Source organism: Tachypleus tridentatus, chromosome 2 (assembly GCF_004210375.1).
Source record: "Tachypleus tridentatus isolate NWPU-2018 chromosome 2, ASM421037v1, whole genome shotgun sequence".
Classification (NCBI taxonomy): domain Eukaryota; kingdom Metazoa; phylum Arthropoda; class Merostomata; order Xiphosura; family Limulidae; genus Tachypleus; species Tachypleus tridentatus.
The window spans coordinates 69746124-69890302 of record NC_134826.1 but is presented as its reverse complement, the minus strand read 5'-3'; the positions used below and the strand labels follow the sequence as shown (position 1 = coordinate 69890302).

At 34.2% G+C, this 144179-nt stretch overlaps 2 protein-coding genes, 1 long non-coding RNA gene and 1 pseudogene across 6 annotated transcripts in view; 2 read left to right on the top strand and 2 right to left on the bottom strand.

Moving 5' to 3' along the window:
- The window catches only part of Mybbp1A (MYB binding protein 1a), a 35414-nt gene extending 2915 nt beyond the window's left edge, over positions 1–32499 (top strand). For 2 of the 3 annotated variants that reach the window (XM_076488331.1, XM_076488330.1), the window contains exons 2-31: positions 381–488; positions 2549–2632; positions 3566–3745; positions 3951–4073; positions 4281–4373; positions 4938–5043; positions 6628–6718; positions 7070–7163; positions 12345–12424; positions 12919–12982; positions 13110–13177; positions 13730–13781; positions 16473–16595; positions 16848–17054; positions 17771–17938; positions 19394–19603; positions 21014–21071; positions 21762–21877; positions 23110–23246; positions 24166–24337; positions 25896–25971; positions 26137–26186; positions 26969–27010; positions 27507–27568; positions 28445–28496; positions 29133–29249; positions 30264–30329; positions 30772–30879; positions 30963–31084; positions 31944–32499. In XM_076488331.1, coding sequence (XP_076344446.1) covers positions 381–488; positions 2549–2632; positions 3566–3745; positions 3951–4073; positions 4281–4373; positions 4938–5043; positions 6628–6718; positions 7070–7163; positions 12345–12424; positions 12919–12982; positions 13110–13177; positions 13730–13781; positions 16473–16595; positions 16848–17054; positions 17771–17938; positions 19394–19603; positions 21014–21071; positions 21762–21877; positions 23110–23246; positions 24166–24337; positions 25896–25971; positions 26137–26186; positions 26969–27010; positions 27507–27568; positions 28445–28496; positions 29133–29249; positions 30264–30329; positions 30772–30879; positions 30963–31084; positions 31944–32241 — 3327 coding nt within the window. In that variant the 3' untranslated portion in view covers positions 32242–32499. Of the gene's footprint in view, positions 1–380; positions 489–2548; positions 2633–3565; positions 3746–3950; positions 4074–4280; positions 4374–4937; positions 5044–6627; positions 6719–7069; positions 7164–12344; positions 12425–12918; positions 12983–13109; positions 13178–13729; positions 13782–16472; positions 16596–16847; positions 17055–17770; positions 17939–19393; positions 19604–21013; positions 21072–21761; positions 21878–23109; positions 23247–24165; positions 24338–25895; positions 25972–26136; positions 26187–26968; positions 27011–27487; positions 27569–28444; positions 28497–29132; positions 29250–30263; positions 30330–30771; positions 30880–30962; positions 31085–31943 lie in introns of all 3 variants that reach the window. The other variant, XR_013024928.1, reaches the window with a different exon arrangement.
- On the bottom strand, positions 31444–45552 carry LOC143244160 (RILP-like protein 1). The gene is made up of 7 exons (XM_076488332.1): positions 44975–45552; positions 40312–40447; positions 38631–38749; positions 38258–38479; positions 37830–38002; positions 36875–37027; positions 31444–35725 (listed from the first exon to the last, which is right to left on the bottom strand). Exons 1-7 carry the CDS (start codon positions 45242–45244, stop codon positions 35638–35640), a joined length of 1161 nt encoding a protein of 386 aa, XP_076344447.1. The 5' UTR covers positions 45245–45552; the 3' UTR covers positions 31444–35637.
- A 28422-nt stretch (positions 45553–73974) lies between these two features.
- On the bottom strand, positions 73975–116229 carry LOC143244157 (serine/threonine-protein kinase NLK-like; annotated as a pseudogene). The gene is made up of 10 exons (XR_013024927.1): positions 115830–116229; positions 101268–101397; positions 89877–89932; positions 86034–86140; positions 85000–85085; positions 83470–83679; positions 80892–81080; positions 80332–80530; positions 79738–79834; positions 73975–78877 (listed from the first exon to the last, which is right to left on the bottom strand). The product of XR_013024927.1 is annotated as a serine/threonine-protein kinase NLK-like (transcript).
- A 6926-nt stretch (positions 116230–123155) lies between these two features.
- Positions 123156–142904, top strand: LOC143244155 (uncharacterized). Its single transcript, XR_013024926.1, has 2 exons — positions 123156–124344; positions 138372–142904. It is a non-coding gene; the product is annotated as an uncharacterized LOC143244155 (long non-coding RNA).
- Positions 142905–144179: the final 1275 nt, after the last annotated feature.

Sequence of the window (144179 nt, the reverse complement as noted above, 5' to 3'; positions counted from 1 at the left end):
GCAACATCTCCATAATGGCATAGCAGGTTTACAGCAATAAAATCCAGGTTTCATATTCTTTGTGGGCAGTACACCTATTCTGAAGCTTTGAGCTTAACTTCAAGGATTTTAATTACCACCAGAAACTTCTTCATGTTGAAGTTTCAAAAACTAAAAGAAATGTCTAGTTGATTTTGGAATTCAACTGTAGATCTTTAAATTATCTTCTACTTATTTGTGTATTTGAATCATTTAAATAAGAATTGTCCATAAGATGTGTTTTAATATCGTATTTTCATCTTGAAGGGAATGTACGTGTGATATGCAAAGTCTCTTGTTTACTTATGTCTAGAGACATTGAATAATCTATAATTCAATTTTGAATAACCACTTTCCAATAGGGCAATGGCTTATGTACAGACCTTGAGTACACTGTTGAGAGACTAGTGAAAGGAATTGGTTCTTTACGAAAGGCTGCTAGGCATGGATTTACGTTGGCTTTAACTGAGGTTTGTCATGAAACATGGTTAACAAAACTTGTTTCTAACATTGTAAACCTTAAAAATACTTCACATTTCATTTTACTAATGAGTTTGTAAAGAATATAGATGATGTTAAACGTAACTGTATATTCAAATATGTAAGAATCTTGTGACTGATATAAGTTATATATACCTTGTGTTTTTTGTGTAATTTTCCTATTATGCAACTTCAGTAGCTTTACTTATAATTTGTTTTTGAGATAAATGGTTCTTAGTTATACATTTAGTGTGGTTTATCAAAGAAATGTTTTAGTTTAAAGACTTAAGTCATTTGAATGGTTTACAAGAAAAAAGTGTCTCAATATTGTAAGTTGTGTATTAGTCATTATTTGAGTTTGCTGAAAATTAAATGGCACCATGTATTTTTATTGGAGAACATAATAACTCTATATGTAAATATTATTTGCATTTATTTATTCATGAAACATCAGTTTTTAACAACTGACATGAAACAGGTATTCATCAAGCAACTCTGATAGATCAGGGTAGAGATGATTGTAGGTGATCCAAATAACACTTTTCTGTTTAATGATTGTAAAATAACTTATATGAAAGTTATTGTTTCAAACAGTAAATTAGGCATTAGGTGTCTGGAAGACATCTTGAACCAGTTAGCAACAGAAAGGACAGAGGGGGAACTCAAGTGAACTAGTGAACCTTAATACTTACCAGTTTTAACTCTTCTTTATTATATGTGAGATGCTCTGGGGAGATGTTTGGTAGGTCATTTTTAAGCTGTGTTGAAACAGTTGTGGTAGTGGAATTTACTTAACTATCCTGTCCACTCACTGAATTACCCTCTTCTGGGGATGCTGATCCTTTATTGTACATTTTCCCAACTAACCTTTTGTGGATATGGGCTTCAGCAGTAAACCTTGGAGTGTCTGGATGTGTGGTACTTTTCTTGCATAAAGATTAGTATGGAGACTGCTCTGACATGTTGATAAAATGTTGAATATTTTAGTCATCACAGATAAAACACTTCTAGCAAAAATGTCTACATTATTTTCATGACTAGAAGAATTAGCTTACATCTCTTTGACATTCATTTACTGAAAAGAAAAAGTACTAGCATACATGTTATTTTAGTATCTATTATTTTGTTCCAAATTTTTGAATTGGGTTTCACGTATATTTTTTTTTAAGTTAGAGACAATTTTTTGGGGAAACTCTTTTAAGCTTTTTACCTTGCTAAAAATTTGTGTAATAGTTCTTAAATATGTTACACATGTCAGGGGAATAAACTGGTTTGCGACTAAGGAAAAAGATCGTCACCTGTTATTAGTTGCTTTAACCAGGGATGTGGGGGGTTGCTCTCCCTACAAACTTTTGAAAATTTACATACAATTGTTTTCTATAATCTAAGGTGAAGTTATATGAGCTTATGTTTAAAAAAACAAAAAAACAGTACTGTAATTTGGAGATTCAGGAGGTTTTTGCTGCTGGTACTTGGATAAAATAAGTTTTAACAGAAAAACTACATGCCCAAATTTACATATTAACATTGTAATATCCAGTAAAAATTGTGTACATTTCTCACAAACATGAAATTACTTAATCTTTAAATGGTTTTTTCAGTTGCATTATTTTATAACTATGGTATCATGGAATTAATGAATAACATATATGAAATATTAGTTTTTGCTGGATTCAATATGAGAGATAAGGTTTTTGTTTTGTATACTGGCCACTAGTCTAGGGAATATTTGGAATTCTGTCATCAAAATGAAGCACACAATATGTTAAGAAAATAAAGCAAGTTGTTGACTCACCATTCCAAATTAACTTTTTTTAGACTTGCAAAAAAACGTTTTTCTTATGTAAACAATGAAAATACATAATTTGTTGCCCAGAGTATTAATTTTCAGTGTCAAATTTAGAACAAATTATAATTCTATTTATAAGCATATATATAATTTATAGATTTGAAATATTTTTATATTTTTCAGATTTTGATTGTCATTTGTCTTATTTGCTCTTCACACACAGTGTCAAATGTTTATTCATATTTTTGGTGTAACTAATAGGTCTTAAGGCTGTTTCCTTCAGTGTCTACAGACCATGTCATTTGTCTTATTAAGAAACACCTGCTACTGTCTGGAACCAAACAGGTAAGCCTTATTCTGGTCAAGTTGTATTGATATAATGTAACTAAGATAAAATAATATCATGCTAGCCTTGAACTAGACTAGAAAAAAAATGCTTTTCAAGGTATGGTTTGGTTGGTACTACTTGTACATTTCTAGACTGATTAATTTTTGAAGATTGTGGGACAAGGTGAGGGCATAGGTGTTTCACAGACACAGTTTGCATTTGTTTTATTTGTCTGTAATTTATACTTTATATTTATGCTTGGTATTAGAAAGTTATAAGACTAACATTCAATTTGATTAAAGTTTGTGGTGGACACTTGACCAGTTGTTCTTATTTTTGTGAACCAATTGAGAATTGTACTTGTTAGCCCTTAATGTTATTAAGTAATATCTTTCTCTTTGCTGTTCTCAGTAAACACAAATATTCAAAGTTTGTTAATAATATGTTTTTCTGGATTTGTGTCTTATAAAACTTTAAGTAGTAAAATATTAAAAACTGTTTTTTTTTTTTTATAATTAGACTCTGGATACTTTCTGTTCTCTTTAATCTTGGAATTCTTTATAATGAGTTTTTATGACATTGTTTTAAAATGGGCTTAGAGTAACCTTCAGGTTCTAAAATGTGTATGTGTATGGGGGGGCCAATGAATATTGGACATTAAATACTTCAGAAGTTTCTATGCGAGGTATTTGTGTTTTGGGCTTTGTGATGAGAAGTGTATGTGAATAGTGTATTGGGTTTAAATCTTGTTAAACTGTGTAAGAATTGATGATTCAGGCAAATAAAGTTATTAATGTGAAAACTATGATTTTGTTTTCACATTTAATATTGACTGTTCTTTAGTTGCAACTGATAAATTTTTGGAGCATTCAGCAAGATATTTTTATAATATAAATATATTTATGTATATGTGTGTATGTATACATACATCACTTTGTTTTGTCTAACAGGAAAAAGGTAGTGCTACTATTGGACAGCTATTAGCTTATGGGGCTATCATACGATCTGGAAGAGTTTCAGAAGAACCAGATACTCTTGGTACTCTAGTTTTTAGTTTACAGAACTTGGCTGCTCAGCGTAGTTACGTCCAGCATGCTGCCTTTAAACTGTTGAAAGAATTGTTTGTAATGGTGAGTTCTTCAAATGAAGAAAAAATACTGGATATGCATAATTTTAACATGGGTGATACATTTTATCAAGTTTTAAAATAAACTTTAATAGGAATGGTACATTTTTTCAAGTTTTAAAGTAAACTTTACTAGGAATGGTACGTTTTCTCAAGTTTTAAAGTAAACTTTAATAAGAATCACACACATTATTTTTTTAATATTGCAGGTAGATGAAAAGTCTTTTAGTAAACACATCCTGCCCCAAGTGAAGGACAGTTTATGTGGTGGTTGGAACAACTGCACTCCTGACAAGTTGTGGCTTCTCTTTGTCTGTGCTCGGCTCTTTCCTGTAAGTATTAAAAAAATCATTTATGATTTTATTAAAACTGAAATAATATGGCTGATGTTTTGTCAAAATTCTGGGATAGACGGTAATTCTTCTTTCTTTTAAAGTGAAATGTTTTGTTATTAATTAAAAGAAAATCTATGTATCTTTTAACTTTTTTTTATTCTTTGAATGTTTCTCTATTTTTGAAACTTTTTGTTTCTTAAAAAGGGTATAATAAATCAAGCATTCCTGAAGGAACACTGGAAAACTGAACATCTCCTTTCTTCTGAAAATTATACTCATCTTGTTCGAATTTTTAAGGTAAGGAACTTCAGTTAATATAGAGTGTGTTACTGAGGCCATTCAATCTTTATATACAGGTACATATACTTGCTCCCCATTTGATAAAAGTGTCACTATGTAGGAAACTATCCCCCCTTCTCGGGCCTTGTTTGGTGGTATATGTACCTTGTCCATAAGAAGTTAACTTTCTTGCTTTGGGTTTGGTCTAACCAGCTGAGTTTGTGAGTCCAAATTGACCTGTATAACTGTCATGCTGTTACTCTTTGTGTGTTTTGTGTATCTTCATGAAATTGTACAATATATCAGTAATCATGAATAGTAATTTGTAGACAAAAAAAAATCAAAATTTTTAATGAATTTTGTTTCGCTAAAAATTTCTATGAACATACACGTGGAGTCAAAAGTTTTGTCTGTTCTGAATAAATAGTTTTGCTGATGTTATTGATGCGTTATGTAATGATATTTGGACAAAGCCTTAAAGTGACATAGGCCAAATATTTGACTTGCAAAAAAAAAAACAGTAACACCAGAAAGTATGCATTATGCTTTAGCTTAATTTTTAGTCATTCAATATTTTCACAGCAATCCACTGCTAGTCATCCTCTTGTCCACCTTGCTTGCCATGAAGTTGTGACACAAGCTGTTAAAGACAAAGATTTTACTTTGTTCTGGAAAACAGTGGTTGATGGTAAGTTTGTTCCCAGCTTTTCTCAAGTTTTTGTGTGATGTTTAGTGTCATGTCTTTGTTAAGAATAAATTTTTTTAAAGTTTACAAATGTGTGCTGTGTTTATATACATCAAGTTACATTCCTGTAAGCATTAGATATGCTTTTCATAGGTTTTTCCTTGAACTTTTGTTGACACTAGATGTAAGTCTATATAGCCTCACAGTAGTCATATCTAAAACAAACCATGCTATTGGAGTAAACATTTACTTCCAGCATAGAATGTATTCTTGGTTTTACTTCTGAAGATCTTCCTTGTCAGTTATGGTGTAATATTTTTAAATAATAATAACAAGTTAAAAGAAAATTAAGTTTTAATTGTCTGGTGATATTCTATGATTTATTGCATAATGAGTAAATTAGAAAGAACAAAATATTTTTATTATTTCTGATACAATTTGTACTAATTTCTAAACAGAACCACCTATTTTCTCAGATTGAAAATAAAAATTAACCCAGTGTTAGATACAGTATACCCTCACCTATTCACGGTTCCCCATTCGCGGCCCCGCATATTCGCGGGTTAGGCTCTGAACCCTATCGCATCGTATGCCGGTATACCAGGCTAGCGTCATAACATCATAAAAACGAATGCTCGGTAAACCGGGTTTTTGTAGGTCATAGAGACTAAAAGCGCTTTTCGAGGGTATGTCTGTGTTTACTCTCTCAAGCAGTTTTATCGATTGACATCTTTATCGAACAATTATTACTGAATTGTACTGTACTGTATTATTATTACCTGAACTGTGCGTACTGTATTTATCTGTCTAAGTTTGCCTTTAAATTTGTTCCACTTTCTGTCAATTCTAATACATGTGTTGTACGCATAGAAAATGACTTTACGGTACAGTAATACAGTATGGGTAACTATACTATGTACGTTTCTTTTTTATTAAAATATTGTTGCAGTACAAAATTAAAATGTGTTTACATTATCATTACTACATTAGTGAAATACATGACTGCATGCAATATTACTACATTATTACTGTATTAATGAGTAAGAGTGTCTTTAGAAAGTGTCTGGGAAGCATTTAGTACCGTATATAATCTCATACATAGAAGTTTTAAAACTGCATCCAATATTCGCGGTTTTTCGCTATTTGCGGGGGGTAAAGAACGTAACCCCCGCGAACAGCGAGGGAATACTGTATAACTAATTAGATATATTGTTATATAAAGTTTAGAAAGCATTTTCAGAGTTTTATATAGTTAAAAATATTTTATTATTATTACCAATATATACACAGCTTTGGAAAATTAGAAAAACATGGTGAACTATTTAATTCTTAGCTTGTAAATTTCGAGAGATATATTGAATTGAACAAACGGGGAATTCTGATATAAAATTTGAGGTAGTGACATATACAGGGTGAAGTATACATTTTTTTATAATTGTGTGCTTGTGGTCTATTCTTCATTATTTTTATTCATTTGAGAAACACTTGACCTTTGTGAGAAATAAAACCTATGTTTGGATTAAATTTATGTTTAATTAGCTGTTTAGAATGCAAAAATTATTTCATGTTTTCTTTTGTTTCCACCAGATGGACTTTTCAACTCTCATTTAAATGAAAAAACCTATCTTGGCTTTCAACTGATCAAAGTTGTGTTATCTCGCATTAAAAAGGCTAAAAAAGGTGAATGTATTGATTTTTGTGTGTGTAGAAATAGATTATTTAATGTGAGATATAACTTTTTTTATATGCTACATTGTTGGTTATTAAAGTGTAACAAATATTTTATATCTTTTGACAGATTGTTCATACTTATTTACTATCACAGGTATTTTGAGTCAAAATATTTCTAAGACCTCTCAATTGACAACCAGTTTTTTTTTAAATTGAGCATGTGTGAAAAAAAATGTATTTGTCCAGTGACTTAAAAGTTGGTGAAATTTTTTATGTGCTAAAATACTAATTTATTTTTGTATTGAAGTAAAAGTTTCATATCAAATAATGCTGAGGTTATTAAAATTTATGTTTCTTAGGTTCAGTATGTATTATCCCAGCCTTTTTGTAATATCTTCATTAAAGCCAGTATGTGGTCTCAGCATCCCCTCAATCCAGCAGTTTGTGAAATGGTAAGTATTTGTTTGTTTTCTTTATGAACTTATCTAAACTTTGGTGAGTGTTTATAGTGAATTGTAGATTGTGAATTCCACCCATGTGTTTGCCGTGCATGGCGACCCGTGAAGGAGAAGATAGGATCCTGATGGTTGAGGGGTCGAACCCTAACACACCACTTTGGCCTTGAATTCCTGTAGACGGGCGGCGTTTGGGTGGCTCCCCTTAGGTCAATCGGCTGGTCCACTTGGGCTAGAGTCAACCAAGGTCCAGTGTTGGAAGTTCTCAACAGGTGTTATGGGCATTGTGTCTCATGCTGGTGTTTGGGTATAGTGCTCACGAAACCCTGGTGTTGCTGCATTGTCCTTGAATGACATTGTAGTGCATCCCCTCGTAGGGCTTCATGGTGGGTGGGGTCAGTGGGTACCGAAATTTTCCTTTTTCCAATGGATACTCCTTCAAAAAATTTAAATAAAATAGTGAAAAAACAGTCAATAGGTAAACGACCACGTCTTGAAGACTCTGAGCAGAAATCTTCAACATCTGTAACACACGTACCTCATTTTCTTATATTACATTCTCTTTCAGGAAAACCCTTAGGGCAAATGACCCCCTTTTTTATTCAGAAGGGACTAGAGGGTCTTGCTGGCTCTCTAAAGTCTGTAAAGAAGCTTCAGTCTGGAGACATATTAGTTGAAACATCCACAACCCAATACAGTGAACTCCTCTTGAATTCAAAGGCAATTGGGGATATACCTATTGAGGTTACCCCTCATGCTACCTTGAATTCATCACAAGGAGTTATTGTTGAGAGGGATTTGAAGAATGTCCCCGAGTCAGAGATTCTCACTGGTCTCTCCGCTCAAGGAGTTTCTGCAGTGAGGCGCATCTCCACTCGCAAAGAGGGAGTAACACTGCCGACAAATAACCTCATTTTGACGTTTACATCACCATGTGCACCTGCCACCATCAAGGCAGGTTATCTAATTTGCAGGGTACGGCCGAACATTCCAAATCTTCTCCGATGTTTCCAATGTCAGAGGTTCGGCCACTCTAAGACGTCACGTCGTGGTTCCCTGACATGCTCGTTGTGATTGCAAGGACCACGATGCCTATGAGTGTGACACGGACCCACATTGTGTCAACTGCAATGGTTCTCACCCTTCCTATTTTCGTTCTTGTCTAAAATGGTTTCAGGAAAAAGAGGTGCAGCGTTTGAAAACGACACATAACATTAGTTATCCTGAGGCTTGGAAATTGCTGTCCACCACTCCATCTTGGACATATGCTGCTGCACTTCATTCCACAACTACAGTGGGAGTGCAGACAGATCTCTCTGTGCGTCCAAGAGAATCGTTTTCAAAACAAATGAAAAGCCTTTTGGCTTCGTGGTTAAAAAGGTCAATGAATCGACTCCATACCAATCTGTTCCTCCCATACATTCCACCAAACCTCAAGATCCACATCCTTCAGTTTCAAATACAGGCATTTTTTCTGATACATCTTTTTCTCCCACCCCAAGATGCAAAACAATCATTCATTTGCATACTCAGTCACTGGAATCCCCTTCCAATAACAAAGAACTGCCCAATCAACCCAGTGCCCTGGGTCGATAGACCTCCTTCAACTAAGGACAGTAAGGAAAAAAGATGTGGTTGCAAACAGAAGGGTTCTCCAGCCACTTCACCTACCCGTCATTAAAAATGGCAACCTTGATACAATGGAACTGTCGAGGTTTACGTTCTAATCTGGATGATATAAAAACACTGATTGCTTCCTACCATCCTGTATGTCTTTCCTTACAAGAAACATTTCCAAACCCTGCTGATACAGTCATCATTTGGCAGTTTTCTCTGTACAGAAATGACAGGCTGTGTGATGGACGAGTACATGGAGGGGTGGCACTATTGGTTGATCAGCATGTGCCCACCCTGTCTTTGTCACTTAACACACTCTTTGAGGCTGTATCCATCCGTGTTTCCTTGGGTCATACCATCACTTTTTGTTTTTTCTCCCTGTACCCTGGAGAGACATATGATCAATCAGACTTTGATGCTCTCATTGAACAGTTGCCATCTCCCTTTCTAATCCTGGGGGACTTTAATGGACATCATCCCCTCTGAGGAAGTGGTGTTATTGATAGGAGGGGTCGCTCTATAGAGCGTATGCTCTCTGATCACAATCTTTCTCTTTTCAATACTGGTTCTTCCACTTATTTTCATGCACCTAGTCGGTCCTTTACCACTTTTGATCTCTCGGTTTGCTCCCCTTCATTATTCTCCCGTTTTTCATGGAGGATTGACAATAATCCACTAGGCAGTGATCATTTTCCTATCATTTTGAGAGAGACTGGCCGTGGTCGATGCCACCCTACCCGCATGCCCCGGTGGAAGCTGGATCAGGCAGACTGGTCCACTTTCACTGCTCTCGCAGAACTTGATCCTGCCATTGTGAATCAGCCATCAATAGACAACTGTGTGGCAGCAGTAACTGACTGTATTATACAGGCAGCTGCTCATTGTATTCCTAAAACCTCGACACGTTTTCCACGATATCCTCGTCAGTGGTGGAATCCTGCTTGCCACTTGGCACGGAAGGCTCAAAAACAGGCCTGGGATACTTTCCGTAGATATCCCACACTTTCAAACCACATTGCTTTCCAACGGGCCTGTGCACATGCTAGGTGGGTAAAACGTCAAAGCCATAAGGAATCTTGGATTAAGTTCACAACTAGCATATCTTCTACCACCAGTTCCAAGGTCATATGGGACAGGATTCGAAAGGTCAGTGGGCACTACAATTCTGTCAACCTCTCGATCTTACTCTCTGTTGGCCAAGAGGTAGCTGATGACCGGAGCATCGCCAATACTCTAGGTGAAAGCTTTTGCTGGGTACCTGGCACTTCTGCTTGTTCCTTCACCTTCTTGGCCATCAAGACTCGGGCAGAGCGTTCACCTCTTTCCTTTCAGACTGACTGTCTCTTTGACTATAATTGTCCCTTTACACTGGTGGAACTGAAAATGGCCCTTCATTGGTCTGGCAGTACCTGATGATGTACACTATGACATGCTACGCTATCTTTATCCTGCTTCTCTTGATGTTCTTCTAATTGTCTTTAACCGGATCTGGCAGGAGAATGTTTTTTCCTGATGCCTGGCACCAGGCTATTATCTTACCTTTCTCTAAGCCTGGGAAAGATCCCAAGATTCCTTCAAAAAACTGTCCAATTGCTTTGACGAGCTGTCTCTGTAAGACCTTAGAGAGGATGGTTAATGCTCGTCTTGTTTGGTTCCTCGAATCAAACAACCTCCTCTTGCCCACCCAGTGTGGGTTCCGATGACAGCACTTCACCACGGAGACCACCTAATTTGACTTGAAACATCAATCAGAGAAGCCTTTCTGAAACGCCAACATCTTGTATCAATATTCTTTGACATTGAGAAGGCTTATGACACAACATGGAGGTATGGCATTTTGCGAGACCTCCATATATATGGGTTACATGGCCATTTACCCATGTTTATTAAAAAAATTTTAATGGACAGGAGATTCCAAGTTCGTGTGGGTTCGACACTTTCCCGTTCTTTTGTACAGGAACTTAGGGTCCCTCAGGGCTGTGTTTTGAGTGTCATACTTTTCAGTATAAAGATAAATGCCATCACTGAACAACTCCCTCTCACTGTTGCGAACGGGCTCTATGTCAATGACTTTCACATCTCGTGTCAGTCGTCGAACATGAGATATATTGGGAGTCAAATACAAACTGCCCTCAATCGTGTGCTGAAGTGGACTACGGCAAATGGCTGATATTCAAAACCGACTGGCCCGTTTCTCATTAACATCTACTTCTATCTAGGTTTTCTGGATACCAGGCCACGTTGGTATTCGTGGGAACGAGCTTGCAGACATGGCAGTTAAATCTGTCTGCTCTGGCACTATCTCCACTGTGCCTATTCTGTACATGGACTGTGGTCCTGTATTCTAGGTTTGGCTCCGTGCCAGCTGGCAGTCCACTTGGAGTGAGCTACGCGACAACAAGCTTTTTCAAATAAAACCCTATATTGGGCTTTGGCCATCTTACTTCCGTTAAAATCGGAAGTTGTTCTGGCTAGACTACGCATTGGTCACAGTTTTTTAACTCATCGTTTTCTTTTATCTGAAACTGATGTACCAGTATGTACTTTGTGTAACACTTAGACCACTGTAAGCCACATTTTACTTTCTTGCCCTCGTTACGACTCTCAACAACGGCACTATTTTAAACATGTTTTGTTCCAAGGTTTGTCTGTAACATTGGACAGTGTTATTGGTGATGGTGACACTGTCCACCTTGATAAAGTTTTTAGCTTTGTAATGGCCATTAATCTTTTTAATCTCATTTAAGTGTTGGATATTTATTCATTACACATTTTTTATTGTGGTTCTCTTTTCAGAGTGTCAATCTCTCTAGTTCAATTTAAAATTGGAAAATGGCCAGAACATTAAATAACTCAACACCAGGATTGGAAAGGCCAACTTCAGGTGACTGACGGTGGTTCATGTACTTACCTGTTAGTCTTCCTGGTGGGTTATGATCATTACCATTTTGCTAGAGAAAGTCCTTTACAACTTCTCTTACTCTGCTTTCTCTCTTAATATTGTAGTCTAGGTGTCAACATTGGTTTTATGCTTTTTCTGTTTTTCGATGATGTTTTGTTTTACCTTCATTTCTTTTTCTGTATTTTACTACATTTAATTTATTTCTACCTTTTTACTGGATGTTTGGCGTAGATAGTCTAGCTGCTTTGTGCCATAAAACACTAAATCAATCAATCAGTCAGAGGGCTGTAGTTTGCATTCTGCTACCACAATATGTGATCTTTACTTTAGAGTTATGGATGTAATGTGAAGAGTGATGGTAATTCCCACTATATTCAGATGTTCAGCAGTTGTAATAGGGACTGTCGACTTCTATCAGTTTAGGGTTAGCTACACTGTGCAGATGGATGTTGTTTAGAGTTTTGCTTGAGAGTTATAAAACAAAAAAATAATATAGACTTAGGTTCTCTGTAATTAGTACCATAGAGGTGATAATTAAAAAGAGTACTAAATGTGTAATACTGGTGGGGAAGAAGCTTCTGTAGGTTGAACATTTTTAGTTTGTTGTTCTAGAATGTTTGGATTTCCCTAAATCACTTCTATACTCTCTCTACTTTCAGTCAGATTTCCTTATCAGCTTTGTGAAAGAATGTTCAGATCCCGCTGTTCAGTTTGCTGTGCTAAAAGTCTACATTCAGCCGTAAGTGTAATGTCATTACTTTATCTTCACACGAGTGTGTATTTTATGTCAGTAATGGTTAAATACACCGTGTTATGTGTAACATTTAGTTTCATGAACTACACTTGGTAGGTAACATGTTAAAAGTATGCACGAATGATTTAACACTTTACAAAATTATCAAATACATTTTGTTTCCACTTTTCAATATTATCTGAAACACTTTTTTTTTTTTTAAATATGAAATATTAAAAATACCAATATGTTCTTGTGTGTGGAAACATGGTTTATTTTGGGAGAAATCTGCTATATGTTCTGATATAACATTGGTCTGTCTTCACATGAAGGTTACATTAAAACACACAGTATGTTCTCCCTAAAAGTAAATCCCTTTATTATACATATAAGTTGTTGTTTATCAACTTAACATCATGTACTGCTATTAATTTCAGTAGAAAATATCACTGCAGTGGTCACTGAGAATTAAAAGTTTTTGTGTTTTTTGTAACTTGAAGGCCAGGAACCATCATGTTTGACCAGGTAACCAAGAAGAAGACGTTGGCCACTTTATTACAAGATGTAAGTATCATTACCAGGAACTCAGAATCTGCTTAAAGGTAATAATTTATAGTTATTAATAAAATGAATTGTTTCATAATTTATAGTTTTCATTTTTTAAACACTGAAAGCATTCTCTATTCTACAGCTTCTTCCTGGTGCTCTAAAGAAATATGTAACATTGTTGAAAGAAGTCGTCCTTGGTCATTCGTTTAGGTAACCGGTGATTTGTTTCTGTTTTGTTTTATAAGAATTAAAGTATATTTAACAGTTATTTATGCTATAAAGCTGCAATCTAGTATTTTGATACATGTAATGGTATGTCTTTATTCTGTATGTAATGTTAATAGTGTAGACAGGTGTGTGTATGTGTAGATATATATGTAATTTCATTATTGGTTGAAACATGTTTTCCAGCTCGATTTGCTGATTACTTCTTTTTACCAGACAGTAATTTTGATAAATTTTTCAAACCCTAGTAAGACTACAATAGAAACATAAGAAAATAAATGTTTTAAGGCTTTTAATTTTATCCATTGTACTAAATGCCAGATGGTTAATTCTTCATGTTAAACTATTTTATTATGTTATTATAGATGTATTTCACAATATGTAACCAATTTTTGATGCACAGTACCTAAATTTCAGAGCTTGGCACCTACAGTATACAATTTTTTTATATTTATATCGGGTGATATCTATGTCAAAATAATATGTGATAAGTTGTTACAAGTACATTTAGAGTTCAACTTTACATTCTACCATTAGTGAGAACAAGAAGCCAGATGGAGATCAGATAAGGATCAATGCTGTCAGACAGGTAAGACAATGTTCGTAAGTAGTGAAACATGTGTCCTGCTGTTCTTTTACTTAATTGGGTTTGACTTTTTCTCTTTATATATTAGTTTTTTGTTTGTTTTTTCCTAGTTTTAAGTTCATCATTGCTTCAAAATTTCATTCTGTATACTTGTCTAATATTTTGAACAATATTCTCCATGTGTTAAAATATTGAACATATTAAGTTTAATTTTATCTATGAATGTTTAATTTACTATATTAAAAATGTTCTTACTGAGTAAAGTAGTTAAGTTTTTAGCCAAAGGTGGATAGAAAAAGATATTCCAAACTATTCTCGATTTTTTTAAAGTTTTTAATTCTATGTATGCAGCGCTACCTCACGTTCAAAAATTGTAGGTAACAAAAATAAAAAAGTGCACTGTTTTTTCAAGTAGTTATTTTTATGTAGCTTACAAAATCTTAAATACTTTTTTTTAAATTTAGAACACCAGAATACAAAAATGTTAACGTAGTGGATATATGGATATAAGTAAACAAAGATTTATCTAAAGAAAATGGAACTTTGCGAGCTCTTAACATGCAAAGCTATCCTGTAATTTGTCTATATTAATTTCTTTGGGTACTTCAGTTTCTACAGAAATTATTACCAGACCATTTAACTTCTTGTCCCAATAATGGAGAAAGCTAGTAAAATTCTTAGGGCAATAAATGTATTCAGAAACGTTTCCTTGATTTGGGTTTCATGTTTGTGAAATAAGACCTTATCTGGGGTAAAGTTTCCTAGTATTTGATGTGATATTAATTTAAGCTCTGCACAGTAACTTTCACCACAAATAACCCTTTTTTCCTAAATTTTTACAAGTTTTGCTACCCTAAAATTTTGTGTGTTCTTTGAGCCTGTTTGGTATATATGTTCAAGGCCAGGCATGGTCTGTTTATTAGCATGTTCAAGTTCATGGTTCAAAACGTATCTCAAAAAATTGCTCCTCTCCCGTTGATTGTAGATGTGTTATATATAAGAGTGTTTGTCAAATTCCAAACAAGTATCCTGAGTTGGCAGTGAGAGACTTTGACTAGCTACATTTCTTTTAATTTATTAGTTCAGAATTATTCTTGGTTGTGTAACATAACATGGATAACAAGATGTCTTTTGGTCTGTTTGGGCAGTCATGTCCATTAAAATAAATTAAACAATAAAAACAACACTTGGAACCAGCCCTTGTCATTCAGATATTTATAAAGTTTACTCCTCAACTCTTAAATTAACTGGATCTATCACATGAGAATCTAATCTGTTCCAGAGATCAATCCACCCTATCATAAAAATAGAACTGTCTTAACACACGATGGCTCCTGTACTGTCAAAATTTATATTTACATCTCCTAGTTTTACTGTTTTTTCCATTAAATATAAAAAAAAAAGATTCATTGACACTATCAATTTATTTAACAATCTTAAGTCTGCCAGTCAGATCTCCTGTAACTTTTTTTTTAAGATAACATAAATTCAGAAATCTTAACCTATCCTCTTATGACAAACTCTCCATCCCACATATCATTCTAGTAGGCTTCCTCTGAACATTTTCAACAGTTTAGTGTTCTGTACAACGAAGTATAACCTCTTGTATTCAATATTTTTGTAGATGCAACCTAAAATCCTGTTTGCTCTGCCACTAGCAACAACACAGGGCTTAGGTGGTGTGACTGGACAACTAGAATATCAAGATCTTTCTTCTTCCCTAATACTATTATTGTTGTTTCTTTCAGTTAGAAGCTATATGCAGATAGTGATTTTGTAGTTTTGTCTAATATTCTGAAAGAACCATAAAGTTGATGACATAGATAATGCCTAGACCATTACTCTCTCTTGTACACCAGCTACACTGATGAATCTCAGTATTCAACAAAAGGCTCATCAGCAGATGTTGTTGACATATACTTTTTTTTTTTTTTTTTTTTTTTACTTCCACTCGTAAGGTATTAATTACGGTAGTTGGATCCAAGTACATAAAATGATTACTTCTTTATTTAAACACTTCATGAGAAGCAGCCAGAGAAAGTTTGGACATTGTACAGGGCATTTCAAAACCCTACTGCACCAGATACCTAAATGTCTCTCAGATTGCATCACTTCTTGTGTTTTTTGGGGTTTTAGTATTATGAGATGATTTGAATAAAATGTGTATGGGATATTGTAAGCATCGATAAACATTGTTCAAACCAGATCACACTTACCACAATATGATTTAAAAATGATTTTATCTGATCATACTTACCACAACATGTTTAAAAATGAGTTTAACTGATCATACTTACCACAGTATGTTTAAAGATAGGCCTGATGAGCTGTTACAAATCACAAAAAGCATATTGAACTTCCTCTGGTGGAACAGTGATAAGTCTGTGGATTCACAATGCTAAAATTCCTGGTTTGGTGCCCCACAGTGAACACAACAGAGAGTTGACTGCAGCTTTGCTCAAAAACAAACAAGCATATTGAATTGTTACAGTTTTTAAACTTGTATGTTGAGTATAGCTAACGATTCTCAGTACGTGTAATTTTCCTACCAAGTGAGAAATAGTTTATAAGATAATAAAAATGTTTTTTTATATAATAATATTTCATAAGTAAATTAAAATATTTTTCGTGGTTCCTAATAATACCAAAATTCAACTAGTTTACTAGTTTTATACCTGGTGCTTTCTTTAATAGATTGCTATTGCTGTTGGACAAATTAAGCTTAGAGAAGATATGGAATGGAAGAAAGAAATACTGCAATTCTTATTGTTACATTCATTGTTTGAGGTAACACAGATCAGCCTAGAGGTTCCCCAGGTATACACATTGTTTATCAATAAAACAAGTATCACTTGATTGCTTTTTAATATAAAGGTGTGTTCATTGTACATAATATTTTGCTTTCTTAGTTTAATAATAGATTTGTTTGTTTTTTAAGTTTTCTCAACTAGGTTTGTGTAAATCACAGAATAGTTTTTCATAACTTTTTTGATTTTTTTTAATATTAAAAAAACCTCAATGCTTTGACAATTTATTTTAAAACATTAGTTATTGGTGGATCTCTCTTAGTGTTCACAGAATGTTGCTTCCATGTCTCCCATAATCCATCAAGCTTGTCAGCAGTCGTTTTTGAAGGCCTTGGATATAGTTTTGAGAAACTATTTGGGAAAGAACAAACTTCACAAGCAGGCTGAGATTATGAACTTTTTATCAGACTACCTCCAGACCTTACTGAATTCTACCGAAGTAGTGAAGCCAGTCATGGAACTTGTTGAGGTAAATTGTTTTCTTTCTTGAAAGTTCCCTTCAATAATTACAGTTGGAATAAATTCATACTTCTATTTTTTTCACATGTGAGATATCTGTGCTTTTATTATCTGCATGCATGTTACACACTGTCATGGCCAGATGGTTAAGGCGCTTGACTCATAATCTGAAGTTTGCAGCTTCTACTCCCCATCACATCAAACATGCTCGCCCTTTCAGCCATGGGAGGCATTTTAATGTGACAGTCAATCGTACTATTCTCGGTAAAAGAGTAGCCCAAGAGTTGGCAGTGGGTGGTGCCTTCTCTCTAGTCTTACACTGTTAAATTAGGGATGGCTAGCATAGATAGCCCTCATGTAGCTTTGCATGAAATTCAAAAAATAAAACAAACACTGTTACTTATTTAATCTTCTGTCTGCTACTGAATGAGTCAGTATAACTTTTCTTGTCCTATGGGCTTGCTTCAGGATACCTGTAAAGTATTATGTCTTTCTACTCAAAAAAAGTAACATTTACCTTCTTAATCTGTCAACGTTAATCTGGTTCCTTAAACTGTGTGTTTTTTTCAGGTGTCAGGAATTGAATATTTTTTATAGCTTTAATACACAGTGGAAGAAACTTTACCACAGAGTTTAATAGTATCAGGTTAAATTTTTTTAATGTTCCCTTTTACTAATCACATTATTTACTAAAATGAAGTAAGTTTAACATATTTATCACTCTAGATTCACAATCTTTGGACCAAAACTGTTTCACTTGTAAGTAAACTGAAGAAACGAAGGTCTGAGTTAGACAGTGGAAGTACTGACCATCTATGTGTTTTTGAGGTTTTTCTGCTCCACTTGGGGTTGCAACTGTTTTTGGACAGTAAACGAACAGCTGGCCCTTTGGAGGTAGGTTCCCTTTAATATAAGTAGATGATAAGTTATTTGTCATTCAGTTTTATTTGTCACATCAAAGAAAGACAACATAAATGTCAAAATTCTCTTCAGTAAAAAACAAAACCTAAACTTTTTTTTTCCATACAATAACCAAACTACTGTGGCTGAAATGATTTTAGATTATAAGGCTATTATAAAGACAGCAATGATTTAAATACATAAAAAAGTCATCTAGGTGTCTGTTCTTGACATATACAAAATAACCAAACCACTGAATCTGAGTCCATCTTAAACTTTGGCATTGTGAACTTAAAAGTTAAGTGTCTCTTAGTTACCAATAACAGTTGATATTCACTGATTGGAATACTTCTCTCCAAGTTTATTAATTATTAAGGTTGCATTAAAGCTGATATGTGAAGTAATTGATATTAAGAATTTCTGATATTAATGATATCCAATGTATCTGAACAAAAGTAACCAGTTTTTGCAACTATTTTAATACCTTGTCAAGGCTAAACATCTTGCTATTATTAGTGCCTTAAAAGAGGTTCTTAGCCTGTGTCATTTTTGGACCAAGTAATAACTTCCTCTTATTTGTAAACTAATACACACACACATATATGTATAAAAGAAGAGTAGTTTAGAGAGAACTGAAATGACAGTCTTAAAATTGGTTCTGAGATTATCTTTGAAAGGATAATGGATGGTAACATCAGCTGCAATCTGTAAGATTGGAGAAAAAGGAACAGATACAAGACTTAGATGTTTAACACTCCTATGAAAAGTGAGGCCTAATAGGCCCCAGAGCAACTTGAAAGGTTATTAATATTAGGCTAATAATTTTGTATTTAAATGAAATTGCCATTTAAATCCATTAATGAATGGATTAACGAGATTCCCTCTGTCCCTATCTACTATCTAGCGAAACCACAGCCAGGGGAACGGGCTTGGAGAAATCAGGACTAGAAACGTCTTTTCATAGGAGTGTTAAACATGTTTTAAGAAGTGAGGAAAGACATGTGAGAAGTGCCAGTAGAGGTACAAAGTAATATGAAAAGACAGGGACATTGTGTCCAGGGATATGAGGGCTGTTGTTCAAACAAGGATTGATGCACTGGACCACAAAGGAAGATCCAGTCAGCTAACCTTATACGAGAATGGGATGAAGTCTATAAAAAGATGCATCTATATTTTAATAGCTTTTGAAAGAAAACTTTCGTAACAAATATTTTACAGTTCCTCCGAGTTGAGAAGTACTAGAAAAGTTTTGTGATGATTTATTTTTAGCTACATTTAAGGAGAGTTTTTTTTTATTGTCCTTTACTTGAGCTTGTGATATTTCTTCTGTAAAAAAAAAAAACAATTTTTTTCAGTGTTATTTTTGCAAGATGGCAGAGTAATTTTGTGTAATAAATCCATCAGTGTTGTCTTGTTTATAGTTCTTTACTTCCTCAATATTGTTTTTAGGATCTTTATGAATGCTGCAAGCGAGCTCTCAAGGCTCAAGATCGTCCTGATAACTTTGCAAGCGAGGAACCCCAGTGGACTGAGGTTATAATTGAAGTGATTCTCTCTCTTTTGTCTGAAGCTTCACACTCGACCCGATCCATGCTGACATTTGTATTTTCTCATCTGTGTCCCATTTTAACCAAAGAGTCTTTACAACAGATCCTTAATGTAAGTTTGCTGGTGTCATGACATTTATAACAAACATCATGATAATTGTTTGCTTCTGTATATCGAGAAAAATAAGTCTGAGAACTTATTTGTAAATAGTGATAATGAATAAACATATGTAATGTATAATAATTGAAATATGACTGTATATTACACCAAAATGTAGTCAAGACAGGGTCATTTTGTAAAGTCTAAAGGTCAGTTTTATTTTCTTAAATACAGTAACAGGAGTGCACGTGTGCAACTTTTGTGATGTTAGCCAGAAATGACCAGAAAATCAATATAATAAAAATAATAAATACATAATGTTATGAAGATAAAGCTGTTTATTTTAAACATTTCTATTTTCGTGTTATAGTTTGTAGTCATTCGAGAATGAAAAAAATGATAATTTATATCTGTTTCCTAATTTTTAAGGTGGTAATGAAGACTGTCACATTGGCAGACCTCGTACGGCTGGGGTGGAAGAAACAAACAAAATATGAAGTTTTACTTTGTAACAAACATTTGAAATGTATTTAGAACATTATACAAATAATATTTCAGATTGTGGGGATGTAGAATAGACTTTTTAATCACAACATGAAAATCACTTTGCACAAAGACTCAATATTTTTTGTAAACAAATTTTTAGTGAAAATACTTCATTAAAAAATATGATTTTTGTTGTACAATAGACTTGTAATCTTTATTAAAAGTCTAGCACATTTTATGAAGGTACACACACTGCATCAAAAGTTATCGCATAAATACTTATCTATATTATAGTGAGTTTGTCTCAAAAGGGGTAATTGTAACAAGTTGTGGTATAAACAATGTGATGGTTACACAGCTAGTGATTAATGTGGTATAAACAGCATGATGATTATGTAGCCATTTTTTAATGAACAACAAAGTTAAACTGTTTTTGCCTTTTATTTACAACATTAAATGAATATAGCTGTAGCTAATTTATTTGACCTGACAGAGTATTGCTAAGGTTTGTGGTGGTCCTGGTATGTGTATTGTTCCTATTTGAAACCATATATTGTACTTTGTGTTCTCAAAACGGTTGGTATGGGTATTAGCACTTTAATTAGAATAAAGTATAGAACGTTTCGACATTCTTAATGAAGATGTTAACCCGAAGATGACTTAAGAAAGTCGAAATGTTGTTGTGTAATTTATTATAATTAAAGTTTTAATACCCATACTAGCCACCTTGAGAATACATTTTTACTTCCAGTGGGTTTCTCGTCATCACAGAGCATATTGCACTTTATTATTCATTTCATTAACTTTTTTAATATTTAACTTTACAACCATGGAAGCATGATTGTATCATGTAACCTTCTGAGTATTTTCTTGTCAATCTCTGACCTAACATAAAAATGATCATTTTTAAAGCTATAGAACATATTGGTTTCGTAGGTCATCAATCCAGAGAAAGCAACCGAGGAAGACGGACCTCTGATTGAAGAAGAGGACGGTAGGTTTTAGTTTCTTCTTGTTTGTTGATGTTAAATGTTAATTTGTTTTTCTGAGTAACTTGTAAGACAGAACGATAAACTGTGCTCAGTCATTTAGATATATAAGGATATTAGAAACTAGAAAACATGGATCTATAACTATCAGAATTAAACCCTTTATTGTTCATACCATACATGTCTGTTAATACAGAACTTTTCTAAACCTTTGAATGTTATAAGGTTATAATCTTAACTACCTTTTGGAATGTATTCTTTATTTAGGTTTTATAAAATCCATATTAATATATAAACTTGTGTCTTAAGAATAGTGGTATATTTTGTTTACGAAGATATTCGTGTGTTATTAGAAATGGTTGAATATAATCACCACTATTGGGTTAGCATTGTGCTAGTGGTTTGCATGTTTAGATTATGAAGCAAATGGCGTGTGGTTCATGGTCCATTTCTGCTCTACGATGGTGATGGTGAATTCAAACTATTCTCTCAGACAAAAGTACACAGTGAATGTTGTTGATTACTGCCTTCATCTAATATATTAGGGATAGTTCTTTGTATAGCTTTCCTTGGAAACTGTGAAGGAAACAAACACTTAACACTTCCAAAAACTGTTTAATGTTATTTTAAAATATCACTTAGTCCTTGAGTGTGTGTTTTCTAATGACTTAGGATTTTTTTTCTTTTCCTGGTAGATGTAGAGTTTGAATCAGCCAGTAGTGACGAGGAGGACAGAGATTCAACTGTTGACGAAGGGTTTCGACAACGTATTCAAGAAGCTTTAGGAAATGCAGTAGACAAGAGTGATAATGTATGTTTTTAAACACTTACTAATCCAGTCAGACTTAACCTGTCAGATTTCTAAGTGTTGGTAGCTAATTAAATATTACATATCTAGATTTACATTTTTTACCTGATCAGATTTGTAAATGTACATTGGTAATTAAACATTAAATATCAAGATTTGTTTTTACCTGATCAGATTTGTAAATATAGATTGGTAATTAAACATTAAATATCAAGATTTGTTTTTACCTGATCAGATTTGTAAATATAGATTGGTAATTAAACATTAAATATCAAGATTTGTTTTTACCTGAACAGATTTGTAAATATAGATTGGTAATTAAACATTAAATATCTGGATTTACATTTTTACCTAGTCAGATTTGTAGATATAGGTAGGTAATTAAACATTAAATATCTAGATTTGTTTTTACCAGGTTAGATTTGTAAATATAGTTGGGTAATTAAACATTAGATATCCAGATTTATATTTTAACCTGATCAGATCTGTGAATATATGAAAGTAATTAAACATTAAATATTCAGGTTTATTTATTTTCTTTTGAAATGTTTTAAGCAATTAAATAACATTCCCATGATTATAGATTATTTTACCAGACCTGTGTTTTTATACATCTTTTCCGGGAGATTCCAACATAGGGTTTACAGCTACAGGTCTCTAGGAGTCCATAAGAAGGTGTCAGAGGGACTGTATTGAATACACAATACTTAGTATTTGTAGATTAATGGAGGGGGGGGGTCTGTCATGATGTGAAATCTTCTGGGTTTTTTTTCTTACTGACAAAGTTTAGGAACCCATGATTTATTGTTTCATATAAAGATGATTGTGATGTTCTAAACATTTATAAAGGATGTTTTAATTTTATAAACATATTAATTTATGAAACAGTTACTTAACAAATAATACTATTTGAGTGTGTGTGTGTGTGTTTTTCTTATAGCAAAGCCACATCTGGCTGTCTACTGAGCCCACCAAGGGGAAATGAACCCCTGATTTTTGCATTGTAAATTTGTAGACTTGCTGCTGCACTAGTGGGGGGCTAATACTATTTGAATACCCGTTCTGTCAGAAACTTGCACATAATGCCTACATAGTTTTTCAGTTTTTTTCCGAGTCTGAAAAGTATGTGTGTGATTTTTCTATTAGTCTATTTTTGTCTGCAACTTGTCTCCATGAGTTGATAATCTTGTGTCTGAGATCTGAATGATTTGTTTACTATCAATTTCTTCTTCCAGGAGTCTGAAACCTATCTGAGTGACTCAGAGATGTTTAAACTAGATGATGCTCTATCCAAAGCATTTCGGAGTCAAATACGAAAGAGTAATAAAAAACCTTCAAAAGAGGAACAATCTTTATTGCACTTTAGAATCAGGTGTTGTAATTGTGTTAATCACTTAATCACTGATATTTTATTTATTGTTGATAAGTAGAACTACCTGTGTTAATTTCTATTAATTTACTGTTTTCTCTTTGGTTAGGTTATTAAATAATGCTTAACGTATCTACAATTATAGCAAACTGGAATCGTAGAAAGTTATTGGGTTTGAATTACTCAGTTTTAACTGTTATCTGACACCTCTTTAATGACACAGTAGTCCAGCATTAAGTTAACATAATTTTTTGTGCTTTGAACTTATTTTTTTCTGGTGTTTCAGAATCCCTGTTCCACCAAACATGCTCACCCTTTTAGTCATGGGAGCATTGTAAAGTGAAGGTCAGTCTCATTATTCATTAGTAAAAGAATAGCCCAAGAGTTGGCAGTGGGTAGTAATGATTAGCTACCTTTTATCTTACACTGCAGAATTAGGGACGGTTAGCACAGATAGCCCACGTGTCGCTTTGTGCACAATTCCAAAGAATACTTTTATTGGTTCGTTATGTCACCCGTTGAACAGTGTGTTTTATGTTAGGAAAAGATGAATTATCATTTACACATTGTTTCTTAGCCATGGACTTTAAGAACTTTTAATAAAATTGATAAAAAATTGTCAAAATATTAAATATTTCAGTTTATTTTGGAAAACTATTTCAATTAAATGTTGTCTGTAAGTTTTATTAGTATAAGTATTATGTCTGTAAGTTTGAGCTTACTATTTTAAAAGAAATATTTTCAAATTTATTACGTGTTTTGATATATGTAGATTATTGAAATAAAGATAACATAGGTGAAAATGCATTTCTTAAAATCACAGTCTTAAACATTTTTATATCTTCTACGTTCTCATTTGTCTGTAATGGTTGTTCCCACATTACACATCTTCTGATTTCTGTTCTTTTAAACTTTTCTTCAGGTGTTTGGACCTCATTATCACATTCCTGAAGTCAGAACCAAGCTTATCACTGGTGCTTCAAACTATTCTTCCTCTTGTATCTGCTGCTGAATTTGGTTTGCAACATAATTACCAGCAGCCCCTGTCAGTGAAAGCTAAACAAGCACTGAAAGTATTGAATCACGTCAGAAAAGTACGTTACAGTCCACTCTAGTAAGATAGTAAAACCCGTGTTTTAAAACTTCCTGTACTTGTACAAACCTTTTAAAATTGTTAGTAACTAAAATATGATCTGAATAAACCTGAAGACACAGTACACCTGGTGAGTTTAATCAATTTGTTCATAGTTTATCTTTTATTTTCAACCAAACATGATTAGTAAATGATGTTTTATCCATTAAAAAGCAACAGTTAACTGGGAAGTGACAATGTAGCAGCATAGTGCTTGTGCACTGGTATTAAGAAAATTCATTTGCTGACTTGTTAGCTCTGTTCATCTTATTTTAAAAAAATATTTTAGAATTATTTTATCATTATGTAAATTTTAGATAGTGAAATTTTTAAGGAAAATTGATAAAAAAAATGGTTTTAAACATTCATTTCTACTCATCTGTAAGGAATCTTACTGGCAAATAATACATTTATCATTAGCTTTTTTAAAGAATTTTTGTGCAAATTCTAAATTATAAGTTTGTAGTTGCTTATAAAAAAATCACTCCTTGAAATTAGTGATTCATGTCTTTTTTTTTCTCCATGTGATTTTTCTTCTCTTAGTAATTTTTTTTTACTATTGTCCTTTATTGTCACCCTTCTGTAATAAATATAGCATATGGTCTGAATAATTATTGAAGAAATTCAAAATATATAGAATTAGCAACTAAATAAGACACATATTATATCCAAAGTGTAAATATAGAACAAACCAAAAATTTGGTTTTTTTTTTTATAGTTTCTTTGAATATTATTTTTTTTCCTGAAAATTTATTTTAAATTTTTTCTGTCTGGAAGTTTTTGAAATTGTCTTCTGTTACAAGATGCTAGTTAGGTTTAGAGAGTATATTATATTGTGGCAAAATATTCGAGGGACTGAATTTATTTATTGGAGGATGCTCACAGCTCAGTGGTTTGTGTGCTGAACTGTGAGAACAAAGTTCTGTGACTCGCATCTCATTATTGATGAAGAACAAGGAGTTATGGTCTGCACTTTGATGGAGTGATAGCCAAACCCAACAATTCAATTATAGATTAGTTCACAAGTTGCAAGAAGGTAATATTGACCAGTGTATTCTCTCAAATTATTAGTTTGGGCCCAACCTATAGAACATATTCTCCAAATGTATTACATTGTGCTAAGTAATACAATTTCTCCTGCATGTTTTTTGATTTTTGAAAGCATCATTATTTAATAATATTAATACTTTAAAACATTATATATCTCAGGATGTGGCTTGACATTTCCAGTATATTAATTCTCTGTTAAGATTAAAACTGAAAATCAATCAATTAATTTTCTCTTGAGATTTTTAGTCTTTGTACTAAACACTGGTTTGAAATACAGTGGAACCCCTTGAAAGCGGTCATTTAATCACAGTCCCTTTTTTTGTTTACATAATCCCTAATTATGTACACTGGAACCTCTCTAATCAGGCCAGTTTGTCTCAGTCCCGAATGTGGCTGCTTTAGAGGGGTTCCACTTTAGAGTTTTTGTTTTCTAGATCTATTTTAAACCCTATTTTTTCCCATCTCAACAGTTTAGTACAACAGAAGGTGTGGATAGGAACACATGTTTAGAGATTCTCAGTGAACTCTTAGCAAAGACTGGAAAAGGTAGAATGTTTGTATTTACATAGTATCTTGTGACTCATAGTTTATTTATACATATGAAATACAAATTTAATATGTTCTAACTAATAAGTGGATGTATCTGTGCATCAACATGCAGAATCCTTAGATTAACTCACATTTAACTAGAGTTTCACTTAAATATTCCAGTAACAGAACCGGAATTATCACAAATTCTTGGAAGCCTGGCAGTTTATGTGGTAAGTTTTTAGTAATATTAGAAACTTATTTCCTGGAAAACTTTTGAAATCTCTGACAATTTTATGTATCTCAGATTAACTTGATTAATCGATATGCTCAATTACTGATAACCATCAATCAGTGTTGCGTAAAATAATCAATTAATCAAAATTGCAATTAAATAAGTTATTTTCACAAAAAATAATGAACTAGTTTCCAATTACTATCATTTTCAATTATTCCAATTGTACATTATTCATAATGGCAATATGATTACTTAGTATTAAGATTTATTAAAATAACGAACTAAACTTAGGTGAGATTTCAACTTGTTACTATTTTTGGTAATTACAACTATTGACTTATGTTTATTTATTACTACACAGTGGTTTGTCTGTGTTCTAATCACTGCATGTATCAAAATTAAATATTTGGCATTATAATTTGTTTTATTTTCTTTGCCATCTCACTTGAAAATAAATAGAGTCTAAAACTAATAAAATCTCATTTATTGTCCAGCTGTACTCTGTGTGTGTATATATATATATTGTTTTGAAACCCAAAATTAAGTATTGTAATATGAAATACACATGTAAGTAAATAAAATTATTCATCTTATGTATATAAATATATATAAATTTTTTAAAACCAATTCTTTAAGGAACCTTTAAGAAATATATTAGAGCTGACATTTTTATCTATGACTGTGTTCTCTTGAACTTCTTGTGTAACTTATAAAAAATAGTTTGTGGTAAAAATAATTGTAGCTCGTGTAAGAACAGGTGTCTTGTTTGTTTTTCAGGTGTTATCTGAGAAAAGAACAAACAGTACAGCATCAAATAAGGTAAAATTAGATAATTTGAACACTATATATACAGACACATATTAAACAACTATGAACTTTGAACTGTCACTTAATATAAAATGTAATAATCCTATTCTTAAAACACAAATCTTCATATACACACACATATTGGAGTACAGCTTCTGAAAATATCAGATAATTTATACTGGGGTTATTATAAACATGGAAAAAAAACAGTTCAATAACTTGATATGTTATGCATAACTTCTGATAACATTTAAGGTGTTTTATTATATTCTCTTTAGTGTATATGAAGACTGCAGTGTAGTAATGTCTTTTGTAGCTTTATTATTATCAGTTGTTTTTTGTAGAATCTTATATTGTCAGTAAAATAAATGAATTAAAACTGTGACAAAAAAATACGTTTATGTTAACACCAAGTTAAGCCTAATATGTTGTACAAAGAATTCTGTATTGGTACATCTTATCAAGTTGTTTTGGTGGATTTTTCTGCAGTGTTTTCAATCTTTAATAGAAAGAAGAAAAATGGTTTGTCCCAGTCTTTCAGCAAGCGCTTCAGGAGTTTTGTACAGAAAAGTAAGCTTCTGTAATTTGTACAATAACTACTTCTAAATATCTGTCACATTTCTCTAGGTTTATTAGTATTTGTTGTTATAAGGTTTATAGATGCCTCTCCCCATAGACATTGATCATACTGTCTTTTTTGAAACAAATGGATTTTATTGTCTTTACCTGCTAAGTACTAGTCCACTAACACTAACTGCATGTGTTATTAGAGGCATTTTCCACATTATATGTTTGTTTGGTGAAATACTTCCAATAAAAAAGGCATTTATTTCATCTGTACATTGTAAATTGAACATTTATTATGCTTGTTGTAACGTTTTTTACCTTAAACTTTAAACAATTAACGTTATTGTATTTGAATCAAACGTGTTGAAACATTAGTCATTAAAGTTCTAAAGACTAGAGTATTGGGAATTGTGTGTAGAGTTTCTGTTCTCTACAGTTGATTGGATTAAAAGACCTTCAACATTGTAATTTTAAAGAACTTGATAAAAGTTTTGAAATGGCTTGATTGGGAGATGAACATAATGTACCTGAGAGTGAGAAAATCTTATTGAAATGTCATACATTTACAGTAAAGTTCTTTTATTATCCAGTTAGGCCATTTCAAAACTTTTAAATTTTAAAGAATGTTTTAATACTGGATTGAAAATTCTGGTAATTATCAAATGCAATGCAAACTCTTAGTTTACTGATTTCTTTTACAAAAATGTGTGAACTGACTTATTTCCTCAAGAGTGATTTCCTTCATTTTTCTCCAGTACTGATCTCATGTAGAAATTGTGAACTTGACCACTGCTAGGGTTAATTAATTAATAAAAAATAATTCTGTAAATTTGTGGTTTGGTGGAGCTGTAATTTGTTTACGTTTTTTCTTTACTTCAGTGTTCCGCATCATCGGCCCCAGCTCTTCAGCTCCTTAACAAATGCTATTCCTGTAAGTTTATTATTCTAAACAGTACAAAGTATTATGTCCAAATAAACAGTAATAGCTTAGTATCCATGAAACAGTACTAATGCTGGTTGTAGCAAGTTAGTGTCCTTTAGATTACACTACAAAAAAAAACCTTTTGTGTATGTAATGATGTTTATTATTCTCTTCATCTGTGATAATGTTACATGAAGTGTGAGCCACTATCTAAGGTACTGTATGAATTATATTTGGTGAGAAACAGGTAATTATTCAATGTAAGTACCTGTTTCATAAAACTGGATGGATTCATATATGAATTTTTAGAGTTTTTTAATATTTTTTGTGCTCGTGGTTCATTGTTTAGGTTGACCACTGTGACACAATTTAATGGAAAAAACAAGAGTTAAATATAGATAAAATTCAAGTCTGTGACAAATGCTTTATATTTATTTACAAAGTTTCAGGCAAAAGCCCTTAGATAGTTTAAACCGTGTTACATAGAAAAAAGGCGTAGAATCGTTGAAGAGTTAGAATATGACAGTTTATTTCCATTTGAAAGCTAGTAGGAAGTCCTGTAGTTTGTTTTGCAAGTGTTATAGACTTCAAAATTTGATGCAGTACTGGTATATATTAAAAAAATAGCATGTTTGTTTTTTTCAGGAGGTTATTTGGGATTTTGTTCCTATTATGCAGACTTATGGATTTAGCCCTGATGTTAGAATTTTCAGAAGGGCACAAATATTAGGAATTCTTACCACTGGTTTACGACATTCCAAGGTGAGCAATGAACAGTTCCACGATTAACATAGTTACAATCATCTTCACTGAATGACTTACTCAGTAAAATTCCAAGTAATGTTCACCTTTTAATTAGAGAATAGTGAACTTAAATATTAATTAATGTGACTGTTTATTAATAATTTCCATTTGAGAGGTTTTTACATGACTGCCTTCTTTCTATTAACCCTCAATTAGTTGCCATGATATTTATAACCCTATACAATACATTTAATTAAATGTTATGTGATACTTGGCAATTTATTTAGCTCATCCTTAATTGTGTCTTCTTCAGTGTTCTGCAGTTATTTTAGTAAAGTTTTAGATTGAGGTCATGTCTTCCCCCACTCAACTATATGAGTTAATATTTTAGAAGCTCAGTTTGTTTTTCTGTGATCTTAATTTGATTGCGTTTTTCCTACTTTATGGCTTTAAGATGTCTTTTCTTTTCTGGTGTTCTTCTCTTTGATCATTAGTACTAGATAATATTTAATGTACATCTTTGTATTGCTGCTTTGGTTTATTTAATTCATACAAATGACTACAAAAGGACTTGACTGCTACTGCAATATTTTAATATTGTAAACTGTAACCTATTATTTCATTTTATTTACAAATAAAGTTTTTAGGAAAAAAAAGAATTTGAGCTTTACCATAATTTAGATGACACATTGGAGTTATAATGACCATCTATGTTCCATTTTACCAGACAACTAATTGGTAGTTAATATATATACATACACACACACACACAGTATATGTTAAAAGTCACATGTTGATTTAATATAAGTGTCGGTTAAAACCACAATAAAACTGATGCAAATGCCACAATTACAACATTTGCGCTTATTTATAATTTTAAGTGTTATCAACTGAATAATGTAAAAAAGAAGGCTTACATTACTTGTAAATGGAACTTAAAGGCTGTATATCGATTTCCATTTCATGTTTGAAATAATATTCATCATTTAAGAACATTTACTTAAATTTCTTTTTCCTTTTGTGTGATTTTAGGGAACATCGGTTAAACAGAGCAAACTTTTAAAAATTGGTAAAGAACTTGTTTCTTGTGTTGTCAAGGTGAGTGTTTTTATAATAAAATTAAAGTACTATAAAATCTAGTAATAAATCCGTTTTAAGAATTAATAAAATAGTTCTTGTTTTGTAAACAGTATTTGTAGCTAAAATATAAATCTAATTTCATCTAAAGTCACTGATTACAGGTAAGGGGTTCAAATTCTATTTCCAGGTGAAGGGAAGAAGTAGTACATTTTTAAATAAAATAAATCTATTTTCATTCTCAATGTACTTTATTAAACACGAAAATCATACAGATGAACTGTTTAGAAAATTAATATTGAAAGCTGTATCTAAATTATTTTAATTCAATGAACTGAAAAAAGCTGTTTATAGAAAAGATATTATACATGCATGTAATATGTTAGTGTTACAGTAAGTTTGTAATAGAACTTTCAGAATTAAGTTTTAGAAATTTATTACCCTAATGCTTAAAATGTTCAAGGTTCTCGAAGAGATCAAGGATGGGACAGAAATCAAACCCCTGTTTACAACAGAACTCTTGGATCTTCTTCTTGTGGTTGGAAATATGGTTGAGGAAAAATGTGGTGAGGTAAGATTTGTATCAATGTATATCTGTCTAGTTTAAATCAGTTGTTTCATTCTTACATTTAAAATATATCTATTCCATAACAGTATCCTCTTCAAGACCATCCAAACCTTCTGTCCATCCTCACTGGTATCAGTGGTAAAGAACGGAAACGTCTAGAGAGACGAGGTCACCACACGTGGAGGAAGTTGGTAGCCAAACTTGGAGGGTAAGCTAAGATTCTGTGTTCTGACATGTGTAATTTATCATATTTAGCCAGATTGGGTAACCTCTGTTCTGGAATCATCTTCATTACCTACTTCAAGGTGAATCTGATGTAAAGAATGACATTTTAAATTTTTTCTATCCATTTTGAATCTTTTCTTTTACCTTGCTGTGATAACATAAAAGTTACCAACTCTTCAATCAAAAGGTAATTTTTAATATTTGTAAATAATGATGTACAACTATTAGAACAAGTAGAGTTGTAATGTTTTATGTACATTTAAGAGTTTAAAATCCTTTCATGCTAGGTTGTTATTTATTACTTTGTAACAACCTATTAACAGTGCAACATAGCAGGTGTCCTCATATAACATTTATTATTCTTGTTTTCAATACATCAATAAGTATTTATGTATCCAACTAGTATACAAACTGACACTGTTGTAAATATCTGAAGAATTGTTCTGTTTTTTATATGGAAACCCCAAAATATTTCAGATTGTTATACATACTGTCTTTGGAAATATTTAATTAAACTAATTTTATAGACTGGTGTGTTAACTAGGTTATTTTATCCTTTAAGACATTCATTGTTTTATGTAATTTTGTGAAAACTAAGTGTTTGAGGGTTATGTCCTTCCAGTCGTTGTTTACTTCTGCAATGAGATTGTCAAGTTATAAATAATCATTGTGAATTTTAATTTCTTGTTTATACAGACATTCAGTAATGAGATACCTTAATTTTGTTTTCAGTAATAGCTGTGATTAAGTTTAATTATGTTAAAATGTATGTGGCACTGATATCTGAAAGAAGTACATTTAGTTTCATCTATATTAATGAGCTGACCGCTGTTTTCTGGCAGTAAACCGAGCATACAGCCTAAGCAGACCTCCAACAAAGAACCTGAAAGACGAGAAAGTGAGACACTTAAACGGAAATCTGATATTAAAATGAATAGCAACACAGACGTTGGTTCTCCTTCTAAAAGATCAAAAGAGAACCCAGAAGTTAAAGAAAATAATTCATCATTAGAGAAATCTCAAAATGAAACTGGAGATCAGATGGCAACAGATAATGTTAATACATCTGTTATAAGAGAGAGGCAAAATAAAGAATTCCCTCTGGGAGTCCTTACAGTCATCAACAGGTGCAACCAATGAGAGTGAAAAAAGCAACAGGTTTCTCTTGCCAAGTTTAAAGAAAAAGAAAAGTCATAGAAAGGGAAAAGAGGATGCTATACAAACTCCTGAGTTATTGTGTGACTCTGAAGGCCAGTTAATTCTTTCAGGTCAAATGATCTTTCCTAAGACAGAAAAGAAAAAAAAATTAAAAGGGAAAGAAAAAAGAAAGAGTAGCCACTTTTAAGTTTTTATATGATTCAGATCCATTTTCTGCAATAAAAATTACCTTGAAATGTTCTTGGTTTATTATTTCTTTATCATGTTAATTCTGTGTTCATTGTAAAAGTTTTAGGTGAGAAACTGTCGGAAATCAGGTTCCAGTACCCAGGAAGGACATAGACAGCAGATAGTTCTTTATGAAGCTTTGTTCTTAACAACAAAAATGAGTGAATTTGTCAGATGAGGTCTCAAAAGTTTGATTTAAGGGTACAGATTAAATTAAACATAGCCTTGCATTATTAATGAGGAATTTATTTTTTGATTTTTTTATCAAAACTTGTATTAATATCAAATAATTTTGCTTTACCAGATTTTGATTTAAAGTTTTCAAAAGGTAATACCCTACTATATTCAATGGAATTTCAACAATCACATTACTTATCAAATTATTAATAATACTACATTACTTGTTATTAAAACAAGTTTGAATGAAACTACTGTTTTCATTCCTTGATAACTGTATTATATTAAGAAAGTAAATCATAGAATAACAAGAAAAATATTTTTATAACTAACTAGAGTACCTGCCCCCTGGACAGAAGTTGTGTAAATTCATGATTAATGAAAGGCCATCTTAGGACATGAAAAGTTGCTTCCTTTATATGTAATTGTAATAAATGCTCATAAAAACTGCCGAACATATGCATGCATCTCCCTATGCCACTTTTGTTGAAACCCCATTTACAAAGAAGGGGTTATGTAGTGATAAAAATACCCATAAAAACTACAAACACCACCACTGTTACACTTACATGGATCTACAAAAACTGCAGCAGTAAAGTAAGTTAATTTTGTCTGTTTTCTTCATACTAAAGTAAAATGGAGGATCTGTAAATCTCCCCCCACTCGTATATATGTCAGCTTAAGTTTTTATGAACTAATGACGCTGGAATCCGGAGTTCTGTTATCTGTGGTGAATAGAGCCCAAACAGCACATTGTGTTGCTTTGCTCTTAACAACTGTCAAAACAAGTTTGTGCCGAACAGATCCTGAATAGTCCACTGTGTTCGTTTGTGCTAAAATAAATCGTATCTTGACAAGGTTTCTCTAAGACACCAATCTTTTACTTTACTATCTTGATAAAGCATTCCAAACCAAAAGTCCAAGAGGAATATAATATGGAAATTGAAATACTTAAAATGAAAGAATTAAATGGTAATTCAACATGTATGTTAAGGACTTACACGTGTGTAGAAATGTCAAATAAAGCCACACCTGACGTAAGAGGTGGACATTTAAGGTCAGTTATAAACGAACATTTTTCTCAAAAATTCAAGTTATTAAAGAAAGTAAAATAGTTTGAGAAAATTAGCAAATGCAACCTGGACCAAATACGTTAAAGTTGTAATATAGGAAAGCTGTTTTTTGTATGTTGTATTATTCTTCATTGAAAATGCTTATGTTGTGATAGATGGAATCTTTGTAACCTGTTCCGCTTTCAATCATCTATTACTGATGTCGTACAATCTCGGTTCACTGCTTTCAAATGATTTAACCCTTAAACTGCGGCAATAATCATTTTATGATACTTACAACATTCCCGCTAATTAACGGTTAAACCAGTTTTTAAAATGTGAACATTAATTCTACACTACCCTTATATTCTGGTTCAAAAACTGAACAATCCCCACCCCTAAATTTCCGCCAAAGAATATAGTCCAAGTATCTATGAAAGTCAAAAAGTGTTTTAAATATCAGTTTGAAAGTTGTACTCGTTGAATGTTTTTTTATTAGAATTTCTAGGAAATGGAAGTAAATATGTGGAAATATTCATTGAGCCTAACATTATATGATGTAGATTGGTTTGGTTTGGTTTTTGGAATTTCGCACAAAGCTACTCGAGGGCTATCTGTACTAGCCGTCCCTAATTTAGCAGTGTAAGACTAGAGGGAAGGCAGCTAGTCATCACCACCCACCGCCAACTCTTGGGCTACTCTTGTACCAAGGAATAGTCGGATTGACCGAAACATTATAACGCCCCCACGTCTGGGAGGGCGAGCATGTTTTGGCACGACGCGGGCGCGACCCCGCGACCCTCGGATTACGAGTCGCACGCCTTACGCGCGAGGCCATATGATGGAGAAATCTCATAATAAATTTAAATAAAAGGTTTCAGAAGATCGGTGATTACGTCAACAGAAACGGTGTTATTTTCCCATTCTCGCTGAAGCTAGTTTTTTGAGCAGCAAACAGTCGTAAAAGAGCAACTTTCATCGTGTCTGTAACGCCCAAAACCGAGTTTCGATACCCTTAGTGGATACAGGACAGATGGCACATTGTATAGCTTTACTCTTAACAAAGAAACGTTCTTAGTAAGAGAAAAACGATACCAGTTAAAAATAAACTATAAACAAACGAAGTAGAAAAGGTTTATCTTAGATGGTTAAAAAAAACATTTTATTTATGACCCTGAGTGTGTGTATGTATATAATATAGATACCATTATGTGCATGTTCCAATTTAGACTTAATCTTGTCAATCGAATGGTTGAATTATGTTTCTTAATCATAAAACATTATGACGTATTTATTCCATAATAAGGAGCGGCTGACGATTCAAATTTCTCTCTGAAACATCATACAATACATCAATTAGTGAATTATTAGTATGGAGTGATGTCTCCATAAATGACCATTTCTCACGACTAAACTTCTCTATTAATATTACAAGAAATAAACATTGATTCTGTGACACCACTTGTTTTTAAACTGTGTTGAAATGACACCTAGTGGGAAAAGTTACCAGTAAATAGCACTATAATCAAGAAAAATTAACCTCGCATAAGATGAGAAACGAAGTCACGTTTACTTAGGCTACTGTAATATATAAATGTAAAACACGTTAATATTCCATCTTTTCTCGACTGCTAATTATAGTAACTAGGAAGCGCTTGTGTTTCTACATTATGAGGGCGACGTGTTTTTTTGGGGGGGAGGGAGGCTCCATTGTTTTGTCCAATTAAATACGAAGCCTGCATCATTAGCCTGTTAACAGTGTTATAAAACTGGCTGTAAGAGGTTCGAACCCACAGCTGACAGTTTTTGATTCAAAATAACTACCTGATTACCTGTAAGATATTGAAACAAGCATTGTCGTGAGTTGTACGGCAGGTTTTACAAAGTTTAACATGAAATTTACGTTTTTATATGATCATTTTTAGACTACTCCAGTAGAAGGGAGAACAATGGAAGAAGGCATTAGCAGTAAACAGTCTGTTGGAGTGTCCCAGTGAATCCAGTTCCATCTGCAACAGAAAAAAAAACATGAACTTTTTAACAAAACAGGAAAAGCAAATTATATTGTTGATCTTACCAAGTGTTTTGTCAAAACCATAAATTATGAACTTTTTTGGATAAACCATACTTATCTAATTATTAAAATATTATTCCGTACTATTTTACCAAGTAACTGATATTTATAACACCAAGCCTTTCCGGTAAAAAAGCCCAACTGGAATCCATTTTTGTCTGTTAATATATTTTCATTTAATAGCTTCTAAGATATTAATGTTATCAAATATAACTTTAGTAAAGAAAATAATTTTACCCACCTAATTATAAAAAACACGAATATATGGTTTAAACAAAGTTAAGGTTATTCGGAGTTGTTTTTATATTAACCAGAGTCACAATATGAATCGAAAAGTTCGTGTAATATTGTAAAGATACCAGTGTGGCCCCCTAGTGGTACGGTGATATCTCTACGGGCTCGTACTGCTAGAAAAAATAATTTTTATATGCGTGGTGGTCAAAGCACATGTGGCCAGGTGGGTTGAGTCGTTCGACTCGTAATCTGAGGGTCGCGGGTTGAATCCCCGTCAAACCAAACATGCTCGCCCTTTCAGCCATGGGGGCGTTATAATGTCACGGTCAATCCCACTATTCGTTGGTAATAGAGTAACCCAACAGTTGGCGGTTGTTGGTTATGACTAGCTGCCTTCTTTCTAGTCTTATACTGCTAAATTAGGGATGGCTAGCGCAGATAGCCCTTGTGTAGCTTTGGGCAAAACTCAGAAAACAAACAAATAAGCACATATATAGCTTTTCTGGTAGTTTTGTCCTTATTAAGAACAAAAACAATTAGCCTTCATGTATAGCAGTCATCACTGTAAACAGTAAGAAGGTTATTTTTGTATTTTAAACTTTTTTGTTTTAATACGTCGTTAAATACTGTGTAATAACGTAATACATTCATCACCATGATAGAAGTAAATATTTTGATATTGACTCAAAAAAAAATTTTAAAAAAGAGTCCACCTTCCTCCAGTGGTTTTGCAATAAGTTTGAAGGTTCATAATGCTAAATCCAAAAACCTGTTTTCGATATCCGTGGTAGGCACAGCACAGATAGCCCATTGTATAGCTTTGCGCCTAATAACAACAACAAAAACTTACAGTTTGCTGACAGCTCGAGGTTTTCTATCTGAAAAACGTTTAGTTATTCGTTCACTCCAGGAACTGTCCTGAAAAGGTGGAGAGTCTCCAACTTTAAAATTATTTTCTGGTTTATTTCGGATTTCAAGAGACAGGGGAGTTCCAGTTTCTGACCTGGAATTTTATTTTATAATTGTTACTTTTAAAACACTCTCTGTTATATATTATATCAAAAATTGTATCAATATTATATCATTACTTATTGTTCTATATTCTTATCGTAAAGTTAGCTCTCTAACAAGACCGCGCATAGACTAACGGTTAATGTATCGGGCTGCGGTACGTGCGAATGAAGATCTAAGTCGTAATACTGTTCAACACACTTCGCTTGTTTAGCTGTGGGCGTGTTTTAAAAATGATAGTCATATATTCCCTTGGTTTCGGTTCAAAGAGTCCTACAAAGCCCTTATAATAGAGCTCAAAATTAGTGACGACTACATTTGAACCCGACGAACTAGAATATGATCGATAATGCCCACGAATAAATGAGGTTCGAGTCAAGTTGAAAACCCAATTTTCACTTGTGTAATGAACCTGCAACGTCGTTATTAAATCAATGTATTCACTCTCTTTATAATATGTTAAGATGGTAAACAATACACTCGCTAAAGAAGGGTCAAACATTCACATTAAATAATAAGTTATAGGTATATTAAAAATGCATACAGACGTTAAGTGCAGTCGGTTACAGAGTTCACTGATAGCGGTCAACTCTGTGAAAGGTCAGTAATGGCAGGATTAATACTACAGCAAAATTACTTACTGGTCAACTTTGACAAAGGGCATTAGTGTAGAAATTGCACTATAACAGTATCGCTGCTAGTAGTCAACAGTGTCAAAGGTCATTAGTGTAGAAATTACACTATAACAGTATCACTGTTAGTGGTCAACTCTGCAAATAGTCAGCTTTACTTACTGAGGTTCAGAATTTGGTACAAAGAAGGTTAGCTCTTCTTTTAGTTCCTGTACTTTAACCCTGAGTTCATCTCTTTCGACCACAATGTGTCTCAGTTCTTCAAGTGTAAATTTTCCGTTATCGAAGTTCTCCAGGTTAACCACTAATTTTGGTTCTGACAAACCTCTACTGCTCTGTAAGTAAAGGTGATATTAAAATATTGAGCTCCAGAAACATATTGGAATGCAGTTGATTTGTACATCTGTGTTCACATTAAAGTTATTAAACTATATGCAGTATCTAAATAAAAGCCCACAGGTATGAATTTTGAGTGTTTTTTTTATTTTTTATATTTTCTTAACTTTGTCCTAAAGTTAAGAAAATCAATAAATAATCCACCCTCTATGTTTGGGATGCACATTAATCCGAAGAATTAAGACTAGTTTTACCCCAGGGTCATCACTTCTTTCAGACATTGGAGATTCAGGACTTTCTTCAAATGCAATGCTGAAATGATTATGTAATTGTTCAAGGGTTTGTCTAAGGTCGTCCAGCTGGAGTTTCATTTCTGTCCTGTCTTCAACGAGCGATTGGATTTTGGATTCTAAGTGCTTCTGCGATCGTTTGAGGTCGTTGTTTTGAAGGGTCAGTTTTATAAGTTGATCCTGCAACTGTAGAAAAGTTTGTTTGTCTGTTGTTATGAACTTTTAAAAACATTTAAAGCTATCGAGTATACTTTATTATGTTAAGAATTTTATACTTGTTCTAACGAGTCGCAATTACAACATGATATTGAAAGAAATAAGGTTTGTTAAAACCTACGCCTTTTATCTCCTTGTTTTTCTGTAATATGTCACTGTCTTTCTTCTTTAGCTGACTCGTTTGTTTTTCTACAAGTTCTTGAAGCCTTTCCAGTGTGATCAGATCTTGTTTGGTTGAATCTTTTAATAAACAAATCTATGAAATACATCGTAAACAAAGAGTTCTTAAAATATTTAACAAACATTGTAAAAAGTTTGTTTTTTTTTTGAGCAAATCCACATCAGGTTATCTAATATTTTCACTGTGGAAGAATCGAACCTTGAATTTTAGCGTCGTGGGTCCGTAAACACACTGCTGTATCACCGGGAGACAAAATTTAGTGAATTTTTTAAAATAATCGAAAAACGGGATTAAAATATTATATAAACATCGGTTTCGTTTGTTTTTTTAATTTCGCGCAAAGCTACAGGAGGGCTGTCTGCGTTAGCCGTCCCTAATTTAGCAGTGTAAGATTAGAGGGAAAGCAGTTAGTCATCAGTACCCATCGCCAACTCTTGGGCTACTCTTTTACCAACGAATAGTGGGACTGATCGTCACATTATAATGCCCCTCACGGCTGAAAGGGCGAGTATGTTTGGTGTGACCCTCGGATTACGAGTGGAGTGCCTTAACCACTTGGTTATGCCGGGCAATAAACATCGTACGAGAATGTATATTTTATATTCTATTGATATAATACATTCTTATATCAAAGAACAAATAACTGAAGATGCATTGTTTTGTGGAATGAGAAACTCTAACCTTCATGTTATCCCCCAGTGGCATAGCGCTATGTCTGCGTCCTTACACTGCTAGAAATCGGGTTACGATACTCCATTTCTGCTATACACCCATAATGGGTCCCGTCATAGCCAGGTGGTTAGAGCGCTTAGCTCGCAACTTAAAGGTCGCGGATTCAAATTCCCATTATAAAAAAATAAAACTTGCCCTTTCAGCCGTGGTGTCGTCATAACGTGACAATTTACTCGTTGGAGTGGATGGTGATGATTAGCTCCTTCCCTCTTGTCTTACTCAATTAGAGACGGCTAACGCAGAGAGCCCCCGTGTGGCTTCGTGCGAAATTCACTTTAAAATTTTTCTCTTCCTAGTCCGAAATTTGTCAGTTTTAGAATAAGAAATTTCCTTTTTTAAAATATGAGTCCTAGAATCACGTGGTAATAAACTTTTATAATTAATTCGCCCTAGTGAGTACTTTAGGTAACTGCGCATTAATTCTATTCAGTTACATTTTACCACGACAACCTTATTTCCGGCATATCATTGGCCAAAATTATTATTGTATAAGTAATCATTTTCTCGACAGGTTTAGAATTTAAACAAGGTATGAAGTAAATGACATTTCACATTGAAACACCCTGAAAATACGTTTCCAGAATGACGGTTGTTTTTCAAGTTTTGAAAGCAAACGGAGTTTTTAGGGTGTAAGCGTCGCCAATAAGAAATGAATATTAATTAAAATAATACGGTAATTTGTAAGAAGTGGTCGACTTAGTAAATATTTAGCATCATTATCGATAAAGAGGTTTTCAATTGAACATCGACAAATAATTTTATCACAGGGTTTAAAAATGCCACCCATAAATTATTGAAAAAATAAGCACTAAAAAAGAAAGACTTGCCAAATATTTTGATCGAAAGTTATACTGGTGTGGAAAGACTTAGTAATTTGAAAAATACACACCATATCTCTCCAAATTTTCGTTTTCTTTTTCTCTTAGGGTGATATTCAACCTGGTGTTTTCTTCTTGTAATCTTGCGACTTGTTCATTCAGACCCCTGGTTTCGATCCTCCAGCTTTCTTCTACTTGTTCCAAGTCCTGTAAGTCAAAGAACTTCATTGTACAATATTTTATTACAAGTTGCAGCTTTTACAGTAAGTAATATTAGTTTTTAGAAACGAATCTTACCTACTATAAATTGTAATAACATATATTTAATTAGTAAATAAACTCAAAACGAAATTATTGTACAATGTGTATTTCGTAAAACTATAGCATTTAATAAAATAAATACTTAAGCCTAAAATAACATATATCACGTAATACTAGATATTACTTACAACAGCACATTGGAGTTTCTTGCTGAAAATGTCGTACAGGATGAAAATACATACAGCACGTTCGTAAATCTTGAACTGCATATGCTGTTCGACACGATTACATCGAGTTATTACATTACAAGTATTTCAATACCGTACATTCATTTCTCACACATGGAGTGTTTTTGTTTTTTTTTCATATATCCCGATAAATGAGTCGGCATGGCCAGGTGGTTAAGGTACTCCACTCGTAATCCGAGAGTCGCGGGTTCGAATCCCCATCACACCACATAGGCTCGCCCGTTTAGCCGTGAGGGGCATTATAATATGACGGTCACTCCCACTATTCGTTGGTAAAAGATTAGCTCAAGAGTTGGCGGTGGGTGGCGATGACTAGCTGCATTCCCTCTAGTCTTACACTGCTAATTTAGGGATAGCTAGCACAGATAGCCCTCGTGTAGCTTTATGCGAAATTCAAAACAGATCCTGGTAAATAATTTTTAATTCTATAAATTTCTGGATTATTTTACTTGACGTTTTCACATAGTGGCTATCTTGATGTTGGTTTACTCATACAACCCCGCAGCGAGAGAAGTTTTATTACATTAGATCAGCTCATGAGTTATTTTAATTTTTAACATTTAATCAACCCACAGGTGGAAATTTTCCTTTATGCTACTTGTTAACACCCAATAAATTTAGCCTAGAACTAATTAGGAGTAAATGCAGCCAGCTGTTCCTGAATTTGAATAACATGCGACTACCCCTAGAATATTGGCCTGCAAATTTAAACGAAGAAGCAAAAACATCAACTTTAGAACTTTCTTTAATGAAATAAACTATCCTTCTTATATTTTGTTTCTTCTACTGTTAGTTTTCCTCTAATATATTAATAGTTATAACCTACATTAACCGTTAGGCCTTTCCCTTCACTTTGGCTGAATTCATTTCTCCTAACCTTACCTTCTGTCTACTGTTTTCCCATTCATCACACACTATTTAATATTTATTACCTCATCCTGTGCTCACTATATTCTCGACATCAATGACTTATCAACACAAATTATAATACTAATCTTCTTTTAACTCTCTTATAATAAAATAGAAAACTAAACAACTGAACAATCAAAAAGCATTCATTCACAAAATAAATAATATCTAAACTAATCTTTAATTTCATGATAGTAGTGAAAATTAGCACGTCTATTTTGATATAAAGCTGTTCGGTGAGTAACGTGTTTATCTCTCAAAGTAATTAAGTCAGACGTGGCATTCATTCACAAAATAAATAATATCTAAACTAGATAATCTTTCATTTCATGACAGTAGTGAAAATTAGCACGTTTATTCTGATATTCAGTCAGTCATTTGATAAGTAACATGTTTATCTCTCAAAGCGAATTAAGTTCGCCGTATGTATAGCAGTTTTTACAAGTCTCGTAAAGTGAGACCTATTATTAGTCTTCGATGTCATATTTGAATAGTTTTTTTTTAAATTAGACCTACAACTGTGCGATGCTGTAATAAGCTTTATTGAAGAAATAAATTAATTTGTTATCTCTTTGTGGAATGCACTTCACAGTATTTACACCATATAATTCAAAAGAAACCACTGAACGGTAGAAGACGCTATAACATATACATACTTTCTTTGTATTTTACGTTAGGCCCAGTAATTACCGCATAAACACTTGTATTTTATTATATAAAACAAACGTACACCTAATGGTAGTTAAGTAGAAGTAATAATTATTTATCCTTTGTGATTAAAGTATTAGTTATACTTAATCCTAGAATTACCTATGGGGTCCATGTTTTTTAAGTAATATTTTTTTCTGTACGAACAGCTCCTGAGATTAAAACTTAGTTGATTACAAAATACCTAACAGCATACGGAAAAATAAGGTTTTTCCTCATTTTATTTTGACTAGTTCTCTAAATTTAGGTTTATAACAAATAAACATAAAATTTCTCAAAATGATGGACTATACGGACTATAACGGAAGTTGACGGTGCAAAAATCATATTGGTATTTTGAAGGTTAAACGATTAATGTGTGAAGAACACAAATACATTCTAAGTTATATTTAGTAAAACTGATAAGCCTTGGGCGACTTTTGAGTATTGAACCAAGTAGTTATGTAAGCACAATTTTTTTCAATTATAAGGCCTTGAATCTATCAAATCACCTAGTCTTTTCGTATACCTTAAAACAATAGTATCTTTATTGTACCATGCAGGTGTTATCTGTACTGGATATGTTATCTTTATTATAATTTAAGAAATAATATTACAAAACAAGCCGCTGGCTTTGCACTTGATTTCTTTCACCTTAGGATTCCTTCCTTGAACTTTAATACTTATAGAATTCCATGTGACTTAAACGTAATCAATCATAAAAAGGATTTACTTATTTGTAATTTTAGTCCCACTGTTATCGAGATCGTACCAGTTTTTAACCATCTTTTGTCCAAGTCAAAATCAGTTAAAAGTATTAAATAACATTTTTCTATACGTTATTATGAGTTGGACTCTAATCGTACACAACTGTTTTTTTAATGTAACTTGGAGGATTACCCGACAAAGGCAGCCCACTCGATATAGTTTTTACTGCCCACTTTAGTAGTTTTTTAATCGAACCTGTCATTTTGTAGCCACAGGAATTCAGATTTGAAAATCTACTCAGCCACGAAAAACCAAAAGAAGAAACAGCAAAACAAAGACACATATTTTATTTTATTTGTTATTTTTCAACTATATAATACTTTAAAAAATGTTTCTCTATGGTTTTAAAACGTGATACAATAAGTACCGGATTATTTAACAAGTGTAAAAAGTATGTTGTTGTAACTTAAACTGTTTCAAGGGTGTTACAATGTCACTCCACATATTAAAAGGGTCCCAAATTTTTAACTTTTTAGACAAACAAGTATTAATACACGAGCCATTAACATAACACAGTACTGGTAAATTAATTCATTTGTTGCCGAGAGAAACAGAGTTAAAGTATTGACCAATGTGACGTAAATGACCACTTAGACTAAGAGCGTGTTCGTATTTATGCTCTGTCATCCAATTTTCTTAGAACCATGATAAACCTCATTAAAGACTGTTAGTGACGTTTTGGATAACCGCCAGAGATAATATATAGATCTTACTTAACTTCATTAATTCTGTATAAATCGACATTTCATAGAAATGAATGATAAAACAGAAAAGCATTATAATATACACAATAACAAATATATTGAATTTTAGGATTATTATAACATGATTTCACACCTTTAGCGCTGACATAAATCTGATTCCTTTTCAAGCCTACATTTAAGTGAAAAAATGTCAGTTTGATAATTAGGTACAGTTTGTTTCTAAACTAAGCATGACCAGGAAAGTTTAAACACGTTAGTTTTGTCTGGTTATGTATATATATGTGCAAAACCGTAAAAAAAGATATTAAATAAAATAAATCCCTAACACGATTCTCTCTATAAACGCTAAATCGAATAAATTTCTATGTTATTTGGTTAAATGAGATACTGAATTCTGGAGACGAAAACCAATAAATGATTGAATTTACTGCATTAATACAGGTGACTAAAGCAACCATCTTTAATTTTAACAATTCAAGAGGGAACACTACTATCTGAGAGAGGTTGTTGGTTAGCGAATAGTTAAAACTAGCACATTTAAAACTAACAATTAAACAGAGAATAATATTTTTTGAAATATTTTATTTTAACCAATGATAAAACAGTCATGTCTAACTTAATGACTTAAAATGTCTGATTTACATTATTAATTTAGTGAACGATTGAAACAGTCACATTTACGAATGAAGTCTTTGGTTCATATTGTTGTTTTGATGAATGATCAAAAAGTTTTCTTTTTACTTCGAAGGATAACTCTGATTAATATTTTTATTTAAACAAATGACTAAAATTGCCATTTTTAACTTTAAGAGTAATTTTTTTTTTACTGATACTGTTAGCTTAATGAATGAATAAATAATCATTTGTAAATTTAGGAACAAAGTCTCTGACTAAGATCGTTATATTAATGAATAATTGAAATACAATTATAAAATTAAAAATAAATTCTGTAACTGATATTGTTATCTAAGAACTGATTTAAAACAGTCAATTTTAATACCAAAAGAAATCTCTATCATGTTGTTATCTTCCCAAATTATCAAAATTGTATCTTTTAACTTTATGAGTAAACTACAATATTAAAAATGTTATCTTAACGTTAATAGTGAATCCCTGATTGGGTTCATTAACTTAACGATCATTAAAACATTATTTACCTCTTCAAACCTTTTTTGATATTCTAGTTTTTCTTCCTTTTCGGTCAAAAGCAACTCCACCGTTGCGCGTAAATCAGAATTTTGAGAACAAAGTTGGTGGTTACTTACTATGCATGCTTCAAAAATTTCCAATACTCTTACCACCTTGGCCATCAGATTCGTAACTAAAACAGTCCCATGTTTCTCCAGTAATTTTTCGAAATCTTTTCCAATGTTAGCAGCGTGTTCATACACATCCTCAAGACCTGCGTCCACTACGACAGCGTTCATCGTTAGTGCTTCATTACTACCATTAACTTGACTGGTTGCTAAACTATCAGCGATGTTCCCTTATTACGACCGTAAGGGAGCTACAGAGATAACGCGCTGCTTTTCAGCACTATATCTTGATTGTTCCTTTCAAAATATAGTTAGTTATTTCTTCCTAATCGATTTATATAAATACTCTCGGCGATTACGACTGAATAAATAAATCTCCTTATGAATATTTTAATTACAAAAACTTATGCATACAATTACAAAAAATCATTAAAAAAATCTTCGCCATTTGGATTAGAAATCACAGAACGTAACTGATGACGTCGTAGAAAGAGAGGTGTGATCTAAAAAATGATAAAATGATTACGCATGTACAAATACTACACTCGTCATACTGTGATAAATGGAGCGATTTGTACATTGACCGTGAGATTATAGTTAATGGATACATACTTTAAGTTTTCTTTGAACTTGAATATTTTCACAATATAAGAAACAGAATACCCGACCCACGAAACAAGTTCGCCCTTACAACCATGGGGCAATTATAATGTGACAGTCAATGCAACTATTCGTTGCTAAAAGAGTTGGTGGTAGGTGGTGACGACTAGCTGCCTTCCCTCTAGTCTTACTCTGCTAAATTAGGGATGGCTATCGCATATAGCCTTCATGTAACTTCCTACAATACATATATATATTTATCTAAGTTTTAACCATAATAAATAAATTTTACATTGTTGTTTTCGGCATCTTTCTTTTAAATTTTGATTAAAATGTAAAAAACATATTGACATCAGGTATGTTAAATTAACATGTATACATTAACATATTGACATCAGGTATGTTAAATTAACATATATACATTAACATATTGACATCAGGTATGTTAAATTAACATATATATATTAACATATTCTAAAAATTGAAAATAATGAAATTATACTGCTATGATGTGTCACATAATTAATATTTTAGTTATTTATTTAGAGCAAAGTGAGCGCATGTGCGTTTTAATGTGGCTTTTGAGATGAACTTTACGTCTTAATTTGTCGAATTTAACACGATACACATTCAGCCTACCCGTCAGTAGATCTATGTCATTTATGCTTTTACTACAGAATTAAAATCACTTTGCAAAACGAAAAGATCATATTAAACTTTCATCAGATTTATATACTAATATCTACCCTTTGTGAACCGACAGTATACTTAAACCATTTTGTTTCTTTTGTTTCCTCCGAGGCGTACGAAACAATCATTGTGTACGCCGATAATGAACGCAGCCATTAGGCCTACTTCCAAACAGTGTTCTTTGTATCCATGCTGAGTCACTTAGTAACGCTGGCCTACATCCGTGAAAATCGACAGTTTTCAGTAACTGGAATACCAGAGAAACGAATCCAGGTTTAAACGTTTAAAGGTTTCTGATCCTTTTTATTCCTGAGAAATCAAACTTACAAATATCATAAAGATGTTAGGAATCTGTAGTGCGCTCTTTCCTTGATGGTATGTCTTTGTACAAAATCTATGCTCCAAATCTCTCTGAAACAGACTGTTATTGCTCTGGTGGTCGCCATGTTTTTAGTTGGCTAGTAACGGAAATAACAAAACCTAACCAACCGAAACTACCCTGTTTGAACCGACATTCTACTTCAATCTTTATTATTATTACTTCTTTCCAGAAGCGAGAAACATTCTGCATGTCTACCTGGAACGCAACCAAAATTACCTACAAATTTGATATTGGAATACGCTTTCATTATTTGCATTGATATCTCTTCTGATTTCCTAGCTCTCCGTGTTTATTTACACCTCATAGTGAAGGAAAAGCAATAGTGTAAGTATCCTCCCATAGCCCCTTCAATTGCAGGGGGGAGCGAATCAAAAGGGAGCACGAAAGACTAACAAGGGAATAAACGTACAATTTAATTTGTTCGAATTAAAGAAGGATTGCACTGTTCTAGCAGAGTTTGTTTGTTATGAATTTCGTGTGAAGCTACACGAGGATTATCTGCGCTAGGCGTCCCTAATTTAACAATGTAAGGCTAGAGGGAAGGCAACTAGTTATCACCACCCACCACCAACTCTTAGGCTACTATTTTACCAACGAAAAGTGGGATTGACCGTCACTTTATAACGCCCTCACGGCTTAAAGGGCGAGCATTTTGGCGGGACGGAAATTCGAACCCATGACCACTCAGATTGCGAGTCAAGCGCCCTAACCACCTGGCTAGGCCAGTCCAAGCCCTCTGGTATAGTAAAAACGTTTAGAGAAAAAGACAGAACAGACTGTGTCCGTACACTGACCGCCTTAGTTAGCGGTTCGTACTATCATGCTGGAAGTATAATAATTATGGTTCCCCATTCGTACTATTATGTACGGCCTGAAATTTGATACGTATCCTTTAAAAATAAACACTGGATGCAGTTTCAAGTCCGCATTGATTTTGAATTTTCAGTTAAATTAATAACGTTATTCACACCGAATCGTAACTACAATCGTAAATAAATGTGAGGGGCCCAATTACTTATTATGGGGGGGAATATTTCATAGTTACGCCACTGAGGGAAAAACAAAGCAATTTACACTAAAAGTATGTTTCAAAATTCCTCACCTTACGATCTGATTTAATCAGTTTTTTCACCAGTCAGGCTTCAGGCTTAATATATACAGGGGGGCCTGTATATATATATACACATATGTGTGTCCTGTATATTCATTTTCCATAAGGCCTACTAGCATGGTCAGGTGGTTAGAGCGCTCGACTCGCAATCATGCTCGCCTTTTCAGACGTGGGGACGTTATAGTGTTACAGTCAGTCCCATTATTCATCAGTAAAAGAATAGCCCAAGAGTAAGCAGTGGGATAGGGATGGGGTGATGACTAACTAACTACCTTCCTTCTAGTCTTTCACCGCTAAATTAGGGGCGGTTAGTGCAGACAGCTCGTGTAGCTTCGCGCGAAATTCATAAACAAAGATCCTGAATATCTGTACTTATATTACGTATTTTAAACTTTATCGTAGCCTTGTACTTTACTTACAAAGACTGAAATTATTTTTTGCTTGTCCTTACGAAATCTACGTTTTAACTCTTGTTCATAGGAGTAACTAGTTATTCGAACCCAGAAATCGTGTCCTCAATACACAAACAAACATAACTAGAAATTAAAGATGGAAGCCAGAGTTAGGCCTCGGTAGTTACAGTGCTGCGCTTCTTTACTTGTCTTTTATTTTACATTTAAAATTATTATTAAATGGCACACAATTCGCTTTAATACATATTTTGGAAAATATTTACAAAAGAACAAAACAAAAAACTGTATTGTAAATCATACATTAAATCGTATTACATTGATCTAGGGCATGTATATATAAGTTCGGTGTTGTTTGACATCGCAATTAATTATACGATAACAAGAAAAACTGACCCATAATTATTTCACTTTTGCTAAGCCCCGCTAATGATAAGTAAAGATTTAGTAGCGGTTCCCCTAACATGAAGTAATGTACACCTACATACGAGTCTGTAGTGCAAAAAAAGACACCTTTCCAGGTAATTATGATATTTCTCTGAGGGTTTGTGGGTCTCGTTAGAACGCGCCATAAAGCTCGGGTGAATATAAAGTGTTCAGAAATTGGGTGAGAGAAAAAGCAAGAAGATTAAAATATTTTATTTGTTTTCAAATTTAATCTCACACACAGACATTTTTTTTAAAATTTATTACTGCGTGTTTCATAAATTGTTACTCTGGTGGTTTTTAAATACAGTTTGTAAACCTTTATACGGAGAGTGACATTATATTACAATCCGGGGCTTGAATTCCCGCGAAGGACAAAGCAAATAGTCCAATGTGGCTTTGCCTAAGATATTACAACGAAAGATTGTTGTTGTTTTTGGAATTTCGCACAAAGCTACTCGAGGGCTATCTGTGCTAGCCGTCCCTAATTTAGCAGTGTAAGACTAGAGGGAAGGCAGCTAGTCATCACCACCCACCGCCAACTCTTGGGCTACTCTTTTACCAACGAATAGTGGGATTGACCGTCACATTATAACGCCCCCACGGCTGGGAGGGCGAGCATGTTTGGCGCGACTCGGGCGCGAACCCGCGATCCTCGGATTACGAGTCGCACGCCTTACGCGTTTGGCCATGCCAGGCCTACAACGAAAGAACTTATGGTTTGAAAATACAACATTTCATTGGCAAGTCTGACGGATTATAATGCTAAAATCCGAGTTCCGATACCTCGGTGAACACAGCAGAAATGGACCATCGTGTAGCTCCATGCTTTAAAGAAAAATAAACCAATGTTTCACCATTCGTACCTAAAGTAATGATACTGAAATTGAAAGTTTGATGTGAGCGAACACAAAAATATGCTTAAAAATTTTAATATAGATAAAAAATAAAAGGTGGCATACTATATTGAAAATTAAAATATATAATCGCAGGTCAATTTTAATATTTGAGACTTCGATCTTGATATCTATATCGATCAGCTTTTCTAAATAACCTAAAATTATCGAAAGGATCCTATAATTTATAAAACTAACTTATTATGGCACATGTGTCTGAAATATGAAATTTACTGCGGAATTGTTTGATACAGAAAGTTGAACCGTCATTGGTTCAAACATAGCATACACTCTTCCGATTGGTTTAGAATGTTTCATAAAAACGAATAAATCAAAAATTTCTTCTGAACGAAGAAAACCTTTATAAAGATTTTGGCATTACACGTTAATTCTAACTTCCAGTGGAACTTTTAATATAAAAAGCAATAATTTGAAGTTCGTGTAGCACATATCTCAAGGACTGTCAACAGTATGCGACTCTGTCTTCAAACAAGTTATGTCACACTACGGTAAGACATGCTACAAATTATCCTGTATTCTTTTATAATTAAACCCTAACCAATCTCAGATATTAGAAGTTATTAGGTTTACAAATTTCACCACTCGAAGAGTAAGATTTTTCTCATACAATGTACAGTAAAGGCTGTTAAAGCACGCTAAGAAACGATAAAGCCTTAGCACTTTCTACAGCTACATTATTTGAGTTTGTTGTTTTTTTTTTTGGGGGGGTGAACTTAGATTTTTCTAAAGTTAAAATGTAATGTAACATGTGCAATCTGACATTCATTTGTGCCATACTTGTACTGTTGTATAGAAAATAAATTAAACCTTTACTAACATTGGTCTTAAGATTGAAATTTGATAGGGTGTAATATAAAAACTAACATTGGGCTTAAGATTTAAATTTGACAGTGTGAAATATAAAATCTGACATAAGGCTTAAAATTAAAATTTGATACTGTTGAATATAGAATATTTTATTAGGCTTAAGGTTAAAATTTGATAGTATAGAATATAGAATCTTAAAACAGATATAAGGTTTCACATATATTTGAGCTGAATATCAAGGAAACTTTACCTTTTCTTATTTTGGATAACTTTATTTTTTACCAGCTATTTATATATAGTTTGCTTAGAATCCCCAAAATGGGCTTGCTAAGAAGTTAGTGGTTAAAATAAATATTCCTTTGGTGATAAATTGTAACATTAGTTTACGTACATAACTAGTTTCTCTTCTTATTTTAAAGCTATCGTTTGACTTTGTTTTTAACACATCAAATTGATCTATCTCTCGGTAAGTGATCATATTAGATACGGAGTATCAAAGCTAAAAGGAAAGAGTGAAGTTATCAAGACGTGTTTTATTCTACGTAACTGTATACACATTGCTAAAAATAGCTCAAGGAAACCTTTTCAGTTTGTACATTGTTGTCTTGAGAGTAACTGTAATGCGTCCAATATTAAAACAAATGAAAACCTGATGGAATATTTTTGTGGTGTTGCATCTTAATTAGCTGCAGGAAGTAAGGAATGGCTGATTGAATAACACTGAAGGTTAAACTAGTATCAAATAAGATTCTATAATCCATTACGAGTAGGGCATAAGTAATGAGGGAGTTTCTAGAGCAGTGCACTAATGAATTAGAAATACAACACAATATACGATAGACAATAGTTAGTCACATAATTTAGGTAATTTTTAAAATGGGGACAAGTCCCCTGAACATCCACTAACATGCAGCCTATTCCGTGATCCATTTTTTGTTTTTATTTTGGGCCTATTTATCCTCTTTGGACCGACCAGAAATATAAGAAAAAAGATATTATTCATGGTGAAAAATGTATTCAGGGTAAATAAATAAATTCCATCAATCTTAAATTTTGGCTAAGTTTGTGATTAATAAAATTGTTGCTTTACAAAAAACACACTTCATAAAAAAAGTACCTATGTAAACATTTCTCATAAACATGGTGGTAAAGTCTGGTCAAATAATTTTAGATTTAAGAATTTATTCAACACAATTTTCGACAAACAACGCTGTACACGCACAAACACACTTAACAGTTGAACGTTCACTTACGTGAACACAACGTTCTTTTATTATTATTTGCAGTAACTTAGTAACGTTGTTCTTGTTTGAAACTTATGATTTTTATTGCGCATGACTGGCTCTGTTTTATCTCAACATCTCTTGCCTCTTCCTAGATTTTTTTTCTTCTTTTTCCTTGGAAGTTTGTTTGTTGTGAATTTCACCCAAAGGTACTTGAGGGATATCTGCGCCAGCCATCCCAAGTTTAGCAGTGTAAGACTAGAGGGAAGGCAGCTAGTCATCATCACCCATCGCCAACTCTTGGGCTACTCTTTTTGCCAACGAATAGTGGAATTGACCGTTACATTATAACACCCCCACGACTGAGCGCGTATGTTTGGTGCTATGGGGATTCGAATCCACAACCATCAAATTACTAGTCGAACGCCTTAACACTCTTGGCCATGCCGGACCTTTCTTGGAAGTATTATATGGTAAAGAATTTTTATAATGCGATACCTAGACCAGTTCTTGCATTGCACCTACCATAACAAAAGAAAGTCTGGAAATATGACGAAAGACGATTATACTACACAGGTACTCTCACATTTCCCAGCAGATAGCCTTATGTGGCTTTGCTATAAGAAAACACACACTCACATTTCCAATGTTACGTATTGCAATTTCAAATAACGCAAAATCAAATTAAATTGTACCTTGAATTTAGAAGTTAATTAAATGTAGAGATGTATCAAATTTATGGTGTTTGTCAACAAAACTGATAAACAGAGGTTTCTTTTATAATACAAATACATAATTACAAATAATAATGCAATTTATAATAGCAGTTATTATAAATAGTTAATACAAATAATGATTTACATACAAAAAGTTTACAAACTTACAAACAATATTAAATCTTCTTTACGATCTTGAACTTCCTAGATCTCTTATCGAGGGTTCACAATGAACGAATTAATTCCGAGTTAACGTAAATCCAAATCATTAACAGGGAGCTAACTAGCTCTGTATTCTTCGTTGGTCTCACGCCGTTTACAAACTAACTTTTCACCACTGAAGTTATGTAATGTTTTCGTAAAAAATATTGATGTCCGATGTGAATACACTGAAACTGAATGTTTTGTAACGTTCGAAATCTATAAATGTTTCTGGTCAAATATCTATAGTTTTCCGATTAAAACCAGTTATAATTTCAGAGGTTTATAGTATACTAAGCAGGAGCGTAGATTTTTTACACCCGATGGGGAGGATGATTTTTGCAACCACTTATGTGAACCTGAAAGCTGGTTACGTGAACCTGAGAGCTGTAAACATGCAGTCACTGAGTAATCTTGTTGCCACAATACTTGCATGTATACTTAGGCCTACTGACTTATACTTATGAACTATCGCTTAGATCGAAAAGCTTAGAAGCACGCCTATATTAAAGATGTACATTTCAGCTACTGAAAAAGCCTACATCTAGGCCTAATTATGTAATTCGATTGGTAAGAACACGAGAATCACAAGAACAAACACACAATTTGTAGGCCTGTGGTGCAATAAAACAATTCAACAGATCAAACTGTAGGGGGATGATTGTATGCACCGTACCCCCACCTAAAATGAAGGGGGATGTATACCCCATCCCCCCAGGATCTACGCCCCTGATACTAAGTATAGCAAACCAACAATGTAAACTGTCTCACCGCGTGTTGCGATAGGTACCTTTTGTAATTATTAGGCGAGGTTCTCGAAATTTTAGTTGGCAAAAATACAAGTAATCAGTAAGCTGTATATACATTTTTATTCTTACATTTGAAAATCTTCTACAAATTTAGGATATAAGCGGGAATTTTGCAATACCCATTTAACAGCATAAGTAATATGTATTTAAATATATATTTAACTAAATCAAAGATCAATATTAAATATATAATAGTAAAGCAGTTATAAGAAATATCTAACACATGCACTCTCACAAAGTATTACAAAATTTCAATAATGATGACAGTGTATAACACAATCAACACAAATAACCTTATGATCATAAAATTACATAACTCGTGAAAATGCATCAGCACAAATGTTATCTACCCATTTCGCATAGATGATCTTCAGATCACATTCTTGTAATGATAAACTCCAATTTAACTCTCTTCTGTTTTTGCCCTTCATCTGGGTCAAAAACGTCAGTGGGTTATGATCAGTGTATAAGATGTCATGTATTATGATACAGATATACTGTGACAGTCATTGGATGATTTGCAGACAGGCCGAGTGCGTTGTTTCGGCTTAGCTATTGGAGGTTTGGTTAATACTACCTGCTGTGTACTTAGATAGTTATTTAAAGTGAGGATGCAGCGGGCAAATGTAGCACACAGGTACTAACTCGATGGTTTACTGTTAAAACAAAGAGAATCAAGACTAAGATTTCCAATAACACTTTGATTTAAGTCTTCAAACATTTAATATTTATACACACATATATACTATTTGTCTTTATTAATGTTTATCATAGATAATCCTTTTACTTTTACCATGATGTTTGATGTTATGGAATAATGGCATTAGAGTTACTTATAAAGAGCTTGGGTGTGAAATGGCCCAGGGTTTAGTAAGAGATGTCTTCTATACTTGTTCCTCAATTTCTTCTTGACTTCTCTCAGACGAAGATGATGTTCTATGATGTGAGCCTCTGGATGATCTCAGTCCTGCTTTCTAGCACCTGTTTCATGTCCTTTTATACTAGCGAAGAGGTGATTTGTCAGCCTATTCATAGTGCAAAGTGTCAGCTCGCTTCCTGTTTATTAATTCGACAAGCTTAGCAATTAATAAACAGGAAGCGAGCTGACACTTTGCACAATGAATAGGCCGACAAATGAATGATTAACTAACAAACTTACAAGTTCGTAAACGGGAAAGAAACTGTGACATTTGAAAATAATAGCCCATACTATACTGTCGATTCACTATCCAAGGTTCTTCCTGGTTCATCATACAAGTTTCATATCACCTTTTAACCTTGATAGCGTCTAAACACATAGCAGAAGTTTATCAGCGGATTTCTCTGAATCTTTGCCTTAAATAACGCTTCTGTTGTCCTTAATAGTGTCAGTTCTTCTTAAACTAGATATCAATTGATCATTACGGCATGTTTCCTTAAACTGTCGTTGTTTTATAAATATCATTGCTTCATAAACATATTTTCTTATACTTCATTATTTCCTGTTTATAAAAATCATTATGCGATGCATCTAAATATCTAGCATTGCCTCAATACACACACACTGAAATGTTCCAAAGTTAACACTAAAGCCAATGTTTCTTTTCCATAGTAGAATAATTACTTTGATAACAAATTTTTTTTAGAAAAATAACAAACAGGGTGTTCAATATCCTTCTTATCTGATTGTAATACAACAGCACCAGAGCCATAATCACTGGCATCAACAGTTAATGTGAAAGGCTTATCAAAGTCAGGTGCCATCAGTACAGGATAAGTGCACAATAAAGATATGACTTTTTGGAAAGCAGACTGACGTGTTTCAGATCACTTGAACTTTTCTTCTTTTTTTTCGATAAGTTTGTCAATGGTAATAAATTTTTACAAGATTTTCTGTAGTAATCAGCCATTCCCAAAAATCTTATCAAATTTTTGTTGTTGATAGGAGTTGAAAAGTTCACAATACAATCAACTTTGAGTTGAATGTCAGAATTATTAAGTTTGACGTTGCATTCAACTTCAATTTCTCAAACTTAAGGATGTTTGAACCAAAGCAATTGTCATCAGTATCACAACACTCAATAACTAATATATTTTTGGATTTATCTGGGATGTGATAGAGCTTCAACATACCAGTATGGCACAGCTGAGTAGCCTTTCGACGATCATGTTTCTTACAACATAGCCAGTGTTATTAACTTTCTGATAAACCTCATAAGAACCATGATACCGAGCTGTGAGTGGATGTCTCATGATGGGTAATAATGCTAACACCATTTCACCAGGACGGAACTTACACTCTTCAGGTTTGCGGTCGTAAACGTTTTTCATTTTGGCTTGGGATAACTTCAAATTTTCACAAGAGTGTGGACCGAAACTTGGAAACCTAATCCAAAAAGTGCATTTCTTTTGAGTTTATTTTTCAACCATTATTCCTTCAGCAGCTTCAAGGTACCACGCACTATAAACGTTCTTGGTCAATATCCGAAGTTCCCAATTAACAAGGGTTAATCACAGTTATATCTTTCGAGGATTGTAGTATACTAACTGTAGCAAGCCAGTAATATATATTGTCTCTTTGCGCGTTACGTTGGTTATCTTTTATAAGCGTTAGGCGAGGTTCCAGAAAATTCAGCTGAAACAACAATACTGATATCTACATACACATATATACATTGTTAATTCTTACACTGAAGAACTTTCTACAAGTTTAGTGAATAGGTAGGAATTTCCTGATACAGATTTAACAGTATAAGTTATGTATATTTTCAAATATTTATATTTAACTCAACAGTCACGATAGGTTTAAAATTCTTAAGGAGCTTGGTACTATAATAATAACCATTTTTCATTGCACTATAGTAATATATATATTTATTTTATCCATAATTAACATTCATATTTTGCTTTTCTGTTTATAAACAGACTACTAACCATATTCTTATTAAAATCAATTAACTATTTATTAAACAAAATGAATATTATTTTTAGTTAATAGTACCCCGACATTGTTTTTTCAGGCTTAAGATATACTTTTCATAGGAGCCTACAGGAACATAAGAATATGTATTGAATTGTGTATAATATTTACTGAATCTTGTACAAGAACCTGGCGTAATTGTATAGAATCTTACAATGGATCCCAGAAAAGAAGTACAATATATATTAAATTTGTACAACATTACACAAAGTAGAAATTTGTTTATTATAAAGATAATCTCCTGTTATTTTTTAAAACCGCTTACTGTTATAACATCTGTTTCTCAGTTTTAATCTACTTGTAATGGGAGTTTTCTCTTATTATTAATTCCTTATTACAATGAAGAAAATTCACCTTTCCTGCTGCTTTGATTTCTTAATTTAATTATATATTAACATATTCTCTTATAAATAACTATCTACTCAAATTATAACATTTAACCACTAACTATCAATCATTTTCACTCTTTGTCATTTTATTAAAACCTACTACTAGTAGGTCCGCAAAAATTATATTATTAATCTACATTGTTTAGAGCATATCGTTCTTAAACTAAACTAAACTAACGTGGCAGGGGTTCAGTTTAGAGAGAGAAAAATCAGAAGAGTTCTCTCTCCAACTGGGGTGTTCAGGAACTTTATAGTTCCTCTTCGTCCCCTTACGTGAGAAATGTTTTAAAATATCCATGGAGTTTTTACTTTATTTTTAACATTTCAAAAATATTTGTGAGTGAGAGGAAGGACTGGAGAACTGGATGAAAGCAGCGAAAGTGAAATGAGCCAGACTTTAGCTCGAGGATGGAGAACCCTGGCGGCTGGCGAATTGGTTTTTTAAAATTTACTGTAATTGATTAGATACCCTTGACTGGGTAAACGGCCCTTTTCAGAATGAGGCTGGGACCTACAGGTCCGATGCCAGAGATTTTGCTGTGGGGGGAAACGGGAGTACCCCGAGAAAACCCACTTTCACGGCCTGGGCGCCGAATAGTCTACCCAGACCGTGCCCGGAAGTAGCTGGGAAAGAAAAAAAAACACAAAATTAATAAAAAAACAAACAAAAAAAAAACTGATGAACTACGTTGATGGTGTACGTGAAAACTGTTAGCTGCAGTCTTGTAGATCGGGTGGCAACTTCATCATGAACTTGTTTCCACACTTGAAGCCCATTGGTGCAACTGAGAAACGTGGCCTTGGTGGTGGAACTACTGGCTGTTCTTCGGTGAGTTGTTCTTCGCTGGTCTGTGATGCTTTGTTTCTTCTCGAGATTTTGGTTTGAGTTTTCTGCGTGGAGGTAGATTGATTTTCAGTTTGTGCTGTCGCGTCGATGGTTATCTTCGTAATGGTTTGAGTCTGGCTGGTTGTTGAGTTCTGTGGAACTGGGATTGAAGTCTGGCAGGAACTGTCCTTTTTTCTTTCTTGAACTACTGCAACTTGGCGTGTTGCCAACAATGGGTGTTGTCTTCTTCTGAGTCGGGTTGTCTGAATCCGTCTTCGTGTTTCTTCTAATACGGTCTGGAATCGGCGGTATTTTGGTATTTTCCTGTTGGAAGATTTCCGTTGGTTGTTTACGATATCTGGGAGCTTGATTTGAACCATTCTTGAGTGGTCGTCGATGTGGGCGTTCGGCTCTAAAATGAAATATATGATAATAGCAGCCATCTCGTAAAATACAGTCGGCACTGTATTTCGATGTTGTCACTATCTTCATGAAGTGTGTGGGATGATTACTGTTCTTAGAATAGATTCGATGAACTGCGTATACCTTGGCTTGTATTTGGGGTTCTATGGTTTGTCTAATTTCTTCAGGTTGAATTGATGGGTCGACGCCCCTGAGGAATACAGAATAAAGATTGACTGGACTTTTCGTTGGGGAACAACTTACTTTAAATTCAGTGTTCCATGGCTGGCACAGATAGGTTTGGTCTGCAATAGTGGCTGGTTGGATGAGGATTCCTCCCCGGCGTAAAATACGGGTCCTGGACGGTTCGATGGTTGCCCCAGGCTTGGCTCGGGCGATCAACGTGGCGACTTGGTATGGGATATCGACTTGGTATATCGTTCTTAGCCTTATAGCAATTATTTATAATAAAGTTCTCTTTGAATATGTATGGTGTAGTGAAAACAAATTACAATATATTTTAAAAGTACAAAAAAGGAAAAAAACATGCTTCAAATATTCAGTATATTTGTTTTTGTATAATAAGTATTCTTATAAAAAGTAGTAAAAGTATGATATAATTACTATTTTGAAAAATACCTTTTGTTTTCTTTATAGGCACGTAGAGTTTATTATAGCTTTTTTTCTTCTCACGTGGCTCTGTTCTGTAGCCTACTCGTACAGGGTTCAGTCTGAACATCGCTCGGGCTTTACCACCTTGTTTTAAACTGATATTTTCTACTTTTACTCATCCATTTCCAGTTTTAGTTTTAATTTACTATAAACTATATTATTATTGTGCAAAGTAAACATTTTGTCCACAAATGCATACGTAAAAAAGTTGTTATACACCTTTGGAGCAATAATTACAAATGATTTGGTGATTTAGATTAATTCTTGAAAATTATGACTAGAATAAAACTAAATTGAGTTTTTTTTCTAATTTAATATATGTTTATCTATTACATTATCTTTATCACCCAATGCTGGATTTTCTATTGGCCTTAATATAGCACCTTTTTTGTTTTCCATTTGATATTTGTTTTTGCTTTCGTACTTATTATTTTAAAATTTATATATTGAGAGGCATTAAAAACGCAACAACTTACATACAGTTAAACAATTTTAATACGCTAGGTTAAAAATAAGTTTTGAATGTACATATCATGAAATCATCATGTCTTTGAACTACACAATATTCAAATTTGCTTAGAAACTGCACTCAAACAGTTTAATCGCGATTTCAACGTCCAGAACACTAAGAACGGGTATATCCTCCATTCGCCACCAGATGAACCTGGATCCTGCGTGGCACAGATGTCACCAGATTGTCAGTCTGCTTCTGTAGGATGATGTCCCACTCAGCCAGAAGTGCTGCACATAGTTCAGCGAGAGAGCTGGGGTCAGGATCCCGATGACGGATGCGCTGATACAGAATGTCCCAGAGATGCTTAATGGGATTCATATCGGGCGAATATGGAGGCCAATCCAGAACATTCATATTGTTCTCGTTCAAATAATTTATACACACCCTTGCCGTGAGCGGATGTCCATTGTCGTGCATGAAGGTGCTCCCCAAAGTGTGCCTCGATCCTGGCTAGTGTCATCCATGTCATTAGCATCCCGACCGCCTGATCTCTGCTTTCTTGCGTCAGCCGTGGCATCTTTCTTTTTGTGATAATAAACTTTTAAAACCCGGCATTTTATAGGCTGAAGGAACAATGTGTACTGCATACAAAAATTTTTCCATACTCTCACATTATGTATAACAACAAGGGATGGGTAAGTTTTGACCGGTTTAAATACTGACACGTGATCACGCTGATTAAAATGATCTGAACTACTGAACTGTTTTCAGAGAATACAATTAAAACCCAGGCGTGTTTGTACCGTTATTGCTCAACCTGTATGCAACAACTGGTTTTATTACTTGTTATGTTTTTAATGCCACTAAGTATATATTTCTCTCTCTCTCTTTTTGTCCTATTTTTAAATATTACACGTTTTGTACTGTGAGCACAAAAAGCATTTTCGAACAGATATATGGCTTTAACTATTCAATTTGTTTCTACCCTAACTTGTATCCTTTAATTAATGTTAGCTTGTTCTAATGTTGTTCTCCGTAGTGTGTGGACTTATTATTGGGTGTATTTATACTACACAGTGTCATTGCAGTATGTAACTTACTTTAATTTATATACATATCGTAATCCAGTAGTTCTTTTGCTGACACGTTCTTCAAATTATCTGGTGAAAACATTCTGTCCATGTAACGATAATAAACTATATTATTTATTGTTCCTGACTTTATGATATCTTGGGTTGCAGAACTCTCACAAAATTCTCCTTTTATTATAATTCGATTCACACTTTAACAAATTTTATTTGTTGTTAAGCCTAAATCAACACAATGGACTATGTTCTCTACAAACTACAGGTATTAAAACTCGGGTTTTAGCGTTATATTTTAATAAACACACGAAACATTTCTCGTTCTCAGCGAAATGGGGGGCAGTTTACATTTACAAATATTTCAATGATTTTGTTTTATTGTCATATATTATCATGTCTTTAGTTTAATGTATATAACGTCTTGAGAGTGTGAAACTAAGTAAATAAGTCTACCTACTTTGGAAAACTTTAAAATGACTATCAATAATAAGCAACTTCTTTTAGTAATTTAAGTGTGTAGAAAGAGCTTGAAATGTGAGATTTATGACATATTTCAACCACTTGACTTAATTATTTCTAATCTTCAGACAATAAAGTTCAACTTATACTGGATGTACAAATTATTTTGTTAAAAACTTTATTTACGTAAATTTAGTCGTGTCAGTCTACCAAAAACGATAATTTGTAACCATTGAATTTCTTACCTTGCCCTTCAAAAGTTCTCTATAATGTTATTCATTCAACAGATGTTTTAATTCGTTATTCTCTAGATAATTTCTTGTCTTGTCCTTTAAAAGCTCTCCATTTAGTGCGTAAATACATAAAACTAATTCACCCGGAAAATAAAGTAGAATTTGAGGTATAATAGTTTGTCAGAGTGTGGTACCAAAGGGTGGGAAGAACATGAAATAAAGAGAAAGTGAGAAAAAGGTTAGTAATAGGATGAGGGTTTGAAGATTAGTGATGATGGTGGTGAGATATGGGGGAAGAGGAAAGTAGCATAGGTAATTAACACTAATATGATTACATTTGGTAGAACTAAACTTTTGAACAAGAAAACCTATGTCAAAACTCTGGCTAATAAAAGACAATATGGGGGGTGGGGCGGGCAGAGCCCATGGTGATACCATGGTCCAGAATTTCTATGATGGGTCATTTTGTCAGACACACAGATGAGAAACACATCATGTCAGAACTAACTTATTTATACATATACTGTCTTCAACTTCCTTATGAGAAGAATAACATGACTAAGGTTTGAATCAAAACTTTGGAACTATCGTTTTTACATAAATGAGATGGTTGTTAAGAGAAGAGAGAGCGCGTATTGAAAACTAGAAAGAAGAAAAAAGACAAAACATATGAAACATATAATAAATAATTAAATGTTCATTGTATAGAAAAAACATACCACATTTTTTTACTTATCACAACCTAATCTGCATGAGATACATTTCAAATTACTGTATTTACAGTTATATTTACGTTTGTCCCAGCACCATATATGTAGGCCCCCAGTGGCACAGCGGTGTGTCTGCGGAAATGCACACGCTAAAAACCAGGTCTTGATACCCATGGTTGGCAGATCATTGGTAGCCCATTGTGTAGTTTTATACCCGTGGTGGGGGGAGCATAGGTAGCCCACTATGTAGCTTTATACCCGTGGTAGGCGAAGCATAGGTAGCCCACTATGTAGCTTTATGCTCACTTCAAAACAACAACAACAACCATATATAGAGAGTAATTTCACAGACAGGCAAGTCAACACATTTCACGAACTTCTAACTATTGTTACACCTTCCCAGTCCGACGACTAGTCCCCCGCTGGTACAGCGGTAAGTCTGTGGATTTGCAACTCTAAAATCAGAATTTCGATTCTCCTCGGTGAGCACAGCAGAAAAGCCGATGTGACTTTGCTATAAGAAAACACACTCACTCCGAAGACTAATTGTAGCGAATATCATTTCGAAAGGTGTATTTACATGCGTCGATGTAATTATATAAAATATATGATCTTAATGTCTACGGACTTTCGTGTATCTTGAATAGCCAACTTTCTTCCAGCACCTGTCTCTTCTCAAATTCTACTTTCTTCAGTCGACGCACGTTGTAATCGGTTCTTGTCTTCACTTATTAAATTTACAGCTGGAATAATTTCTAGCTTGTAGACCTTATCTAAGATTTAATATCACAAGAAAGTTAAATGAGAACACATTAGCGAAAGTAAACAATCTAGTCTTATAAATATTATAAACTATTCTCCAAAATTAACAAATTCACTATTTACAAATAGCGTTTGTTTTCGTAATGTTACGTATTGTACTGTCAAACAACCTAAATTGTAAATCAGAAATTAAATAAATGTTGACATGTATCCAATTTATGATATTTACCAAAAGGATTGATACACACAGTTTTTACTTTTAATACAAATATATATATTTTTTTTAATTTCCCGCAAAGCTACACAAGGGCTATCTGCGCTAGCCGTTCCTAATTTAGCAGTGTAAGACTAGAAGGAAGGCAGCTAGTCATCACCACCCATCGCCAACTCTTGGGCTACTATTTTACCAACGAAGAGTGGGATTGACCCTCACATTATAACGCCCCCACGGCTGAAAGATCGAGCATGTTTGGTGTGAAAGGGTTCGAACCCGCCACCCTCAGATTACGAGTCAAACGCCTTAACCCACCTGGCCATGCCGGGCCTATATTTTAATGTACAAACAATAATATAATTTACAATAACGGTTATTAGAAATAATGATCTATGTACAAACGTTTTACAAACTTACAAACAGTACTGACTCTTCTACGGCCTAGACATTCCTTGATATCTTTTCGAGGGTTCACGATGAGCGAATTAATTTCGAGTTGATGTAGATACAATTCACGCAAGAAAGAGCTAGGTAGCTCTGTATTCTTTGCTGATCACACTCGAGTTTTTCATCGCTGAAGTTATATGATGTCTTCGTAAAAATACTAACATCCAATGTGAATCCACTGAAGTTAAACGGTTTATTATGTTCAAAATTTATAAACGTTCCTGGTCAAATACCTAAAGTTCCAGATTAACAAGCATTAATCACAATTACAGCTTCCGAGGTTTATAGTATATCAACTGTAACAAACTAATAATATATACTTGTTCTTGGCTCGTCGTGAGGAAAGTTTCTAGAAACTTCAGCCTGCACAACAATACTGACAATACACTTGTTTACGCACACACACATATATTGTTGATTCTTACACTCGAAAATCTTCTACAACTTTAGAGAATATACAGGAATTTCGCAATACATATTTAATAGTATAAGTTATGTACACTTCTAAATACATATTTAACTTAAAGAAGCATCGATATTAAAATACATATAAGATAGTAAATCCGTCACAATGTATAGGTATTCTCATACGTAGATATACACTATACATGTACTTTCACATGTAGAAATGTACCATGAATTTAATTACCTCATTGATTATTTATTAGTTAGAAACAAACATTCAGAATAAAATAAAAAATAATAATAACCAACTTTACCAATGTTTGATATAGTGTGAATCCACACGGTTGTAGCTGTGCAACCACAGATGTAATGATAGTCAGTGCATTGTAGCTGTAGGACCATTAAGGTTAAGTCAATCAGAGAAGCCTGACGTTCGAAACCTTTCCAAGACATATCTTTTGTTAACAAGGGGGGAGAATTTGATGCTTGTTTCAATAATGAGGCTGGTGTTTCTCTCAGACTTAAAAGCTCAGCATGGCCAGGTGGTTAGGGCGGTCGACTCGTAATCTGAGAATAGCAGGTTCAAGTCCCCATCACACCAAACATGCTCACCATTTCAGCAGTGGGGACGTTATAATGTAACGTTCAGTTCCATTATTAGTTGGTAAAAAGAGTAGTCCAAGAGTTGGTGGTGGGTGGTTGTAACTTCCCTCTTATCTTACAGATAGTCCTCGTGTAGCTTTGCCTAAAAATCAAAACAAACAAACTCTTAATTCGAGCAGTAACTTAGACTGAAAGACAGTCGAGGAAGATTGGTAGAAAGTGTTAAATTAATCGAATCATTCTGGAAAATAAAAGTAGTGAATAATGAATTCGGATCTTCTATCTCTAGAATAAGCTAATGTGTTTTAAGTCATATTTTATTATGATTTTTTTCCAATTCCTTATAAAAATAAACAAAAACATCTGGTATCATAATTATAATCCATTATAAAAAGATAAAAACTTATAACAAAACACAACATTCCAGTAAACACCAAATTTATTCAAACACCAGGTACAAAACTGAAGTCCATACAATGTAAAAATTACACTGACAAACGCAACATTACCATAATTTATAAAATACAATGCAACAACTGTCATGACTTCTATATTGGAGAAACAAGCAGAAAAATGGAAATAGATTCAAAGAACACAAAAAACATATTCACACATTTTTGAACACTGCAAATCAAATAAATACAACATAACCATAGAAAACACTCAGATATTAAGTAGGGAAACAAATATAAACAAACGCAAAATTAAAGAAGTCCTACTTATACAGCAACTAAAACCAAAATTAAGCCGATATAAAAGAGCAATTTTACACCTATACTAATTAATAATCTAACATCCACCTCCAACGCCCCCTATAATCCGGTACCCGTTTATACTCTCGTCCCTAAGTCGTGGCCGTCAATGGTCACATTCAAATTCTATCTTTCTTAACTTGAAGATGGCCTAGGAAGGACGAAACGTTGTTCTCGCTTATCAACAAAAGTGTTAATACCCATACCAACCGTTCTGAGATACATTTTTAGCTTCCACTTTGTTACCACAAATTTCCACCCAATTAAAAACAGTTCCAACATGTATGGGATTTTGTCAGTTTTACAGCTAGTCTGTTTGTGGATCATTCATTCCGATTCAGTCTCGCTTAAGTTTCTTTTGAATAAAAAGGTTTACGATGATCGCTTAATTCAGAGATATTTTGTGTTTAAGTAAAATAATTTCAACAGATAGACATTAACTATTGTAGTTTAAACCCTGTTTCAGAAAAAAAACAACAATACGTAAACCAGTACGTCTGTCTTGTGTGTATTTGTTTAGAAGCTGCTAGAGGGCTATATACGCTATGCGTCTCTAATTTTGAAGTGATAATCTAGAGAGTGTCTGCGTGTGTTTTTTTATAGCGAAGCCACATCGAGCTATCTACTGAGCTGGCCGAGGGGAATCGAACCCCTGTAAACTAGAGAGAAGACAGCTTGTTAGTAAACAAAACCTACTTCCAGACTCTTGGGCTACTCTGATCGATAAGTGGGACTGAATATCACGTTCTAACGTCTCCAATGGCTCAAAGGGTGAGAGTGTTCGATGATGGAATTTAAACCCGTGATTCGCATATTGCGAGTCGAGCGCCCTAACCGCCAGGTCATACCACACCGATGCCAAAAGAAAATATTGTAGATCTGGCATGGCTGGGTGGTTGAGGCGCTTGACTCGTAATCTGAGGGTCGCGGGCTCGAATCCTCGTCACATCAAACATGCCCTTTAGCCGTGGGGACGTTATAAAGTGACAATCAATCCCACTATTCGTCGGTAGAAGAGTAACCCAAGAATTGGCAGTCGGTGGTAATGACTAGCTGCTTTCCCTCTAGTCTTACAGTGCTGAATTAGAGACTGTAGCTTTGCGCGAAATTCAAAAACAAACGAAAATGTTGTCCACTTCCACAAACAACTGGTATCTTTGCTTCTAACGAAAGACTTGTGTTACGGCTCAAAACAGTGGGAAAGTGTAGCCCATGCCCTTGTTTCTCAACTGTATTTTATTTTCGTTTAGGATTTTTTTTCTCCAAACTAACACTTCTCAATTTCCTTCTGAATAACTAAAATATTTTTTAAAAGTTAAAGATTTTTATTATCCTGTAAAGTTTATTTGTAAAGCTCTAAAAGCTTAATGAATATTAATATATAACATTTAGGGTTACTTATGCACCAAAACACGACCAGGATTGTGAGTATTATTACTTTAGCATCTTGTTCAATAATATTAAAATGGTGTTTCTACAACAGTGCCCTACTGGAACAATGGTAAAGTTTGGGAATTAAAACGCAAAAAGCACCGATTCGATTCTCCTTGATGGAAACAGCAGATAACCTGATGTGGCATTGCTATAAGGAAAATAGTTTCTAGAACTAACCTCATCTTTCGGAGATTTATGGAATACAATTTTTCAATGTTAATGAATAAGTCCAGTAACAAGATGCTTATGTAACGTATGCCGGGCCAGGAATGTCCTATGGTTAGTGTTTCAGAGCGTAAAATACAAAGGTTTGCGTCCCGTTGCCACAAAGTCGCGCTCTATAATTTGAAATCAGGGTGTGCCATAAGAGTGAACGATCAAATCTTACCATTCTGTCAGATAATATTCGCCTTAAGATTGGCGGTTAATACTACGGGCTGTCTGCCTACACTGTAGCCTCTCAATTAAAAATTACGTAGCTAAATTATGTAGTTAAACACGAATATTCAAAACATAATAAATATCCTACCAAAATGTTTCCAGGTTCATTTCATTATTATTTATCTGTTGTTTTTTTCACTGATTTATTTTATCTAGACGTTTATATTTTTCTTTTTATCACGAGCTACAAAAAGTATGTCTTTGTTCTTTATTAGCTAAACACACAATAGGCTATCTGAAATCTGTCACCTGTAGGAGTTGAATCTCCGATTTTAACATTGTAAATCCATACGCTCACCGTTGACCTATTGAGAAGCATTTAACAAATGGTATTGCAAGATAACGGAATAATTATTATTTGCTTTGGTTTCGGATATTAGAACAAATTTACACAAGCGCCATCTACACTAACTGTCTCTAACTATAAATTGGTGTATTAGAGGTAAGGTAGTTAGTCTATGGCAAGCACTGCCAACTCGCGGGTTACTCCTCTTTAACCAAATAGTGTGATTTTATCATTACTCCTGTAACGAATCAACGCCCATAAAGTGTGGAGTACAATTCAGCAGCAGCGGGACACAAATCATATACACTTGGCTTCAGATCCTGACCATACTCAGTTCACTTACAAATGAAACAATTACTTAATCATTAATATCGAAGTTCCTGAATCCATTCCATCATTTAGATAAACAATGGAAGTTCCTTGTTTTCATTTTATGGTTAATTGAATTTTCTTACGACGTAGACATTTTGTTAAGTTACTAATAGTGACAATCTTTTACGTCATCGTCGGGATTATTTTGATGTTTTTGTGTCTTACTCGTCTTGTTCGTTTCTTCGCTAAGATCTTTGAGTTAATCTTCAGTCATTTTTTGTGTGTCCGATGTTGGCGACGACTCCAGTTCAATCGAATTCGAGGATCAGTTAGTGCGTTGCTACATACACGGTTACCAAATAAACATGACGTCACTGAAGGAAACGTAGAACAATCAACTAATGGTCAATATCTGAATGTTCGAGACGGAAAACAGGTGATTGATTACTTGCTGATGTTCTAGAGCATGACATTTGTGCAAGGGAAGACCAGAACTCTATAAGTTATTAGTCTACAGTCAACGACCATAATGATAATAATGACTGTCAACAGTCAGTTGTAACTAACCAAGCAATCATGGCAGAGTGCAATGACAGTTCCAAGGAAACCAATGCCCCACCACGTGAAGTCTTTCTCCATCCTTTACCAACTACACCAACCAAAATTTTGCTGATCATGTTTGTTTTTTAAACAAAAAAAGCAACGTCACCCAAAAGCCACAAGAGGGAATTGCTATCTATGTAGTGATGCTTTTATTCACTGCTTACGTCCTCGTTTTCTGTCAGAGAATATTGGACTTTCCTGAACGAGGCCTGCTTTTGTATATATCGCTGAGTACTACTGGCTTCGGTAACCTCGTTCCGGGATCATATAGATTTAGTACACAGGCCCAGTCTTGTCCAGCAAGGCTAATCACCTGTTGTTTCTACTTAGTACTAGGGTTAGCCGCAATTTTGATGACTTACAACTTAGTACAAGAAGCAATGTTGAGGTGTACGACTATCGTCCGAAACCTTGAAATCTCACCTCAAAATGACAGTAGTTAGGGGAGTTTTCGTTATCACGTTGTTCTACACTTGACGTACTGTATTGTGTGACAAGTTTTTGTTTGGTTGTTTAACTGCCTTATGATAGCTCTGATGATAATCTGTAATTTATGATTGATGAAATATTTGTTGCTGTACATCTTATAGTCTTAACCGCTCAAGTTACTGCCCATAAATAATAACTAAATAAACAAATCAATATCAGAAGAATTTTTTAATCTTCAAATGTGGGCTTCTAGGAAAATCGCGAAAAAAATATTAAAATAAACAAAAGACGAGAGAACTGAAACACAAAGTTGTACACACACTAAGAGATGGTGAGATGTGGGATAGTGATTTGGTTCCAAGAAACGTTTACTTGACAGGGTACAAGTTCACACCCTTAAACCATATAAGATTAGAGTATTATAGTGACGTTTTATATCTAGTTAATTTAGATACTATTTAAAATATCATTTTAATTACGATAGAATTGTAAGTCAGTTTCTTTGTTTTTGAATTTCGCGCAAAGCTACACGAGGGTTATCCGTGCTAATTGTCCCAATTTAGCAGTATAAGACTAGAGGGAAGACAGCTAGTCATCACTACCTACTGTCAACTCGTGAGTTATTCTTTTGCCAACGAATAGTGGAATTAATTGTCACATTTAACGCTCCCACGGCTAAAAGGGTGATCATGCTTAAGTGTGACGGGGATTCGGATCCGCAAACCTCAGATTACGAGTCGAGTGCCTTAATCACGTGGCCATGCCGGGCCTAAGAGCCTGCTGGAAGGAAATTGAAAAACATCCATATATATTGCGCACAACTGATTTTGAATATAAAAATTAGTTTAAAATAAGGAATCAAATATAACATTATCATTTCATTTATTACAAAGTTAGCCACACCTTGACGCTTTTATCCCATACTGTTTAGTTTTCGAACGTCATAAAATAATTTTGACATTAAGTTCACAGATCTTTCTTGGATGTTAAACGTTATCACACAGAAGTTTCTTCTGTTTATACTATATTACTTGTTGTTTAAAGTTAAGTAAAATATGTACGATACAGAAAAATAAAAACAAAAAAACGTTATTGTTTAAACACTTTTAGAAAGATATTCCCAAAATGTCCTTTCAGACCTGAACTTACAAGGAACACAAACCTTTTTGGTTAATCCATCATGTCTGGTAGGTTTTATTTTACATAAAGCGTAATGGTGTAAACTCCAAAGACGCCAGAATATGAACGGTTAGCAATTGTGAATATTTTGCTCGATATTAGATCACAATAAAACAGATAATGGTTTGATTTAACCTTTCTTTACTGACGCATACTTGCAATATGTGTAATCATAGCTTATTATAGTTTTCCCTTAGTGGAAATCTGTGTTGGGTTTATTTGTTAAGCACACCTGTTGGGTTGACTGTTACATTCCAATAGCTCAACTCAACATGTTCAGTGACTGAATTAGAACCCGTGGTCCATAGATTGCGAGTCGAGCGCCCTGTTCATCAGGCCCCAAATGAGAAGGCTTTGATCATGTGTATTCGTTCTATATTGAAGTTAAAATGTTGTATACTGCTTCTTAATGTTATGAAATAATATCAACACATCAACATCTCAAAAGTCAGGGAATATTTGATGGTATCGTAAGGCTTAGAACCCGACTCGATAGCTCTAAAATCCAAAGCTCTCCCACAGGACCGACCCGCAGGTTTAAGACGATTTTTATAGGTCCGGTAATACCAGAGTTAGTGCAGGTTCCCAAACTACATAGGTGTTTAAACACTGATAATTCTTAGGCTTATATGTGGTTTGGTAAATTCATATTTCAACCAGCCTCACGTTTTTAAAAGCACTTCTGTTTATGAAAGGAGTGGGTAATGTTATTTCCCAAATTTGTTTATTAATTATCCTATTATTTGTTTTTGAATTTCGCGCAAAAACTAGACGATGGCTATCTGCCTAGTCATCCCTAATTTAGTAGTGTAAGGCTAGAGGGAAGGTAACTAGTCGTCACCACCCACCGCCAACTCTTGGGCTACTCTTTTGCCATCAAATAGTGTGACTGACCGTCATATTATAACGCCCCCACGGCTGAAAGGGCGAGCATGTTTAGTTGACAGGGATTCGAACCCGCGACCCTCGGATTACGAGTTGAACGCCTTAACCCACCTGGTCAAGACTAGAGGGAAGGCAGCTAGTTATCACCACCCACCGCCACCGCTTGGACTACTCTTTTACTAACGAACAGTGGGATTGACCATCATATTATAATGCATCCATGGCTAAAAGGGGTGAATATATTTGGTGTGATGGGAATTCGAACCCGCGACCCTCAGATTGCGAGTCGAGCGCTTTAACCACCTGATCAATGTCTGTTGTAAGGAATACCTAATAAAAAATATAAAACGTTGTTTATAATAATTTTAGTTTTGGGTCAAGTCCTTAATTTTATTCACCATAAAATACAATAAAAAGCCTAATCATTAAAAAAAACATTTAATTTTCTAAGTTACATCTTTAGGATGATAAAGTTTCACTAATAGGCCTAACCTCACAAATAAACCAAGTCTCAGAGAAAGTTCACTTTGTTGCTGATTTCATATCACCATTTATCCGTTGCACTGAACTAATTGAGTGACTAACAATAACATTAGGTGATTTCATTGATCAACCCAATAATTCCCCAATCCCAAATAATTCGCATTTCGTGAATGAACAGTTGAACAATAAAAATATCAAGAAACATTTACGTTAAATCATTAAAAAAAGAAAAAAAATGGCTACAGTGCTGATTCTACCTGGATTGTGAAGACTTTTGAACAATCCCAATTGCACAGCGACACATTATTAAATTTGAAACTTCTGTTTATTAGTAGTAAACTAATTTTTGACAATATTATTAAGCCTAAACATTGCAATTGTTAAATGATTACCAAAAAGGGTAAGAAGTTAAAGTAAACAACTCCATTTTTAATCAAGAGCGTAAAATCTGCCTCTTGTTATTTCTGTTCAACTATTCAGTCATCAAATGTTTTTTGATTTCCTTTTTCATGACTTAAGCTGCAAAGAGAAGATGTCCCATCGCTTCATCACCACCACATTCAGTCTTTTCAGTGGAGGGACGTTCTTCAAATAGATTGTTTAAATAATCCACCAGTGGTTAACCACCCTTGGCAATACACTGGAAATTATCTTAATAGAAATATCCTAGACCACCAACAAATGGAAATGGTGTTTCTCAATTTGCCAATCTGAAAATTCCATACCTCGTGAGGCATTACTAAGCTAGTGGGCAGTTGTGTGGGCCCAGGGGCTAATAATTTTTGTGGGCCCCACATGCCATGCAATTTTACATAGAATAAAATTATCAGTGGGCCCTGAGGCTGAGCCCCCTCTAGCCTCTATCTAAATATGCCACCGCTAATGGTTGAAAGGTACTCAACTGAGGAAACAATACATTATAAGCAACATAGTTTGAAAATTACTCTAAATTAGCTGTGCTCAGTACTAGATGTATATTTTAGTTGACTTACGTTACCAGCCTGCTTTACTCAGAAATTAATATTACTACTTCTAGGCCCAGGCAGGCGCTCGGCTCATAATCTGAGGGTTGCGGGTTCGAATCCTTTTCACACCAAACATGCTCGCCCTTTGAGCCGTGGGGGCGTTATAATGTTATGATCAATCCCACTATTCGTAGGTAAAAAGAGTAGCTCAATAATTGGTGGTGATGACTAGTTGTGTTCCCTCTAGTCTTACGCTGCTAAATTAGAAACGGCTACTGCAGATAGCCCTTGTGTAGCTTTGCGCGAAATTAAAAAAAACAACAAACAAACAAAATATTAATATTTCTTTAATAGTTCTTCCAGTTATTTATCTGGAGCTTCAACCTACTCTAGTTCCATCAACAGCGTCTCTTACTTTGTTTTAAGGCAATTCACCTATCCTTTAAAGTCTAAACTAGTAGATCTCAAACTCCGTTATTCTTAGGGTACCTTGAAGCTTCAGGCCTCCATTAACCTATAAAAATGTCTTCAAATGTGATTTATCAATTTCAAAAAATAATTACTAACGAACTTATGATATTTATGAAATACTTTTTCTATTACTTTGTACGTTTGTAAATTACTGAACTAAAACAACTGGGGATTTGTTTTCTGTGTGTTATATTGGACATTTTAATAACTGAAAAAAAATCAAATATTTTGTACTGGTACGCTGTACAAACTTATTTTTACCTGGCGTTATTATCATTTTAAGAAAAGTACAGTAAACGTTGATTAACGCATCTTAAACTTATGTTATAGGTGCTTAAGTGTGAAAACAACCAATCAGCATTTTCTCGATTCTCGTCACCGATTGACGTGGTGATAGAAAAACACTGCAGTAGTAACAACATCTCCTTTCAACGTACCGTACCACTTAATTTATTTATAATCAAAATTAAGTCAGCATCTTTATCTTCAGCTTATTTTTGGCAGCCCTACCTTGAGATACACTGCTCTAAAATATCTGTAGTTTGTACATGTGCCAATAAATCCATCATTCATGTGGTTTGTTTGTTTGTCAAATTGCTCACAAAGCTACTCGATGGCTAACTGTGCTAGTCATCCCTAATTTAAAATGGCCAGACTAGAGGGAAGGCAGCTAGTGAACACCTCCCACCTTCAACTCTTGAGATACCAACAAAAATGAGATTAGCTGGAAGTGCAAACATGAATCGTGATTGGATACGAACTTGTGACCTGCTGCCCTAGGCACTAGGTTTTTTATATTAAATATCTGGATAAGATACAGATAAATTGACAAGCCCTTCAACATCTTCTACAAGTTTGGTTAAAGTCTTATCTTCCTCCTGAACTTTGGCCACTGATGTCCAACAGTATGGTTACTCAAGGCTCTGTTTCTAAGTCATTGTAACTTAGAAGCAGGACAATATCTGCATCAGATGGTTGTTAACCTTGGAAATTCTAGCATCCATGTACTATTACACATCTTCATAACTATACACCATTTTATTATATGTTACAGTTTACTAAATCCTGTAAATTTTCAATCACGAACAAAACAGTTCGACAGTTGTCTCACACTGTTGTAAAATTTAATTTCTGTATGTCTCGTATTATCATCAAAGTATAGATCATAACTTCTCTACCACCCAAACCCAATTTTGTAATGTTGGCCCCTACATTCATTAGTAGAGAGAACTAGCTCTTAAACCTTGATTTTCACAATGCCAGGCAACATAACATATTTTTATATTTGTAATATTATAGCTAATCATCATTCACATAAACAGTAAGTTTGTTTATTGAGAACACATAAATTACATCACACAATCACAGACATGGGAATGTAAGTTTTTTCATTGCCCCTAATAATGGGGGAAAATGGAGGCTTCCTGGATGGGAATCTTTGAAAAGTAGAATATACCAGTTCCTCCAACACAAGAGAAATAAAGTGAAAAAAAAGTCCCTAGAAATATTCAGACTTCACTGAATATGTTGTATCCCCCACTCCATTCCAACCTACTTGACAAAGATGTTTGTTCTTTTTTTATCTTTATCTTTCACAAGCTTGTTCATAAAATATAAATTTATTTCACTTATTTTAATTCTGTATAATGCTTTTTGAATAAAGATAAATTTTTTTAGCTGATCCATATTAAAGTGGTTTGTAAATAAACTTGCTCTTTTCTTTACAGTAAGAACTCTAGAAACAGCAGAGAACGTGTAAATATTTTATTGAAAACATCAGGTAAAAAGAACACATATGATGAAGTCTTGAAAATCAAGTCCTTCTCTTACTAAAAACACACCAATAAACACATTTACCATATAACCCTATCTGGGTTCTATTTCACAGTACTAATTGGCAATAGTGCTTTGTGAAAGGCAGATAAAGACGAATCAGTGATAATAAAGAATGACAATAAAGCCATTATTAGTTACATTTAACTAGGTTTTCAATTGTAGTACAATTTTCCACTTCTGACCAAACAACAATCCAAAAGAAATTAAAAATTATATTTCTTCTACATTGCATTTTCTCTCCATTATCATATTTTTAATTGCAAGTCTGAATATTCCAAAGTGCATGTATAATTTATATATATTACAAACTTGTACATAAGATATGAAGCGATATCAAACATCACCAAAGAACAACTATCAACAAATACAAAGATAATTTACTAACAACAAAGCTGACAAGTAAAAAGACCACTCCCCCTTTACCTTATTGAAAGTTCAGATTTTATTGGTTCATATATAAAACAATGCTATGACAATGAATGATTTAAAAATCATTGTTGGAGTGGCATAATTGTTTGTATTAAACTAATGTTAATATAATATTGGCACAGTATAAATGGACTTCCAGTGGAGTAAAGTGAAATGCTTTCTTCAGTTTGAGTAAATTATATCTAAAAACAAACTACCAAGCTGAGAACTACAGAAATGAAAAAATGGTGGTTGTCTCACAACAAACTACAGTTATTGTTGCTTACACCATAAAACAGAATAGTTAAGAATTACAATGAACAAACTATTAAAGTGGGGGTTCTGAACCAGTACAATTTAATAACCAAACATTTCTTATCTACATCATGTACACACACATCAAATAGCACCTTACGCAGAAAACTGATTGAGAATACCTGATTGAGGTGCATGTTTGTGTGACAAGGTCCCACAAATATAGGTATAAACATCAAGCTTTCTTCATAAGAGTTGTAAGCTTTAAAGACAAAGATTTACCATTTAAGAAATGTTGCAGGGTGGATGATTAAAGGTGGCTTCCAAAGAACAGTTTCTTTGCTTTTCTCTTCTTTGGGAGTCCAAACATTGGTAAGTTTTTGCAAATGCACTGGATGATGAACAATAAGTGAATGAATTAGCAGGAATATATGTACATGCAACAAGACCTTGTGGGCAATTGGAGTAAGTGGTGAGAAATGTCCTAGACCACACGGATCCCATATGGGTTAATACAGTCTGTAGCTGCCTGCTTAGACCTACAGTTATTAACCTACTGTGAAGACTATAACACATCAAAACAAAAGGAAAGGTTCTTGCTACTCGCTATAAACATGTCTGTACGACACTTATTGAGTAACAGAGTTTTATATGAGATCAGTTTTACTTATGTGCGTGACCTGGACTTATGGCAGTGCTTATATGGAAAAAAAATCACTTCAACTTAAAGAATTGGTTCCAATCACTCACACATTAAGTTCTTGAAATGTTTTGTGGAATTCAAGTTGCAGAAGTTTCACAGATTCTTAGTACTTAGGATGTGGAAATACAAAGTTATTTAATAACATATAAATTACAGCTGAGTTCTACAACTATGTATTCTCATACATTTCCATTTTGATAGAATACATAGCTTGTCAGCTTCTGTGTACAGGCCTGAGTTTTAACGTTTGGAGTAACAGTTTTCAATTATTTTGTTATTATCTTGAATTAGAAAAGCAGTAACATTATACAATAATTTAAACTGACCAAGTATGTACCACAACATAAAATGTTCTTCTGCATGTCTTTATGACAACCAAGAGGTATCCAGAGCTCCTCCCAGCTTCTTAAAAGACAGCTATTTCAACCAATGTACAGAAAACATCCTCCATCATATATTACTTGTACTACATATGAATATACTGTATATCAAACACAAACAAAACTATCATGAGGTATTTGATTATATTCATTTAATATTTCAAAATAAGGAACATATAAAGGACCTCTCCAAAGTTTCTGTTGAAATACATAATATGTTACAATGCTTGTAAAAAAAAACATCCAAACCAACCATGGACCAGCTGAAGAGTTCTCAAAAGTTAACATATTGTTGTCTTTCCAAAACAAATTAAGCCTAGTACCTGAAAGGACAGATTTCTTAGCCTGCCATTGAACTAAATGAGGTAAGTCTCTCTCTCTTTATTGTTACTCTACCAAGAAAAGATTAACTAGACAGGTATCTTACTTCTTATTCTAACATGAAGAGATCTCTTACTAGTTATTTAGCAAAATACAGACCAACTATAATAGGTTTCTTACTAGTTATTTAGCCAAACCTAGCCCAGCTATAAAAGATCTCTTACTGATTACTCAACCAAAATGATGTTAACAAAAAATGTCACTTGGATGCTACTCAAATAAGGAAGGGTTAGCCAGATAAGGTATTCTAGTTACTTGACCAAGATGAGTCTAACTATTCAGTTAATGACAAGATATTATTAATATTTCAGTGGAGTGTAAACGACCAGATTTATTCTTTGGATTTTGTTCGGGGTAGACAAACACCAACTTGAAATGGGACAGTGTTGAAACACTTGTTTGTTAAGAAATTAAACTTGCTAATGCCACAAAACATGCTAAACATAGTAATGTGTCAAGAAGAGAAATACACAAAAATGGATTAGTCATATTTTTTTATCCCAAATATCAATACAAAATGAGCAGGAAAATGGCAAACTAATGTATTTCTCATAGAGCAATAATTTAATCTAATCTCCAGTGAATTTAGAAAGTTCTGTCAAAATTTTCTGTTAAAGCTGTAGATGACAAAAATTTATTTATTTTCACTCTAAACGTTTTGATGCAGTTAACTATAACTCCAGTGTCAACACTGCTTCATTTCTGTTAAACACTGAACAAAAAGTACCAACCACACAAAAGTGTTATCACATCTAGGATAGAAAAAATATAATTACAAGTCCATTACTGAATAAAAATGATTATGAAAATGAAACTGTACACAAACCAAATGTTCATGATGATGACAAGGTGGGTGGGGAGAGAAGAAATTAAATTCATCAAGACATGCCATAAACCCTGTACCAATAAGCATTACCACATGCATAAGAACTAAAATGACACATGAATTCATCCCACACCTTAACACTGTGTGGTAGCTGAAATCAAGACCAACAAAAAAATCTGCTTTTGTTGAGATAAATATTACTAAGCTAACACTAACAAGATTTCATTTTAGATACTGCAACTAGCTTTATTCACTTACTGCAATTCAGAAAAGAAAACATTAAATAACGAGGATGTAAAACAGCAACTGAAAGATTTCATCTTCAAACTATACCAGTTGGCTGAAGCTTGATAAATTATCCAAAATAAATTTTAACCCATAACCCTCTTTTAAACACTAATCTGTATCACACTAAATTTCTCTACAGCTATTGTGGAAATATTTTTAAGGAACTGAAGTGCCAGTCATTTCTCGTAATTATATAAATTTTGTTTCTTCTAACACCAATACACTTCAAATTTTTAATAAGCTTTTAGAACAATGTTCAGTTCAAATTTAGAACTCTAACAGCCTCCAGACATATCACCAACTCAACTTCCATTAATCTGGTTTGACACAAACAAACTTTTAGTAATGTCTTGTCTGTACAGCAGATCATATCTAGACACTTTTTATTCCCCAAAACAAGAAAATTATTAGTCTCCATAAAAACACTAAATTAATGTTTCGTTTATTAAATGATTATTTATCCTTTTTTTTCTTGTACCAAAAAGACAAATCATGTATTTTTTTCTTTATATACACATAAATCACATGAACTCAACAGCTACAAAATGAAATCAAAAAGTGAAGATTATGTTGTAAGAATAACACCCTCTTAAAACTGTAGGAAGTGGAAAACACTTAAAACATAATTATAATGATTCATTATCCAATTAATCAATCTGAATATTTTTTCTTTTACCAAATCACTGTTTATGTAAGTAACAAAATGTTTTTTTCTCCTGTGAGACAAATACCAAATCACTGTTTATGTAAATAACAAAATGTTTTTGCTTTCTCCTGTGAGACAAATACCAAATCACTGTTTATGTAAGTAACAAAATGTTTTTGTTTTCTCCTGTGAGACAAATACCAATCACTGTTTATGTAAATAACAAAATGTTGTTGTTTTCTCCTGTGAGACAAATACCAAACCACTGTTTATGTAAATAACAAAATGTTTTTGTTTTCTCGTGTGAGACAAATACCAAATCACTGTTTATGTAAGTAACAAAATGTTTTTGTTTTCTCATGTGAGACAAATACCAAACCACTGTTTATGTAAATAACAAAATGTTTTTGTTTTCTCGTGTGAGACAAATACCAAATCACTGTTTATGTAAATAACAAAATGCTTTTGTTTTCTTGTGTGAGACAAATATATCTTACACTTATTTACATATCAACCAATTTTTCTTTCTTGTCTTCAATTCTTATCACTTTTAAAATTAGCTGTAGGTCCTGGTCTTCCTTACACAGTGGGAAACGGCTAAAATAAACTGGTCCTCCCTGATATGTGGCTGTAGTTACAGGTTCACTGTCATTGGTGGTGATATCTAGATTACAAAGGCACCTAAACTGTTGGGTCCATAAATGGCAGTACACAATTCATATTTACATATCAAAATTAAAAACAAAGTGGTTTAGTTGAATGTTTGAAGGGGATGTTGGACACTATTAGGAATGATTTTTCATTGCATACATCTTGGAAAGGAGGGGCTCTTCTTGGAGGTTTGACCACACAGGAACGGATTGAAGATCCTGACTCATTCCCATTGGTGAGGTGATGGTGGGAGTTCCAACGGGTGAGCAACCGTGGAGCTGCAACATCCATCAGAAGTGGTTGATAAGTCAGGTCTATCTTACAGGGTCATAGCCAACTAGCAGTATATGAGGAAACTTGCAGATGTTGCTATTAGTGATTATAGTGACCCAAGCTTGGCCTACGTTTTCTACATTGTTTGTAAGTTGTTGTTTTTTCCAATTTAGAAATATAGTCTAATCAATAGAAGAGGTGATCCAAACATTTCATTTCATGTTGTTAGAATTTAATGTACATTTTCCCCTATATCCAACTTTCATGTTAAATTATGTTATTTTCTGTTAAATATGTTTACACCAACATTTAACATTGTGTGTTAATACGTATAGTATGTGACTAAACTTATTAAATATTTAGTAACTTAATAAACAAAGCTTGATGTACTGCATGTCTTAAAATCAAATGTTTGTATTCCGTAAAATAAACAAAATCATCTATTAATTTAAGTAATTAGCTCATTAACTAAACGTGTTATTTTCTGATTACCATAACCTGTTTTCCTTTTAACAATATTTTATCAACTAACTAGTTACCTAATTATATACAACATGGTTAATGTTTTATTTAGCCTATAACATCAAACTATCATTGAAAGAACTTGAACATGAAGAATATTTTCAGTGGAATTTCAAGTAAACAATTCATACCTGATAAAAACGTCCTATCATCTACAAACCCTTCAGAATAAAAACATTTATTGCATCTTGTTCCAAAAAATTAAGATGTAATAAAGAAATGTGATTTTTTTAAAACAGTTCCAATTATTCTATGTTTCATGGGTTAGAAAATTTTTAAAAGTTAGTTTTGTAGTTTTCTTTAATTACAATCAACTATAAGAAGTGTCATTGTTTTTACTTACCTAGCAAAACTCTTAAACGCTGCCGAGTGTGGGTTTATACAGACAGGCACACGACAAGAGCTGGCAAACCTCTCCAGAATAAACTTGTGTAGTCGTTCTGCAACAGTGAAATGTGAATAGTTAAACAGAGTTCCCCACTTAGTTTTCTACCACTTCTTGATGGTGTTGTTCACTAGTTTAAAAGTAATGTTTACAAAATTCTTCATCATTTCCTTCTGGTAAATTATTAAAACATTCATCTGCCTTTCTTTACAGAATTAAAATTTAAACTAAGACTGTTACTGAACTTTGTTGGTAAGAATAACAGTTTTCATTAGCACTTAATGCTTCTTTAACAAACAGTTGTTAGGAACTAGAATTACAATTAATTTATTTAAATTTAGGGACATTTTACTTGTTACAAATATACTTTGACATGTGTGTTCATTTCCACACAGGAATATGAAAAACAAGTCGCTAACTATTCCCTAATCACTAACTATTAGTCACACTTAGAATAACAATTAACACCTAAGACAACACATTTTACCTTTAACTTGACAAACTAAACTCAGATCTTCATAACAATTAACACCTTAATACAACACATTTTACCTTTAACTTGACGAACCGAGCTCAGATCTTTTTCAAAGTAGTCATCAAAAGGGTGGAGTATCACTGGCTCAAAATCTGAAACAAACTGTCGACCCAAAGCAGTTGTGTGACAACAATTACACATGCAAGAGTGGTAGCGCAGACGACCTTCGTCCAGGTATGGATGGGACAGAGCATCAGCACAAGATATTCGATTGTCCTGAAATACATATTCACTCTTAGGAATGAGATTTAATTCCTTATTTGCTAAACAAACGTCTTTTTAGAAATATTTTCCACCTTAATTTCAACCTTTTTTAGTATAAATCTTGTCAATTACAACAATTTGGACACAATTGTTTAGCGTTTAAGAAAACAACACGCATTACAGAAACAACAACATGACAAGTAGAAAGGAACATCAACAAGCTGTATAAATAAATAAAACTTTTAATACACAGAAGAAATACATTATAAAAGAAAGATTCTTTAGTGTGAATTACATTACAAAACAAGTAACTTAAAAACTATTTCATATGGAAGAGAACGAATGGGCATCTAAAGACCCATGCAGAGCATACCGGATTGAATTTCAGCATCTGACACAGTAAATGAATAGCTTCATGAGTAGCTTGTGGAGACAATGTATAAAGTGTCGAGAGAGAAGGTGGTTTGTGAGGCTTTCGAATCATGTGGGAACGAGCCCCTTCACAAGCATGCTTCATGTCCTCCAAAACTGGGGTTCCTAACAGATCTGTAATGAGGTCCAACTGGAAAGAGATACAAAGGCAAAATATTTACAAGTATTATAGAAAACATATGGATTTCTTCTTTCATGAAAGATATGTACCATTATAACAATATTGTAGTTTTGTGCAATAGCATACAAGATAATATTTAATTACTATTCTACTGGCTTGAACTGTTTTTGATGGGTTTAGCAGTTTCATGTTAAGTTCCTTTCAAAACAACAAACAAAACCAACTATCTTTTTATCATCAAAATTCTGAAACAAGTTCATTGGAGGGTACAGGATTTTTAGAGGACAAAGGTAAAATTTAAGTTCCCCCTTTTTAAGGCCCAGGGACAAATTCTCCTGGTAAATTTTAATTTTCTTACACTTTACATTTGACATTTTTTTAACTTACAAAATACATTGTACTTAGTTCCATCCCAAATGACATCCATAATACAAAAAACCAAAATCAAAACTGTGTTAACACACACACACACACATATATATATAGTCATGTGAAAAACTTAGGACACCCTATGAAACCCTGTGTATTTTTGTAAAAACTGTGGATAAATGGATATTTAATCTCAATTGTAACAATACTGAGAGATTAAAGTAATATCACTCAACAATTAAAAGTGAAGAAAAGTCTTTTCAAGATCTTCTGTAAAATGTAATTCTACAAAAATGTATATTCTGAGGAAAAAGTTAGGACACCCACACATTTATACCCACTTAAAATGGCTCAAGTCACACACAGGTGTAACGCACCAGGTACACGTGATTAGAAGATTGTTACTCAGCATTGTGAATGAGACTTGCCCTATTTAAACCTCAGACATTTAGTTTGGTGGGCTCCTGACTGTTGAAGTGTGAGTGAGGACCATGATGAGAGCAAAAGAGCTGTCCGAGGCCTTCAGAAAGAAAATTGTACAGCTTATGAGTCTGGTAAGGGATTTAAAAAGATCCCAAAAGATTTTGAAATCAGCCATTCCACTGTCCGGAAAATAGTCAATAAGTGGAGGATTTTCAAAACAACTGCCAACATGCCCTGGTCTGGTCATCCAAAGGAAGTTTAACCAGAGATAAGACTGCAAGATGCTAAAAGAGGTCTCCAAACACCCTAACGTGTCATCACGGGACCTACAGCAGGCTCTGGCTACTGTTGATGTGAAAGTGCATGCCTCTACAATCAGAAAGAGACTGCACGTGTGTAACTTGCATGGGAGGTGTGCAAGGAGGAAACCTTTGCTCTCTAAGAGAAACATCAAGGCCAGACTGACATTTGCCAGAGAGAATGTGGACAAAGACCAGAACTTCTGGAATAATGTTCTTTGGACATATGAGTTCAAAACTGAATTATCTGGACACCAGAACAGAGGACATGTTTGGCATAAACCAAATACAGCATTCCAGGAAAAGAACCTCATACCAACTCTGAAGCATGGAGGTGGAAGTGTCATGGTTTGGGGCTGCTTTGCTACAGCAGGATCTGGACAGCTCACAATCATAGAATCCACCACGAATTCTACTGTGTATCAGAGGGTGCTTGAGGAACATACGAGTCCATCTGTAAGAAAATTAAAGCTGAAGCAGAACTGGACTCTGCAACACGACAATGACCCAAAATATACCAGTAAATCCACCAAGGATTGGCTGAAAACTAAGAAATGGAGAGTCCTGGAATGGCCGAGTCAAAGCCCAAATCTTAAACCCATTGAGATGCTGTGGGGTGACTTGAAATTGGTTGTACATGCAAGAAACCCCTCAAACATCTCACAGCTGACAGAATTCTGCATTGAGGAGTGAGGCAAACTTTCTTCAGACTGATGTCAGAGACTGGTAGATGGCTACAAGAAGCGTCTCACTGCAGTTATTTCAGCCAAAGGGGGTAACACTAGCTATTAGGGGGTAGGGTGTCCTAACTTTTTCCTCAGTTAGAATATGCATTTTTGTAGAATTATATTTACAGAAAATCTTGAAAAGTCTTTTCTTCAGTTTTAATTGTTTAGTTATATTCCTATAATCTCTCAGTATTGTTAAAATTGAGATTAAATATCTATACATCCAAAAATATTGCAAAATACACAGGCTTTCATAGGGTGTCCTAATTTGTTCACATGAATGTGTGTGTGTGTATATATATATCACTATAAAATGTACACTGATACCTTCTGCACAGACATAAATACTGTATAGACATATTTTAATAGTTAAATATAAATACACTGGAAAAATGAAACATTGGACTCACCAGTGCTGTTATCTTGTAAATATTTTGAAACTATTAATCCAAAGTATTACCTAAAGTTTGTGTAGCTATTATTCAAACCAACGGAGATAATTGATTATCGTGTGGTACAAAAGTTATGAGACAATGCACATGAATTGTTACTTCTCAACAGTTAGGATGTAACTATTACCTGTTGGATTGGTGTTTGAGCCTGAAACAAAATACGCCGAGCTAGCAATTCAGCAAAAATACATCCCACTGACCAAATGTCAACTGCTGATGTATAGTGTCTCGCACCCATAAGTAGTTCAGGAGCACGATAATACTGTGTCACCACTTCTTGTGTCATATGCCGACTTTCATCAGGTTCTTCCACTCTGGCCAAACCAAAGTCACAGATCTGTAGAGAAAATATTTTTCAAAGTGCCAGTACTTTTTCTGCTTGTTCAATAAACTAGGAGGAATTAAGGTAGTAATATTCATTCATTTAGATGCAGACATCAATTGGCCCATAACTGTTACATGATATATATTATCATATTATTACACACACACACGTAACTTTTATATTATAATAACAGTCAGTTTTTGTCTGTCCTGAAAATATGTGTGCATTTTATTTCAATAGATATTAACAAAATACAGATATAAATGTATTTTAGAAAACATTTTGTACAATAACATATTAAAAGCTTATCAAAGCTTTTTTAAAAAGTCAAATGTTTTTCTTTCCATGACAGTAACAAGTTTTTTTTGTTTTGTTTTTTTCTCATTCTCTCCTGAAATATTATCAAAACATCAAATCCATTACCACCAATAACATAATCTGTATAGTATTATTTTCCTACAGTGGGTAACTAGTTCTTCACATATAAAGCATACTTAAACTTTAGGCCTGACTGTCAATTGTTAAGCACTTATATGAAGATAAATGGAAATGTATAGCACTAATAAACTAGTACATTTTTAAAATTATGGTATCAAGAAGTGTAAAAATCAACTGTCTTCATGTATTTCATGTAAATTAATTGTGTGAGTATGTATGTAAATCATTTGTATATCACCAGAAACCTGTAAATAATTTTTTCACCCAATGTGTTAGTTGCAGAACATCAAAAAATGAAGTTGTGGCAGTGATTGTTAATGCTAACTACTGTAGATTGTATAGAAGATAAGTACGAAGTGTATTAAAACTTTAAGCCTAATCATTGTGCCTGTTAGAATTTGTAATGAGATATAATGGTGTTGCTTTGTTTATATATTATGAAAAGGAAAAATGAATATGCTTTTCCTGTTTGTTTATGTTACTAAGGCAATTGTCTTTAATTTTAATACTGTAACTGCCCCAGTTTTGCAACTGCATAAATGTAAAAGTACCACTATACAATCATGCAATAAAAATATTAGGTTTCCATGTGAGCTAACACGCAGAACACTTGAACTCACTAACACATACTGTTCCTTTAATTAGATGAATGATCATCTTAGGAATACCATTAATATCAGTCGATAAAAATAAGACTGGTTATAATCTTAAAAATACTTAAAATTGACCAAAAGCAATATTAATAGCATCTTCAAAATACATTTCAAAATGCTCAAAACAATACTAATTAACCACCTTAAGAACTGCTTTAAAACTAAACTAAAACAATATAAATATCATCCTGAGTACACACTTAAAAGTGATTAAAAACATTTATATATATATATACACCACCTTGAGAACACAGTTACTGTTGACTAACAAGTTTCCAGGTTTTATGTCTCGATGTAATATATGAGCAGAATGGAGGTACTTGAGCCCTGCAGAGAATTCATACAAAAAAAAAAATGTTACCACATAAATAATCACAGTTACCACCATCAAAATACATGTGTAAAAACAAGAAAAAAAATTCAAATTTTAAAATCATGGTAGAAAAAATACTTATTGTCAATAATTTCTCTGACAACAATATTTGACAAACTTGATTGAATACTCAAGTAATTCAAACAGTTTTAGATTCATAAATAAATGTATTTTTTATTCATTTATCATACTTTTCAGTGAATCCTTTAATGAATATGTATCATTGCACACAATTTAATAATTAAAAACCTTAAAACTCACATATTCCCTAACAGTCAACTTATGAAATTTAGTTCTTGATATTCTTGCCTTTCTGCTTGAATCTGTTTCATCCTTTGAATAATAACTAAACTAATATTCTTTTCCTTCCTCCAGCCATCTTCTTTTAAATCATTCATGATATTAAAAAAACATGCAGGTTCAAGAAGTCTTGATAGAAATGAAATAAAAGCCTTATAACCCAAGCACTTTCAAAAGCCCTCGAGTTATAGGGTTTTTATTTCATTTATTTTAAATCATAAAATGGTTTACATATAACTGCAGGAGAAAGTGGTAAGTAGTACAACCAAGTCATATTCTTATCCTCTGTTGGATGAGGTGATACATATAAATCTTATATAAAAGTTTTGTATCTTATAGAACCAGAATATTTTATTTATTACTGTTGTTTACAAAAATAAAAAAATTCAGAATATTCCATTCTAAAACCAAATTTGTAAACATTGTTTTATAAGTTGGCTAAATGTACAATTATAATTGTTAGCTGCTGGTTTGGCCATCAGAAAGGTACATTAAAGTTAAATTTCTGTTTTTTGTTAGAGGTCCAAGAGTTGTCTATGCAGGTTTAAACCCTAGTTTTCTATATGGAAACCCTTTTCTTTTTTGTACTTAAGTGTTCTTACCTCTGAGTATTTGATAAAGAAATACTTTGACGTGGTCAGAGGTCAGGGGTTGTGGTGACACAATTATCTTGTGTAAGTCGCTCTGCATTAATTCTGTTGTTACATAACTGGCAATAATATGTCAAGGACTGCATGATAATTTACAATATTCACTTATTAAAACTAGCTTATCAGTATATGTTATAGATGGATTTTATTTACAAACAACTCTACAAAAAAGACCCCCCGCCAAAAAACAAACAAACCAAGACAATGCTTTAAAATATAGTACAGTCAATCATCTGGAAATGTTGAAAACACAAAAGTTATACAATTGTTTCAGATATTCAGATAAAGCTACACAAGGCCTATCTGCACTAACTATCCCTAATTTTGAACTGATATACTGGTCAACACTATGCACAGCCTTTTACGATCAAACTAGACCTTAAGAAATGGCAAACTTATAAACAGAACAGAAGGAAAGTTCCCTAACAGTTTGCTTGTGTATTATTAGGTTCAAAGCTACCTGTACTCTGCCCATCAGGGATATCAAAACCTGGTTTTTAGCATTATAAGCTAACAAACTTATCACTATGTCACTGGGGGTAGGGGAGTAGAATTCCTACTAGTAAGGAAAAAAAAAAAAGAGAGAAAGAAATTTGTCAGATGAGATAATCTAAGGTCCCACCTGGAAGTCTGTTGTCATATTCAGTTGATTATATAAGTCACTCCTAATACTATAGTAATTTATGTTTTTTCTCATTGAAACTGCAGGGTCCTAATGGTGTTAATTGTTAATTAATAAACTCATTTATTTCTCTACTTCACAAACAGCATGCTGTTACCACAATCATATTTGCACTGGAAGAATGAAACAACTGTGTACCTGAATTTTCTCTCTTAACATACACAGACACTTTCAGTGTAGCCCACTATCTGCTTCTCAAACCATGTTACCAGAGGGAGTACATAATTTCTTACCCACATTGTAACATGTTACAATGTTTTAAATCTAACATAACACCAGAACCTACATGGAACTGTGGAAAGGATGACGGGGAGGAATCCTTGTAATTTTCTGAAACTCAATATCTGGAGTTGAGCCATAACATTTGAATTACACAAAATGACATGGTTCGACCCGTTAAATTTTTGAGCATTACATATAATATGTAATAAAAAATTAGCTAATACTGCATGTTAGAAGTAGAATTCTACATAATAAACTATATAAAAGTACTTAACATCCTAGGTAAATAATGATAAATACTGATTATCAAGCTACTGTCAGCCACAATAATTTAACTACTTCCTGCATTTCACACAAAGCTTTTTGTACATATATATCCCAAATTTTGAAGTGAAAGACTAGAGAAAAAGCAGCTAGACAACATCACCCATTGCAAGCTCTTAGGCTACTTTTACCAATGAATTGTGAAAATGATCATTACATTATAATGCCTCCACAGTTTAAAAGGTAATATTGTTTGGTGATGTGTTTCAATCCCACAATCAACAGTATGCGAGTCTAGTTCCCTCACACACATACTGAATTTACAAGGTTTTACTAACTTATGAGGTTTTAAGTCAATGTTTTAGCCACATACTAAGCTTAGTAGAAACAAAACAATCTTAATAAGTCTGCAAGTTTATAATGTGTATGTAAGATAAATACTAATGTTAAAGTTGTTCTGAGTAGTATATTATCAATGAAACTAATACTCATGGAAACAGGAGTAAGTCTTTACTTCCAAAACTTGTGCTCCCAGTGACACAGCTGAATGTCTGTGGACTTATAACACTAGACAAACCAATGTGCCACTGAGGGACAATAAAGTTTGATAATGAAATTAAATGTTTAATACAAAACAGAAAGAAGTGCATTTTGTTTTACATAACGTTAGTAAAAAGTTGTGGTATATATGATCAAAGTGATCCAAAAAATATCGTAATAATAATGGAATAAAAATAAATAAATATTTACAATTCGGAAACACTGGGCCTACGTTATTTTCTCCATAAATTATTATTATTATTGCTGATTTCTCTACAACCTAGTGTAAAAAGTAGAAGCATTACCTATTTTGCATCAACCTATCGGTAGACTGAACAAAGTACCCCCACACCCTCAGTAGCACAGCGGCATATCTGTGGGCTTAGAACGCTATAAACCGAATTATCGATATCCGGGGTGGGCAGAGCACAGATAGCTCATTGTGCAGCTCTGTGCTTAATTACAAACAATCTTTCATATAAAATACAAAGTTTTTATGGCACTTATTCAGGAGAATCATTCGATTATTTTATCGTTAACATCGAACAATTGAAGTTGAAACTTGATCACAGGTATCTCGTTTAACAGTTGCTTAGAGTGGCTAAGCCTGAGATCATAGAAGGGAATTATTAGAAACAAAATTAATAGCCCATTGTACTTTTGTGCTTAACTTTACACACACACACACACAAACAAATTTGAAGAAACTTTGGGAACTGTTTGACGACAATAATTATATCAATTGATTTACTCGTGTATCTCGTGGCTTGTAATTAATAAATGTGATATGCCCTTTAAAACACAACTATTTATTATTGTAAAATATGAAATTATGCTATATGTTAGGGCTATTGTTTTCAACAGACATTATATCCATTCAGCAGTGCCATCTGTGTGCCTGATCACATCTTAACAGAGTTATTAATGTGTTTCAGAGATCCCACATTAATATATCGAATTTTGTCACGAAACAGTTTATTTAAGTGAAAAGCAACTGTTAAATATTAAAAATTGAATTTTTAGTCAGTTCATTTGGTTCTTACTGCAAGGAAGTGATAACGGACTGTAACAGAATTAGAAATAAAACTTTATATACCTGGCGTCATAAATCACTTAATTAAATGTGTCAGTTGGACGAGAGTAAATGCTTACGTCAGCAAGTTGTTAATTTTCCACCCAATCAGCACAGTTATACTTAACCTATCAGCAATAATCGACTGATTATTATTGGTTCTGGTCGCATAGCAACAACGTAGAATTGAAACTGATTCACTTAACACTACGAGCGCCATCTAATAATATGACTTTAAAATATTATAGTAAAAATACACGAAAACTTTTCTCACAAGTCTAACGCATAATACTGAATCAGGCCAACAGGTGTTTCACCTGAAATTCAATGTACAGTCACGTAACCTCTTTCACAGTGTCAGTTCCATATGAAATGCATCGATGAAACAAATTCGAGCAATGTGGTTATTTAGAATGATTACTTTTTACGATAGCCAATATAAGTTGTGAAAAATTACAATCGTTTATCTTTGAATTATCTAAATTTAATTATATCTATTCCTTAGATTACTTATCTCCAATTATTCATCCATAAAATTAACTTACTGAACGTGCCGTTCTAGATTTTTCCTACTTAAAATGTTAAGAATAGTTTGGCGAATACCCAGTTCTTGTGAATGACAGTAAATTCAAAAAATACTACTAATAATAATGATAAAGTGTAAATAAATAAAAAGATAAATACGGTTAATTTTAACTGAAATCTTATTTGTAAATAACTTAAATAAAATCATTTGCAATTTGAAAGATTCAGCATTTTCTGTATTCAGGGCCAAAAAATCATTTAATCCGGTCTGGAAGACATAAAAAAAAACAAATACATAACTTATTGACAATATGTAATTAATAGTACATCAGTAAGAAAAAGATATGGTAACAATACAAAGTGACGAGTTTACAAATAAAAACGCCACCAACAAAAACATATATAATACAACTCCAAAAGTAGGCGTACGTAATTGAGACACGACAACCATCACGTGCACAATTCTTAGTTTGAGATTTGAAAAGGATACATTTCTTGGAAGAAATCTATATGAGGTGGTTGTAGGATATCCAGCGCTGACAAGACCTAAGAGGAATAAAATGAATATTAGCTTGGAGGACCTTTGAGAGTAGTAAATATGACGAAATACAAATATATTTGTTAATCATTCTAACATCGCCCCCCGCTAGTACAGCGGTATGTCTACGGATTTACAACGCTAAAATCTGAGGTTCAATTCCCCTCGGTGGGCTCAGCAAATAGCCCGATACGGTTTTGCTATAAGAAAATTACACATTCTAACATTAATATCATTATCCTTTTTCTTGTTGGAAAAATCTGTATATTATTTTGCAGACTGAAACTTTCAAATTAAAAACTCGTATAAATAAAATAATTAATTCCTTGTTTTGATTGCACGTCGAACTAGAGTATGTGAAATTATTAACAAATCCGTCAGTTTTACTCATCTTAATGCACAGGACCCCTTCCCCCAGTAACGTACAGCTTACACCGCTAAAAATAGGGTTTCGATGCTAGTCGTATGAAATGTATTTAATAACAACCCAACCAAACCTAACGTGGAGGCCAAACGTTTAGAACAGCCATTACTTAGCTTGGTTTTCTCAAACACGAAAACAGAGTGAAACAGTCTCACACAACATGGTTGTTCATCACACTGACATCCTCCTGGAGGTACCAGGTTTCATGTCTTTGCTTGTGTGAACTTGCGGTTTGTTTATACTTCTAATAAAGTGATCTTGTCCCACGATGGAACAGTGGTAAATCTAGGGGCTTACAATTCTAAAATCCAGCGTTCGATTCACAGCTTAATGCATCTTTGCTCTAGGAACAAAATGAGTTAATATATTTCACTGAAGTCTGGAATGTACTGGGAAGGAGGAAAACTAAAATGTTAAATTCTTTACTCTAAGAGATCGGTTTGGTTTGGTTTTGAATTTCGCGCAAAGCTACACGAGGGCTATCTGCGATAGCCGTCCCTAATTTAGTAGTGTAAGACTAGAGGGAAGGCAGCTAGTCATCGCCACCCACTGCTAATTCTTGGACTACTCTTTTACCGACGAATAGTGGGATTGACCACCACATTATAACGCCCCCACGACCCTCGGATTACGAGTCGGGTGTCGTAACCATATGACCATGCCTGGCCCTAAGAGATCGGAAACTTCGTTCTGAAATTCACAAAGGGCTATTTGTGCTGTGCCCAACATGGATATCGAACCTCGGTTTTTAACTTTGTAAGCACGCAGACTTACCTCTGATCCACTTGGGGAGCATTCAAATATGCTGTGAAATTCATATTTTAAAAAAACAAAAGAGTAAATAAACGAACAGGAGCTAAGGATGCAGTTATAATTTATTTTCATTGTAACAACGCTTGAACATGTACGTAATACACACACAAAATGAAGCCCTTTGCACTTCGATTTGAATTTTTACTTATTCGGAGACACTATTGGGGACATTTATCTGCCGAGGACACTGCTTAAAAATCGGTTATTGTCCCCTCAAATCAGTGCCATCTAAGTTTATAGGCAGTCTGATATATAACAACACGACCAGGCTTGTATTTGGTAGTTTTAGAACAAAGCAAAGTCGGAATACCTACTGTTTCAATCACGGAGAATTGAGCCCCGGATTTCAGCGTTGTAAGTCCGCAAACTTATTGCTGTCCAATCTGGGGATTCAGGCTTGTGAATAACAAAATTAATCACACAGATAAACGCAGTCTTGCCGTATAAACTTACGAGATTGTGGCAGAAGAAAGTACGATTAATGAATAAGCCTGATTTATCTAAATATATCATTACATATACACATAATAAAAAAAACAGAGAGACGATTTTATTTACAAAAACGTTGAGTCTACCTTCATTGTCGCTAGTATTCAAGTAGATGTTACAAAATATAGAGTGACGCGAGAGATGCGACACATATGACGTGCTGCCTGGCACGAGTCACAGTGAAGGTCAACATCCATCGCAATGCTTTTGTAAGGGAAGAATCTGCCCTCTAGCGATGAAGCCAGCTGCACTGCACGGCCCTTTAGTGCAGCACAAAGAAACTGCAATTTGTGTCTCGTAAGTGAAACCACAATTTATGTAGACTTTATACCAGTAGAGCACTGAATTTTTCTGTAAATGGTATGTCAACTTCACAACTAGTCAACATTATCTATCGCCAACTCTTGATATATATTCTTCTGTTTAAAGAAATTCGATCGTCGGTCTTGTAGCGTAACCATAGCCACAAAATGCGGAGATAGTTTTCTTTTTCAGAAACGGGCCGAATCTCTGAATTTACAGTCGGGACATTTAACTATTGGACAAAATCCACCAACCTAACAACCAGACGTTATGCAAATTCAAATCAGAAACAGTTTAATTTCCGATAACTGTCCCAAATCACGTGTGTTTGATCGTATATTGTGATTCAAATATCAAAATATACACAAAGCAGTTCTAATGGTGATATGTTAGGCCTTTGTAAAATCCTGTTCGGTGTAGTCACATAATGTAATCTTTAAACTAAATCTCCACGAGCTGTATGGCCTATCTAAGATAATCCGCGGGACACACTTGTGGCTCTTAAACGCCTTCAAGGAATTCTATACTCCCCACCACCACGCCTTCTGGTCATCAACCAGATATGACACACCTGGATAAAAATTAGCTATACATGTGAAATATATTAAACTTCCTACAGCGATCAACTAGAAAAGGCCTAACTCTACCAACTGAGGCTTTTAAAAAGTACGGTATTCACAAAATAAGCCCTCGAGTTTTATTAGGCTTAGCGCTCTTGGTGATAGTGAACTAACCCACTTAATAACGTTATATAATTAAACAAACGTATAAAACAGTACAGGTAAAAATTACGTCTATTCAAAATCAGTAGCTAAATATAATTTCGTTAAAGTACGAGACTGCGGTGATAAACTTTTTAATTATTTGACATTATACCTTGTAATTTTAAAATGATTAATGCCCTACCGGTTTAGGCTCAGGACAACCTGCGACTATATAAAGCCTAAAACAATAGAATAAAAACAAACACTCTCATGTCATTGTAGAATTATAATTGGACTGTTTTGTACGTTAATATATGATTATCTTATTTGCAAGTTTTAGCCCCCCCTCTTACATGAGCCTTCATATAGGCAGTAATGTACTGAATAATACTAATACATTACTATAGTATTATTATTATTATTATTATTAGGTATTCCTAATGAAGGAAAAATATACAAACACTTGCAAGTTTTATTTAAAGTGTCGTTTTATCAGACCCGGCTTTAATTTTCCTTAACTCTTGGCTCAATGAGACATATAATGACACCAAATCCAAAATTATATTAGGGCAGCATTAGAATGGTGGGTCTAAGGTCATTTCAGGGGCCCGCTCCCCTACAAACTAGTGCCGGTCCTGCATTTTATTTATTTAGTTCATCCCTAAATATGAGATGTTTCAGAAACTAGGGTCAATGATTTATACACTAGAAAAAGTGGTAAAGTGGATGTAGCAAAGAAACACTGTTGAACGTATGTACTTACGAAAGTGATCTTTAGTTCTCACGTTGTGCGCTCGTGGCGCTAGTAACCAATGTAACTGAGCAAATATGAATGCGCATCAGAGATGATCAACTACTTGTGGCTCTTTTTTCTTTTTTTTTTTGAGGGGAACGAAAATGTTGTGGCAACTAAAGTCCAATGGAGAATGTTGATATAATATAGAGAGAATTGTTTGGAGAAAAAAAAAAGTACGAGGGGGTGGACTGGTTTAAAAATGGCCAAACATTAGTACCTAATGAAAATTTTCCAGAAGAACCCAGCAGTGTCACTACTGACATAAACATAGCCAAGTTATTAGTGATAAGCAACGCATGAGTGAATACTGCTGACTTGTTAATGAAGCTGATATAATTGGAAAAAGTGTGCGTGTGTGCTCGTTAGATACCACAGCAATTGACATAAATTAATAAGCAGGATAGTGTGACACGTGTTTCCAGCTTTTGTAGTTTTACCAAAATTAAGGGTGTTTTTGTTTGTTTTTGAATTTTAACACATAGCTATACGAGGGCTATCTGCGCTAGCCATCCTTAATTTAGCAATGTAAGACTAGAGGGAAGGCAGCTAGTCATCACCACCCACCGCCAACTCTTGGGCTACGATTTTGCCAACGAATAGTGGGATTGACCGTGACATTATAACGCCCCCACGGTTGAAAGGGCGAGCATGTATGGTGTGACGGCTAGTGCAGATATCCCTCTTCTTGCTTTGGGCAAAATTCAAATAAACTTTCCGAATATCCTTTAATCCCATTATTGGCAACACGGCAAAAAATGTTCATCTCAACAAAGATCCAAACAAGCATACGTGTTCCAATGAAAAAGTTCAACTTCGCATTGTGATAAAGAGATGGAACTTCCTGATTTTTACCATTTCTAAGAATCCGATATATCTACAAAGATGACAGAGCACATTCTGACAAACGAAACTCGTTATCGACGGTTCCAGACTCTTCAGAGGGAGGTTATAAAACCGCACATCCGGTCAGGTCTCTAGCTTTAAATATCTTGTTCCTATCAGTCATGACTTTGTACCATGTCTTACTGTGGCAAATACAAGAAATGTGCCTCCAGCCAGATACAATGATCTGAGTGAATCATCGTTAAAATCTAACCATTAGTTTTTGTCTACACGTTCCTCTAATCAGTTTTTCTGATTATACATCCTGTGCTGTTTGGGTTTTGGAAACGTGTAATAGAACTTCACTTTTATTTTATTATGATATAAATCCGTAGCTGACTTATAATAAAATTACACCAATCAATTCATTAACAACTGACCTCCAATAAAATAAGAACAATTCATTGACACCTGACCTCTAATAAAAGTAGAACAATTCATTGAAAACTGAACCTAATTGGAGGAGAACAGCAGATTTGGTATGTAAAAACTTGGAAGCAGTTTAATACATTTTTCTAACATCAAACGTTAACAATACAGTAACATTTGTGAGTCTACGCGTGTTAACAAATACTATGTGGCTAAGAATTTTAAACTACACTTAACGCCTTTTTAAAAATGTCAGCTTTTTCTTTTCTTTTTTTTCCGCCACTTTGGCAGATAAAGGAAGTATTACTTGAAATACGTTAGTGTCATAAAAACATTATTTTTTTATTGTTTTGGATACGTCGTACGTAGTAACCATAAGCAACAGCCTCTGTCGTTAATAGACGACAGTCTTCTAAAGTTTTAAAACCGACTAGGGGAAAACGCGCCATCTGTAGCCAAATATGTAAAATATGATGAATATGCATCTTCCATTACACTGCTGAGCGCGTGCATGGCTAAGCTAACACTGATACAACGCCAAGGAAACGTGCTAAGTAAAGTAACACCTATTAATACTAGTTATAACTGCTACTATCAACAAACAATAATATTACACGACAAAAAGTTTAGTATTTGTATAAGAGAATCACGACAACAGAGTAACTGACATATGTGCATATAACGTTGTAAAAATCGTAGAATTACAAATAGTTGTGTTGCAAAACTCCAAACTGATTGTCTGGTCACTGGTGGTACATAAAATATACCTGTTACCAGGAGTTCCATTGGTACAAGAAACAGTTCTACCGGTTCTGATGATTGTCTACATGCAAGACCACGACTTGATTATCTGTACATTAATGGCACCAGGGGCGTAGATCCTGGGGGTTGTGGAGGGTATACATCCCCCCTTCATTTTAGGTGGGGGGTATGGTGCATACAATCATCCCCCCCTACAGTTTGGTTTGTTGAATTGTTTTATTGCATCACAGGCCTACAAATTGTGTGTGTGTTCTTGTGATTCTCGTGTTCCTACCAAGCAAATTACATAATTAGGCTTAGATGTAGGCTTTTTCAGTAGCCGAAATGTACATCTTTAATATAGGCATGCTTCTAAGCTTTTCGATCTAAGCGATAGTTCGTAAGTATCGGTCAGTAGGCCTAAGTATACATGCAAGTATCGTGGCAACAAGATTACTCTGTAACTGCATGTTCACAGCTTTCAAGTTCACGTAATCAGAGATTACCAATTTGCAAATTGAACAGTCCACATAAGTGGTTGCAAAAATCATTCCCCCAGCGGGTGTAAAAAATCTACGCCTCTGAATGGCACACAGAACATAACTGTAATGATGTTACAGTCCTGGTAATAGACCAGGAGTTCCATGGTACAAGAAACAGTTGTACTGGTTCTGATAGTTGTCTAGATGCAAAACCACAAACAGATTATCTGTAAAATGATGGTATACACAACGTACACTGGTACAAGAAACAGTTTTACCGGTTCTGATTATTGTCTACATGCAAGACTATGACTTGATTATCTGTACACTAATGGTACACACAACATAACTGTGATCTATTATCAGGAGTTCCATTGGTACAAGAAACAGTTGTAATGGTTCTGATGGTTGTCTAGATGCAAAACCATAAACGTATTATCTGTACAATGATGGTACACACAACGTAAGTGTAATCTGTTACCAGGAACTGTGTTGGTTCTGTTGATACAAATAATATTCCACTTATTCTAAAATCCCAAACTGACCTTTGGACACTAGATGGCCCACATGGTGGTAGGAATAAACAAGCTTGTGGCTTTAATCAGAGTGTAAAGCATCTACTATTGTACTTGTGAGATAGGCTAAAACAAGTTAACCTGGACAAACTTTACACTTAAATACATGAAATACCATCCAAGTGAACCTACATATACTACCATGACTTTATATATTTAAACACGTGAATCACCGTTCAACACAGTCACAGTATACATAACGTTGCACCAGCTTGAATGACTGATTCATGCAGAGTAAAAATGAAATGCTAAAATTCAACAGTGACACAAACAGACACACAAACTGTATATACTTAATGTCTTCCCTGATGAGTGACACTGATAAAGGAGTTATAAAAGTACAAGTACTGGATCTTTATCACAAAATGTATCAAAAAAATGTTGCATCAAATATACAATATTTATATTCTGCAATAATTAGTACCATATAATTATATACACACTGCTACACATACCTAAAGTTAATACCATATGTTAGTTTACACAGTGGTGCATATGCCTACAATTAGTGCCATATGCTAGTTTACACATTGATATACATGTCTACAGTTAGTGCCATGCTACATATCCCTACAATTAGTACCAGATGCTAGTTTACACATTGGTATATATATGTCTAAAATTAGTGCCATATGTTAGTTTACACATTGCTACATATGCCTACAATTAGTACCATATGTTAATTTACACATTGGTATATATATGTCTAAAATTAGTGCCATATGTTAGTTTACACATTGCTACATATGCCTAAAATTAGTACCATATAGTTATTTACACATTGCTAAATATGCCTACAATTAGTACCATATGTTAGTTTACATATGCCTACAGTTAGCACCATATGCTAGTCTACACATTGCTACTTATACCCACAGTTTGAATCATATATTAGGTTACACACCGCTATACAAATTGAGTATTGCAGAAGCATAAATTCTAACATTAGTAAAAAAATAAACACATCATCAAATTCTAACAGCTTACACAGTTCTAACTGGTACCTGCTATTATTCATAGAGCATAATATACATGTTAGGCCAGTAATCATAAAATGTAATGTTATTAAAACATTGTTATATTAAGTACAAGGCATAATAAACAGACATACAGTGACTATAACAGCATTAGTTCTCAGATGTTTCATAAATATTTTCCAAGTACATTATAAACTGAAATAATGATCTACCTCATGATTTGTTAACTTAAAGATACTATGTTATTTTGTTAGTATCACTGTAAAAGAGAAAAAAAAACTCTGATGTCTGGCATTTACTAAACTATCAAGAAAATTAAAATGCCACAGAGATGAAACTTTCTTTTCAACACAAATTCAGTACACAAGTTTTTAAACATAAACAAATACCTAGTTGTATAAAATATCAGTCAACCTATAAGAATAGAAATGAGTTATAACCCCTGGTAAAAAACTGCTAATTAACTTTAACAATCCAAGATATAATATTCATTCAAGTGAGACTATAAAAGTTCATATGAATCTAGTTCAAAATATCTACTAAAAATTAAGAGAGGTAATATATACTTTAAAACTTACTGTGTCACAAGATTTGTAATTTATTCCATAACTTTTATTTTTAGGTTGTTTTCTAAGTGTCTCTTTAATAGCACTAAAACAGTCATTATGATCACTAAAATACTAATTTTCAAACACATTTCAAACCTTAAACTACTGATAGACAACTTTTATTACAATTTTTACACAAAAACAGCAAGGAATAGAATATTCAATTTTAAACGAGAAAACTAGTAAATAAATTGTTCCATGGGTAGTATGGCAATGGACCACTTAGAACAAGATAAACAAATGTGATTACACTTACAAAAGTTGAATATAACAAAAAAAGCAAGCAAATTATTTTGAAATTTCACAAAGTAAAGGTATAAGTGTAAAAATGGCAAAGATTAAAAGTCCTAACTCAAGATGAGAGATAGTACATACAGAAGGAAATAAATAAGAATCCTAAAATAAACTACTGTTCAATAAATTATGTCAGCCAAACCAAGCAGAATTCTCAGTGGCTTCTGAGTAAATAGGATGTTTTACCTTGAATGGTCAGTAGTACTACACTCAGTTAGTGAAAGGTTCAATAATAAATAAATAGCTTAATTACAGAAGCACTATTTTGAAGACCTGCGTGTATGAAATATTTTCTGAAAGTTATGGTTCTCTCTCTATATATATATATATACAGTGATTTTTCTTGATTGGGCACAAAATTTTTCTCTAAAGATCTGAAACAGTAGCTGAACCATGAAGTTAACGAAATAAAACATAAAACTATTATGGAATAATTAATAGACATGCGCATCACTCAGGGATTGAACCACAAACAGTTATGTTTTCAACAATAAACTACACATAAAAGTACAAATTATAAGGCTGATTCATGGTGCCTAACATTCTTAAAAGAATGAGATGTGTTAGGAGGAGACAGATTTACTTTCATAACAGATACAAATTTAGCAAAAACTATTTTGAAGAACAAGTATTAAAATCCTAAATCAACTTGTATTGTTTATACTCAAACAAAAACAACTGAAAACATTTATATGTGAAGGTTTTGTAAAATTATATTAAGTTTACTGTCCTATATATTCAAAAATTACGTCCCATTTTTATTTCTTATTTTTCGTGTTAGAGATGTAGCTTTTTACCTAATTCCATGTGTGTGTGAAGAAATTGTGGATCACTTGGAAATACTATCAGTCATTTGATGGATATTTTGGAAGAGAACTGGAAACTTCTGAAGAATGCATTATGAATCCATACTCCTTCAATTTGGATAATATGTTGGATGATGAAGAACTGAAGGAAGATCTTATTGAACTGTGCATAAATCAAGTTCTTGAAATGCAGTTTGAAAGCAAAACTTTGGAACAATATTGGTGTTCGGCAATGGACATGTTTTCAAAACTTTGTGAAAAAGCACTAAATGTGCTCATCCCATTCGTGATGACATACTTATGTGAGTTTGGATTTAGTGCCCTTTTGTCAATCAAGACAAAATCTAGAAATCACTTGGATGCACAGGCAGACTTGCAGATTGCTATCAGCAACAAAGTGCCACACTTTGAAAAACTCGTAAGAAATAAACAGGAACAAAAAAGTCATTAAATTTAAATTGGCTTATGAACATTTGAACATTTCAAATTCAAAGAAATTTCATTTCATGCATGGATGAAAATTTATTTTTTGTAGACCATGTAGGGTTTATGCAACTTTTAGTTTGTTGTAATATTTTTTATTTTCCAAATGTTTCTTTTTTCTTTATATATCATTAAAAACTAATTATAAAAATTTGTTTTGGCCACCTTCACCTTTATTCTTAAATAAATAATTACTGTGAGGTGTGCAAGAACATATTAAAATTTTTTAAGGGTGCGGGCATAAAAAAGGTTGGGAACCACTGTTCTAGAGTATAAAAATTAAATTAAAATGAGGAAATAAAACTAAAAGAATGGACTACAAAATAGAACCACACAACGAGCAAAACACAAAGCAGAAAAAAATATGAATGATACATAAGCCATGCTTGTGTCATTTTAATTTCATGATATGTGTTTAGGAAGACAATTCTAATTAGAAGTAAGAAAAATTCAAATGTATTAACAATATAACAACACTTCAGAGATAAAATTCATGAAATTGTAAAGCAGTTTATTTCCTATGTGAAATATTCTGTTTTTAAAATTTTGTTAGAATATTACAAATCTTGCTATGTATTCTCAAAACCACTAAAACTAAAAGTGCTTTATTTCTTCAACTAAAAGTTTTACAAATTTCACATTATTTATCAAAACGTGCAATAGGCTTCACCTCACTAATAAATAAGGCAAACCACTTTCTTTCTAAATTATCCCACTTTTAAAGCAGTACTCTTTTGAAACAAGAACCAATTCACTATTCTAGTCTAACTGGTATTTTTATATTGTTTGAATTGTTTCACGTATTTGCAGAAAAATTCTAGTCACCTAGTCATATTCATGCTTTTTTATAATAATGCTCAAAAAATGCTTAAGTGATATCTTTAGGCCTATTGCTGTCATCTTGATAAATGTGCATTAAGTATTAAAAGTTATCTGGGATAAATCTTGGGGCTTTATTGGCATTCACTACTGTGATCAAAGAAGGAAAAAAATATGTTTGATATTTTTTGTTTGTTTTGTTACGTTTATTATTACTAAACATCGATATACATCTGCAGAAATATGGCAATCAGTATTAGAGAAGTCTCATAATTTAATCATAACTTTTGTAAAAGCACGTTATCTTACTGAAGAGATGCGATACTCACATGACTTAGTAATGTGACTTACATAACATAAACCATTAGAAAACTTGGGATACCCCTTGGGATTCATTATGTGTGTAGCCATGGCAACTGTACCTGGTCGATAGAGGTAAAGGTTAGTGTAAGCAGCTTAAGGGGCTAAAGACAGTCTCAACTAAATTTTCATAGCTTGGGAAACTATGAATAAACAAACCAATTGGATAGTATTTAGATAATATATTAAATACAAGTTTTAAAGATAAATTCATTTGCTATTATTCTAAAGTTTGGACTAATAGGAACAAAATGGGCTGAAGTGGAAACAGTGGGCTATGATATAATGAAAACTACTGAAACTCGGTTAGGCTTAAGATAAAAGATTATTTTGAAATACCTGGTTATGATTTACTTACTGAAAGGTTGAATGGTTCGGTTCTTCATATAAATTATTTTAAACTGTATCTGCTACTTACGTTTTCGTGCTTGAAAAAACAAAGCATTTTAATTTCTCTATAGACCCGTTTACTGGACACTAGGTTTTGGAAGACATTCGGCATCTTCTTCAAGGCCACCCGTCTCCCGTCTCGAGGATCGGTCACTGACCTGAAGAAAAAGAAATGGTGGGAAAATGGTAACACTGTCTTCTAATAACACCGAAAAGGAACAAAAGGACACATATTACACAATAAAACAGTGATGGGCATAGTACATATAGCCTATTTTGTAGCTTTGTGCTTAACAGCAAACAAACAAAAAATATTAATACCTTCTAAAACATTTTGTTTTTGTTAAACACGAAGCTACACAATGGGCTCTCTAAGCTCTGTTTACCACGGGTATCGAAACCTGACGTTTTAACGTCGTCAACCTGTATACTTGCCACCATGATGCATTATTGGTAGTAGCAGATGACATGAAATAAATTTAGGCCTTGCACTCTGACGCTGGAATTATATTTTAAACAATGTAGTTCAAAGCACAATTTATACAGTAACATCTGTTGTGAAGCAAACTGTAATTAATTCATGTCATTAGTTGAAAATATAATAATCAACAAAGCTTCACGCGCACGGGATTAGACTAGTTAATTAGAAGCTAGACGAAGATTGAAGTAACAAACGTCACAGCGATTTTCGAAACATAAGTTATTCAAAAATATAAAAAATACAAATAAGATGGAGTGTATAGTACCTCGACAATAACACACTTGGAAAAGTTATACAATAAGTTATCGTGCTCTGCCTACCACGGGTATTTAAAACCGATTTTTATTGTTATAAATCCAGAGACTTGCCGCTGAACCACCGAAGATCAAATCACTTGGAAATAGTTTGAAAATAAAACCTGTTTCATAAAAATTGGGCTGTAGGTTATTGTGATGTAAACTATTCTGTTGCCCCCCCAAGAGACTCAGCGGCAAGTCTGAAAGTTTATAACATAAAAAACCGGGTTTGCGATACCCGTGGTGGGCACAGCACAGATAGCTTATTGTGTAGCTTTGTACTTAACAAATAAAAAACTATGTTCAATCCTCCGCGGAGAATCGAACCCCGGCTTTCAGCACTGTACGTCCGGAAACAAACTGTTGATAACAGGGAAACATCTAGTTAAATAATGTTCACAGAAATACGAAAAAAATAACTGACATTCCTATAAGATCAGATTAATGACAAGCAGTGGACGTTGTTATGGTAGTAGATACCGGAGAGTTAAAGCAGTTTCTTCATAAACATCATAAGTCACGTGTGTTGAGATGCACAACTTTTCGCTATACAGAAAACGAACTTTTTAATATTTAAGGCTGTTATGCAGGTTGCTTCTTCTCAAAACTCTGAGAGGATGACGAAATATATTTAATTAATGAAGAAATAATACGGTACATGGTTTTTCTCCTGATGTTGAGTGGAAACATGACTCAATTCTGTTATAAATATGTTTCGAGTATCAACATGAAACATAAATGTATTAGACCATCTTCTTGACGAATTACAATACGACCTGTTACATTTGACATTCCCGAAGTCTACGAGTTTACAACGCTAAAATCAGGGGTTCGATTCCCCTCGGTGGACTCAGCAGATAGCCCAGTGTGGCTTTGCTATAAGAAAAACACACACGTTCCCAAAACTGTCCTTGGTGGGACGCGAAGAGTTCGATATTGCCCCAAACTGCAGTTGTTATGTTGATGAAAATAGACTGTTTTATTAGATGTGGTTTAATGCGTCTTATACGATGAACGACTGGAATGCTTTTATATGAATACCAGTTCGTTTAGGGTAAACCTTCACAAACTGTTGATTTTAACAATGTTATGAACTACCGCTAATCAATTGGTGTATTGTAAGAAGATAAAACAAATATGAGGAAAGAGTATATGTTTCGCACAAAGTTACGGGAAGAAAATCTATGTTATCCGTCCCTAATTTAGTAGAGATAAACTAGACGGAAGATAGCTCGCTAATACCTCTCATCACCGCCAACCCTTGGGTTACTTACTCTTTTACTAACGAACAGTGGGACTGACTATAACTTATAACGCCCCTCATGGCTGAAAGGGCGAGCTTGTTTCGTGTGACGTAGATTCGAACCCACGACTCTCAGATTACGAGTTGAGCGCCCTAACCACCTGGCAATGCCGGATGCAGAGAGAGGGCAGCTAATCAATAACACCCACCTCCAACTGTTAGGCTGACCTCCTTCTGGTCTTCACTTTTATACCATATCTATTATACAAAAACGCAGAAAGCGTTTTGTTTTTCAACAACTGGCTGAGAAACGTATTCCCATGCATTCGCAGCCTAAGTATATTAGACACACAAAAGCTACGGCCGGCCCCAGAATGTATTAGTATTCTGTTGTTTCAAAAACAAACAATCAGAATATAAAACAGCAACATTTTCTTTCCAATACATCTCAAATTATTTTCATGTTTCTATTTTATCATTTAAATGCCATACTTAGTTAGAAGTCCCTATGTTAGTGAGTTCTTCCAGACTAGCATGGTAGCAAACTATAGAATTCTTGCTATCTTCTTTTATCCTATACTAGTTTCCACTGCGTGCGATTTTTTTTTACCGCGAGTTCGGGATCTGGCCCGGCATGGCCAGGTAGGTGGTTAAGGCACCCGACTCGTAATCCGAGGGTCGCGGGTTTGAATCCCCGTCACACCAAACATTCTCGCCCTTTCAGCCGTGGAGGCGTTATAAAGTTCAATCAATCCCACTATTCGTTGGTAAAAGAGTAGCCCAAGAGTTGGCGGTGGGTGGTGATGACTAACTGCCTTTTTTCTAGTCTTGCACTGCTAAATTAGGAACGGCTAGCGCAGATAGCCCCCGTGTAGCTTTGCGCGAAATTAAAAAACAAACACGTTTTCAAAGCAGCACGACTAACTTGGCAGTCGAATTCGGGTGAACCGGTGGTGTCCTTGTATTTATGGTGTAGTCCACACCCTACCGTCAAAAGTGGTTAAAGAGCACCCGTAACATTATTCACGGTGAACACGAATCTGAGAATGTATTTTATGTTTCTGTGCCCTCCCTATAAATCTCGTGGGTGCCATGTTGTAAACTGTGTTCTTATCCACCGTACTCACAAGCTAACTGGACCAAACTTAACACACGTGCTAAATTACCAAGGAATGTAATTATAACCAGTCTGTTTTTTGGGGCTTGGACCCCCACCTTGAAGAAACCATAGAAGGAACTGGGAATAACAGAGGAGCTTGAGGCATACGTTGGAGCCTTTGAACCCCGACAGGAGTGCGAGTATTTTATACTAATTATGTTAAATTGGCAAACCACCTAACACACACTCCAGCTTTGCTTCTTTCGGGTTAGTCAGGGATAGCCAGGTGGTTAAGACACTCGACTCGTAATCTGAGGGTCGCGGGTTCGAATCCCCGTCAAACCAAACATGCTCGCCCTTTAAGCCGTGGGGGCGTTTTAAAGTTACAATCAATCCCATTATTCGTTGGTAAAAGAGTAGCCCAAGAGTCGACGGTGGGTGGTGATGACTAGCTGCCTTTCCTCTAGTCTTATGGACGGCTAGCGCAGATAGCCCTCGTGTAGCTTTTCACGAAATTCAAAACAAATCAAACTTTCGGGTTGACGTAGTGGCAGAACATGGTTACCATGTCACTGTAACTAAGGGCATTCTCGTCGATGATTTTACTAACAACTGACAGCAGTGTAGATTTAACGACAGACAGTTCTAGATGGCCTCAGTGATAGTTAAAATTAAACCTACACAGAGTCCAACTAGTATTCACGAACAGTAGAAGTAGCAGTAACTGTAATGGTAAAATACGCTCTCAAATATCGTATAAAAATATAAAACGTAATTGAAATACACTAACGCTGTCTCTATGAAGGCATTCGTGCACCGCGAAGTGTGAAGTACATGCATGTAAATGAATGTGTATATGCACGCCATTCATATGAAGACACCCATGAACCCTAAGTTCTCAAGCATATAATTTGATTTAAAAAATTAAAGTAACTGATTCTATAATGGCAACAACATACATATACAAATATATACATGTATAGAGTGTGATGTCAAAGGAAGATTACAACACGTGATCCTTAACAAACCCATTAAGGTTTTCTTTTAGAAAGAGAGCATTGCATTAGTAATATCGCAACTAAACTTGTTATAAAAAACTACAATAGGCTATCTGTGCTCTGCCAACAACGGGTATCAAAACCCGTTTTCTAGCGTTGCAAGTTCGTAGACATACCGCTATGCTACCGGAGGGGAAATAAAAATTGAAAAGGTAAGAAACTGCACGCTACTAATGAAATTAAACATGTCTGAGAAAATACAATAAGATTAGACACTTTTAAACTAAATAAAAAATGTCATATGTTCTCCCGTGGAATACTGTTCACCACATCTCCTAATAACCTGTTTTTATTTTGCGTTTCACTGTAATTTCTCCACTAACAAACCAGGATCTGTAACTTGACGATATGTATCTAGGTTGGGGTTCAAAGACCAACAGAGCAATAAATACAAGCACACAGTGACATCTATCATTATGTTGAACTGGCAGGAAACTTGGTAGCTTTTCATGGCAGATTTGAGTGGCTGTCGGAATAAGGAATATCTTGGAACCCAAAGGAGAATATCTTATGATGTCTCAACTACACTATATCTGCTATATCCACTGCTGGCGACGCCTTTCGCCAAATATTAGGACTCACCATGTTGAGAAGAACCAATAATTTTTATTGCTGTCTCTTCCTTCAAATTACATACATTCCTGTCACTCTTTGGTTTTGTCTGGTGGTTAAAACAAGACGTTAGGATCATACGTCCCACTTACTCTGATGGTATGTTATAAGAAGACAATAGCGTCCTATGTCCCAATGTTTTAATAATAGCATATGGTGCTCGATATTGCTGTAACCGAGTGATTCTATATATCATAATAAGACGATAACGATACTGAAAGTACCATGCGTCACCTATCACACGTTCTCTCACTATGAAACTTAAAAGATCTCCACTGCATGTTCAAAATATTATGAGGAGGTCTGTTTCGCCAAAAAAAAACAATAAAAAATCAGAACACTAAAAACCTGCCAATATCTTTCTCAAGAAAATAGGTCACTAGGGCAGAGATGACGTAGGCTCTCGCTTGTTACGTCACTGTTTTTTCCTCATCACCAGGAAAAACTTGTAGCTAAAACCATCGTGTCCAGAGAATGGCAAATTTTATTTAATTTTTATGTATGTGTCTTAAATACAAATAAAAAAAACACTTGAAATACGTCTTAGCTCATTTACAGGAGTGGCCATAAAATTCAAGCCATACAACTCTGAAATAAGTTAGTCAAAGAAAAAAAGATATATATTTATGGGAATAATTGTATATTACATATTTTAGAAGCGCATTAAATAATTCGTAAACACAATCCCTGAACGTCGTGTGTATATGGTTAGATGTATTATATCACTCACCGAGTTTGATTTGGTGCATCCAGTAAACATTTTTATAAAGCATGCGAAAACCAAACTATCATTGACTGTGACTGCAATTCCAAAAAAAAAAAAAAAACTTTTTTTTTCAGTTTATAACTGTGTTCTTATAACCAAATATCAGCCTTAATATCACTGAAGTACAGAAGTTAGCGTGTCGGGCTGCAAATCCTACGGTCCGCAGTTCGCATTCTGTTGCTGCGCTTCGCATTTTGCAGCCATGGGTGTGTTATAAGTGTGACGGTCACGTCAAATCCCACTATTCAGTCCAAACAAGAAAAGCTTAGAAGTTGACGGTGAGTGTTGTTAACTATTTACCCGTCCTCTAGTTTCTCACTTCAAAACTAAAGAAGCCTCTTGGTGATAGCCCTCGAGTAGTTTTGCAAGGAAATTCAACAACGAAAAACCAGTTTCGATACAATACCCACAAATCAAAATAGCACTCTAAAAACATATCATCCTTTTGTAAAATGCTACACCAAGCCTAAGTTATACTACGTAGAACAACATCCCCATATAACACTGGGTATAAGTAGTTTTTTTTACTCGAACTAGATGACTCGTTCTTAGGACAGCCAATAGCTCTCATGGGCACCGGTATGCACACCCAACCCGTCTGAAAACGTTTTATGGAACGTCCCCTTATAGACGCATAAGTAATTGAACATGCAGTTAACGTTTGAATACACTTTCTTTACTGATGTCCATACACATTTTTGCCGCTCTCATTAGCCCCGGCCCGGCATGGCCAGGTGGGTTAAGGCGTTCGACTCGTAATCTGAGGGTCACAAGTTCGAATCCCAGTCGCACCAAACACGCTCGCCCTTTCAGCAGTAGGGGCGTTATAATGTTACGGTCAATCCCACTATTCGTTGGTAAAAGAGTAGCCCAAGAGTTGGCGGTGGGTGGTGTTGACTAGCTGTCTTCCCTCTAGTCTTACACTGCTAAATTAGGGACGCGTAGTACAGATAGCCCTCGAGTAGCTTTGTGCGAAATTAAAAAAAACAACAACTCATTAGCCCCCTGGTGTGCAGGATTTCCTAGTGAAATATCCCCGATCTCACTATAGACTTGCACGTGCTGTTACAGCGATGCAATACGATCGAGTCATTAATATCCGTAAGAATATTAAATTATGACATTCCTATTACGATGACATTTACTTTATCCCACTATTCGTTACAGTTTGAAAAATGTACATTCGCAACTCGTCCGATAAACTTCATAGTGTATGGTCTAACGTAATAGTATTAATAATAGAGTATAATAAAGAAAAACGCATTTCTGTTACATAAAGTAAGTGAATGAAGACCCTGTCTGTTACACGTGTTCCTATTACTAACTGTGTATCGTAGAAACCAAAATGTAACGTTTAATCTGATGGTGCGTACTAAATTACAAAAGCGTCGTAAACTCAGAAAAGAATGTGGAATAACGTGAGATTACTTGTTAATGTTCCAGTACTTTGTCCACTTCCAGTTTAGGTAAAAGTTCCATTACACGTCACAAGTTACTTGGATTAATTAAATAATTTTTTACTCTGGAACATTAACAATGCTTACCGTAATCAACATTGGTTTACTACAAAACCTTAATGAGCAAACCTTAAACAAGAAGTATGTATGTAATTATTTGTATGCACGTTTTTAAAAAGTTTTCACTGTTTAAATAGTACACTGACATTACCCTGTTAAAGTTGCAATATTAGAATTTATATAAGTTATCAACTGTCATTAATTTAGAGTTTCTCACATAGTATTAGAATAAAAGTGTCAACGTTTCAAATTTTGTTTCGTTAAAGAAACAAGAGAAATTTGCTTCACAATTCATTCTCACAGGAACACAACAGACACTACTACCGGCAACCGGATTTCCGTTTCAGTTTCTAATCGTTGTCTTAACCCTTAATAAACGACGTCAAAAAAACTTTCAAGTTTAAACTGCATTATAAATTACCTTTGTGAACAGTGAATGAACGAACGTATTTTAGACAGAAGCATATTAAACCCATGAGGGTTAGAAAATTTGTAACTTGAAAATCATTTTGTACTGTCCATTTGATTTTGAAAAGTTATGTATGACAAATCACTAATTTCCTTCTCGGCATTTTTGTTGATTTAAATAACAAATTTAATATGATGAACCATTAGGATGAGGCATAACATTTTGGTTGAGTTTTCCACAAAGTTAATAGAGGGCCATCTGCGCGAGCCGTCCCTAACATTATAGACGAGTGCAGTGTTTCCCAAAATGGGAGGAACTACCCCTTAGTGGGTGGTCTTTTTTATTATTATTCGGAGGGGGGAGGAGTAGATGGACGGACGAAAAGTTTTGAAGGTTTAAAGTTATATTTGTTAAACACTGGACTAGAGGGAAGACAACAACTCAACATCACCCGCCGGGATTATTATTTTTTACTAATGAATAATGAGGAATGACCGTCACAATATAAGCTCTAATTGACTAAAAAAACAGTGGCACACTGTCTAATATTAAACTTACACCGCTGATGTAAATTATACAGTAACTATTGTTTGTGCTGATTCAAAAATTAGCCCTAATAGAATAATATCAAAACACGCGATTCTAGTAAATTTCATAAAACAGTTGTATTAAAATTAAAATGTTTTATACTTTATGCTAAGAATCTGTAATTTACGAACACGCGATCAAGTTTCACCATGACGGCAAGCCAGTATTAAGCTGATTAGGCTAACAATTACTAAATCTTTGGGCCTAACTGAATTAGTTTATCATACCATTACGATAAGCTGAATTCGATTCTCTATAGGCCTATTTCGTAAATCAGACTTTTATACTATTTCTTTTTAGTTTATAAGTTTTGATTTAGGCCTAAATGGGATAGACTAAGGTTCATAATATCGGTAATTTAGTTATTGATTAGGCTAAGAATTACCTAACAGATAAACTTTAGTAACACAATATCATAACTTGCGTTTTTTTAAATATCTTCGTCAGGGTCTATCAATTTTCTACAAGGTAACTAATTCAGTTAACTGAATGCATAAGTAATCACAAACCAAAAATAGATAGTCGGATAATACTTTTAATATTAAGTTAAGTTTCATAAATAATATACGTTCGAAGTTTGGAGTTGATTTACCATTACTCACGTGAAATAAAACAAAAGGAATATCGCGACATTTTCATATATTTGCCACCACAAAACTTTTTTTTTTTTTTTTTTGCAAATTCGAACAATGACAGTAAAAGTTAAATGATTTTAGACATTGTATGAAGCCAAACTATTGACGTAATAATTTCCTGTGTACTTTTATTTTGTATAATTCTCTGCGATTCATTGATGGTGAAACTATTATTTTCTTGTCGGTTAAATGTAAAATAACAACTGTTAACCACAGTTTTGTAATCAAAACAAGTTATGTACATATAGTGAAACTACAAGTCAACCAGAAAAACAGTATAGCCAATTAAATACACGTTTCTCAAGTTTATACTTATAAAGATAATAAAGCAATTTCATCAGTTGAATATTCTGGCTGTTTACGACATTTTCGGCCGTAATCCCAATAATACCTACCAATGTTCGATCACCTTAAAATAAAAAAAAAATTAGTTTAACCCTACATACATATAATTAGCTAATAAAGAAAAATAATATCATAATAAAACAATAACAAACAATTAGCTAAGTGACATGTTAGATAGTACGATTAACGTTGTTAATGGAAATAACAATAAAATATATCCTAGGAAAGACAAAAACAATATATTCAATTACAGAAAAACTCCATATCACAATTACAGGTCTCTGATTAAAAGATAACTAATACCACTATGCAACACAAATTTTGTTCCTGGATAGTATGTGTTATTTCTTAATTGCTTATATTGTAAAAGTACAGAAAATGGCCATTATTCCCTTCAAACTTTGCTTTTGTGACCTGGATAATGAAATTTAGAAATTATCCTATTTTCTATGTAAAAACGGGCAAATTTGCACATTTTCATTTACATAAGGTCTGAATAAAAGAACATATGAATCAAGATTTACATGTATTTATACTAAAGTTGTACAAAAATGTTTAAAAGTGAGTAGTTTTTCGAGATTTGCGACTGTAATGTAAATCACTTTCCAATCACTTTCACGTATCAGACCCAAATATAGTCTCCCATCATGCTTTTGTTATATGCTCCCAAGTCACAAAACCAAAGTTTGAAGAGAAAAATAGGTCTTCTTCATTTACTTGAGGCATAATGAACTGGGGATTTAACACTTTCTGCCCAGGAACAAGAAAAAGTAAAAATATTGTTACATAGTGTAAAGTTCCTAAGTGTCAGTTACAATTCAATGAAAACAAGGCTTAGAAATCTACAAGCGTTACAGGACGGCAAAGCTCTTACGTTCTACTAAATTACGTTACGTTATACACGATACCTTTTGAATTGTAGAGCTGTAACTTATACATTGGAAAAATGTAACAGAGTTGGATAATATCTCTACGCTTCAAAAATGTACAAACAAAGCTACAAAAAGAGCTAATTGCGCATAGCCATCCACAGTTTTCGCACTGATAGACTAAAGGGAAGGCAACCAGTCAACAACATACACCGTCCACTTTTGGGCTACTTTTAACTGACCGAATAGTAGAATTTCGCAGTCAAGGTTATATGGCACCCAAAGACCCAGAGCGCGATTTTTGTGATAAAGTGCCACGAACCATGAACCTTAGGATTCACAGGCCAGCTACACAAGGCACTCCCAGTTCCTTCATGATAAGAATTACATTATCGTTCTCTTACAGCTTGCAGTTAAAACAGTATTTTAAAATATATATATATATATATAGATGAATGTGTGTAATTATGTGACTTCGATAATAACTGTCATAACAATATGAGAAAACTGTCATACTGACAAATTGACACGTTAAAAATCGTTTACTATAACGTAAAAAACGATAGGGCAGGCTATAAAACCGGTCACTTTGCAAAACATTTCTCTAAATTTGGCATTCTTCTAAAGGACATTAGCCAGGATGTTCTGATAAGCATTTTATTCTACAAAACACTGATCACCATATTTTGTTTTGTATTTCGCGCAAAGCTACACGAGAGCTATCTGCGCTAGCCGTCCCTAATTTAACAGTATAAAACAACAAGGAAGACAGCTAGTCATCATCACCCACTACCAACTCTTGGGCTACTCTTTTACTAACGATTAGTAGAGTTGACCGTAACATTATAACACCCCCACGGCTTAAATGGCAAGCATGTTTGGTGTGTCGGGAATTCGAACCCGCACCCCCTCGAATTACGAATCAAGCGCCCTAACCACCTGGCCATGCCGGGTACATCATATTTTGAAAAACTTGTTATACTACAAAACACCGGTCACCATCTTCTCGAAATACTATGTACTTGTAAGAAACTTTGTAATACAGTGTTACGAAAAGCCACATTCACCAAGCAAGGTCACTAAATTTTAAAATTAAAGTTGTGTTGTTTAATTACACTGCAAACCTCAACGTAGCGAAAGTCAAGCAAATTAATTGTACCATTATTTTAATTATTAGTATTTTGTTCTGAATTTAGTGCAAAGCTACATGTGGTCTATCTGCGTATTACTAGTTTGGAGAAAGTTTACTTTCTGTCTTAAACCTTACGATATAGAGGCAGTGTCATGAAGCTTTATTTATTTGACATTAGGTTATTAAAGTGTTTGAATAGCATCGTGTTGAGATATATAGGTTTTAGTTAAAATAACCTACACTCTAATTTGAAAAGAGAAGAAAAACTTGCACATTTGACTAAATTTAAAACTGGTCCCTGTTGATTTGTCTCGCAACGTGTCACTAAGTTACCACAAATTAAATGTAATGTTTTATCACATGTATTACATAATTCTTGTAAACTGAACAGTTCTTAACAATAACGTTTAAATATTTCAACTTGACATTTAAACTACATGCTATATAAAAATGTGACCAATGCGGTTAGTTAGGCATCAAGTTTACGTTTTGTCAACACTATCTGTCTCTCTGAACACTTCTCTATCAAACGAAACATAAATACTACATATATCTATTCGAGCTGCTACTTTTCTAATGGTCCTTTGTGCTGAAGTCCTTGACTTTGTATTGTTATCTGTTTTAAGAACACTCGAGAACATACAATAAACTTAAACGAACCTCATAAACAGGATACAAAGTTCGACCAATGCCCCGTCTACAGCCGTTTCCAAGACGACGGGTCAAGGCCCTCTACTCACTTTATTCTGTAAAATCATCTACGATACTTCTTTCTTGTTAAAAATCAGATTGTAAAATTAGTATTTTTAAACCAAAAAATAACTTCTACATTACTGAATTTGAATAGTATTTTTGTTTATCTTCAGGATATCAATGACTTAGAAATTTCTGGTAAATAATTATGACGCAAGTCGTTTGGAAAAAAATTCGAACGTCTGAACTGCGAGTTTATGTACGGATCTTCTGTTATACTTTTTTAAATATCTTACCCAAGCAAAATAAATACAATATTAACAGACAACAGCTTTATTTGGTTTCATGCCTTACTGCGTAATAATACATACATGGCGTACAATCATGATAGTGTATTTGGGTTTCTCAGTGTCTGTCTGTTTGTTTTGCTGTTAAATCTAAAGCTGTACAATAGACTATAGGCGCTGTGTGTGTTTTCTTACAGCAAAACCACACTGGACTAATTGCTGTTTGTTTTGTTTGTTTTTGAATTTCGCACAAAGCTACTCGTGGGCTATCTGTGCTAGCCGTCCCTAATTTAGCAGTGTAAGACTAGAGGGAAGGCAGCTAGTCATCACCACCCACCGCCAACTCTTTTACCAACGGATAGTGGGATTGACCGTCACATTATAACGCCCCCATGGCTGAAAGGGCGAGCATGTTTGGCGCGACCGGGATGCGAACCCGCGACCCTCAGATTACGAGTCGCACGCCTTAACATGCTTGGCCATGCCGGGCCCACTAATTGCTGAGTCAACCGATGGGAATCGAGCCCTGATTTTAGAGTTGTAAATTCGTAGACTTACCGCTGTACAAGCGAGGACCCTTCTTTGATATATTTAAAATAAATGTGGACAACCGATTTTAAACTAGTTTTTATTCAAAGAAAATCGTTTGTATTCAAAGTTTTTATGTCTTTAGTACACAGATATTCATACAATTCTGTTTGTTGTTCTTTTATTTATTTTCCTTCCTTGAACACTTTTACGTAATATATTGAATACCACTACTAATTACCTTAAATTTTGGACTTGATTCTATAACAGTTTTACTAGTTTAACATTCTAATAACATCTGTTTCAGTTTTTTCAGGTTTGACGTAATACATCTCAACAGCCTCGAAATAAAAGCTCAAGTTGCTTCTCTCTGTTGAATCTCGCACAAACTACACCAGTTAGCTATCACTAACTTTCTTTACGACGTTTCGGAAGTAACGGGACGCGAACCATGGAACCTGAAATCCATAACGCGGCACGTCAACACCACGTCATTCTAGTCACCCATCAAAATTACAATCCTTATAACATAATATTGCATGTACAGGGTAAACAAACAACTTTAAAAGGACAACCAAGCAATATTTTTACAGTAATATAAAAGTAGCAGACTGCACCTTTTACTGTTAGAAGCTGATACAGTATGTTACACCAGAATTTGTGTTTTAAATATAAACACAAACACAACAGCAAAAATATACAATAGTTTCCTAGTTTGGTTTGAATTTGAGCAAAGCTACACGAGAGCTACCTGCGCTTAAGTGTAAGACCAGAGGGAAGACGCCTAGTCATCACCACCCACCGCCAACTCTTGGGCTACTCTGTTACGAACGAATAGTGGGACTGACCCTCACTTTATATCGCCCCCACGGCTGAAAGGGCGAGTATGTTTGGTTGACGGGGTTTCGAACCACTTAGCCATGCCGAGCCAATAGTTTCCTGAGCGGAAGTTAATGTACCATAAACTAAACTTTCACTTCTTTTATTAATGCGTTAACACGAATCTCATTTCTTGTTTGGTCATAAGCAGCTTTAAATTGATTAAACAGCTATCTTAAAATACGTACCATAAATAAATAAAAACTAATTTATTATCATCTTTGTGTCAATGTTTTCATTTTATCCGTCCACCAATAATTAAACATTTGTATGCAAAGAAGCGATTCTAGAGAAATTTAACTGAGAAAAACTGTGTAGAATATACTTCAACTTTTTTCTTGTGAGTCAACTTACAATGCTACAATCTGGGGATCGATTATCCGTGATGAACAGAGGGCAGACAGATTATAGTATAGCTTAGCACTACAAATAACAAATACTTTAGTTCTCTGGCTACCACGGGTATCGAAATCCGGTTTCTAACAGTATAAATCTGAAGCCATACCATTGTTCCCATATTCGATGGTGAAAGACACGTTACTATTAAGGCAAATTGCAAAAAGTATTCAGAGAAACAAAACAATGAAACAAATGTGTTATGTTTAACACGTTAGGCCCACAAATACTCTGCATTGCAAATTGTCAGTTCACATCTAAAACTGATACAAAAAATATTAATAACACCAAAAATTACGTGATACACATAATAATAATACTTTCTTTGTACTTTTTCTTCGAAACTTGTAGTAATTTTTTGTCTTTCATCTCGAAAGAATTGGACGTATACAAGATAATCCTAAGAACGGTTAACATATTAACAAAAAAAATAACACTTTCAGTAGATACCATTTTATAACAGCTGTTCAATACTGATCAATATATTATGACCTTAAGTTGATTGTCCAGCTTAAAATACAATAAAAAGTTTAATTAACTAAATAATGCTAACAAATCAATTTACCAAATAAACTTTTCATTCCTGCCGTCCGGGTCTACCGTTCGAAAGTATTTTGTTCGTAGTTTTAGCTTATATATTATTAATATTAGCAAATAGGCTACGAGAGTCTAAAACTAACCTTATAACTTATAAACCTTCCTATTTCTTTAAAGTCAATAAAATATTATTCATCACAATCTATATTATTTATCTTACCAAACAACACCAAAGGCTCCATAACCAATAGGTCTATCTGGTTGAATGTCCTGAGGGGTAACAGACGAGTAATACGATTGTGTTCCTGCTAAGATCGCTTGTTGCGAAGCGGCAGCGGCTGGCCCCGAGAAAGCCATCATGTGCCGACTAGTCCTTGGTCCTACTACCGCCATTAGTTGAACAAAGCGACTACCCGTGCTAACAAAAGCCGAGATTATGTAATAAGTAACATAATATGAACTCTTCCATTCTACAAAATGTAACTGCAAATGTAATCATCTATTGCTCAATATCTAATGTGAAAGTAATCTTAACAAATGAATTATTCTTTTTCGCTTAAGTTACTCCATCATCATCCGCAACAACACACCCTAGACCCAAGCTAGACTCGCACAATGGCAAACACGTGATCGTCCCATAATGCAACTTTAACAACCAATCACAATGTCCGTTGGTTTCACGCCCTCGCTGTGTAATAGTATATATTTTATGATGCAAGATCGAATGATGATATATTTGAATTTCGCAATGTGTATAAAAATCTTACGTATCTGTTGCTCATTTTCTATGCATTTTCTTTCTTTTTCGCTTTTCGACGTATTTCACATAAAATAATAAATTTTATACTAGTATCTAATATAAGCAAATGAATATATATTAAACATTTCTTTTAAATTTAAAAATGTGCTTAATTTTAAAATTATTAACCAAATATTGATATTACTAACGCTGAATTTCTGTCCATTTTAGCCACCAGCGGCATAGCGATATATCTGCGGACTTATAACGCCAGAAACCGAATTTCGATGCCCGTGGTTGGCAGAGCACAGATAACCCATTATGTAGCTTTTTGCTTAACTTTAAACAAATAAACTGCCCATCTTAATGGTGCATACGTACAGTTAAATGTATCGTGGATTTATCTGACACGATAAAATCAGAAGTCACTAAATCTTAACCATTTTCGCTAATTTCATTTGTTTGCACTACTGTATTGCAAAAAACAAAAATGTTTAGAAGAAAATTTTGTGATACAGAAGAAAAGTGTTAAAACGGTAACTTGCTTTTGACATGTTAGAGCTTGTAGTGGTGAGAAATCTCAGATTAGATTTAATCTCCGTGGCTAACACATCGTAGATAGACTATTGCAAAGCTTTGTACTAAAACAAAATGTTATTGCTTCTATGAGACTGTCTTTGTATTTGTTGTCTTTTCAATGTTTCAAAGAGTATGACAGCTGGATCACCTCAATCTGACCATGCGTCTGACAACTGTGTCTTAACACGCTACGTATTATTTGATATCATAGAATGATAACAGAGAACACACAGTACTTACGCCCATGTGTCTGAAAACACAGCCAGTATTAATAGAAAAGTAATGGATTGTTGTCTCACATCATTAAACAAGATTTACAAATTTATTTGACAGTATTCAAAATCTTAATTTTTGGACATCATTATTTCATTTCAGTAGTACATACTAGTGTACAGAACACATTTTAATGCAATAAATAAACGACCTTATAATACTAAATTATTGTTTTTTTCATTAACTGGACACTCAACGTTTCGTTTTACAATTTCCTTTTTTTTTCTCTTAAACTTTGTACTGGCAGTTACGGATTGTGTTTTAGTGAAACGCTCCTCAAGAGAAAGGTGTAAAGCGAAAAGTTGAATGTTTAATTACCGAAAACCAACAGTTTGGTGTTATAAGGTCGTTTATTTCTGGTATTAAAATGTTGGGCATTATCATTAAGGTTTATATACATTTCTTGAACTTCTTCATAAGATATTAGCAATAATAGTATTTTAAGAAATAATGACGTGTGTGTATTTTATTATAACAGACACATCTGGTTATCTGCTGTGTCCACCGAGGAGAACCGACCTTCTGATTTTAGCGTAATACGTTCGTAGACTTACCACTGTCCCAGCGAGGGACAATAATGACATGTAAAAAATTGGTTAAGGTTGTTTCGGAAAAAGAGTCAACTCTCTATGATATTGCTCAAAAAAGATAAAAACTTTCGTGAAATCCAAGTATTTTTATGATGCATTCTCTACTCATACTCGTATTCTCCAATAAGTATTTAAATTTGTTATATTTCGTCATTTATGTTTTTTATTACTATTTTTGGTTTTGAAAGTGCGAGAAGTTATAGAATAAATCACGTGGTTTAGATACAAGTCCAAAATATGTGATAAAATCACATAAGCTACCGATAGAATCTTTTCTACATTTCCCTTAAATTGTATATTTCGGATTCAAATTTTGAGACGTGTAAATCTAGCGTTTCGATTTTACATTTTGTCTTTCGCAAGTGATATACTTTTTAAGTCACTGCTGGTTTAAAATGCCTCAACGTTTCGGCCGGGACTTCTAACGAACGTGTGGAATGGTTTAATACACAAAATGGAAACTATGCAAATTTAATTAATTTCTAAGTTACATACCCGTTAGACGCACGAGGAAGAATTACAGACCTGAAGATTAGCACTGAAGATTGTTTGTTTGTTTATTTGTTTTTGAATTTCGCACAAAGCTATTCGAGGGCTATCTGTGCTAGCCGTCCCTAATTTAGCAGTGTAAGACTAGAGGGAAGGCAGCTAGTCATCACCACCCACCACCACCACCTCTTGGGCTACTCTTTTACCAACGAATAGTGGGATTGACCGTCACATTATAACGCCACCACGGCTGAAAGGGCGAGCATGTTTGGCGCGACCGGGATGCGAATCCGCGACCCTCAGATTACGAGTCGCACGCCTTAACACGCTTGGCCATGCCGGGCCAGCACTGAAGAATCAGATGTGAATGTCAGTTGTTTATTTCACTATTAACACGGTGTGTTTTAAAGGCGCTTTCGAACTATGGCAGATGTTATCAAACTAGCATATAGGAGGTCCAGAGGAAGTGAGGTTTGAGCCCCATCTTCGTGTCTCTCCCCTAGATGTTTAGTTTTTTTTAGATTGGTCAGAAACTATAGGTCAGAAAGGCAGATGCACAAATAGAAAATGGAATCAACGTGGAGTGTCATGAGGTCAGATCCGAAAAACTGACCCTTTATGATAATATTTGGGGGGTTTAGTGGGGCTTAGTTTGCATGGTAGGTTTGTTGAAAAGGGTAAGAAAGTATAGGCGTGAAGAGCAAACATGGACTTTACTCCTGCTTTATAGCACCCCAGTGATAAATCTGAAAGCTTATAACACTAAGAACCGGGTTTCGAAGCTCGTAGTGGTCAAAACACAGGTAACCTACTGTGTAATTTTGTGCATAACAAACCAAACAAAGAAACCCACCTTATAGGTATGAATATTTGGTTTTAGAAGAATATTACCCGCTTGACAAAAAGATAAATGTCGTACGTGCTAAACTAAAAAACAGTTGTTCTCAGTTGGCACTGAATTTTATGAAACCTATTTCAATTAAAAAAAACTGTTATAAATACAACGCTAAATTGATCACACCTAATCCATATGTTTACTAACAATTTATTTTGAAAGGTACGCCCTCTGAAAGAGTTTTTTTAAATATATGGGAAAATTGCATAAAGAGACAATATCTTTTTGTATTGTTTCTGTGTGTAATGGAGTATCAGGTCAAAAAATACATATACACACAATTAAATTTATTTTTCACCAAAAGCTTTGTATTCAACGTTTCTTCAGTGATCAGTGTGAATTTTAAATACATATTAAACAAAAAATACAGAAGAAAAACTTTGTGAGTCATTACCTCATACAAATGCTTAAATCACGGTTTAACCTCGTTTTAAAGTGATACATTATTTATATTACCATTATAGAACCATAGGCAGCAAGATTATCTTTTCAGTAAAGCAGGTAACACTGAAGTTAGGTTTAGTATTGTCTCGCTGATCAAGTAATCATGTTTAGATCTTAATCGTTTTAAATTTAACTCTACGGATAGGAGCTCCATATTAAACCAGTAACTAACCTAGAAGTAGATTATCTTATAACCGTAGCGGTTTCTATTCGTGACTAAGCTATTAAGACTATTTGCAGCTGTCCCTAATTTTGAACTACTGACCAGAAAGAAGACAGCCATTCAATCAGCACCCTGCCATCTACACAATAAGGGATGGATTATCGCCCACAGCTAAAATTTAGGTCCGTATTTGATTTATCACAAAAATTTGAACACAGCTCGCCAGAGCTCTAGCGCAGGCCTAACCTTCTCATGTAAATGTAGCTAATAATATAATGTTAATACTTAATTTCTTACACGTAATATAGCCAAAAGGTAAGCCTTTTTTTTTTTTTTCTGTCGTGGTCAGCTCTATCCAGGCCACGGTCTTTTGACTACAAATGTTGTTTACAAGGCAATTTTATGAACATCTTTTTCAACATGAATTTGTTTGTTTGTTTCTAGGATTAAGCACAAAGATGCACAATGGGCTAGCTGTGCCCTGCCTACCACAGGTATTGAAACCCAGTTTATAGTAGTGTGAGTCCGCAGATATTCCGATGCGTTACTGGGGGGCACATGAATTTGATAGGTTTAGTTTCACACCGTGGCTTGAAATACCACAACTCTATATACTGCGTCGAATTTTAACACATTCTAGTACTATATTATGTACTAGCTGGAGTACGTGTTCCCTGAACGGAAGTTATGTAAATTAATGATTAATGAAATGTTATCTTCGGACATGAAAAATTGCTTTCTTTACGTGTAATTTTAAAACATTTAATAACTGCAAAACACAAAATGTGAAACTGTGAATTTGCATGTATTTCCTCCATGGATCCAACAAATCTTCATGTCAAAGTTGATGAAGATCCATCAACAGAGGTCGAAATAATGGTAAAAACACCCATTAAAAAAAACAAAAAATGTAAAATTTGTATGTACCCCCGCATAGACCTAATGAACGTCTATAGCAGTTTTAATGAAGATATATCCACACTCTGCAAGGTAGTTACATGGACACACAACAGACAGTACCGTTATATTTGTATAGATAATATGAAGGAAGTCGAAGATTATTTTGCTATTTGTGTTGTGTAGTTAAATCCATTTTGAACCCCTTTTGTTGCTGTTGTCGTTTTATAGTTCAGATGTTTTAATTGTTTGATTTAATTTTATACGACTATTAAAGTAATGTGAGATATTATAAAGAACGTAGCCTAATCTCTCGTGTGTTTTTTTCCGTGAATCTAAATTTTTTTTTCTAAATTGATTTTAACACCGTCTTCTTTGTTTTTCATAATTTATAGTATTGAATGGGTTTAGGCATATTGGCGAAACATTAACTCAAATAATTATCTGGAGAACAGTTGAGTTTTTCTTCTAGCTTTATTGCCAAAACCACCTTCTCTACATTGGTTTTGTTACATTTAATTTCTTCAATTACAAAATTATACTATATCAATTGATATAGATATATTAATTAGTATTTATATTATATTAACTAATATATATCTTAATTACTTATAAAGGGCCTGGCATGGCCGAGCGTGTTAAGGCGTACGACTCGTAATCTGAGGGTCGCGAGTTCGCATCCCCGTCGCGCCAAACATGCTCGCCCTCCCAGCCGTGAGGGCGTTATAATGTTACGGTCAATCTCACTATTCGTTGGTAAAAGAATAGCTCAAGAGTTGGCGGCGGGTGGTGATGATTAGCTGCCTTCCCTCTAGTCTTACACTGCTAAATTAGGAACGGCTAGCACAGATAGCTCTCGAGTAGCTTTGTGCGAAATTCAAAAACAAACAAATACTTATAAATGATTTCTAATTGATTCATTTTATGCATCCAACTATTGATATTACTTAATTACATCTACTTTAATTTGAAAGAGTCATCGTTCCAAGTTTCACAATGATAATAACATCACAGAGAAGTCAGGGTTACTTTTACATTCAAAGTAGTTTCTTAAGTAATTCATGTTTTTAAATATAAATTAGGAACACCAAGTAGTTAACAGAACAAGATGTTAACTAATTTTATGTACAAATACGTGGATAATATATAGTTCAAAAAAGAAACACAGTGGTTTGTTTGATAATGTTTTGTCACTTCAGAGGTTAATAAACATTTTCCTTTCATGACATCATATATTTGAGTTAATAAAGATAATGGTTTCCTTAAAAGTCCACAGATGGCAGTAGATGTGAAAGTTTGTTTTTTGTTTGTTTATTTTTTTAATTTCGCACAAAGCTACTCGAGAGCTATCTGTGCAAGCCGTCCCTAATTTAGCAGTGTAAGACTATAGAGAAAGCAGATAGTCCTCACCAACCACCGCCAACTCTTGGGCTACTCTTTTACCAACGAATAGTGGGATTGACCGTAACATTATAACGCCCCCACGGCTGAAAAGGCGAGCATGTTTGGCGCGACGGGGATGCGAACCCGCGATCCTCAGATTACGAGTCGAACGCCTTAACCCACCTGGCCTTTTTTTCTGAAATAATTAAAAATGACCTATTTTTATGGTATTTGCTCTTTGTAGCTCCTTTACTCAAGTAATGTCTAGTTGAATTTTTACTGTATACATTTGAAGTAGAAGTTCGAAAATGATTTAATCATTAGATTTATTCAGTGGTGCCGCCAGGATATTTTCGTTGGGGAGCTGAGGTAAACTGTAGAGGGGCTTCCCAAAATGCCATCAATATGAAGTATAGATGGTAAATTATAATAATGTAAATACCAAGGTACATTTCAAAAAGGTGTACTATTTTAAACCGCGTTTTCAATGCAGTTTTCATTGGAAACTCACACTCTGATTAATAATTCATTATTACAAATTATAAATAATCTGTTTATGAAAATATGCGTATATGTAAAAGAGGAAGCTCACCTAAATTCCACCCAAGGTAATACATAATAATAAAGAAAATCAAGATAAGATTAGATTGAACATTTAATATACCATTAAGAGTAAAGCTACAAATCAAAACAAATATAACAAAATGACATAGTTTTCACAGCAGAAACGAATTATCCCACGTGAAGTTAATATACTCTGAGGGAAAGTAAGGTCACTATCAGGCTAACTATCTTTCATCATGTTGTGTTTATAGTAATATTACTTCAAAACAATGCACCTATTCTGGTGATTGGCAGCAAATATGTCTATAACAGTATCAGTATCGAGTTGTTTTGCCCTCCTGGAGTTCACTGACATGACAGCAAGGTTGCTGGTGCGGTTGCTACCACTGCTCTTGCGCAAGTATGTCTTGAGAAGCTTCAGACATAAGAAACTTCTCTAACAGGCAGCTGAAGTGACAGGCAGGGTCACAGCGATGTATACAAGTTTGTGGAGATCCAATGACAATTTCAAAATTCATTCTAGAATTGTTTAGAAAAATTATTTGGTCAGTTAACATGTAAGGTTATTATCTAATCATAAGTATAACATTGATTGGATTGTAAGTCACAATTTTAAGTGTATGCCACAATCATCAGTACAATTTTGGATGGCTGATACACAATGCAAAATGATCTCACAGAGGACACAACACCGGTTAAATGCTTCATAGTTTTGACCTATACACAATACACTTATACATGCATGCTATGTTTTACTTTTCAATAAAAGATAAATGAAATTAATGGGTAAATACCTGTGAAACCTTTAGTTTATCAAGTAAAATCCCTGATGATCTGTTGTAACTTGAAATCAACGTGGTTGTCTAATCTTCGTCAAAGCTCAAGATAGAATGGCATTACACAGGGAGCGGCAATACAGCGCATGAGTTTCAGTGCATTCAGTACGTTGCTATGGGACACATGACACATACTTCCGTCTTAATGAAAACGTTGAGTTCTACAGATCTATGTCTCTTTGATGTTAATTGTTAAGCAACAACGACGATTGTGTTTCCCATATTTAATGAATGTATGTAGGTGACAATATTGGGGGGGATTGAGGGGGCTTGGCTCATTTGGGAGGGTCAAGCCCCCCTTGGCGCCGCCACTGGATTTATTAACCGGAACTATATTCCGCCATATTTTCTTTGAGTTTATCATTATATAGTTTAACAGGAATTTAATTTCTTACTCACTATCAGGTTTACTTATTTTAAGGTAGAAAACAACTGAAAAATTCTCTTAAACCTTAAGCAGTTAAGGTGAAAAATCTTTATATGCATGATGCAATTATGTAAACAAGGTTTGCTGAGAGTAATAGCATATTCATTTTATTCCAAACCATTTGGGCCCGGCATGGCCTAGCGCGTAAGGCGTGCGACTCGTAATCCGAGGGTCGCGGGTTCGTGCCCGCGTCGCGCTAAACATGCTCGCCCTCCCAGCCGTGGGGGTGTATAATGTGACGGTCAATCCCACTATTCGTTGGTAAAAGAGTAGCCCAAGAGTTGGCGGTGGGTGGTGATGACTAGCTGCCTTCTTACACTGCTAAATTAGGGACGGCTAGCACAGATAGCCCTCGAGTAGCTTTGTGCGAAATTCCCAAACAAAAAAAAAAAAAAAACCCATTTAACTTTGAAGTTCCAGTATAAGATAAATCATGCCTGTCACGACAAATGAACGGTAAGTTAGTTTATAGAGCTGCGATTTTTGTACTTTTTGAACTAGAGTAGATGCCAGCAGTTGTTCTTTTTCAATACATTCATTTTTCTCATTTACTGCCACTTTTGTTTGATAGGCCCTCATCTTAGTGAAATTTGAAATATCTACTTTTTTACTTTGATAAAGTGCGACAAAAAATGAGTGAGGTTTTTACGGTTCATAAATATCAGTTTTTCAGTAGCCAATCCAATTAGCAACATAGAAATTAGTCTAAGCGTATAATTATATGTAATTTTGTTGTATTCGTTATTAAAATATGTTGACTTAACATCCTTATTAAGTGTACCTCATGAGAAATCCTTCTCAAGTAGAAGTGATGTCAAACTAAATGCTTCATATTTTAATTTAAGGTGCTTTATTTTACTGAGAGCTAGTCAAACGTATAAATATAATAGTAATTTCAATCATACTTAACGTTAAGCCTATTCTGTCAGTTCTACTTGGTTGAATTAAGAGCGCGTAGTAACATATTAATCAATCATGAGTTAACTGATTAACTTTCAGGTTATTTGTGTTAAGAAACAAGGTATACTGATTAATGTTTTTGAATACATTTAAAGACAGAGTAGAAGTATGTTTTAGAGATTTGTGGTGTTCTGGTGTTGAATTATTACATCTCTAGATTGGTCCGTTTGCTCTCAACCCTTTTCGTTTTAATTCTTCATTTATGTTTCATCACAGTGTCAGTGTATTTCTTATTGTTTGTCTTTTATTTTATTCTCTATACAGTTATATGTGGTTTCTTCCAGTCATCTAGTTGTTTTGTAACAAATTCTTAAAAATTTTGATAATCTTCACAAGATTAATTCTGTGGTTCGTAAAAACAGAATAGTACTTATTTGGATTTTCAGAAGTAAAAGAACACATACTCACACTTCAAAAGTTCTGAACTCGGATTTACTTACAAAGAACGTATGTAAACTTTACAGAACTTCTAGGTTGTATAATCTTGTAACTTTTAATTCAACAATACAGCTGTAACGCTAGTTATATGACCTAGACACTAGAAGTTAGGAAAAAAAGAACCAGAAAGAGAAAGTGTAGCATTGAAACTTAATCACAAAAATATGTTGGACAACACAATAACTGAGTTGAAGAATTCATTGTATTCACTAATCAATTAACTAATGACCCCATTAATTGACTACTTTTAATTAATCAAATAACACTTTAGTATTATGTTCCTCAAACCATGATATGCACCAACATAAAAGTTGTTGGTGGGTGCTATCAGATAGTTGTCTACCTTTTAGTCAGTACAGTAAAACTAGTGACAGTGACAGATAGCATAAATAACTTTGTCATAGCAAAGGATGAGCAAATTTGGTGGCAATGATAATCAAGCCAGAGATCCCTGAATTTTAAACTGTTCCTCTCCACCACTCAAATAACTACATTTGAACTTGAATTTAAAAACAATATATAAGGCCAAAGTTGTACCATTATGTAGCTATGTTCTTAATTTAACAAATTTAATAACATAACAGTATTTGTTTAATTGGATAGTTGGAATAATTAAAAAAAATAACTAAAACCCTAACTTTAATATGTTGATTATCTTAGTGAGAGACAATTTAAATTTAAATTATGATTAGGTGGATCATTTGTAGTTGGCAAAAAACTTTTCATTTAGCCAGAACAAGTGTTTTCTGTTGTCCTTGAATCTTATTTTATTCAGACCTTTTCAGTTTTGATGTCTCTCATAACTGAAATTATTGGCAGTGAGAGACCATTTGATTCTTTAAGGTACTCCTATTGACAAGAAAAAGAAGTGAAAAGTTAACCATTCTTTGCCCTTCAGAAATAATCCTGATTCCTAGCATCACATCATTCATTCTCATAGAAAAATGAAACCATTTTAACTAAAGGCAGACTTACTTGTCTTGTCTAAAACTTAAAATTGTGTTCTTTTTTTTTTTCAAATATGGCACACAAAATAATTTATCACTTCTCTACATAACCTTGTAAACATCAATTGGATCACCTTTTACCTTTGTTTTCTCAAGCTGAAATAAGATTTTAACCTTTTTACATATATAACACTTCCATCATAATTGTCCTTTTCTTAACCCTTTTACACAGATTAGACTGCACACAAGATTCAAATGTGGCCTAGACAGTGATTTTTATAAAGAACTAGTTACCTCTTTGACCTAACTGATTCACCCCTAAGATTCTTATCTTCATTCACACTTCTAAGTGGGTTTCATTTCACATTAAAATTCCAGTCTGAATTGTGATAACTACGTTGCATTTACTATAATTGAAGGTCATTTACTACCTACTTTCTATAAAACGTACCAATATTACTTTAATATCCTCAACACAGCTAGAAATACCCAAGTTTACTTGTCAGCTCTCATTGTTACTGTTGCTTACTTGGGTAATCTGTACATAAGCATATCTACTTCTGTAAATACAACTCACTCAAGTTACTAATATATTGCCATCCATTCTACAAAGTTTGATCATTATTGACACAATGCTCTGTTATTAGTAGTATGTCTAATAGTATTTTAGGGTTTATTTACAGATACTTTGATAATAAGTTAAAATCAATGTAGGTCAGTTGGAATACTGTGTACAATTTTGATGTTCTTATATAAGAAATGACGATGTATTGGAAAATGTGAAAGCCACTTTGATGATTCTGTTGTCTAAAGAGTTATAATGAGTTTAAGGTTAAACTTGTTTTAATGTGACATTTAAGGACAATAGAGCTTACATCAGTGCTGCCCAAAGAAAACTCAGGTCTAGCCTTGTACATTTAAATATGTATTGATCCTTTCCTTAAACTTACTGTATCCACCACATCTGAACACAACCCATTCCAAAAGCCAATCACCCTGTTAGAAAAATACAACTGTCTAAACTGAAGATGACTCGTACTCTGCTAAAATTTGTAATTTTGTCCCCTTTACAGGATTTTCTCAAATAGTGAAGTGACATATATCAAGCAGTTTTTAATCAGCAAACCTTTAGTTTTTTTAGTTTAAATTAAAATTTTATTATTTGTCATACTGAATACCAATAACACGTTTTGTAAAAATAATTTACTATGGAGAAATTCCTATAAAAGGGCAAAAGGAAATTTTGTTACAGGAATGATTAACAGTGTGTGTACTTTTTAATGAGTTTATAAAAGAACATTTACTCAGAATGGCTTATCACTCTTACATACTGAGTTACAAAGTGCTCTAAACCTAAAATCTGTAAATATAGATTAAAACAAAAATTATGGGAATATTTCCTGTGCAATTTATTCTTATGCTATGTCCCAATAAAATCAAGTAAAATAGAACAAGTTTCTATGAGGTATCTAAAATAAAAGGAATACTGCAGAAGTTTAGTTTGATAAAGTTTAATAAGTTTCTGGTTTAAAGATAACAAAACATAAACCAAAAGTGCACAAAAAATAAGTGAAAATATGCTTTTGCAACTTTAATGGTTAGATTATTAAATTTTAGGAAGACAAGGTTAGCCATGAGTTTTTATGGAAAACTGGTTAGTAAAACACGGACTTTAACCACTTTGTGAGTTATATGTCCACCAGAACTACAGTCATGCCAGATCACATTGCTTTACAGTTGTGCATAAAAATGTTTATTGAAAAATAATTATGTTGTCTCGGGAGTTCTCTATTTGTCTACAACGAGCTTCACTTAATACTCATCCTGGAATTCTTTATGCAAATTCCTTAACATGACCAATTAGAAGTACTACCCTTAGAGTTATACAGCTAATGGAAGTTGCTAATTAATTTTCAGGCTGGTTAGTTAATTATGTTCATCTAATCAGTTACCCTTACTTGAAGTTTGGATAGTTGGAATAACTAAAAATGTTAATTATCAGAAATGGTAATTTTGATCATTTGTTTATTTTTTGGATGACATTAATTGATTATTTCATAACCATTACTTATTGTTCATAGGTAATAGAGTTAATCTCCAGGATTTAACCAAATCTTTGTTGATTTTACAGATAGTTCAGTTTCAGCTAATGATTATTTTATAATTTCTCACAAACTTACAAGTTGGTAATGAGAGTGAATATGAGTACCACATCTTTGTCACTTTTAAGGACTTTTTTTTGTTGCTAGCAGAGGTCATTGTACATCATGGAAGTTGGTCTTATGTGTTTACTTATTGACCAATTAATGCAGATGGTAAGCACAATATAATCTGCAGGTGTTCAGGAAGTGCAGGTTTGGTTGAAATCATTTTTAACAAGTTCATTGACCCTAAAACAGGTCAAAGCTCTTTTGTTCCTGTAGCTAAACTTATTGCTTATAGTCTATTTGTAAATATACTAGAGGATGATTTGGCCATGCACAAGTCATCTATTGAAGTTAGGTAATACATAATTGTACCATTCAGTGTTCAACAGCAAAGACTGTAGTTTCTGTATGAAAGAAAGAACAAGGAATAGTATACAACTTATCATGTGGTCCTTTAGAGCGGTATGCTATTTATTTTCTGGTAATTTATATATGTATAACATGAAGCTAGAATGCAAATAATGTTTTGTGTATTTTTATCTGTTGTTTATGATATAATTTCTTGGGATTTTGCAAAATGAGTGTGTTGTGGAAATGTGATTACAATGTACGAGAGTAGTAGTTTGCAGGGATTCCTTTAATACAGTATGAAATGAGTCCTTTATAGGGTTTCCAATAATGAAGTATGAAATGAATCATTTTTAACACTTACTATGTTAGTGTGGTTCAGTCTTCAGAAAAGTGGTCAACATCAAGCATCTTGGGGTAATTTTTGGCAAATATTTGATGTGGTAAATTCAAAAACTTTATTGTCCACCTGGTAATTTGTTCCTTCACTCTCAAAATTGAAAAACAAAATTATTGCCAATAAATCTCAAAACTTCAGTGACCATTACTTTGTAAACTCAAAAAGTGAAAGGAAGTTTGTGTCTTAACCATTTAATTACAATCTTTCCTGTCTTTGTTACAGATGTAAATGGTTCTTTGACCTAACATGAAGGAATCTTCAATAGCTGTGGCATTTGAAATTCTTTTTGGCAGGATTGAATTAATCTGGGAGACCAGTTAGTTTCAAGAACTCAAAGCAATGCTTCAACAAGTGATATACCAGTGGCTTGGTTTTTTGAAGAACATAAAGGCTTTGCTAAAAAAGGGTTTGTACAAGACGTTAGTGATGTCTGGGACAGGTATGTCTATCTTTCCAATAAATCACATTATCAGGTTTCTTCAACATTTGCAAACAAGTGCCCAACATCCATTGAGAGACCTAAAATGTTTGTTGGTAAGCTGTATGAGTTTCATACTGTTGGCAGGACAACAGCAGCAGTAAACTGCACCATAATGATTCCAAATGTATTTTCACATATCTCTGTATCCACCCTTTTTCAAAAGAGTTCAGACATAAATCATCATATCTTAATGTAGTGATGACATCTTTCTTGCTATGGTTTACATTGCTCTTAAGTTAGAGCTGACATATTGTACCATTCAAATGCAAAGGGTATCAATATTTGTGTTCTAGGAATATATTGGTATGTTCCAGATAGTTTACTTACCTTTCTAAGTATGTCAAATGGTGGCCAAGATACAATACAAGATGGCTTAGAAATGGAAAATGTGGGTGGATTTGACAAACCCAGTTGAACAAACATCAAAAAATCCTTTAACATTTGTAAGTGATGCCCAAGATATGGTGTATGACATCGATGTAGTAAGTAAATAGATGCTTAAGCATATTAGCCTTAGTTGCATCCTAGATCTAATACACTTTTTTGCCTGCTTCATAAAGCAGGGCACATTATAATCTATTGAAACACTTTGGAAGTAGGTACCGCTTTGGCAGGAAATGGTTTGAAGTCATTAGACATGAGAATAGGTAGCATAATTATATCAAATTCGGTCAAGGATAGATTTGTACATTATTACACTGGCATGCATGACTTAAATCAAGATTACAAATAAACATTTCATGCTGCTCAATTTACAGCTTGGCAATGCAGTTATGAATCCCAGAAAAATGTTTCTTCTTCCATATAAGTACTGAAAGTATGCAAAGAATTGAACAGTTTTGTTCCACCATTAAGTTATGTTGCCAAGCATACACCAAAGTTTGGTGCTCCTATTGACATGGATTACTTTGAAGACTTACTGGAAATGGCAACACAAGTGATGCACCAACAAAGGTGAAAGAGTTGGCTTTTGTTTTCAAAAGGAACAAGGCAACAATTACATTTAGGTGAACAAACTTTCATCAATAGCTGTGCCACAATATATTTAAAGAATCTGAAATTGAATACATGCCCAATGGAAAATTTAAGTACTGTCATACAAAAATGTTGTTTTGTAGCTGCTAGTTTTGGACAGAGCTACAGTTACAACAGAAAGTGTTCGTACCCCTGCGTCCCGAGTAGTTTTTTGCTCATAACTTAAAAAGTATCACGATTAGGCTAATAGATGTATGGTATATTATAAATATTATACTAACACACATCTACATACATTTTATGCAAATTAAACGACAAATAAACTGTCTATAAACAAATAACCAAGAAGCAGAAAGTGTTCGTACATTTCAGAACGTGTGAAAAAAACTGATATTCCCGTTAAAATTTTGTTTAGTTTGGCGAATAAACTACATTATACCATTCCAGAACTAGATACTGGGTGGGAAAAACCAACGCTCTTACTAATTTTATTTCAGTTGTTCCAGAAACATCCATTTCCTTCGTTATCTTAGTTAAGTTTAATGCTGATCTCTTCCTTAGGCTTCCTCCAATTTCTTCATCACAACTTCCAGTCGAGACATAGCATAACCTAGTGGTTAGGGTGTTTGAGTTGTAACATGCGTGGTTAAAAACCCGTCACTGAACATGCCTGCTTTTTCACCCAAGAATTATTATATGTAACAGTCAATCCCACTAGCCCTAAGGAAAGTAGTAGTTCAAGAGTTGACAGTGTTTTTTGTTGTTTTTTTCCACTAACTGCCTTCCCCTATCATTTATAAATTAGGGACGGTTTATCGCCTATAGCTCTCGAGTAGCTCTGCGCGAAATTCGACAAATAAATTCGTATATGTAACACACTTTGCAATAGGTTGTTAGATAATGGTATAAGAGTACCCAACCGATAGGAGGTTTAATCTTGTACAGGACAACAAGCATCATTATAACTGCTAAAAATTATGCCTTTTAAATTTTACCTAACACTTGTACAAAGCGTCATTTGGTTTCTACTATTGTCTGTCACATGACTGGTTGAACCTCTGGTATCGATTTATAACTGTGAGATTATGATTTGTGATAAATGTCAAGTTCTGATCAAAGCAGATTATAGTCATAAATCAGAAATAAGAATCAACACAGAAGTAAATGAAACTCGATGTTTCTCAAACTACGGGTGTACTCGGTGGTCTTCGAAATGGTTCACTAAACATAAGGGATTGTTTGTTTGTTTGTTTTTTTGGAATTTCGCACAAAGCTACTAAATAGCTATCTGTGCTAGCCGTCCCTAATTTAGCAGTGTAAGACTAGAGGGAAGGCAGCTAGTCATCACCACCCACCGCCAACTCTTGGGCTACTCTTTTACCAACGAAAAGTGGGATTGACCGTCACATTATACGCCCCCACGGCTGGGAGGGCGAGCATGTTTAGCGCGACGCGGGCGCGAACCAGCGACCCTCGGATTACGAGTCGCACGCCTTACGCGCTTGGCCATGCCAGGCCTAAACATAAGGGAAAGAAAAATGAGGGAAAATAAAATTAAAATATTATTTAATCAGGTGTAGTTTCATCTGTAACTTGTTGGCGATAAATTTCAACAATTAAAAACAACACACAATCAACTTGTTTTAAAATAATGCGTTAAAACAAGTCAAAAGTATATGCAAATGTTCGTTACACAGTTAATCACAGCAGTTGTATTTAGAGCTTTAATTAATTGTTTCTTTTTATTAAAGAACACACAGGCTGGTTCAACTTGAGAACAAAACTGACAAGAATTATTTCTTCTGCTCTATTATTACAATACAGTTGGTGATAATTTCACTTATGTTGACCATAGTTGTATGCAGAGCTTTAAACAATTTGTTTTCATTAAAAGTTCACACGTTTTTTCAATTATTTTAGAACACAACTGACAAGAAAAATTATTCTCTACTCTGTTATTTCAACACATTCTGTGATAATTTCATTTTAAAAATTGCCGCTATGTACTCTTTGCAGTTAAGCTCACAATTATGCAGTCTAGATCTGTCTGTCAATAAGTCTAACTATTTATCTAACTAGCTTTGTAATTATTCGTTAAAATAATCATGAAACATGTCCGTCCACTGTTCATATTACCCATATAATTAGGCCCGGCATGGCCAAGCGTGTTAAGGCGTGCGACTCGTAATCTGAGGGTCGCGGGTTCGCATCCCCGTCGCGCTAAACATGCTCGCCTTTTCAGCCGTGGGGGCGTTATAATGTGACGGTCAATCCCACTATTCGTTGGTAAAAGAGTAGCCCAAGAGTTGGCGGTGGGTGGCGATGACTAGCTGCCTTCCCTCTAGTCTTACACTGCTAAATTAGGGACGGCTAGCACAGATAGCCCTCGAGTAGCTTTGTGCGAAATTCAAAAACAAACAAACAAACCCATATAATTATGTGAAAAAATAAAAGGAAACAAATATTGATTTACTTTTAAATGCAAAGTAAAGAACAATTTTAAAACAGTAACATCAGAATTAACATTTATAAAATAAACATTTGTTTGAACGTAATGATAATTATGATTGGAAAATGGCTAATGATTGTTAATTGTTGGTAATACAATCAGAGCAAAATTGAATTATGAGAGTAATTATTTTTGTATAATACAGGCACGTATATAATTACTAAAATATATAAGGCTCGGCATAACCTGGTGGTTAAGATGCTCGACTCGTACTCTAAGGGTCGCAGGCTCGAATCCCCGTCACATCAAACATGCCCTATTATCCGTGGAGGTGTTATAAAGTTACGGTCAATCCTACTATTCGTTGGTAAAAGAGTAGTCCAAGAGTTCGCTGTGGGTAGTGATGACTAGCTGCCTTCCCTCTAGTCTTACACTGCTAAATTAGGGATGGCCAGCGCAGATAGCCCTCGTGTAGCTTTGCGCGAAATTCAAAAATAAACAAAGAAAAAAATATTAATCTAAGTCACAAAACGAAACTGTAAATCCCGGAGTACAGTTTTGTTTTCTGATGAGATCTAGAATCAGTCTACTTATTAAACAAACTCAGTGATCGTTTTGAAACTGCCACCTTGTGGTTATACTATATGCTTCGTAATATGAAAAGCGTCTATGCGATTAATAAATCGTACGTTATGTAACAAATATAATTTCTCATCCTCTACGTAACGTTTGTCCTAACAAAGTGTCCCCCTAGCAAACGTTTCGAATTTTATGGGTAGTCCCTTATATGGAATTTCTATGATACTGAGTCGAAATTTTCTTATGGTTTCTTTTGTCTAGGAGTAATCTCAAACTAGTCTATTTTTCTGATTTAGGCTCGTTAATAAAAGTAAATTTATGTCGTAATTATTGATTTAAAGTGTTGAAAAGTATAAAATTCGAAGGTGAATGAAATAAATGAGAGAGAGTGTGATTATATACGTGAATATGTTGTTTATACTTTTCACGAAACTAGTTTCTAGAAATAACGTAGGTAACGCCGAGTTTAATGTAATACGAAGTATAATGACGTGTTTTGTTTTTGATAATTCAAGTTGTAAATACCACGTTCCAGCCGTTCGTGATAAGGGAAAAAAGGTAGCGACGTGTTTCGCAAATATAAAAGGCTTACGTAATTACAAAATAAGTGGTTTTCGCGTAGGAGAATTTAACCTCTGTATGTTATCTTGTTTATAGGGAATTATATAGTTTAAAACCATTCTTGAGACCTACACGAGATTGTTTCAGTTATATGAATACCGCACATACTATTTTATCTGGCTGAATTTTTTATGTAAAGTTACTGGTTTAAAACAAAACAAAACATGGCTACAAACACTGATGCCGTTTTTTTCATCAGACCTCCCCCAGCGCACTTGTACGGCGTCTTTTGACAACCACTGTTTTCACGGTAAACTCTAACCATGAATTTGTATTAGTTTTCCACGCTTATTGTTGGTGTTTCTGGGCGCGCGAAGCGCACGAACCTCACTTTTTAGCAACCTTTAGGATTTACCGTTTTTTTTTTCCTGTTCAATTGTTGTTGTGTTTCCTTCTCTTGTCGTACTTATGGACATGCCCAATGGCCTGGCATGGCCTAGCGCGTTAAGGCGTGCGCTTCGTAATCTGAGGGTCGCGGGTTCGCGCCCGAGTCGCGCCAAACATGCTCGCCCTCCCAGCCATGGGGGCGTTATAATGTGTCAGTCAATCCCACTATTCGTTGGTAGAAGAGTAGCCCAAGAGTTGGCGGTGGGTGGTAATGACTAGCTGCCTTCCCTCTTGTCTTACACTGCTAAATTATGGACGGCTAGCACAGATAGCCCTCGAGTAGCTTTGTGCGAAATTCAAAAACAAACAAACAAACAAAAAGACACGCCCAAACCAGACGCTGTGTTTGTTCATCGACTCGCGTTTAGTTCACTTTCATATAGACGTGTATTTCGTTCTTTTCTCATTCAGATCGTCTGTCTATCTCATCTGTCATCACAGTACTAGAACTTCCCCAATGACACATCATGGCAGTGTAGTATTTAATGAAGTGGAAACTGTGTGGTGATTTATGGTGTCAGTGTGGATCGCTTGTGGACCTCATGTGCAGCTATCAGCTAGAGAGACCTGGTCATCTCTATGGTCAGTAGTTCCTAGAGCTGTCAACTGACTTTAAGAGGTAATACTGAATCAGCATCACCGGCCACCGGAGAATGACCAGTGTGAAAACCCTGTGAGAAAGTCGTGCGTACGGAAACCAGTGGTGGGTACCATGGCCACGTAAAGCTCGTGCTAACCTTTAAATCGGTCCTTCACTTCGTTTCTTCTTTGTGGGTATTTGGGTATGTTGGAAATTTTAGATACCCTGGAGGTTCAGGTGCACACGACCTCTTCCTCCATCCCGAACTTTCATTTCAGCTACTACTATTTTGTAGTTGTAGTGCTTTAGGGCTAGAGTAAACAATAGTAATTTGACCCTTTTCAGGGCAATGCCCATATATTGTCTTGAGTTGCCTTTTTTATTATTATTATTATTTTTAAATCTATTTATATATATAGAAATTATAAACTTTGAATATTATACTAGTTTTAAGCGGCTAGTGCATGGTGGCCAGCTTGATTTATATTTCTTAAATATATATTTATAGGAGAGAGGTACTTAGGATTATGTTTATCATGTACGTAGTATCTGTCGAGATCACACATTAAATCATTTTTATGCCAATTTTTATTAAAATAATTTAGTGCATTATACAAGAGTCTTACAGATACTGTCTCTATGTTTGCATACTTTTGCACGAATGTGGATGAAGTACTACGTGGTACTTTATAGGCTGAGGTTAGGATTGAATTTTTGTAGTTTCTGTAATTGTTTTTGTGTTATGTTTATAAAGGCTGGACATAGGTATTCTATTATAGGTCTAATGTATGTTTTGCAGAATTTTTATTATATTATCAGGTGATGTACCTTGATTTTTACCTGGCAGACTTCTTATATAATTTGCTCTTTTCCAGATTCTAGTCAGGATATTGTTAGTATGTTGTATCCATGTTAATTTGGTATCGTAAGTTAATCCTAAAAATTTAGCCAAAGTAGAAGTCTGCAAAAGTGATCCGTTCATGTATAACTTTGGTGGATGTTTTTTAGTTTATTTAATATGATGAATAAAATTAGTTGGGTTTTCGGAATATTTATTTTTATTCTATATTTCTGGCAGTATTCAGGACTGGTTGGAGGTTTGTTGCTGCTATTGAAGGAGTGGGGGTACTTTTCCAGACCGCTACATCGTCATAACATTGTGATGCAAAACCTAAATTTAGGTCCGACAGTGACATATTAGTCACATACATGATAAATAATATAGGGCTAACTACCCTTCCCTGTGGGACTCCTGCCTCAGGTGAAAAGGACCTTGAGTGAGCCCCATTCACATATAATTTACACTTTCTATTGTCCAGGAAGTCAACCAGCGAATAATTTCCTGGGATAAATCCATTTCTGTTAACCTGTGGCGTAATCCGTTATGCCAGACCGTGTCAAATGCTTTCTCAATGTCAAGAAAGTAAGTTACAGTGCATTCATTTTTGTTAAAACTGTCTGTAATTGTTTCTGTTAATCTGAGTAGGTGGTCTGTATTTTCCAAATCCATTTTGAATTTCGGGTAATTTTGAATTTACTTCAAAGTATGTTAACAGTCGGTTTCTAATTATTCTTTCTAAAATTTTTCCGATGCAACTGGTTAGGCTAATTGGGCGGTAATTGTTTGGTTTATATGCTGGCTTTCCTTCTTTCTGGACATTAATATTACTGCTTCCTTCCAAGAAACAAGGATATATCCGGCTTATAATGATAAGTTAAATAGAGCTGTTAGGTGTTCATATAACTTCTGAGTACCATGTTTTAGCTTGTACACCATTTTCTCCAGGAGCTTTGTTTTTGTGTGTTTGATAGCTGTTAGTACTTCGGTTACTGTTGTATCTTTTATCAGTTGATGAATGCTCCAGTCTGTTTGTTTCTCTGGTTTTATTAATGTGTTTACTGGGTTTTTGGCATGTATATGGTTTTGTTCTGTTCAGTGAAGTTATTGACTTTATTATAGAAGTATGTGTTCATGTTTGGTTCATGGTGTGTTTTGTAGGTGGTCTTCAAATATATCTGCTTTTTCTAGGTTAATGTAAGCTGTTTTACCATGTGATTCGAGTGGTGGGTACTCTTTGTTTATCCTGTGTTGGTATATCTTTTCAAGTGTCTCCAGAATTGTTTTGGATCTGTTTTATGATTTAATTGTGAGCAGAAGGTGCCCCAACTGTCTTGTTTTTGTTGTCGGATTTTATTTCTTATGGTGTTTATTTGTGTTTTTAGTGTCGGATTTCGGTTTTGTATGTACTGTCTGCATAGTTTTCTTCTTTTTTTTTATTAGGTGTATTATTTCTTGACGTGGTTGCCATATGTGTGTTGTGGAGTGTTTTTGTTTCGGTATTGAGCTGTTGGCTGCATGTTTTAGGCACTGAGATTATATGACTATACGCATCTATATCTGATGTGTCTGCGGCAAAGTTAAGTACTTCCATCGGTAAAATTTGTTCTATGATTGATTGAAACTGTGGCCAGTTAGCTTTGTTATAACTTAATATATCTTTTACTTTAATTTTGTTTGAGTGGAGTGTGAGATTGAAGATACACTAGACTGGAAGATGGTCACTATCTATGACCAACAGAGAAGTTTACGAATTTGCGATACATATTATACGAACACAGGCATAAGTCCAGTATTTCGCTGGTGCCATGTGTGTACGAGATATGTGTCGGTGTTGCATCATTTAACAGAATCATATTAGTTCCAGTTAGAAATTTATAAAGTATTTTACCATCAGGGTTTGTACATCTATAGTTGAAGGTGATATGTTTATTATTTAAATCTCCTATAATTACTATATTTGGGTTGTGGTTATATATGGAATGTAATAAATTGGCATCTAATACATAGTCCCATTGACAGGTCACATCTGGCTTCGCGTCAGAATTTCTCCAGTCCACACATGGTTAACATGCTGAAAGTTCACTTTTATGTATTTAAGAACATTATACTTAATATTCCATTCTAATAGATCATAAGAATAGATGGCCTTCCAGTATTCCATTTTATAAAGTCTATCCTTCTACGATTAGAACACAGGACCACCCTGAGCCAAGAATGCATTGCTATTAAAACAACTGTGGTTTATTTGTAGGCCTAAAATTTTTAAATATTCTGTTTTTGTTTAATACTCAATCATGAAAGTAAGATATATCTATTTATGTTTTCTACAGCAGTTACGAAGTCGAAAGAAACATTGGATACATTATCAGAAATCAATGACTAAAACATGAATTCGAGAATATTTACAAACACTGGACCATTATCTGAAGACAGGGTGAAGAATAGTCTTGAATACAATAGCATTGCCCTACTGAATGCTGATGAAGACCAAGGAAAAGATGGATGACAAATTAATCATGAAGAATTGAATTGTATAACATAAAATATACTGGTTTCAAATGATACTATTGAGCCAAAAGATCATGTTCCAGTTATAAAAGCTGTATTGCTGTGCCCACTGGGAAAGAAGAGCCTACTTGTGTTCATAACTTGATATATCTGGCTATTGAGTACAGTCTCCGAGCTCCAAATAAATCTTTCTTTCTATACAGGTGTCCTGGTACCAGTTACTTCGTGCAGTAAGGATTCTTATAACTCTGTAGAAGTCAAGCAGGAAGAGATTGAAGCTTGTGTAAGTAGACACCCCTTCATCAGCAGTTCATGGGTCTTCTGTACTTCTTGTTTCTGTTCCTGATGCTAAAGGTTTGGCCATGATGACACAGATTCTTCTTCAAGAACAAAATGAGGTACAAGATCTCAGTAAAAAGGTAAACATCTAAGAATTCCTATATGAAGCTTCAAAAAAGAAAGAACCTCTTCTCAATCACCATCAGAAGCAGGGGTACTTCACCACAAAATTCCTCATTCCCAGTATGGTGCTCCATCTCCTGCTTATTTACACCAGTACAGTCGATCCTCACAACCTCCTCCAGTCATCCTGCCACACTCTTCATTAGACATTTCTCACGATATACACTTTATCTGTCTTGAAACAGATGTTTTTACTCCATCAGATAGCTTGCATTTAGAGCATCCACAGTTCCTCCCCATTGTCTTCTATCAGCATATCATCAGACTTAACAACAAACACTTAAGCTCACTGTTCCTCCACCACACCTGATAACAAAAAGCACGCTATCAATTTCAAAGTTACCTCATATGTCATCTGGTTCTATTATCCAGTTATACCTCTCAATCTGTATCCTAACATCCCAGTAAATCCATCTAACGATAAAGGCCTTCTAAGACCAATTCATTCTACACAGGTTAACAATGGAGGTTCAGTAACACATGGTACACCATTACATGATTAAAAAAGACCCATGAAATCAAATTTTGGACAGTATTTGCTTCTTTGCTAGTCTTAGGTGCAAAAGGAGGAAGAAACAGAAGAATCACACTATTCTCAACAAGAAGTACTTTCCAAGGCTACACTACCAATGATTTATGAATGAGTAGTTGATCAGGAATGCCATAGACTTATGTCCTCACCATACACTTCCAGCCAGTCAGCCTACACAATCCTCAACATCATCAGATCTGGTTTTGTCTGTGATACTTCAAGCTCAAAGCAAATTATGGTCGATTTTAACACACAGAGACAGTTTCTCATCAGTCTGAGAGGCTAATAAAGTTCCATCGTCCAAAGATTCTAGTCCTCATCTAATACAACAAGACTGGATTATGCCAATTGTGTTCTAATGTCATTTCCTGCTCCAGAAATTCATTATACTCCACTTTCAGCTTCATTGACCAATCAGTCTCTAGGCAATTCTCCAGAAGACCAATGGCCTTCTTATAGTAGGCAACCTAACCTCCAAATTTTTAAGGTAGATCCAAGCCAACCATTTGCAAGAGAAAATGCCATCAGGAGCATAACCTGGGCTACAGGGAAACCTTCAGTTATTCAGGTATTCAAATCAACATATTGTCACCCACAGTTGTTCAGTCCTGCTCCTGCTACTGAAAACACCACATCACCTACATCCTGCCACTCATTCAGTGTTGGATTCTTCTCGCAATGGCTTCAGCACACTTGTAGATATTGTCATTGTTCAGCCTAGATTGACAATACTTATAGATGATGAGGGGTCAGACTTAAATTGGATTCCATTCAACAAAACGTATTTAAAGTGAACATACAACAACATCTCAAATCCCTTTGTGAATTTAAGTCTTTAGAATCTCCAAAACAGAATCCAAACAAAAATACTTCAGCTGCAGGAGAGAAGATAAGAGAGAGTCCTTCTCATGAATAGCAAACCAGAACCTCTCGTCTCCCAGATCATTACAGGTTTGGAGCAAATAACAAAACCTTTACTCAAAACAATCTAGTTGCAGGTGAATGGAGATTGGTTCTTGCATTAGGTGTATGCTGCCTGAAAGCTGGTGGTCCAATCAGCCAAGAAAAGTTTGAACAAGAGCTGATAAATGTAAAGAATGGAAAGAATCAAAAGCAGAGTGAAGAAATGAAAGAAACTTCACCAGTTGATGTGAAGAGGAAATTAGGAAACCCTCTTCATTTTAGTAGCTTTGACCATCACGCAGAATTAGGAAGAGAAGCCAAAAGTATGAGAAACAAACACCCAGGTTACAGTAGTACACTTGATTAATGCTATAATAACATGTCAAATTGGTCAAACCACTGACACTGAACCCAAGAATCATAACTTGGACAACAGCTCTGTGCACCAATCAAATAAAAAGATCACGTGGAAGTGAGGAAGTAACAACCACAGAGGAAACCTCTGCTTCTGGCATGTTTGATAGAACACACGATCATATTCACAGTGCTCCTTTTCCGGTTTACATTCTTAAACAGCAGATAAAGGTTATCAGCTCCAAGAATTATGACTGTTTTAGTAACTGCAGTGTATCAACCAATGCTTATTCCTCTACAAACATAGGAAGTGTATAAAGTACTAGTTGATTTGATATCTCAGGAACTTCCAAGTTTTTAACATATTTTAGTCCATTTAGAAACCTCTCATCAACAGACTCTCATTGTTCAACAGGTAATGGTGGGAAACCCAATAGAAGGAAGGAGTGACTTCAGTAGCAGTAACCTCAGGTTCTTCTTCAGAAGAATCAGACCACTTTGCTGAAGACTGTCCAGGATCTATATACGAGGGCTGTTCAAAAAATACGCGGACTGTTTGAATTGCGCGGCTCTAGTTGGTTCCAGGGAATTCCGCTTGGTGTCGCTATGTTCGCACATATCAGCTGATTACGACGCCATTTCCCGATTGCAGATATCTTCATTTGTGTATTAGCTACGCGGTTTTAAGTGAAGTGCGATTTTTTCGTTTGGCGGATTTCAGAATGAATGACCTGAAGGAGCAACGACTTGCTGTGAAATTTTGTGTTAAACTTTTGAGGTACTTTTTGAGGCAAAGCAATTTCATGCAGTACTACAATTTTTCCTTAAGTATATTATGAAAATGAGAATACATTATTCTTCATCCTATATTTCCTGGGCCCACTAAGGGTCACCCTCCCCTCTTGTCAGGGCTGGCCAGAATGTTTGCTTCTAAACGGGACCATCAATAATCACCTTGCTCTACATCTAATCACCATTAGACTATGTTAAAAACAAAATAGTTGAAGTGATGAAAACTGAAAGCATCCAGACACTTAGTGGCCAGGCCATAAGGAATGAAAACTTAAAAGTTTCCACATTTACAGAACAACATGAATGGGTCAACCAGTTTGTTATAAAAGCCTCAGAATTATGGAAATTCTATTGCTGTTGAGGAACCACAGTCTTCTCATATTAAAACAACTCATAATACATGTGATGTAAAAATATCTCAAGCTTCTCCTGATTTACGTTTTATCCAACCTGTAGACAATTCAAACGGTTCAAAATGTTCTTTTGGTACAGCAGAGCTTGAAGAACCACAGTCGACTTCTAGATCTGTATCTTCTCGTACTTCTGATTTGGATATTGAAGCTGCATTAGAAAAAAGTCTAGAACAGACTATGCTTCCATGCCAAAGAGCTCCACTAAGCAAGTTTTACAGGAACTCCCAGAGTGGTCTGAAAGCCCATTACAAGACTCTTCAGTTGAACAGTTCAGGAAGGTGTTTTGATAATAATTTAATTACTGAAGATATAATTCTCCATATACAGTAATAGGAAGTGGAACATCAGATTCTAACCCTCAGGCAATCCAGTAAGGAGACAGTGTGTCTGGTGTTAAGTGTTCTACAGATGATACTGGAAGTGAAATGCAACCATGTGAAATTAGCTCAGGTAATGCTGAAGGCAGGTTACTACTAGATGCAAGTTTTCAGCTTATAGACAGTCCAGCATGTTCTAGAGAAATAGTCATTGATGAATTATGAAATGTGAACAATACATCTTCTTCCAGAACTGAACCAATTTTTCCATCAGGACAAATTGAAGGTTTGGAGCAGGGGTCAGCTAACTATGGCCCGTGGTGGTCATAAAAAAGAATTCAAGTTTGTAACTTAACATGGCCCTCCATCTGCTCACAAACATGGCTTCTGGCCCCTGTGTGGAAAGAGGTTGCCGATCTCTGCTTTAAAGGAAACAACAAATTCCACCATCAGTGATGTATATTAGAACAGTCATGTCACCTCTTCATTCTACCAGAGAAGCTCACCCCAAGTTTGCCATTATTTCTATGGTCCATCAGTATCTGTATTTAGCAGTGCAATAAAATGCAACAGCACTGGATTCTGTAGTTCTGTGGTGCTTTCTCCATTGATATCATATTTTAGTTTTCCTGGTGTAACCACTACGTATGCATATCTTTTATCAGCCCTTGCTGTATGTTTTCTGGGCCATCCAGAAAATAGTGACACATCTACACAGCCCTCTGTACCAGCTGTGGTCTTAGACTGCCCTATTAATCAATTCACATCACACAGTCCATCACTTGGTGCTAGTAGTTTATCTAACAACTCTGTCATCTGTGTCTCATGATCCACAACCAGTCTCTCTTTTATCTTTACAATATAAGTCTCTATCTGATAAGGACTAGGTATTATTTATTAAGAATATATAAACTTCAATATTTGGTGCTTTATTAGTAAACCTTGTTGAATTTAAAATAGACTTAATCAGCAATCCTGGAATTTTGCTCATCAGACTTTTAAAACTACCACAGAATTCCCTGAATACATATATTTTATGCCAAAATAAAACTTTGCTTGTACAATTTTATACAAAACGTTGGTTATAAAACCTCATCTTATAAACTTTGACAGCAAAGAACTAATTGTTTACTGAATAGAGGAAGACGACAATACCTGCGGCTTGCCCTTGTTGTGGCACTTATCTGGTAGAAAAGGATGACACGACCTGCACGTGTTGTTTATTAGTACCATTTTGCATAATGACTGTTTTTCCTGTTTTATCAGTATTATCTGTAGTTTATTAAAAATAAGGTTGCTTTTAATTTCAGAGTTACAATTAATGAATAACTACCTGTTGTCTTTGTGTTATGTAAAAATTAAACAAAGGATTGTTTGTTTTGGAATTTCGCACAAAGCTACTCGAGGGCTATCTGTGCTAGCCGTCCCTAATTTAGCAGTGTAAGACTAGAGGGAAGGCAGCTAGTCATCACCACCCACCGCCAAATCTTGGGCTACTCTTTTACCAACGAATAGTGGGATTGACCGTAACATTATAACGCCCCCACGGCTGGGAGGGCGAGCATGTTTGGCGCGACCCTCAGATTACGAAGCGCACGCCTTAACGCGCTAGGCCATGCCAGGCCCATTAAACAAAGGAAGATGCAAATAAATGATTTTCCTAGTACTTAACTCTCCCATTGCCAACGCTTCTACTTAGCCAAATAAAATATAATTCGATTTCTCCCCTTTTTGCTCTACAGTACCTTTTTACTGAACCAGAGTATAATATGTAATATCGTATCAAGTTGAGCCAATGAAATTGTTTTTGTTTTTTTAAGTTCATGTTGAGTTTTAAACATTTATTCCTGATCTAGT

Excerpts from the sequence above, each read along its gene's own strand:
- LOC143244160 (XM_076488332.1), bottom strand. The coding sequence starts at position 45,244 with ATGAACGCTGTCGTAGTGGACGCAGGTCTTGAGGATGTGTATGAACAC. Across the intron at positions 38,003-38,257 it reads AAAGAAGTGATGACCCTGGG|AGCAGTAGAGGTTTGTCAGA; the intron begins GTAAAACTAGTC and ends CTTTACTTACAG. Across the intron at positions 35,726-36,874 it reads CCTCGAGCTGTCAGCAAACT|ATGGAACTGGATTCACTGGG; the intron begins GTAAGTTTTTGT and ends TTTCTGTTGCAG.